General features: G+C 40.1%; 1 protein-coding gene across 14 annotated transcripts; it reads left to right on the plus strand.

Annotated features, from left to right (window-relative positions):
• The first annotated feature begins 6,877 nt into the window (after positions 1-6,877).
• On the plus strand, positions 6,878-104,293 carry LOC105084210 (ankyrin repeat domain-containing protein 26). Of its 14 annotated transcripts, none has more exons than XM_064479191.1 (44): positions 11,116-11,324; positions 11,958-12,264; positions 16,645-16,745; positions 17,426-17,522; positions 19,208-19,282; positions 32,299-32,388; positions 33,642-33,789; positions 34,117-34,186; positions 37,330-37,417; positions 40,429-40,515; positions 41,503-41,553; positions 45,977-48,169; positions 48,848-48,962; positions 49,125-49,298; positions 52,737-52,843; positions 54,149-54,286; positions 55,734-55,816; positions 57,877-58,029; positions 58,641-58,692; positions 59,071-59,140; positions 61,815-61,875; positions 61,963-62,150; positions 63,429-63,558; positions 63,959-64,020; positions 66,503-66,596; positions 69,018-69,046; positions 69,230-69,302; positions 71,082-71,336; positions 72,927-73,000; positions 74,154-74,894; positions 76,983-77,137; positions 77,638-77,805; positions 80,169-80,202; positions 80,480-80,621; positions 82,773-82,983; positions 84,156-84,339; positions 85,187-85,324; positions 86,764-87,276; positions 88,721-88,873; positions 95,160-95,522; positions 96,097-96,302; positions 97,891-98,104; positions 102,788-102,833; positions 103,989-104,293. In XM_064479191.1, the coding sequence occupies exons 12-44, from the start codon at positions 47,955-47,957 to the stop codon at positions 104,081-104,083; spliced, it is 5,436 nt and encodes a 1,811-aa protein (XP_064335261.1). In that variant the 5' UTR covers positions 11,116-11,324; positions 11,958-12,264; positions 16,645-16,745; positions 17,426-17,522; positions 19,208-19,282; positions 32,299-32,388; positions 33,642-33,789; positions 34,117-34,186; positions 37,330-37,417; positions 40,429-40,515; positions 41,503-41,553; positions 45,977-47,954; the 3' UTR covers positions 104,084-104,293. The 14 variants fall into 14 exon arrangements, with proteins under 14 accessions (XP_064335260.1, XP_064335270.1, XP_064335268.1 ...); XM_064479193.1 differs by lacking the exon at positions 34,117-34,186 and adding an exon at positions 44,096-44,348; XM_064479190.1 differs by lacking the exons at positions 11,116-11,324; positions 34,117-34,186 and adding an exon at positions 6,878-7,013.
• Positions 104,294-144,179: the final 39,886 nt, after the last annotated feature.

Below are 144,179 nucleotides of genomic sequence, written 5' to 3' on the forward strand. Positions count from 1 at the left end.
AGTTTCAGGTTCACAGCAGAGTTGAGCAGAAAATACAGAGTTCACACATAACCCTCTCCACCCACATATATATACTCCGCTACCCTCAACATCCCTCATCAGTGTGGCATATTTGGTACAAACGATGAACCAACATGGACACACTATTATCAACCAAAGTCCGTAGTTTACATTAAAGTTCACTCTTGATGTTGTACATTTGACAAATGCATAATGACATGTAGCCACTATAGTATCACGTAGAAGAGTTTAATCACCGTAAAAATCCCTTGTGCTCCATCTGTTCATTCCTCCCTCCCTCTCACTAAACTCCTGGAAACCACGATCTTTTTATTGTTTCTGTAGCTGTGCCTTTTCTAGAATGTCATTTGGTTGGACTCGTACAGTTTGTAGCCTTTTCAGACTCACTTTTTTCATTTAGTAATAGGGTTTTTTAGTTTCTTCCATGTCTTTCATGGCTTGATAGCTCATTTTTTTTTTTTACTGCACATATATATTTTAAATTTACATATATATGCTGTTCATTATTTCTAAGGATGTTTAGAGCTTTAGCTTTTTAAATTTATATAGTTATCAAAGGAATAAAGCCAACCACAAAATAAGAATTAATTAAAAAAGATACACACACCTTGCTATTAGCAGCAACATTATTTATGATTGCCAAGATATGGAAGCATCGTAAGTGCACATGAGTAGTTGAATTGATAATGAAGATGCAGCATGTATATATATCTGTATCTATATGATGAATGTAATGTAAGAAATATGTATATATATGTATGTATGTATGTAATGGAATACAACTCACCCATAGAAAAGAAGGATATTTTGTCATTTGCAGCCCTTCATTCACGTTTTTTTTTTTTCACTTCAAAAGCGAGAATTTTATAACCGGCATGAACATTTCCATTATATCAAAAACATCAAAATACCTAAAAATAAACTTAAGGAAGGAGGTTCCCTATACTCCAAACACCAAAATGACACAAAGAAATGAAAAGATTTCTTGTGCTCCTGGATTGGAAGAATCAACACTATCAAAATGGCCACACTACCGAAAGCAATCCATAGATCCAATGCAACCCCCATCAAAATACTCACAACATTCCTCACAGAACTAGAACAAAGAATTCCAGAATTTATAAGGAGCCACAAAAGACCCCGAACAACCAAGGCAGTTTTTTGTAGGTCTTTTTTTTTTTTTTTCCCCTCTTTCTTCTTTTTGTTCTCTTTTCTTATGGTTTGATGACGAGAGAAGTTGTAACATCTGTTGTAAAGCTGGTTTTGTGGTGCTGAATTCTTGTAGCTTTTGTTTATCTGTGAACCTTTTGACTTCTCCATCAAGTCTGAACCAGAGCCTTGCTGGATAGAGTGTTCTTGGTTGTAAGTTTACCCCTTTTATCACATTAAATATATTATACCACTTCTTTCTGTTCTGTAGAGTTTCTGCTGAAAAATCAGCTGATAAACTTGTGGGAATTCCCTTGTATGTTATTTGTTGCTTTTCTCTTGCTGATTTTAATATTTTCTTCTTATCCTTAATTGTTGTCAATTTGATGACTATGTGCCTTGGTGTGTTCCTCTTTGTGTTGACCCTATGTGGTCCTCTCTGTGCTTCCTGGACTTGGGTGACTGTTTCCTTTCCCAAGTTGGGAAAGTTTTCAGTGATTATCTCTCCAAAAATTTTCTCAGGTCCTTTCTCTCTGTTCTCTTCCTAGGACCCCTATAATGCAAATATTAGAGCACTTCATGTTGTCCCAGAGTTCTCTTAAACTATCTTCATTTCTTTTCATTCTTTTTTCTTTTTTCTGTTCTGAAGTAGCGATTTCCACTAATCTGTCTTCCAATTCACTGATCCGTTCTTCTGCTTCATTTAGTCTATTCTTGGTTCCTTCTAGTATATTGTTCATTTCAGTGATTTTATTCTTCAACTCTGTTTGGGTATTCTTTGTCTTTTCCAACTCTACTAAAAACTTTGCTCTGTGCATCTGTACTCCTCTTGAGTTCTCTGAACATCTTGGCCATCATTACTTTAAACTGTTTCTCAGATAAATTGCCTATCTCCTCATCACTTATTTCTCCTACTGGGATTTTATCTTGTGCCTTGGCCTGGGAGATGTTCCTCTGCCACCCCATCATCTATTTTTCTGTGTGTTTGTGGGCTCCTTCCGCAGGCTTTGGGATTGTTGTTTTCTTATTTTTAGTATCTGCCCCTGGTGGGTGATGCTGGACTAGAGGCTTATGCAGGTTTCCTGGCAGGAGGAGCTGGTGCCTGCCCACTGCTGAGTGAAGCCTGGTCCTGGGCCTCTGGTGGGTAGGACTATGTCTAGAGGCCTTTGCAGCTCAGGAAGTCTGCTGATGGGTGGGCCTGTGTTCCCACCCTATATGTTGCTTGGCCTGAGGCTTCCCTCCATGCTGTTGGGTGGGGCCAGGTCTTGGTGCTAATGGTCCGATCAAGATGTCAGCCTCCAGGAAAGCTCATGTAGATGAACACTCCCATAATGTCCATCACCAGCTTTTATGTCGTCTGGGTGAGCCACAGCCATTCCCCACATCCCCAGGAGACCTTCCAAATCCAGCAGGCAGGCCTGGCCCAGGTTCTTACGAAATCACTGCCACTGCCCTTGGACCTGGCGCACGTGAGTTTTCGTGTACACTTCCTAAGTGAATGGAGTTTCCATTTTCCTGAGTCTCGTGGGGCTTCTGGAGCCAAGCTCCACTGGCCTTTGAAACCAGATGTCCTGGGGTCTCCTCGTCTTCCCAATACAAGACCTAGACTGGGGAGCTTGACGTGGGGCTTAGAGCTCTCACCCCTGTGGGAGGGCCTCTGGGACTTCACAAATCTTCAGCTTGTGGGTCACCCCCCCCAGGGTGCATGGAGACTGATTATATGGTGAGCACACCCCTCCTACCTTCCTGCTGTGGTTCCCTCTTTATGTTTCCAGTTGCAGAAGATCTTTTTTGCTAGGTTCCAGTCTTTTTTTTTGATGGTTGTTTAGCATTCCATCGTGGATTCATTGTAGTCGCGAGGAGAGGCGAGCTCGTGGTCCTACCACTCTACCATCTTGACTGGAAATCTTTTTTATCTCTTTTTATATATAGTGGTTAACATTTACAAATCTCAAACTCTCAAATTATCCTTTCTGCCCCCTTTCCCCCGGTAACCATAAGATTTGTTTACCTGTGTGCGAGTCTAGTTCTGTTTTATAGATGAGTTCAATAGTGTCTTCTTTTTCCTTTCTTTCTTTTTTTTTTCAGATTACACATATGAGTGATATCATATGATACTTTTCTAATTTAACCATCACTGGAATGAACACACTGCAGCAAATAGTTATCTAATACAGGGGTTGTCATGCTTTGTCTGTAAAGAGCCAAATAGCAAATACTTTCAGCTTTGTGGGTAATACATTTTTTTGTTAGAGCTAGTTACTCTTGAAACATTGTAGCATGAAAACAGCTATAGCTAGTATGTAAACGAATGAGCATGGCTGTGTTCCAAAAAAAGTGTTATTTATGGACACTGAAATTTGAATTTCTTGATTTTTATGTTTATAAAATATTCTTATGATTTTTTCAACCATTAAAATATGTAAAAGACACTCTTAGTTCATGCTGTACAGAAACAGGCAGTGGGCCAGATTTGGCCTGTGGACTATCATGTGGTCTATCCATAATATATGGAAAATATGTTCCTGATGAAATTGCTAGAATGCATACTATAGGAGCAATAGTCAAAGATATAATAGGAGAAAAAAAATCTGCCTGTAGGTTAAATGTACTTACCCTATCCTCAGTTGGGAAAGAAGATACTCTGACTGGAGCTATTAGTGAAGATTTATGAAAGTAGAGGCATGGACTTTGGGAAGTCTTGACAGATGGTAGTTAATCAGTTAATGAATGTGTTTGACATATGAATGAAGGGGAGAATAAATGAGTTCAGTATAAAAATAGGTGAATAGAGTGTGATGTGGAAGGACTCATGTCATAAGGAGGATGAGGACAAAGGACAGAGAAGAAGCAGCCTCTGGGAATTCCCAATTGTTCTGCTGAGCTCAGACAGGGCTTCAAATGCCAAGCAATCAGCAGGACTGTATTTGAAAGGCAAAGAGCGCTACTGAAGGCTTTAGGACTATGGATTGCATTATTTCCTGTTCTGTTACTATCAAAGGTAAGCAAAGCCAGACACCAGTTAAAATGGTCAGGACAGATTTTAATCAGTACTATACTATTGCAGTGGGGAAGAGAGCCCAGCATAAACTGAACTCAGAAACAATTGTCAGCATCCAAGAAGTGGAACATTACAAAGGGGTCCTCAGTGTAAATGCTGATGAGGCCAGCTGGGTCTGCTGGCTGGCAAGTATTGAAGGGAGTTGGAGACAGGGGCTCCATCCTTCCTGGTGATCACATTTCAAAGGCATGGCTTTCAGGTACTTAGGAAAGACACTCTTGAGTTGTAGGAGATACTAGTCTATCTGAAAGGGACAGAGGAAGGAGTCACAGTTGTCAGGCCTTTTTAGTAAATGCTAAGGCAAATGAAATTCTCTTGGCAGCCTTCAGCTTTCTCATACAGGCCCTTTCTGGTTGGGGATTGGTTAGAGTCATTCTAAGGATGTGGCCTTCAGCTATTAGAAAACATGTTAGTGTTTAAGTCTTTTAATGTGAATTGGGTAGGGGTCAGGGATGGGCAAAATCATTTTTGTTGAGAGTCTGTGGGTTTTTTTAGGCCAAGGTTGAGGCCTCATGGAGAAGAGGATTTGGAGGAGCCTGGTGAGAATTTGATCAGGGAGTGAATCTTTGTCCTCCCATGCTGGTTTGTGTATTTGGACATGCATAAACTTCCCTGGGGGTACAGTCAGTCCAGCCTGATTGAGTTTACTGAGAGATAGCCTGCTTTTGAGTGTGCACTGTTCTCTCCCTTCCTGAAACGCCCTTGTATAGTTTTTGCTCCTGAGGGAAGCCTGCTCACCCTCTAGGCAGCTGTCAAATATCTCTTCCTTTGCGAGGCCCTCCTGCATTTATTTGCATCCCCCTCCTCCCTTCCCCCCATTCAAGCATAATGAATTGCTTTTTCTACTGCATCTCTTGTTGCTAAATCGCATGACCCTTTAAATTTACTTTCTGAAACTATTATGAAATAATAAGCAGGAAAGCACCTGCAGGCAGAGGCGGCATCTCATCTGTCTTGTATCTCAAGTGCATAATAACACTTTCGAGGGAAGTAGATGATTAATAAATGTTGGTTGACTTTTGACTGATTTTCCTCCTTTGGAATGATGACCTAATTAATATTGATGTGTCAGTTTTGATAGTGCGCTAATTAATTTGGCTTTAAAAAAATTCCTACTGTATCTTCCAATGAATGCACAGGCATTGTCTTCCTGCTTCAAGAAATTAATTTAATGTCTTTAATGTTCCAGAGTAAGTATTCATATTTGTGACTGTAATAATGCTTAATCCTATACAGATTGAAGGTGGAATTGGTCCCATGCATTTTCAGTGATAGTTAATTTACTACTTTATGTTAAGAATAAAGGCAATATGAAAAGGCTACCTACTATAGAATTCCAACTCTGACATTCTGGAAAAGGCAAAACTATGGAGACAGTAAAAAGATGAGTGGTTACCAGGTGTTACAGGGAAGGTGGGATGAAGAGGTGGAGCACAGAGATTTTTAGGGCAGTGAAACTGTTCTGTGTAATATTATAATGGTGGATACACATCATTGTACATTTGGTGAAACCCGTAGAATGGACAGCACCAAGAGTGAACTCTAACGTAAGCTATGGGCTTTGGGTGGTAATAATAATGTTTCAGTGTAGGTTCACTGATTGTAACAAATGTACCACTCTGGTGTGGAAGGCTCTGTGTGGGTGTGAGTGTGTGTGTATATGTGTGTGGTAGGGGGTATATGGGAACTCTCTGTACTTTCCACTCCATTTTGCTTTGAACCTAAAACCGTTCTAAAAAGTAAACTCTATTTAAAACACATACAAACAAAAAAGGATCTCAAAATTTTGTCAGTAGGGAAATTAATAATCAAATTGTACTATATTCAAACAAGGTTATACTACACACAGTGAAAATATAAACATACATATCAACAAGAATAAATTCCAAGAACATAGTTTTGGGCAAAAGTTAAAAATTACAAACATATGTATTATGATACCATTTATATCATTTTACAATATGAAAAGCAATTCTGTAATTAGTATTAGAGTATAGACGTGTAATATTGTTGTGAAAAAGTGCCCTTGAATGAGAAATTGTAAATTCAGCAGAATGGTTACTACTGTTTTGGGGAAGTAAACAGAATAAAATCAGGGCTGGGCACCCACCTGGTTGAATTCACTTATGTATGTAATAATTTGTTTTTTAGTTGAGTGTTGAAACATGGGTGTTTATTATAATACTTTCATATTATTTTGTACTTCTGAAGTTCTCCATTAGAAAAGAGTTAATGGAAAATGATACTTTATTTGTAGCCAGAACATTTAAAAAACTAATCAGTAAACACTCAAGTAATTAATCTGGGAAATTCTGATGTTATGAATAATAATTTTTTGTCTTGTTAGATTTACATTTTCAAGGTCATGCCTTAAAAGCCTGCAGCAGAAATTGCTTTACTGGGAGTTACTGTCATTCAGGGTTTAGTGTGGGGATAAGACAGTCACCTTGGCATTCAGGAAGATGGGAACAGAGAGGAGCTAAGGTTAGTAGCACTAGAGAACTACACTGCAACTCTGAGGGCTCATTGGGGGCGGTTTGGACTTGGTGACTGAAGTTTGCCACCAGTCTTTCAGTTCATAGGCCTCGATTTGCATAAAACATACGCCCTACATTGAGTGTCAGGATTTATCCCATCTCTCATTCTCATGGAGATGCTGACATTCCGTGCGTAGCTTTCCTCTCTGATTTTTCCATTGTCTCTCGGTATTTTTTCAGTACGTTGTTCCAAGGAGCTGCTGCCAATCAAGTGCACCTGAAATGAAGCTGACTTGCTTTCCTGGGTGAGTCAGGATAAGCTAAGTCATGCTTTTGTGAGAAAAAAAAAATGAGCCCCCCTCCCTCAAATCCCAGTGGTTTAATTTGTGTGCATGCCGCCTGCCCAATACTGATTACTTGTTTGTCAAAGAGAATCAGTTTAACAGCGTCAGAAACACCAGAATGGTATTTATACCCATTGGGGCTTACAGGGCATGTGGCCAGGGTCCATTATTGGCATAATACCTGTTTCTCAGTATCTTCAGCTGCAGAATGTGTGAGGTAATTGTACTTACCTTACACTATCATTATAATGACTATAGGAAATAAATAAAAAGTTCTTTGAACAGCATCCTCTGTAAGTGTACAGTAAATGTAACCAGTGGTTTTTACTGTTTATTATTATTAATTAGGATGCCGTTCAGTTGTTTTCCATCACTGAAGAAAATTACATGTGAATAGATTCTAAAAATGAGTTTGGATAGATTTCTAGGAGAGTTTCTTTCTCTTAAAGTTAATTACAAGTCAACATAACCTATAAACAGTGTTGTGGATTTTATATTTTCAGAAGGGACAGAGTTTGAGTCAGTTTGGAGATTTACTGGTTTTCAGTTAGAAAGGATTCTCTCTCTTTCAAATTTCATGTGTTCTGTGAATTTTTGAATGGTTGTTAATTATTCATGTAACAAGTATTAATTGAGCACCTAGTAAATTTTAGGCTCTAGGGACTAAATGGTGAACAACACACACTCCCTACTGTTGTTGAACTTTCATGCCTGGAGTGGAGACAGAAAATCTATCTTCATTTATATGTCATAAATGGTATCTGGGTACAAGATGCTAATGGAACCCACAGGAAGGTCACCTTACTCAGTCTCAGGGTTTTGGGTTCAGTGGTGCCTACGTCAAGCCCTGAGGAATAAGTGCAGTTATCTACAGGGAGGACACAGGGATCAGCAGAGCATGGCTATACAGAAAGCATGTTTACTGGATAGGTCGCCCCGCTCTTACAAGCTCCGTGTGTTTGAGTTGTCTTCGGGTGTGCTCTTTGTACAAACACATTTAGTAACAGACTCACTTCTCATAAATACAGAGCTTACCTACTATGTGAGACGTATTTTTAGGGTTTAGGTCAGTTTTCTAAGGGTAATTGAACACATTTGGAATGATTTTTGAATGGAATCAACTTTTGACATACGGTTTTTAAAATATTGACATCTTATATCCATCGAATACATTACTTTTCATTATTATTTACTCAAGGAGTTGACTGCTTGCATTGAATGTCCCCCATTTTTACTTTTGATGAATAAAGTGAAATAGGTAGTATTAATAAGCAATAAATTAAATAGACTAAAATCAATAAGGGAGTAAATTTACTAGTACAGTGTGAAATAATGACTCTCCTTACATATCTAAACATAAGAAATGGTGAGCCCTGTGTTCTAAACATTTGTTGCAATTCATGTTTAAATTTTTTTGTTGTTCATTTTTGGTTTAGAGATGCTCTCAAGTAATTTTCCACCAGTGCTAATGAGTGTACTGTTAGCAACTTCCAGATCTATCAGAGTTAAGTAACAGGCTTTTAGGAATAACTTTAATACTTTTTTCTTACTTGCTTAATATTTGATGAAAAAAAAGTGAGTTGAATTAAAATATAAATATTACTGACCTTAGGTGGATGAAACTGATGACCCATTAATGTTTAAAGTATGGGTTGATGGTCAGGAAATCTTACTTTATTAACACAGTATATATTGATATTGCTTTGGTGTGGGAGGTACCTGGATTGGCAGCATAGTATTTGTATTGTGAGGTCAATTGATGAAATAGAATGTAATACAACTTAAAATATTGAGCCGCCTCTAAATTTCAAAAAACTTTTACGACTTTAACATCATAGTAGCTGTATATTTATTTGCTGTCTACTGAGAAAATGAAACATGACTAAAAATACTATTATGAATTCAGAAACACTATTATATATTTAAATAAAATGTTTTATTCGATGAGTCAAATTTAAACAAAATATATGCAATTGCTTATGCATACACAGACATATATATGGATAGACAGACATTTTCAGTGTGTAAATCATTCAGTATCAGACAGTGCTTCTGGAATATATGGTGGTTTCACTTATTCTTTCTTATAATCTATAATCCCAGGCTCACAGGTTGGCAACTTCTGAATTATAAGTTGAAGATTTCAAGAAGAGTTGATTAACCTGGGGCACAAAGTCTTTGTGAGAAGAGTTAGTGAAATAGTATTAGAGTATAGATTTTTTTTTTTTTTTTTTTGGACAAAGAAATGACTTAAGTAAAATTTTCTTTTAGAAATTATATTTACAATGTTTGAAACAAAAATGGAGGGGGAAAGCCAGAAGAACGGAGGGAGGATTACTTCCTATAAGTACTACTTCGTATAAGTATAATGTGATGAAAAATGTGATCTGTCTTAGTGCGAGAGGGATGGGGTCCAGAAAATTTGGAGACCAAATCATAGGAGCAGACCTTGGTGATACATTTCACATTGCCAGCAAAATTCACATAAAGTTTAGATTAAATTCCTTAAATCAGAGAAACATAAGATATGTTTTAGATAAGGTAAAGAGACATTGAGGTATGGGTTATCTGCATTTTAATTATTGACAGTGCAATAATCTATAATATATAATTAATATCATGTAGGGTTTGATGGTACTATAACTTCTGGAATAGTTCATGCATTGTAATGTAACATTTTAATATTCTTTACTGCCTCAGATTTCCATGAAAGTTGCCTAAGATAAATGTTTACTTGAGATCTTTTAGTAAATGTGATAACTTTCCGTGAAAAGGAAAAAAAAATCAATGCCATGAAATTCATAGTTTTGTTACGTTTAAAGTCACTTCTTTAAATTCACTCATTTAATAAAAGCTTTATTGAGTGCCTACTATGTGCTAAGCAATGTCCCAAATTGTGGTGATAGAGCAGTGGTTGAGACAGAGTTCATCTGGTGGAGAATGACAGAAAAGAATTTAGTTAACAGTTAGTGATCATACTGTGGAGGATAAGGTGGTGGTACATGGCAGGATGACTCCATTAGATTGGTTTGGTCATAGAAGGCCTCTCTGACTATTGAATAGACAGAAGGAAGCAGCCATTGGATGTATGGAGGAAGGAACATTGTAGATAGAAGAGATGGTGCAACGACTCTAAACTGAGAATGAGAATGGATTGTTCCCAGATAAGAAAGAGTCTGGTTGGAATCTAGCAGGTGAAGTGGGCAAGTGACATGAGATGACGACAGAGAGATCGACAAGGGCCAAATCATTAAGGGCTTTGCAGGCCAGTATAAAAGATTTGGGTCTTATTTTAAGTTCAATAGAGAGCTATTGGGCAGTTGTAAGCAAGTGTGTTACACAGTGTATGTTTCCAGTTTTTGTACTGGGAGAGAGGGTTGGAGAAGATGAGAAATGACAGAGCTTGAACTGGGTGGTAGTCAAGGCAGTAGAAGGAATCGGGTTCAGAATCGTTACTGCATTGGATATGAGAGGTAAGGGAAAAAGGAATCAAAGATTTTTGGATTTGAGTGTATTGTTGAGATGAGGAAGATGGTTGAAAGGCATAGAGAAAGGAAAACATTAATATTAAGTGTACTCTTTTGATTGTGCTGGGTTTATGATGTCAAGTGGAGATGTCAAATAAGCAGCTTAGTCTCAAGCACTAAGGAGAGGTCAAGTCTGATGATGGAGATTTGAGAATCACTGGGTTATATTATGGCATTAAAAACCAAAGGCTTGGGTGAGAACTCCCTGGAGGAATTTGTGGTTATAGAAGAGAGAGAGGCTTAGGTCAAGCACTTACAACATTTAAAGGTAGGTCAGAAAAGAATGGCTCAGCAAGGGAGACAGTTTTTTTTTTTTTTTTTTTTTTTTGGCTTCTAAGAATATAAAAATCTTTCTTAGAATCTTTATTCTCTGAATAAACTAGAAGACTATTCTGTGAGTTTAATAATGCACAAAGCCATTGGGTACTAAAATGTAAATACCGTGTACGGTTGAATTTTAATGGTAACTATTTTGTTACTGCAAAAGTTGAAAAGTGCATGATGAACACAAAATCACACTTTTGGAAATTATTTAACAGATGAACATATTTGGGAAAAGTAAGGAATGTAAAAGGAGCAAAACAGTTGTGAAAAAACACAAACGGTAAAAGTCAAGATATTATAGTCCTATTCCTTATGTGGGAGAAGAAAGAAAAATGAAACTAATAGAAAACTCCATCCCAGAAATACCTGAGAGGAGGAAGGAGGCTGACGTGCAAAGAAAAGGAGGGAAACATAAGAGAAGGTAAAGCTATGAAGCTGGTCCATAGATTTAAATAATTAGAGGGAGGGCTGGCGGTAATCTTTGTGCGTTACCCCAACAAACTGCAGGAACAGGTAAGGCATTAAACATGGTGTGTTTTAACACCAGGTGATGACTTCTGTGAAAGTTAAAATCACCACCTGCCATTTCTATAACAGTCTACCTACAGAAAAGTAAGGTAAAGGTGGGTATTAGGTTTCAAGACTTCTAAAACCCAGTAAGACTAGGTATTTTAAACAATTTAAAAGCGTTTTTAGTAGAATCCCATCAATTGGGAGCATAAGGTACTGGTTTCATTCAGTTAAGTTTGAAGACGTGTAGCCTCCACCTGAAATGTCAACAATAAGTTCAGTTTTGAAGTTTCTTTTATTTTTTAATATGTAATGACTTTAAATTTAAAGTTAAAATAATTTTAATTAAAGTATAGTCAGATTACAATGCTGTGTTAGTTTCTGCTGTACAGCACAGTGAGTTTCTTAGTTTAAAAGTATTCTGGAACTCCTATTGAGAATTTCACTGTGAGAGAGTATTCATAATACCTTGGAAGCCCTCAAGTATTAACTTTGAAGTTGGCTTCCTTTAAAAGGCCAGAAAAGAAACCATTTTTCTTTACAGGTTTTAACACAAGTAACAGCGCTACTTCTGACGCATTTGAGTCCTCTGCTCCTTCAGAAGAAAGGCGGCCCTTCCCTTAACCAATCAGACGAGTCCTTGCGGTCACCTGACAGCGGACACGCGTTCTCATGGGGGGGGGGGCTCTGCCGCCTTCTGGCCTCCGGCGCGGTGCTCGCCTCAGATGTGGAAAGACCGAGAAGGCGCGTCCCGACCTGGGGAGCGTGCAGATTCTGACAGGACTGTCGCCGGCGTTGGAGGTGTTGCCGCAGTCGTGGATATGTGGATACGCATTTCCCTCATGTTAAAGGTAAGGGCGGTGCCAGAGGCGAGGGCGGTACCGGGGGCAGAGGCGAGGAGCGGTGTTCTGGTCTCTACAGATGTGGTGAGCGGAAGCGCCGTGGGGCTGCTGTGGCTCCGGCTTCCATTCTCCTACCCCGTGTTCGTGTTCCCTCCCCCGTCTTCGGTCCTCCTCCCCCGTCTTCGGGTCCCCTCCCCAGTCTTTGGTCCTCCCGCATCTTCAGGTCCCCCCCAACCCCTGTCTTGGGACCTCCCCTCCAGTCTTCGGGTCCCAGAGGGCGTGGCCTTCCTGACCCGGGCCTGGCCGGCTTCGTTCCGCTGGCCCCCCAGGCCTGCGTTAGCCTCAGAGGAGGTGCCGCCGGAGCGCTCGGGGTGAGCGGGGCCAGCTTTCTGTTCGGAGGACGGAGGACGGTTTGGTAAGAGCACTGCGAGCTCGTTTTGTGTCATGTGTGCGACTCTGACGGACTGGTCAGTACGGATATGAGGGCCTTGGAGACACTTCTCGTGGGCAAAATGGGCAACATTTAAACTAGTGTTCCCTTAGAGTTCTGATTTTGGTTGTCTGGATCTACATAGGTTTTGCTCTCAGCTCGGAGTTCGTCGTAAATTTTGACTTTTTATTTTTTATTTTTTTCCTTTTCTATTTCCTCCTCTTTGTTCTGCTGGTGGAATTGAGTTATCGTTGACTAGATAGTTTTTGCCCGCTTGTGGCTTTCAGCAGGTGACCTGCTTGTGTGTCACTAATAAGAATCAAGGTGGTGGAGGGAGCAGTTAAGCACCCAGAGCCCCTGCGCCGCTCCTGAAGGGTCCTTGCTGCCCTGTTAGTGTGTAAATTCTAGAGCTGCATATTTCAGCCTAAGGCCAACTTTGCTTTCAGCCTCTGGCAACATCTGTTTCTGCTTTCAGGACAGCACATCTTTGTCTCAGTAATGGAAACCGTTACTGCAGTCCAAATATTCAGTACCACAGGCTGATGATTTTTTTCTTCAGATTTCCTTTGTTGTTTAAGTGGCAAAATTCGGTTGAAGCATCCAAAATAGTTATGCCCAGAGGATGTTTTCTTGAGAAGAGTGGACGTGGTGTAGATAACTTTAAATGGTGTAATATGATCTTAAGGACTTTTTTTTTTTTTTTTTACTATCTCCAACAGACTGAAATTTTCCTACTTTTACAGTTCCATATTTATTACTTATCTTTAAGCTTAGATATGATTTGAAAATTGCATTTTAACCCTCCTTCTCCTCCTATTATGTTTTCACTGCAGTAGCTCCTTATTGCCTGAAGTATACAGTCCTTGGTCTGACACCTGTCTTGTCTGAGGGCCTGTCTCTCACTCTCTTTCTGAGTTTATGCTATAAGCCTCAAAGAGGAAACTCTCTGCTGTACTTGATGTTCCCATATCTCTGCCCCTTTGGGTACCATTCCCTTAATTAGGGGGACCATTCCCTCTTAGAGGGCCAGGGAGGCCCAGGCCACTTCCAGTTATGAGGTTTCTGCTATATTAAAAATAAAAATCTCCAAACTAGTTTCTAAAAGTTTTGATATGTCTTAAATACTTACACTTAGCCCCTTAACATCATTAATATTGTTAACCTCAAACCCAATGTACATACAGATTTACTTGGAGACAGCATCTCTGAGTATGTAACTGTGAGGCCCAGGCCAGAGGGTCCTACTGGCTTCTCGCATGCCTCACCCTACAGGAATCCCACATCTGCTGGGGAACTACCACCTGTCCTCACGGCCCAAAACAGGGAACTCTGTTCCAGTTAGGCTGGCTGAAGTGATCTGTTCTCCCAGTTCTTACAGCACTTTGATTACAGTTCAGCTGGCGTTTCCAAAATACTGACTCACAGCATTTTGTGGATGTATTTTACCTTTCTTGATAACAAGCCCCCTTGGGATGGGGATTGTGCTCTATTAATATTCAGCACATGCTTTACACATAGTATATTCAGGGAACCAGGATGAATTAACAGATCTGTTTATCATAACATGGCATGAGCTTTCACCTGAATTCAGTAGTAAAAATATAAGCGCTGGTATTTTGAGTCATCTTCTGATGGTTTAGTGAAATCCATATGGTTTTACAGGTTTGTATGTGTGTGCGCTTGTGTTAGGTCATTGAAATAGGAATATTTATGGAATAACTTAAAATATATTTTTAAAGCTTATGCTCCTTTGATTTTAAAGGTTGTGTTAACTCCTCCACATCCTTGTTTATTGAGTACCCTGCTTGGTGCTGGGAGTTCAGTTGTGAGCCTGTGTCAGATAACTTACAAAAGGCAGCAAGAAAAAGACACTCAACAATCACATTGTGTAATGAGGGCCATGAAGGAGAATGTGTTTTGTTATTTGTGGAAGCAGATGGCATATGATTAATTTGTAAGTAGTTAAAGAGTTTTAGCATATTGGAAAGAAATTAATTCAATAAAGGCATCTCAGCCGGGATTTGACAGGCCGAGGTGAAGAGGATGTTGTGAAGAGGCAGAGAGCTGGTTGAGAGGAGGAGGTGGAAGAGCCGGTTGTTGCTAAATCTCATGCATCCACTGGCAAACTTTCAATCTTATTGATTGGAAAAATTATTGATAAGATAATGGTATGTATGTCAACTGTCAGAAACTTCTTTGGTCTTGTTTTTAAGAGAAAGAAAATGAAACCCCCATATTTGCTGGTGCCTTGAGGTTAGCATATTTAGGCAGAAGAGACCGTTGGAGTTGAAAGGCCTGTAGCGGGAACCAGGATGACTCTTCATGCTGTGACTGCCCTTCATCTAACTAGGAAGTCGGATTTCTGGGAAGGTTCTGGCGCAGTTAGTCTTTAAGAGCTTAGGCAACCATCGGCATTGGAAAGTGTTGTAGGAACACTGTAGGAGTGGTGGTGATGTTTACTGAGATGACTCCAAGGAAACAGGTGGTTGTGCTCAGAGTGTCTGAAACTCTTGCAGTGGTCAGGTAATAGTGAAATAAGCACAGCGTTTGGTGTTACTCATCGTTTTGTTTTTCTTTACTTATCATTTCAGAACTCACGTATTACGGCTCTCAAAGATACAAAATATGATATTCTTTTAATACATTTGTTTTTAAGAAGGAACATCTGAAATTGGCAATATCTGAATTTTGAAGGAAATTTATTGGCCTCAGTTTTGATACCTCTTGGGCAGTATTGCCATCTAATGACTGTTACATCAAATTGTAGATAAAAGTTCCCAAAGAACCCTATAAAATTAAGACATCAGTCCAGAAGATTTTACCTATTTCATTGTCAAAACAGTGTCACACCGTGATATGTAGAAAACTTAAGCCTCTAAAACAAAATAGTCTGTTTTAACAAATAAATGTATGATAGTACATTCATTTATGTGTTTTCTTTTTTACTTGAAGTATTGTTGATTTGCAGTGTCATATGGCATAGTGATTCAATTATAAATATGCATTCTTTTTCATTATAGGGAATTATAAGATACTGAATGTAGTTCCCTGGGCTGTATATAGTAGGACCTTGCTGTTTATCTATTTTATGTATAGTAGTGTGTATCTACAAATCGTGAACTCCTAATTTATCCCTCCCCACCTTTCCCCTTTGGGAACCTTAAGTTCGTTCTCTTTGTGAGTCTATTTCTGTTTTGTAAATAAGTTCATTTGTATCAGTTTTTCTGGATTCCACATATAAGTGATATCATATAGTATTTTGCTTACTTTGTCTGGCTTACTTCACTTAGTATGACAGTTTCCAGGTTCATCTGTGTTCCTGCAAATGGCATTATTTTTTTCTTTTTTTATTGCTGAGTAGGATTCCATTGTATAAATACACCACAGTTTCCTTATCCAGTCATCTGTCAGTGGACATTTAGGTTGTTTCCATGTCTTGGCTATCGTAAATAGTGCTGCTGTGAACATTGGGGTACATGTATCTTTTCAGATGAGAGTTTTTTCCAGACATATGCTCAGGAGTGGGATTGCTAGATCGTATGGTAACTCTATTTTTATTTTTTTAAGTAATCTCCACACTGTTTTCCATAGTGGCTACACCAAACTGTATTCCCACCTACAGCATAAGGGGGTTCCCTTTTCTCCACACTCTCTTCAGCATTTCTCCTTTGTGAACTTTTTAATCATGGTCATTCTGAATGGTGTGAGGTGATTCATTTGTGTGTTTTCTGTTAGTGGCTTAAGTAGTAACTCTTAGAATGAAGCTGAAAAATACATAATATCAAATATAAACTCTAATTTTTTTTGACCAGTCTCTTAATTTTTGAGGGACGGGATTGAAATAGATGTTGTCTATGGACATTTCCAAATCTGTGATGTTGGTTAGAGTTGCCAGGAGCACTTACGTGTGAAGAGTCACCCTGAGCCTGAAGTGATGCCTCGTTTTGCCTCCAATGCAGCACTTTGTCCTACGGCAATAGCAGCTTGCACGTGGATGCCGCCTTTCAGCAGACCCTCTGGAGCCTGGCCCCCATCAGCTCAGGAAGTGAAGCAGCCCAAGGTAAAGACACCACAGCAGTGAGGAGGCTGTTCCCTTGATGCAGAGTTGACAGTCATCCCTAATGATGATAGGGATGATGATAACGAGCAAATGCATTAGAGCTCTTTGTGTCAAAGTAGCCTGTAACGCAGATGCGTGACATTAAAGACTCTCATGTAAATTGTTACTTAAAAGTGAAGTTTGTGTTAAGATCTGTCCTTCCTTATTTTTACATTTCTGTTTATTTGTGTGTATTTTACACGTGAGCTTTCTAGGGGTTATTTTCTCCAATGTTCTGGCCTCAGGATATTGCTCATTTAGGCTAATGTCGAGATGTCTCATCCTCCGGGGTGCGGGACTTAGACCCGGAGCACAGTAGTGCCTGCGCTTCAGGGTTTCCAGGGAAATAGCTCTGTTCTGATCATTCTCACTTAGATGGTCCAGAATTGAGCCTATCCAGGCTTGTCTGTTCAGTGGAGGGTCTTTTGAGGCTACAGTCATGGATTCTAGACTTGGGAGCCCAGGGCTCAGAGATAGAAGGCAGGTGGCAGCACCTGTGTCTGCGATTTTTCCCAGTTACCTAAGCCTCACTAGGCTTCTGGATCTTTGACTATGAAAATAGAAGGCTGAACCAGGTGATCTGTCCATCTGTCAGCATCTGACCATGACTGTTCCAATGTGACTGGTTTCGATCTTTCCAGGGTATCTCATCGGCAGTGACGTCCTCAGGTTGCTTCATGGACACATGGACGAGTGCCTCACTGTCCCCTCAGGAGAACATGGCGAAGAGCAGCGGAGGTTGGTACCTGAGCCCAGAGCCTGGAGCCTCGCACCTTCTTGCCTTGACACAGTTCCTTAAGTTCAGGATGTGTCTCGTCAGGCCATTTGCATAATAGAAAGTGGGCCACTAACGTTATCTGTCCACTAAAGTGATCCATTTGCTGGCCTCCTCTGAAGTTTTTACTCATGTTATGTTTTGATTCCCTGTCAATAGAATTGATAAAAATTTTTGTCCAATTAAAACATGGTAAGAAGCATTGAATGAAGTAAACTAAGTGGGAGGAGTGAAACATTCAGCTACTTAAAACCTCATTAAATGTTCATTAGTTTCAATTAGTCTTCTTTCTGGAATGTTCAGTCTCATACTCAGTTTCAAAATCAGAGTTCTCAAATGGCCCAGAGGTTCAGGTCCTTTTTATGTTGTCTTCTATTTACTGACATAGAAGATAAAATTGACCACTGTCCCTAGTAGTTTATGTGATTTTAATTCCTCTCTCATGTTAATCTCATTTGGCATTGGACCAAGACTGCAGGGGTCTGGATCATGGGGGAAAGTGCACAAAGTGACTGAAAAAGAAGAGATTTTTTCCCCCAGACTTAAAAGACATTCTTATGGAGCAAATGGATGCCCATAGGGGGAAAAAAGAACAAAAAGAAAAGATCAAAAGAACCGCAGCCTAAGCCTCACACTTTATACAAACCCTAATTCAGATGGGTCATTTGTGTAAATGTAAAACACAAAACTATTGAACATTTAGAAAAACTCTTGGAGATCACAGTTTTAAAACTTGACATAAAAAACATGTCCATGAAAGGAAAATATTGATAAACTGGATCTCACCAAAATGAGAAAGTTTTGTTCTGTAAAAGCCCCTGTGAAGAGGATGAAGTGTGAGGCCCAGTGGAGAGGGAGGCAGTGGGTCCTCTGGAAGTAAGCGGTACATGCACAAGCTTTGGTTTCCTTAAAGCAACCTTAAGGGATTGGTACAGAGACCAGTTCAGGTTTAAGTATGTACATTACTTAGCATCACGTCTGGCATATTAACAGCCTGTTGTAATGAGAGCTTTGGAACTTGGGTGTGTGTGATGCACATCCAGAGAAGTTTCTCTTTGTGTGTGTGAGACTGTTCTGTTGATATTTATATTTTTATGTCTCACCATTTAGCAGATTGTTATATTAAAACATTAAAATTAATGGGTTCTTACATTTCTTCTAAATGTTTTAAATATCTGGAATAGAATTTAGAACTTCAAATATATGCATGTGTTGAAATATAATATATTAAACTACACCTGAACTCATAGCTGAGTGCTTCTGTGGACTGAAATTAGATGGGTAAGGTGAATGTGTTCACTGGAGGGAGGGGAGAGGGAGAGAAAGAGAGTGAGGGAGGGGGGAGGCAGGGAGGGAGAGGAGAGGGGAGGGAGAGAAGGCCAGGGGGAGGGAGAGGGAATGAAAGGGATTAGAGGGAATAAAAGAGGAGAGGATGTGTTTAAATCAAATGTGTATTCAGATCACTGTTGTTATTATTTTGCTATTTTTATTTCCAGTTATATTCTCTCCTACCAAAAAGTATAGCTTTTACTGTTTATCCAAAGACTTCCCATTTGTTCCTCTCTTTAATTGGCTTGAATAAATAGAGTCCAAGAATGAAAAGTTAACATTTTGTTTTGTTTTGTTTTGTTTTGTTTTGTTTTAACAGAAGTGTTCACTACGAAGTTGGTGCTGTATCTGTTCACGCACGTTCCCTGTGGAGGCTGGAGACACTGAGGGTTGCGTAAGTAGAGCTTGGTGCATCCCATGCTCTGAGGGTGCAAAGTGCTTCCACTGCTCTTGTGCTTTTGTGTAAAATGGCCACGCTGATGGCCAGCTTAAAGACTTAAACATGTAGACAAGACACTATAAACCTTTTAGAAGAAAACATAGGCAAAACATTACCTGACATACACCTCAGCCATGTTTTCCTAGGGCAGTCTACCCACACATTAGAAATAAAAGCACAAATAAATGCACAAATGGGACCTAACTGAACTTACGAGCTTTTGCACAGCAAAGGAAACAAGCAAAGTAAAACGACACCCTATGGAATGGGAGAAAATACCTGTAAATGATTTGACTGACAAAGGCTTAATTTACAGAAAATACAAACAGCTCATAAAATTTAATAACAAAAAAAAACCCAATCCAAAAATAGGCAGAAAACCTAAACAAGCATTTCTCCAATGAAGACTATAAATGGCCAATAGACACATGAAAAAATGTTTAATATCACTAATTATCAGAGAAATGCAAATCAAAAGTACAATGAGGTATCAGCTCACACCAGTCAGAATGGCCATCACTCAAAAGTTCATGAATGATAAATGCTGGAGAGGGTGTGGAGAAAAGGGAACTCTCCTACACTGTTGGGGGTATGTAGTTTGGTGTAGCCATTATGGAAAATAGTATGGAAATTCATCAGAAAACTAAAAATAGACTTACCCTATGATCCAGCAATCCCACTTCTGGATATGTATCCGTAGGAAACTCCAGTGCGAAAAGATACCTGCATCCCAGTATTCATAGCACCACTATATACAACAGTCAAGACATGGAAGCAAACTATAGAAGCAACAGATGACTGGATAAAGAAGATGTGGTGTATTTCTACAATGGAATACTACTCTGCCATAAAAGGGATAAAATAATGCCATTTGCAGCAACATGGATGGACATAGAGATCGTCATTCTAAGTGAAGTGAGCCATAAAGAGAAAGAAAAATACTGTATGATACTACTGATATGTGCAATGTTAAAAAAAAAGACACTAGGAATTCATCTACAAAACAGAAAGAGACTTGCAGACTTAGTAAATAATTGTATGGTTGTATGGTCACCAGGGAAAGGAGGTGGGAAGGGATAAATTTGGGAGTTTTTATATATGGTGGCTAACATTTACACATGTTAACCACTATATATAAAAATAGATTAAAAAAATGCTTCTTATGTATAGCACAGAAACATATGTTCAGTATCTGATAGTAACCTGTAATGGAAAAGCTGCTACAACCACCAACTGAGGAAGGAAGAAAAGAAAGGAGAGGTAGTTATCCCGGGCTAGAGCCCAGTCCTGGGAAAGTCCTTGACTGCTGCTGATGCTGCCCCCTCAATGCACTGCGCCCTCCTCCCAGGAGCAGGCTGACATGAAGACATGCATCCTGTGAACCTGGGGCAGCAGAGGCCGCCCCCAGGACAGGCCCTAGGACACATGGGAGCTAGTCCACCTGCTGAGGGAGGGCAGCACCCCTCCCTGTAGCCGCCCTCTGACTGCACGGTGCCTACCTCCCCGTGGCCTCTGTAACATTGCTTTTGGTTTTGTTTTTCCATAGGAAGAGCTAAGCATCTCCCTTCTGGCTGTGGCTTCACACTTAGAACAGCAGTGCCTACCCCAAGATTATGCACAGAGTTAGTATAGTTACTAAAAGGGCTTCATTTTGTGCATCTCATCTTTAATCCATCTGGATTTTCCTCTCAAAATGCAAAAATGCAAATTCATGTAGAAAACAATTCACCAGTCCCTGCTTCAGATATGCAGGCAGACACAAAAAGCCACCTTTTGTATGAATTCTTTGATAGGGAATCTCCAGGATGGGTGGAGAGAGAGAGAAAGAGAATGGGGATTAGGCCTTGTCTTGGGCTGGGGGAGGGAGGACATGGGTTGTGCTTTGGATACAAGCTTTTACGTTGAGGAAGGAAGTAGTCTGAAACCAGCCAGTGGTGTTGGTCTCACAGCATTGTAAATGCATTTAATGCTCTTGAATTGCACAATTTAAAATGGAAAAAGGCTGAACTTCATAATTGTAAACTTAAACCATAAAAATAGAATATACTGTAATAGAAAATAAGAAATCTGACTCCATATTAGATATGCTCTTTTGGCTTAAAACACTGCCTTGTTTTCTAGGCTTAGTCTTGCTAGCTCTGCACCTTTTGTAAAACAGTGTTGCCTTTAGCCTGAAATAGACAGGAGAGCCTATTCTCAAGGCTCTGACCTTTAAGGATATTAACCCTTTTGCACCAACATAAAGACAACCATTTGCAGAATAGAAAATAACACTTATTTTGTTAGAGGTTTTACAGGGCCAGCATGACCTGACCAACGTGGACAGCTGCAGACCAAGTTAATGGCAGACTGACGTCCTGGAGAACCATCTTCCCCAAGTCAGACTTCAGGCTCCTTTTCTAGTAAAAGGGGGAGGGGATGTGGTTGGTGCAAACTTCTTGGTGTAGGACTTTTCATGTTCTTGGAATCCTTTGCAGCTGTCCACATGGGTCAGGTCACGGTGCCCCTGTAAAACCTCCAACAAAACAAAGGTTATTTTCTATTTTGCAACTTGTTATCTTTATAGGAGTGCAAAAGTGTTAATATCCTTAAAGGTCAGAGCCTTGAGAATAGGCTCTCCTGTGTATTTCAGGCTAAAGGCAACATTGTTTTACACAAGGTGCAGACCTGGCAAGACTGAGCCTAGAAAACAGGACAGAGTGTTAAAATAAAAGGAACAGATCTAATACGGAGTCAGATATTTTCTACTACGTAGTGCCTTGGTAAGAGGTAAGAGGATATTTCTGAGTGGGGCTTCCTCTGCCTCAGGCTGGGGTTCACGCAGGAGCCCTGCCAGGTTCACCATAACTGTGGACCTGATCTCCTATTATAATTACCTATCAAAGTCCCTTCAATTGCCTGTAAACTATATGGGGGGAGGGGGAGGCGACGTCTCATTGGCGGGTGAAGGTCAGTCTCTCCGTAGGCAAAGACCAGGGTTGTGGAGGGTTCCAAGGTGGCCTGGCCAGTGCAGTTGCCTGCTTTGCTCTCTAGCCTTGGCTTGGACACTTTCGAAGCTCCCATCCCTCTTCCCTCTGCCCTGGCGTGAATAAACAGGGTCCCTGAACCCACCAGGATTGAGCCCAGGCCATGCACATAGCCCACCTGCCTGCTATCTGTCCCCAGGCTCAGCTGCACACTCCGCACCACCCTCACCCCTGCAGGTCCACGTGCCAAATGTCTCCGCCCTAGGGGTCTTGATCATCAGGGCCATCAACAAACCATGGCCCAACTGCCAGTGGTGGGCAGCCTAGGACTACCATGACCCGCTGGCTCAGAGGAGGCACAGAGCACAGAGCAGGGGTCAGGGTGCAGGGGCAGGTATTGGAACCGCCTCCAGCCTCACCCGCCACGCCCTGTAGCCTCCAACACTAGCTGTGCAGCAGCACACTAGGCTGGATCCCCGCTGGTGGCAGTCCCCATGGGGACCAGAGCCCAGACCTCCACGCCCCACACGCAAGGTGATGGGTGAAGGGGTCACCTGGGGTAGGGATGCACTGGGAGGGGGGATCCCACGGTGAGGGGGGACACGCTGAGGGGTGAGGGGCCGCTCAGAGAGGAACTGACCCATCGGAGGGGTGAGGGGGACCATCTTGGGATGTTGGGGGTCCTGCAGTGAGGCATGAGGGCTGAGCTTGTGGCGTGGGGGCCATAGGTTACTAGCGTGGTGGAGTGTCGGGGCGGGGACCTCGGTGTGAGAGGAAGTCCCATTTCATGGGTCCGGTGGGAGACTTGGGGGCTTGGCTGTAGGTGGGGGGGGGCAGTCACAGGGTTTGGGAGGGAAGGCGAGCAGGGGGAGTGGGGCTAGGGGGTGTGGCCTGGCCCTGAGCTGGTCATGGTTTTGGTTGGGTGCCAGGACCGGTAGGTGATGGGATGGGGGTGTTAAGGATGGAGACCCGGTGGGGCGGGTAAAGGGATGGGCCCCCCGCCCCACTGCCAGGCCCTTGCCCCCAGCCCCCAGCCTGGCACCAGTCCCCACCTCCCAAGCAACAGGAGTTCCAGCCTGAGCGTCCGCGCTGCGGGCGGGAGGAGGAGGGGCGCGCATGTGCGTGGACGCACAGATGCGCCGACCGGACCCGCCCGGAGCGTGTGAAAGCCGGGCGGGAGCCGAGTGCTCCCGGACCAGGTTCTGGAGGAGGAACGTGGCCTGGGATCTGGGCCGCCGCGTGCTGCCGCCTCCGCTGCCGCCGCCGAGCCGGTGAGGGGGCGCTTGGTGGGGGCGCGCAGGTCGGGAGCCGGCGGGTGAAGCCTGGGCTGCGCTCGCGGGCAGCGGTGCGTAGGTGAGGCCGGGGCCTCGCGACCCGTTTGGACCCTGAGGTGGGTCGGGGGCCGCCGCGTGGTTCGTGGTGCCCACTTTTCCTTCCCGCTCATTAGTACTACGGGCGCCTCTTCGTTGCCGCTTGTACCCAGGGGATAGCGGATGCCGCCACCCCAGGAGGTGGGAGGGCACTGGATGGCAAGGGAGCACGTACGACTGGTCTTCAGACCATGGCCTGTTCCCAGGAGGCGGGTGTGGTGCTGTCAGGGTGCGGGGGCGGTGGCGACGGCGAGAAGGTCTACCCTTGGGAGCCTGTGAATTTGCTCCCGTCTCTCATGAGTCCTGTCCTGGGGGCAGCTTTTGTTGTCCAGATTTGCAGGGCCTCTGTTGCAGGTCATTTCTGCCCCTGGGAGATGAGGAGGTGCTGTCGGGGGGCGGCGGCAGCGACGGTGGGAAATGGGAGCAAATCCCCGCGCTAGCATGTGGCAGCCCCAATCCCGCCACCGCCGCTGCCCCCTGCAGCACAAGCACAGGTCCTGCCTTCCAGGAGCAGGCTGACCTGAAACTTGAGTCCTGCGAACCTGGGGCAGCAGAGGTCAAGGCTAGGACACGCCGGTGGGCAGTTTGAAGCAATCCACAGGCTCGCAGAGACGGACCCCTACACCTGCCGCTGCTGCCGCTGACTGACCACACCGCGCCCTCCTCCCAGGGGCAGGCTGACCTCGGGAAGTGCCTTGGGCAGCAGACGCAGTCCTCAGGCCATGTCGCGGGGGGAGATAAGAGCAAATTGATCAGCTCGCCGGGGGCAGCGCCCCTCTCGCTGCTGCCCCAGGTTCGCTGGACACTTGTTTCCAAGTCAGTGGGTTCCAGGGAGGCAGGCGTGGTGCTGTTAGGGGGAGGCAGCGGGGAGGGGTTGCTGCACTCCGATGGGAGGGGGAGGGACTTGCTCCCATTTCCCCAGGGGCCTGTCCTGGGGCGGCCTTTGCTGCCCGAAATTCACATAGGAAGCCTGTCTTCGTGTCAGCCTGCTCCTGGGAGGAGGGCGCAGTGCGGTCAGTGGACAGCCTCAGTGGCTGGCAAGGACTTTCCCAGGACTGGGCTCTAGTCCAGTATAACTGACTCACCTTTTTTCTCTTGCTTCCTCAGTTGGTGGCTGTAGCGACTTCTCCATTTTAGGTTATCACCAGGTATTGAACGTAGGCTTGTGTGCTATACAGAAGAAACTTTAAAAAAAAATCCGTTTTTATACAGTAGCTGACATCTGTAAATCTCAATCTCCCAAATTTATCCCTTCCCACCCCCTTTCCCTTGTAACCGTAAGATTGTTTCCCAAGTCTGAATCTTACTCTCAAAAGAGGAGTTCACAGTGTCTTCTTTTTTGTTTAAGATGGCGCGTATTAGTGATACCATATGGCATTTTTCTCTTTCTGGCTCACTTCTCTTAGAATGACAGTCTCTAGGTTCATCCATACTGCTGCAAATGGCATTGTTTTATCCTTTTTACGGCAGAGTAGTATTCCGTTGTATAAATAATATCAGAACTTACAGTCACCTATTGCTTCATTTCAGTTGCTTCCACGTCTTAGCTAATCTGTATAGTGGTGCTGTATATACTGGGGCGTAGGTTATCTTTCTGCATTGGAGTTCCCTCTGAATACATACCCAGAAGTGGGATTGCTGGATATTTTTGGTTTTTTGAGGGATTTCTATCCTGTTTTCCATAATGGCTACACCAGACTACATTCCCACCAGCAGTGTAAGAGGGTTCCGTTTTCTCCACACCTTCTCCAGCATTTATCATTCATGAACTTTTGAGTGAGGGCCATTCTGACTGGGGTTTTGTAGTTTTGATCTGCATTTCTCTGATAATTAGCGATACTCGAGCATTTTTTTGTGTGCCCGTTGGCCATTTGTGGTCTTCATTGGAGAAATGCTTGTTAGGTTTTCTGCCCATTTTTGGATTGAGTTGTTTGTTTTTTGTTACTAAGTTTTATGAGCTTTTAATATATTCTGGAAATTAAGCCTTTTGTCAGTCGAATCATTTACAGATATTTTCTTCCATCCTGTAGGCTGTCATTTTGCTTTGCTTATGGTTTCCTTTGCTGTGCAAAAGCTTGTAAGTTCAGTTAGGTCCTGTTTGCTTCTTTATTTTTGCTTTTATTTCTGTTGCTTGGGTAGACTGCCCTAGGAGAACATGGCTGAGAGCTTATGCCAGGTAATGTTTTGCCGTTGGTTTTCTTCTAAGAGATTTATAGTGTTTTGTCTGCATGTTTAAGTCTTTAAGCCACTTTGAATTTATTTCTGTGTATGGTCTGAGAGAGTAGCCTGACTTCATTGATTTACATGCAGCTGTCCAATTTTTGCTACATCTTTTGCTGAAGAGACTGTCTTTACTCACTGCGTGTTCTTCGTCGAAGATTGATTGACCAGAAGTTTGTGGGTTTAATTCTGGGGGCTCTATTCTGTTCCATTGTTCCGTATGTCTGTTTCCCCCCACCCCCTTTTCCAGCTTTATTAGGTAGAATTGCTACAGTTCAACCACACGTACACATTATATTGCATGTAGATCCGTACATATGCTATACTGCACTATTTTTTAGTTTGCCTACATGTACTATTTATCATTGTTAGGAAGAGGTTAGATTTTCAAACTTACATAGTTATTAAAGGAATAAAGCCAACTACAAAGTAAGAATCAACAGAATGTGGTGATCTAATCATGGACAGTCCGATGTGCTTACACATATTCAAGAAGTCAAAATGATAATTAAGTCCATTTGTGGCCTTATTATTACTGTTACTATTTTTTAGATTCCTCATATGAGTGATGTCATATGGCTTTTTTTTTTTTTTCCTCTTTCTGGCCCATTTCACTTAGAATGACAGTCTTCAGATCCATCCGTATTGCTGCAAGTGGCATTGTTTTTTTCTTCTTTTGTGTTTGAGTAGTGTTCCGTTGTGTATATGTACATGTTCCTTATCCAGTCATCTGTTGACAGACAGTTGGGTTGTTTCCGTATCTTGGCTATCGTAAATAGTGCTGCAGTGAACATTGGGGTGCATGAGTTTTTCCCAGGACTGGGCTGTATCCCAGGATAACTACATCTTCTTTCTTCTCTTTCTTCCTCAGTTGGTGGCTGTAGCGACTTTTCCATTTTAGGTATTACCAGGTATTGAACATAGGTTTCTGTGCTATACAGAAGAAATTAAAAAAAAAAATCTCCTTTTACACATAGTGGCAAACATTTTTAAATCTCCCTTCCCACCCCATTTCCCTGGTAACCATTAGATTGTTTACTAAGTCTGCAAGTCTGTTCATGTTTTGTAGATGAGCTCATAGTGGTTTTTTTTTTTTTTAAGTTGCACATATAAGTGATATCATGATAGTTTTCTTTCTCTTTCTGGCTCACTTCGTTTAGAATAATGATCTCTGGGTCCATTCATGTTGCTGCAAATGGCATCATTTTATCCTTTTTTATGGCAGAGTAGTAGTCTATTGTATAAATATACCACGATTTCTTTATGCAGTCATCTGTTGCTTCATTCAGGTTGCTTCCATGTCTTGGCTGTTATATTATAGTGGGGTTATGAATACTGGGGTGCAGGTATCTTTTCGCATTGGAGTTCTGTCCAGATATATACCCAGAAGTGGGATTGTTGGATCACAGGGTAAGTCTATTTTTAGTGTTTTGAGGAATTTCCATACTGTTTTCCGTAATGGTTACACCAAACTGCATTCCCAGCAGCAGTATAAGAGGGTTCCCTTTTCTCCACACCCTCTCCAGCATTTATCATTCATGAACTTTTGCATGATGGCTGTTAGGACTGGGGTTTTGTAGTTTTGATTTGCATTTCTATGATAATTAGTGATATTAAGCATTTTTTCATGTGTCTATTGATCATTTGTATTTCTTCCTTGGAGAATTGCTTGTTTAGGTCTTCTGCCCATTTTTGGATTGGGCTGTTTGTGTTTTGTTATTAAGTTTTATGAGCTGTTTATATATTCTGGAAATTTAGGCTTTGCCAGTTGAATTATTTATAATTATTTTCTCCCATTCTGTAGATTGTCGTTTTGTTTTGCTTATAGTTTCCTTTGGTATGCAAAAGCTTATAAGTTTAGTTAGGTCCTATTTGCTTATTTTTGCTTTTTTTGTTTGTTTTCTATTGCTTGGGTAGACTGCCATAGGAGAATGTTGCTGAGATATACATGAGGTAATGTTTTGCCTATGTTTTTTTCTAAGAGGTTTATAGTATATTGTCTATATGTTTAAGTCTTTTAGCCATTTTTGAATTTATATTTGTGTATGGTGTGAGGGAGTAGTCTAACTTCATTGATTTGCATGCAGCTGTCCAGTTTTCCCTACACCATTTGTTGAAGAGACTGTCTTTACTCCATTGTATATTCGTGCCTCCTTTGTCAAAGATTAATTGACCAGAAGTTTGTGGGTTTACTTTTGGGCTCTCCATTCGGTTCCATTGATCCGTATGTCTGTTTTTGTATGAATACCATGCTGTTTTGATTGTAGCTCTGTAGTATTGTGTGCAGTCTGGGAGGGTTATTCCTCCAGCTTCATTCTTTTTCTTCCATAATGCTTTGGTAATTCTGAATCTTTTATTATTCCATATAAATTTTAGGATGATTTGTTCTAATTCTGTGAAAAATGTCCTGGGTAATTTGATAGGAATCTGATTAAATCTGTAGATTGCTTTGGGTAGTATGGCCACTTTAGCAATATTAATTCTTCCAATGCAAGAACATGGGATATATTTCCATTTCTTTAAGTCCTTTCTAATTTCCTTAGTGTTTTGTAGGCCTTTGCAGATGTGTTTCACTTCCTTGGTCAGATTTATTCCTACGTATTTTATGTTTTTGGGTGGTTTTAAAAGGGATTATTACTTTCGTGTAGAGAAATGCCACTCATTTCTGTATGTTGTTGCTGTGTCCTGCTACCTTGCTGAATTCTTTCAGTAGCTCTTACAGTTTTCGTGCGGAGCCTTTAGGGTTTTCTGTGTATAGTACCATGTCATCCGCATAGAATGACAATTTTACCTCTTGTCTTCCAACTTGGATCCCTTTTCTTTCTTTTTGTTGTCTAATTGCTATTCTAGGATTTTTGATACTGTACTGAATAGAGCTGGTGAGAGTGAGCATCCTTGTCTTGTTCCAGATTTTAGTGGAAAGGCTTTCAGCTTTTCACCGTAGAGTATTATGCTGGCTATAGGTTTGTTACAAATAGCTTTTACTATGTTGAGATATGTTCTCTCTGGACCCACTTTGGTAATACCATGGGCTCAGTGCAGTCAGGGGGCTGGGAGGATGGTAGCAGCGGAGGCAGCAGCGACGGGAGGAGGGGGGCTGCCCCTTCCAAGCCAGTCATTTGCTCCCATCTCCCTGTGGCCTGGCCTGGCCTGGCCTGGGAGCAGCCTCTGCTACCCCAGGTTCACTCTAGGCAGGTCCCCAGGTCAGCCAGCTCCCAGGAGGTGGGTGTGGTGTAGTCAGGGAGCAGAGGGCACCTGGGGGAGGGGGCCTGCCTTGGAGAAGCTGGCCTATTTGCTCCAGTCTCCCTTGCGGCCTGGCTTGGGGGTGGCCTCTGCTGCCACGGGGGGGTGGGGGTCACCTGACCAGTACCAGCTGACCCCATCTCACCAACCTCCAGTAAGTAAACTGGGAAATATGTGTCCTGCCACCAGGGACAGCAAAGGGTGCCCACAAGCCAGGTGTTGGGGAGACAGGGAAGACTGGGGCAAATCCAAAGGCTTCCCCAGGGCAACCCTCCTCCCCTTGCCATTAGCTGTGTATTCTTGCTGGATTTTAAAATTTTGTCAATCTAGTGTATGTGTAATATTTCATTATGTTTTAAGTTTATGTATTCTTAATTATTCATGAGATTGGTAGCCTTGTTATGTTTGTTGGCCATTTAAATTTCCTTTCTGTGCTTGTTCAAGTCTTCTGCTCATTTTTCTGGTGGAATGTCTCTTGTCTTTACTGATCTGTAGGAGTTCTTTATGTAGCTGGATGTTAAGTCTTTTTCTCAGTGATACCTGTTGTAAATATTCTCTCTGGCTTTTTTCTATGGTTCTTTTTAATAAAAACTTTTTTTTTCTCAAGTAGTCAAAATAATTTTTTCTTTCCATATCAAAGGAAAAGTACTCCTATATTATTATCTAGAAGTTTTTTTTTTTTTCCATCTTTAAATCTTACATCCATCCGAAAGCAGTTTTTGTATATGGTTTGAGGTGGAGAGTCATGTAATTTTAAAAAATATGGATGCCTAGCTCCCCCAGCAGCAGTTATTTTGAAAGGTTGCCTTTCCCCATGCTCAGCAGTGTGGCCTTACCATGAGTGTAGCAAGGGTCTATATGCTTGGTCTGTTTTTCTGGGCCCTTTTCTGTTTGATTGATGTTCGTTTCTACATCAGTACCACACTGTCCTAAATATTATTACTTTATTGATATCTTTAAGAGAGTATTGACTATTCTTGACCTTTGATACTTCCAAATACACTTTAGAATCAACTTGTCAAATTGCACCGCAAAACTTTTTTAACCTTCTGATTCTAATCGGGGTTGCACTGAATCTGTCATTCAATGTCAGTTTAAATTGACATCTTTACATCATGAGTCTTCTATTTAGTGACCATTTGGCATAACCCTTTATTCAGTTGTCTTTCTATAAAGTTTTTAAATTTTCTCTGTAGAGATTTTTCATCTCTAGATTGTTAGGTTTACTGTCACAACTGTATATTTTTTAGCACAGTAGTGCTATTGTTAATAATTAAAAATTTTTTATTTCTAACGTGTGCAATATTTACTATAAAATTTTTATGGAAGGCTTTTATTTCTAGTATGCTAACAGTTTTTCTCAAGAATAAATTTCATTACCTTTTCTCCCTTATATTTTCGTTATAAATTTTTTTAAACATTTTTTATTGATTCATAATCATTTTACAATGTGTCAAATTCCAGTGTTCACAATTTTTCAGTCATTCATGGACATATACACACTCATTGTCTCATTTTTTTCTCTGAATTATCATAACATTTTGTGTATATTTCCCTGTGCTATACAGTGTAATCTTGTTTATTCTACAATTTTGAAATCCCAGTCTATCCCTTCCCACCCTCCACCCCCCTGGCAACCACAAGTCTGTATTCTCTGTCTATGAGTCTATTTCTGTCCTGTATTTACGCTTTGTTTTTATTTGTTTTTGTTTTTGTGTTTTAGATTCCACATATGAGCGATCTCATACGGTATTTTTCTTTCTCTTTCTGGCTTACTTCACTTAGAATGACATTCTCCAGGAGCATCCATGTTGCTGCAAATGGCGTTATGTTGTCGTTATAAATTTTATTGATGTTAAAGCACCCTTGAACTCTGGATAACCGTAACTTGATCCTAGTATGTTATCCTTTTTATACATTTTGTGTTTTGTTTTTATTTAGGATGTCTGTTTGTATCAGTGTTCACGATAAGATTGATCTGTGATTTTCCTTTTCTTTCTTATCTTCTGTTGGGTTTAGGTATCAGAATTTTGTTAGCCTTATACAGTGAGCTGAGGAAGTTTCCCTCTTTTCTGTTCTTTATGAGATTTAATGTTGGGAATAGTTCTTCCTTAAATGATTGCTAGGACTTAGAGTGAAGCTATTTGGGCCTAGAGTGTTCCATATGGGAAGATTTTTGACTATTCAACTTCTTTAGTGGTTAAAAATCAGCACAGCTTTTCCATTTCTTACATCAGCTTAGTAAATTATACTTTTCCAGGAATTTACCCATTCAGATTCTCAACATTAATTCATAATAGTTTCTTCTTAATGTCTGAAGATCAGTAGTAACATTTTCTTTATTTGTGATACTACCTTCTCTGTTTTGAGATGTATAAAGTGGTATGAACTAGTTATTTCTATCAGCTAATTATTATTCATCTACAAATACTATCATAAAATTACTAGATATAAGTTTTGCAGTCATAATAACTTATTTTTATTTGGTAATATAATATGTTGATCTGTAGCCAATCTTTGCATTTTAGCAATAGAATATGCAATTGAAAAGGTGTAACAGGGTCACAGAAACCAAGCACGAAAAGAGTTTCAAGAAGAAAAGAAGAGCCAGTGGTACTGAGGAAGGTTCAAAGAGAGGGCAGATTGGAGGTCTTAGATTCAACAGAAATTGGCCTTACCAAGAGTGGTCAACCTCTTAGAGTTATGACCTTAAGTTCCTTTCTTAAGACACTTCTGATTTCAAAATCCACCAGGCATCAGAAGTAAAATTTCAGAATTCTTAGCCAGAGAAATTGCAGCTATATTCCTTTTTTTCATTTCTTTAAAGTTAGGGCTCTAAGATCAAGGATGAAATTCCCTGAGGGGAGTTTGGGGAGGTGTTTTTTCCTTTTCATCCTGTAGGTGTCGTCACCTAAGTCCTGAATGTTTAGTGCTTTCATTTTCTAAGAATTCTGAATTATACCTTTTATATCAAAATCAGGTTTTTCACATGGTACTTTTAAAATTTTGCTAAATATGCCTTTAATTAAAATTGAGGCCCTGTGTTGAGGTCTCCTGAAAGGCAGTGTAGAAGCCCATGAAAATTTTGAAGGAGGTGATCATGCTTCACATCTGTGGAAATTCTATTTAAATTTAATGTTAAAGATCATTTCATCTTTGCCTTTCATTCCAGGAACTTGTGTCCCTGAGGCCTGGTAAAGCTGCAGAGCTGGTTGCTACTCACTTTTCTAAACAGATTGAAACAGTCCTTAAAAAACTTCAGGTAAATTTTGCACTCACCCTAGACATCATAACCACAGAGGCCCCCCCCGCCCCATATCTTCTGCTGTAGTAGCTGCAACGGTATTCTCTTTGGGTTTCATGTAATTTATTCAGACTTCTGTCATCCTCACATTGTTAATGATGACTAGAATTTTTCTTGGAAAATCTTAATTGGAATATAGCTGTATTAATGTTGAATACTGAGATGATCAGTTGGAAGTACTGTATGTATCATGCAGCTAGTATTCCACTCATCACCACCACGGCATTGCTGGGAGAGTGCTTTGCTCACTACCTTTATGGCCACTGAGTGGTAGAGATAGGGAACAGGACGGTGACAGGGACACGTAGCACAACCCAGGGTCCCCACGTGGCAGTAATAGTAGTAGGAGACACGTACACAGGATGGAAACCACAGCAGTGAGTGGGAGGCAGCTGGCATAAGAGACAGAGATGCGGAGTTCATTCACTGACACGCTTCATTTTCCCACTACTGTGCCCCCCACCCCCCACCTCCCACAGTATGGTAGTCTCTGGGGGGCACAGATAAGTGTACATTGTTTTCTTTAATTTTTTCATAGGAGCTGAGAAGCACTTGTATAAGCACAGTACAGTGTTAAAAGCTCTACACCAGACATAGTAAAAAAGTGCTGCAGGAACAAGAGGAGAGAGGGATTGACTGTGTGAGAGAGTCAGACAGGAGTTCCTAGATACGCACGAACTGGGCTTAAATAATTTATCAGTTGTCTAGGCAGAGAATTGGGCAGGAGTTCTAGATAAAGGGTCCTGGGTGTGCAGAGACTTAAAGGCACAAAGCGTCATGCATTTTCAGAGGATGACGTGTGGGCGATAGCAGAAGATGAAGCTATAAATATGTTGGGGGGAGAAGTTAGAAGTATAGAGACTGGAAAATAGGGTTTGGGGGCTTACAGTGAACAATTTAATATGTAAAGCTAAGAAATAATATACTGAATCTTCTGTGTGCTGGAGAATTACTAAGTGTTTTACGCAAGGGAACTATACCATTAGATTCAATTTATAGAAAGTTAGCCCTGTAGTGTGAATATGACTTAGAGGCGCCACCGCTGAATATTGTTACTGAAGATTGTTTTTCCACTTAAATGAGAAATACCATGCTTTAGAAGGTCTCTGATGTAATTTGCAGTTTTACCTGGCCAAAAAGCAGTCTTGGTAACGTACTTTTTACCTGTAGCTTTAATTATAGATGTGATTACATAATGCTTTTTGTTTTAGAGAAGATGTCGTTGTAAATCAAGAATTGCTGCAAACGTCTCCGTGTGTCGCAGAGCAGTTCACTGAGCTGTTGTGTCCGTTCAGCCCCAACCGGGTTATAGAGATGCTGCCAGGCCTGGAGTGCTGCCACCTGGAAGAAAGCATTCAGGTGAGACCAATGGTGTAGAGGAGGCAAGAGTCAACTTCCCTTAATCATTCACCATTGTATAAATGAGCAAAGGGAGACTCATATTAAATTACCTGCTTAAGTTTATACCTCGTAAGTGCTAGCACCTGAGATTAAACCCAGTCTGACTCCATGGTGCATGGGCTCCATTGCTGTGATAAAGTTCTTCTTTGTTTATTCCAGTAAAATCAGAAACAGCACGTGTCCATCATTGTTATTAGTCAAGGTTCACAGCCATTATAGCCAACTTGATAAATGTAGAAAAAGGAATACCATAAAAATAATAACAAAACACACTCTAACTTGCAGGCACTGATGTCACATGGTCCTGCTGTGCCGGAACCTACAGGCTGAATGGCAGCCAGGAGCCTTAGCGCAGGTGTTGCCTGGATCTTCTTTTCCTCGTATTCTCCTGTTTCCAAATGAAAATGAATGTGTGCGTACACGCGCGCGTACCTGTGTGTATACGCATATACACATGAACTCTAGTCTAGGAGGAGAGGTAGCACATTCCCTGTTTAAAATTTGTTTTTAAGCCTCCATCAGGTCTCCTTTCCTCTGCTGTTAGTACTCCTGAAACGGTAACCTGCGTTTTCCACATCCACCTCCTGAACTGCCGACACACTTAAAAAATTTTAATTATGAAATATTTCAAATGTATAGAAATGTACAGAACATCAGGTACATGTATACCCACCAACCCAATTTTATAAATGTGAACACTCTGCTGTACTGGCTTCTATCTTTGTTGTTTTGTTGTTTGTTTTAGAAATAAAGCACCCATTACCTGTTATGTCCCCCTGAGCTTATCACCCACGTGAAGTTGGGCAGTTTCTCCTTCCCATCCATGTTTTTAATTTTCCCTATATGTGCATTTACCTAAGGAACACAAGATACAGTTTTATATATTTTAAAAATTTGTATAATGATATACTGTATGTATCCAAATGCAAATTGTTTTTTTATTAATTTTTATCTATCTTTATATGTATAGATCTAGTTCATTCATTTTAACCTTTATACAGTAGTCTATTGACTGACCACAACATTGTACACTGACTATACTTCAATAAAAAAAGTAAATAAATAAAAGCAGTCTACTGACTGACCGGCCACAGTTCATGTATTTCCCTATTCGTGGACGTTCCGATTGTCTGCAGTCCTTGGCCGTTACAAACTGCTCCATGGGACATCTTTGTGCATATCTCCTAGGTACTCAGGTGAGGTTTCTCTAAGTAATGTGCCTTAATATCCCCGGAAGTGGGATTCTTTAGACAGTAGAGTAGCTTAATTCCACTGGTTTTTGCCAAGTTGATTTCTTAGTTGTTTCCATCCTCCTCATCCGTGTTTTTAGTTTGCTGTTTTTTCACATCCTTGCATGTTCCTAATATTTAGACGTCTTATGTCTTTTTTTATTTGATGGAGCATGACACGTAGCCTTGTTGTTTTGGACTTTAATTTCTGCCAGTTCTGATGGTTCTCATTGATCACTCATGACACTTCATCGCTTTCCATGTGTTCAATGACACTGGGTTTTCTTGTCCCTGAACTATCTGTTCACATCACTGGCCCGTTTTCCTAGTAAGGATTTGCCCTTTGCACTGATTTCTCAAAGTTCTTGTTATTTCTGGGTTTCTGATGCTAAGCGCTCTTTTATGTTGGAGGTGCCTCCTTCCATGCTGTTATGGCATATTTTTTAAATTCGTTTTCAGTGATTTCCATTTTAATTATCAGTATTTTCCTTTAAAGTTAAGTTTTTGTGTGTGTGACTTTTATTTCCATTCCTACTTTAATGGCATAAAGGATATCCTCTTATATGAGTTTTATAGTTTGGTTTTTTACATTTTATCTGGAATTTATTTTTGTAAACAGACCAAGAGAGGGATTTATATATTTTTTCCATGTGGATGACTGATGATCCACGTGTCATTTTGTCCTTTCTTCCCTTATTTTTAATGCCATACACCAAACTCCCAAATACACGTAGATGTTTCTGCGGATTCTGTTCTTTTTTGGTCATTTTTCTTTCCTTATACTAATACCACAGATTTTAATGAAAACAGCTTTAGAATAAGATTTACTAGTTGAAAGAAAATTCTTCCCTCATCATTCTTTTTCTTTGAAACCCTTTGGCTGTTCTTGGCCTCTTACTATTTCATATCAGTTTAGGAATCACATTGTCACATACCTTTATAAATAATACATTTTCTAGGATTTTGATGAAGAAATGCATTGAATTTAGATTCATTCCAGGAGAATTGACATTTTATGGTATTGTTTTCACATCCAGCACCATGGTTGCCTTTTAAAAATGCCCTTTGTGCTCTTTGGTGAGGCTTTGTCACTTTATATAACATCTTGTCTCTTGTGTGTTTTCTTAAATTTGTTCCCAGATACTTAAACTTCTTAACATTCTAAAGAAAATTTTTTGAAATGACATTTTTTACTGATTACTTTTGGTGCATGTTACTAAGTTTAGCATGTTGTTTTATATCTAGCAACGAGGCTGAAGTATTTTTTCATTCAAATAGTGTAGATTTTTTATTATGACCGTAATATTTTGTGAGAACCATGGTAGTTTTTTTCCTTTCCAATCTTATGCTTTTTTCAGTCTCCTGTCAGAGGTCTAGGAGCTCTGGGGTTTTACTGAAAAGAGGCAATGACAGTGTGCACTGTCGTTCCTGATTTAAAAGTGAATGTGTCTACCATTTTATATTAACTACGGCTTTTATTGTAGGATTTTAACAGCTTTTTTTTTTTTTTATTAAATTACAAAAGTTCCATTCCCAGTTTGGATTAGAGTGTTTTATATTGTTTTTATTTTTGTCAGGAACGGGTGCTGTGCTGCATTTTATCAAATGATTTTTTTCTCTATTTATTGAGATGATCACATATTTTCCTTCTTTGATCTGTTAACCTGTTAATGTGTTATTTGTGCTTCTCTTTTTCCTTAGTAAGAAAGTATTATTCTACTCTATTAGTCTTTCCAAAGACTAACTGGGGATTTTTAAAAACCTCTGTTGTTTCTCTGTTGATTCTGTGACATTCTCTTCTGTACTACTTTTCTTTGTTTTATCGTAGCTTAATTGCTATTTCTCATTTACTCCCTAGAAACTTAGTTTATGAATTTTTATTGAGATCCCACAAGCGAATGTGTAGTGGTTTCATTGTCATTTTGTTCTAAGTATTTTGTGTGTAGTTACACTTGTCAGTTTCTGGTGTATATTATTATTGTTTATATATTCATGTTACCTTTTGTGTCATGGATACGCATAATTCAGGTTCACAAACAACTTTTAAAATAAAAAGTAGAAAAAAATGAATGACCTTGGTTCAGTTAGAGTCCCAAATGGGCCACTCGAAGACTAGAAAGTCAAATATTTGCATGTTATACTGTAAAGTAACATACTTCTAGGGTTTGAATTCATTTTTTATTATCCAGAGTTTTTTTTTTCATTCTTAATAGAATCTTCTGACTCCATGAAAAAGATCTGTGAAGGTTTGTCATTTCCTTTTTCCTAGATTACTCAGAAGTATCAGCTTCAAGAAGTCACTGCCTAACTATTTGAAAAGAAAGGAGATATTCATGGTGCCTTTTTCAATGCTAGAGGTAAGATTTTACTCTGTGTGCTTTGTCATGTTTCTGTCTAGCCCCCTATCCATTTTATCAGTCCCATCTTTTTTTATTTGATGTATAAAACTGTAAGTTTTCATCATTCCATCTTAATTTCTTATGTCTCAAAGTAAGTTGCAGACAGGGTACGTTTTATCTGTAAGTATTTCTATCACGTGTCATTAACTAGAGTTGCTTTCTTTGTGGCATTTTTTGGAGGTAAAATAACCATATGCAATGCACAAGTTTTAATTGTGGCATTTATTGAGTTTTAACAAATGCATACATCTGTGTAACCCTAAGTCCCCAACAAAATAGAGAACATCACCTTCAACCCAGGAAGTCCCTTCACAGTCAGTCCCCACTTCCATCCCCCAGAGATAATCACACTTCCGATTTTTTTTCCATTGTGGATGAGTTTTGCCTGTTTTATTCATTATTAGTGGAATCATTCAGTAGCTACTCTAGTAGAATTCTCCTTTCACTCAGCGTAATGGTTTTGAGGCTTATCTCTGTCACTGCACGTGTCACTCCTTGTGCCTGTTACTGCTGCGCACTGTTTAACTGTAGGAAGACACCACCGCTTCGCCGTTCTCCTGGTGACTGACACCCGGGTTAGTTCCAGCTTCTGATTATTCCAAGCACAGTTGCTGTGACCACGCTTGTACGGAAATGCTCTCCTTCCCCTGCAGTTACTGCCAAGGAGTGGGGCTGGGATATCGCAGGGTAGGCATCGGTTCAGTTTTGTAAGCAATTAGCAGGCATTTTCCCAAAGTGATTGTGGCATTTCACGTTCCACCAGTGATGTATGAGAGTTGTGGTTGCTCTGCATTCTCGCCAACAATTTGTCCTATCAGTTCTTCAAAAATTTTTTTCTATTCAATTGTAAAATAACAAAATTTATTACCATTTCAGTGGCATTAAGTACATTCACATTGTTCTGCAGCCATCACCACCTTTTATCTCCAGATCTTTTTGAACTTCCCAAACTCATTAGGTAATTACTCCCATTCTTCCCTGCCCCTGGCAACCACCGTTCTACTTTAGACTCTATGCATTTGATTACTGTAGATACTTTGTGTAAGAGGAATCAAACAGTATTTGTATTTGTCTTTTTTTTTTTTTTTTGGTGGTGATAGGTAATTAGGTTTGTTTATTTATTTATTTTTAGAGAAGGTCCTGGAGATTGAACCCAGGGCATTGTGTACGCTAGGCGTGTGCTCTACCACTGGGCTATACCCTCCCCAGTATTTATCCTCTTTGTTTCTTGCTTATTGCACTTAAACCATAAGATCTTCAAGATTTATCCACGTTGTGGCACATAACAGAATTTCATTCATTTTTTAAAGCTAAGTAACACTCCATTTTATGTATACACCACATTTAGTTTTTACGTTCATCCATCCATGGACACTTGGGTTGCTCCCACCTTTTGACTCGTGTGAATAACGCTGTTACAAACATGAGTGTGCAAATACTTTTTGAGTCCTTACTTTCAAGTTTTCGGGATATATACTGAGAAATGATACTGCTGGATTAAATGGTAATTGTATTTTTCATTGTCTCAGGGAGCACCGTACCATTTTGCATAATGGCTGCATCACTTTACATTCTCACTGGCAGTGCACCAGGGTTTCAGCTTCTCCACATCCTCACCAACACATGTTGTTTCCTGTTTTCTTGACGGTAGCCATCGTCGTGGGTGTGAAGTGTTACATATCAGTTTTTAAACACTGTCACCTAGCTGGGAACAGATTAGGGGTGTCCTATTTTTAATTAAAAAAAATGGTTCCTATTGGCTTCTTGTTTTTTTCTAGCCGTATGATTGTGAAACAGGCCAGGAACACTATTCCACAGAGCATTTGTGTAGGCTCTTACCCTCTTTTAGTCTCTGCATTACCCCGACATCTCTTTTTTCCCTTGTAATTTATGTGTAGATGACACCATGAACCTAATTTTGAAGCGTAAGTAAAAGTACCTATGGCATGGATAGGGAGTGGAGAAGCAGGAGGTCCTCCCAGGGAGTGAGATGGCCATTTGCAAAGGCACATGGATGTGAAGAAATGCGAGCTTGTAGGAGAGGAACCGGCAGCCCTTCGGGGGCACAACTGTCCATGTATAGGCAGGTGAGGCTAGAGACAGAAGTTAGATCCAGATTTGGAAAGATTTTGTAAGACATGCTATAAAGAATTAGGACTGGTAATGATTTCACACAGAATCAACTGAAGGTTTTTAAACAAGGAGCTGATGTGATACTATGTTTCATAAAGACTGCTCTGTGGACCCAAGGAGGATCTATGAGAGGAGGGTGGAGAAGGAGGAGTGAACACCGGAAGCAGAGATCACTTGGGGGGTACTGCAGTAGTACAGGTGTGACTCAGTGAGGACGTGAGCTGGGCGTGGCAGTGGTCGTGGAGTGAGAGGAGGTGGATTTGAGAACTTACTGATCATTTGAATGTGGTATGGGGTGAAGGAGAGGGGATTAATGATGACTCTGAACTTCAGGTTGACATGAGCCTGTGAGGAACCTCAGGGAAAGGAGCAGATTTGGGTAGAAGGGGTAGATGAAGATCAGCTTCAGCTTGTATTAAGCCTTTGGAACATCAGTTATGGGGGTGTAAGAATCCAGAATTCAGCAGAGTAGGGGATCCTGCAGCTGCGTGTTGAGGAGAGGCCACACCCGAGGCTGTGCACTATGCTGTCGCGATAGACCTGTCATGTCCTTTTTATTCCCACCCATCCCTCTTTCTCATAACCCAGTATGAATTTTATTCCCTTACTGCAAGTTTGGATTAATCCTAATCTTCATTTCTTTGCCTAAAGAATGTCATGATTGACTGTGGTGGCACAACGGAAGCGAAAGTGGGGCACAATTTGGTATTTTGAATCTGTTCAAGTGCAACTAGTGATGCTTTCTGTATACAGAGCAAGTCTCATCTAAATGACAGAGATCACTCTTAATAACTTTGTTGTTTCTTGGGTTTTATCTTTAAAATATGTTAATTCAGATATTGGTGGATGAGAGAGATGAAGTGTTCCTTTCACCTCCTAGAGACTGCAAAGCAAGCTTCCAGAGAGAACACATCAAGATGAACGTAAGTTCTTGAGTATAATTGACAATTTGTTTTTCCGTGGACCCCATGTTTTAAAAAATGTTGAATGATAACTGTATCTGTTAAATAGTAATTACATTGACCTGCATAATTACTGTTTATCCACTTTAATAGTGATCCCAATTTTGTCTTTATTTTCAAGGGCTTCTAGTAGGAAGTGAAAGAAACCGTTGTGATTTTGTGCTGCTAATTGTCAGGAGAGGTCGTTGTACAGGAACTTAGGTGCTTTTCACTGATCCTGATGAATTTTTTGGCTATGTTTTTGTACTTGTGTTTTGGTTATTATAAATGAGGTACCTACTAACACCCTAAAAATTATTATAATGTGCTGAACAACAGCAAAGTGGGCTTCTAGTCAGTAAGTAGTAGCCAGTTTTTCTGTGTTGAATTTATATAATTTTAGCACAATGCAGCAAAGTTTGACAGTTTAGAATTTTAAGTCTTTGTCACAGATATATAATTTCCATGACATTACTTGATAGTAAAAAATTACTGATTTTATAAAATTGTGGTACAATATACATAACATAAAATTCACTATTGTAGCCATTTTTAAATATTCAGTTCAGTGGCAATAAGTACATTCACATTGTTGTGCGATCCACCACCATCCATCTCCAGCACCATGTCAGCTTCCCAAGCTGAAACTCTGTACCCGTTAGACGGTTACTCCCCATCCCTCCTCCCGACTCAGCCCCATTAAGCATTCTCCTTTCTAGATTTGATTATTCTATGTATCTTGTATAAGTGGAGTCAAGCCACATTTGTCCCTTTTTGTCTAGCTTACTACATTTAGTATTACGTCTTCAACATTGGTCCATGTTGTGGCACATGTCAGAATTTCATCCTTTTTGTTTTTTTAAATGGAATGATAGCCAGTTTACAATATTGTGTCAGTTTCTGGCATATAGCGTAATGTTTCAGTCATACATATACATAGATTATTTTTCATATTCTTTTTCATTATAGATTACTACAAGATACTGAATATAGCTCCCTGTGCTCTACAGAAGAATCTTGGTATTTATTCTATTTATCGAGTAGTTAGTATCTGCAAGTCTCAGACTCCCAGTTTATCCCTTCCCACCCCTTTTCCCCCTTGGCAACCATAAATGTGTTTTCTGTCTGTGTGTCTTTTTCTGTTTCGTAAATAAGTTCATTTTTGTAAATGAATTTCATTCATTTTTAAGGTTAAATAATAATCAATTTTATGTATATACCACATTTTGTTTATCCATTCATTCATCCATCCGTGGGTTGCTTCCACCTTTTGACTATTGTGAATAATACTGTTAGGAACATGAGTGTGCAAATATCTTTTTGAGTCCCTGCTTTCAATTCTTCTGGGTATACACCGAGAAGTGGGATTGCTGGATTAAGTGGTAATTCTATTTTTAAATTTTTTAAGGAACACCATATCGTTTTCCATAGTGGTGTATCATTTTACATTCTTGCCAGCGGTGCACAAAGGGTTGCAAGGCTCTACGTCTTCACTGACCCTTGTCGTAGTCTGTTTTCTTGATCGTGCCCAGCCTAGTGGGTGTGCGGTAGCATCTCAGTGTAGTTTTGATAGGCATTTCCCTAATGATCAGTGATGCTGAGCATCTTTTCTTGGCCTTACTGGCCATTTGTATGTCGTCTTTGGAGAAATGTCCATTAAAATCGTTTGCCCGCTTTTGAATTGGATTGTTTTCCTATGACTTGATGTTTTCAAATAGCCCTCCTGAGGTTCAGAGAATCACTTGGTAGGTGATTTTTGGATTGTTTTACCCTTTTAACACACTGACGCATTTCTTGGACTCCTTAGCCAACACATTCCTTTAAATACCTTTACCCTAATTCTGTGTAGATTATTTGTTTCTGGAACTTCCATAAACGCTTGCTTGGCTTTTTCATATTTAATTCAGCTAAACCTTAATTACTATTTTTGTAGTGTCAGTATGTGTTCAGCCAATTTGGCTGTTAGGTTTGTTGCATTTATTGCATTTTTATTTTTCAGTTTATTGTTATGAAAGTAATTTCTGCAGACATTACATGAAAGATTGAGGAAAATGTAGGAAGAATGCTTCCCCAAGATCACTATAGTGATTTGTGGGTAATATGTCTGGAGAAGTCAGTTCGTTGAATTCCAGTGAAGATAAATTTCTCAGTAATAGTCTCGTTATTACCATTTACTGTCAGATCCAATTCTGACTGTACACTTTAGAGTTCTGGAGTATTTGCTTATTACAGGACACTGTCCTAGTTCCTAAAGGTTACACACAGATGGCTAAAACACAGTCATCACCCAAAGAACTGCAGTCTCTTGAAGGAGACAGATAATGTAAATTAAAACTTCTAATGCAGGTAGAATTGTGTTTTACAAAAGAGGTACAGTAAGAGTGGCAAAGGATTGTGGGAAATTAGGGAATTATTTGTAACTGATGGATCAGAGGTACTTTCATGGAAGATGTGACTAAGACTGGAATGATGAATAGGAATTTGAGAGGCAGAAGCAAGGGAAGTGTCCTGTAGGCTGAGGGGAATATGATTGTGAAAGCGCCTGGCTGGTCCCCTCGGAGCAGGAGATGACCCAGTGATACAGAAGTGGGAGGTGAGAAGGTGTAGTGGACTGTTTCCTGTGTTTACTTAGGGTCAGAGGTTGGCTGACATTCTGCTTTTAAAAAAATAGGCGTCTTTGATGGCTTTTGTGAGTGAGACTGATGTGTTTGGCTTTGTGTTGAAGAGAGCTCTAGTATTGGTATAAAAGGGAATGAGGAAGGCAAGATTTGGACAGTGTAACGAAGGGGCGGCTGCTGGAGTGCAGTCGAGGTGTGGAAGGGCCCCCGGGGTGAAAGGAGTGGGCGTATGAGAACACGGTGGTAGAAGTAACAGCATGAACAGTTTGTCTGAACATGCGGGTGAGGGGCAGACAGGAAGGCGACAAAGATGGCGGAGATTTATAAACTGGCTGACTTAAAGTGTTAACCTGTTAATATGTTATGTGTGCTTCTGTTTTTTCTTAGTAGGAAAGTATTATTCTACTTTATTAATCTTTTCAGAGACGAATTGAGGATTTTTTAAAACTTCTGTCTCTCGTTTCTTTCTACAACATTCTTTTCTGTACTACTTTTCTTTGTTTTATCGTAGCTTAGTTGGTATTTCTTGTTTACTCACTAGATACTCTCAGCTTATGAATTTTTATTGAGGTTCCACAAGCTAATGTGTAGTGGTGTCATTGTCATTTTGTTCTAAATATTTTGTGTATAGTTACGCTTGTCAGTTTCTGGTGTATACTATTATTGTTTACATGTTCATGTTACCTTCTGTGTCATGGATACACATAATTCAGGTGCATAACAACCTATAAAAAAGTGGAAAAAAATGGTGACCTTGGTTCATTTAGTGTCCCAAATGGGCCACTCCAAGACTGGAAAGTCAGATGTTTGCACATGATACTGTAAAGTAGCGTACTACTAGGGTTTGAATTCATTGTTTATTATCAAGCTTTTTTTTTCCCATCTTACCAGGATCTTGAGACTCCAGGAACAGGATTTGTGAAGGTTTATCTTTTATTTCCTAGATTACCCGGAAGTATCATTTTCTTGAAGTCACTGCCTTTCTATTAGAAAAGAAAGGAGATGTTCATGGTGCCTTCTTAACCAGGAGGCCACCCATGCCCAGCTCCTGCTGTGCCTAGAAGACCTGTCAGGAAGGACGCCAGGAGGGGACTGCAGAACAGTGACCGACCTTGGGTCACTGCTGGGCCCAGGCAACAAGAAGCAACGAGTCCCTGTGGGCAGGAGGCCAGCATGTGCACGGACAGCAGAGCAGAGGTGCTGGCACCAGGAGGCCGGGTGGACACTGGGGTGCAGACTTCAGTCTCCCTTCTCCACCTGCTGGCCTAGCTCTGCATGGGGCGATGGCCAGCCAGGGGCTTTAGGAAGGATGGGGAAACTGAAATTAGAGGAAGAAGGAACTTCCCAGGGTTCACATGGGGGCGAGTCCAGGGTGGGCGGTGCTGGCTTCCTGAGGCCAGGACAGCTCTGCTGCATCCCCACTCACCCGGGCCAGGGGCGCCCCCCCTCCCGGTGTGAGCGGTTGGCACACAGCCAGCACCCTCTCCTTGAGCAGGGCAGGTCACCCCAGGGTCATGAGATTGGGGTCAGTCTGTGAGTTCAGGGGTGGGTACTCCCGCCTCCTCACTGTGACCCTGTCTGAGCCTCAGTTTCTTCACCTTGAAATGGAGGGAGGGTAACAGTGCCGGCCTGGCCAAGGCAGGAGGCAGAGATGGGTCCAGGCTTTAGCTCCAGGAGAGTCTGGAGGGGTTAAGGGAGGAAGGGAGCTTCCTGGCAGGAGTGCAGGTGGGAGACTGAAGGGGCACCTGAGGGGCCATGTGACAGGCAGCAGGGTGGGTGGGGCAGAGAGGAGGCAGTTGGATGTCAAAGTCACAGCCAGAGACTGAGGTCTGACCCCACCCTCATCCTCCAAAGAATAGGTCACTCTTGATGTGAGGAGGCAGAGGTGGGAGGGGTCTCTGCACTGACATGGGCTCAGGTTCAGAGAGTGGGGCTGCAGGGAGGCTGGGAGATGCCTGGAATGAACTTTCTTCTCTGCCCCACTGTCCTGCATCCCCTCTGGCTGGGTTTGTAGATCCTTCCCTGAAAGATGGGATTGGGGAGGGGTGAGTTCAGAGAGGCCACAGAGGCCCAGAATGGTAATGACCCCCATGGCCACCATGGGGCTTGCAGTCCCAGAGCCCGTGGGGCCATGCCAGTCTGTCTGTCCAGATGGGCACAGCTGAGGCTACTGTTGCCTGTGGCCCTGGCTGGGGCTGCCCACTGTTCCCACCCAGGCCTAGGTGGGAGAGGGCATACCGGGCCCCTGACTTCCTGTCACCCTTTGAAATGTGAGGGCTTGGCTTCTCTGTTTCATTCAACAGGAAGTGGTCAGAGTAGTTGAAATCCCTTTTCTCTCCCAGTCTGCACATTTAGGTTCCAACCTAGTCTTTGTCCCTGAAAGATCAGCATGTAACCGTAGGTCTGAGTGGAGCACTGTTTTTTTTTTAACATTTTTTTATTGAGTTATAGTCAGTTTACAATGTGTCAATTTCCAGTGTAGAGCACAATTTTTCACTACACATGAACATACATATTCATTGTCACATTCTTTTTTGTTCTGAGCTACCATAAGATCTTGTATATATTTCCCTGTGCTATATAGTATATTCTTGTTTATCTATTCTGCATATGCCTGTCAGTATCTGCAAATTTTGAACTACTAGTCTGTCCCTTCCCACACCCCACCCCTTGGCAACCACAAGTTTGTATTCTATGTCTATGAGTCTGTTACTGTTTTGTATTTATATGTGTGTATATATATATATATATATTTTTTTTTAAGACTCCACATATGAGTGATTTTATATGGTATTTTTCTTTCTCTTTCTGGCTTACTTCCCCAGGAGAGAGAGGGCTAGACGAGGAGAGGCAGGCCCAGGAGAGGGCAGGCCCAGGAGAGAGGGCAGGCCATGTGAGGGGAGGCCAGGGAGATAGTGGGCAGGACCAGGAGAGGGAAGGACCAGAAGAGGGCAGGCCCAGGGGTGGGCAAACCCGAGGGCAGACCCAGGTGAGGGCAGGCCCAGGTGAGGGCAGGTACAGGAGAGGGCAGGACAGGTGAGGGCCGGCCCAGGAGAAGTCCTATTAGACTTCCAAGAGATGACGTTGAGAGGCAATGGGTATTTGAGTCTGGAATACAGGAGGGAGGTCTAGATTGGAAATAGCAGTTTGGAAGTTGTCAACTTCTAGAGAATACATAAAGCCCTAAGGCTGATGGGGGCAGCAGCAGAAAGTATTAGAGGCCAGAAGACAGCCTCAGTGGTGCTGTGTGCCAGCATTCAGGGGCTGGGACTGAGAAGACCGGCCAGGGCTGTGGGAGGAAACCAGAGCAGCCTGAGGCCTGGGAAGCCCCGTGAGGAAAGGGCTTGAGGAAGTCGGGGAGAGCAGCGGTGGGAAGTGTGGCTGCCGGGCCGTGCAAGGAGAGGACAGAGTTCCCCGTGGAGTCAGCACCTGGTGGGTGGTGGGTGACCCTGTCATGAGCAGTTGCAGTCAGTGGACATGCTTGCTTGGATGGAAAATGAGAGGAATCAGAGGAAGCGAATGGGAACAGCTCCTTTGCAGGGGCAGGAGGCGTGTGTGCCGGAGAGCAGAGAGATGGGGCCACAGCTGGAGGGTGAACGCATCTTTTTTTTTAAGATGAGGGAAATAACAGTGTATGCTAATAGAAAAGATAGGTTAAAAGGGTAAATTAGTAACACCACATTCACTTAGGTCAGGGGAGTTGCAGGTGAGGGCAGGTATGGGCACAGAAATGCCGAGAGAGTCAGCTTCAAAACACTTGCCAGGTCCAGTCCACTCAAGACCAGCTCCCAGGAGGGTCAGCCACTTAGGAACTCTACCGCCCCCTGCAGTTTTGATCCTGGCAGGGCCAGAAACCATAATTAGCCAGCTGAGGGAGGAAGGATGGAGTTAGGCAGGAAGAAGAGGCCTGCCCTGCCTTCCACTCCTCCTGCCAGTGGTCAGCCAGCAGCATGGCCTTGCTGAGTAACTGATGTGGTGTTTTCATAGTTATGTGGTTAAAAAGTTCTCAAATGTTATACCAAGCTCCCAAATAAGCCTTGGATTGATTCAAGATTTAATTGGTGGAAATAAAGCAAAAAATAAAATAAAGAGAAGAAAGCGTGTAAACATAAGGCTGAGCCACAGAGCAGGGTCAGCAGGCGTGCGGAAACATGTTTTCATTTCATCGAGAGCGTGTGTTGGTTTCTCAAGTTTGTACTTAATGATACATATTGCCACAATCTCTGAAACCATGAAAACAGCTTTCTGCTGTTTGCATCTGCTAAGTTCCCTGGAGACTGGCTGGGGCCCAGAGGGATGGGGAAAGGAATAAACTGAGGGATAAGGAGATAGAGATTTTTGGTGGGGAGCTCTCTGGGGGACTAGGCCTTCAGCATCCTTTGGTTCCACCCCACTCTAACCACAGTTGCATACAAACATGACTTTCTCAGGGGCAAGCCTCACTTTTGGAAATGTCCCAAAACACTCCGCCACCTAGCACCAACATTTGAAAGGAATCCAAAATGGCCCACAAGCAATTGGAGAGATTTGAAATGCATTAGGCTCCCACGTGCGCACCGGGCCTCTGGGCCTCTGTGCGCACTCACAGGGACGCTGGCTCTGGAGGGACAGTTGAGGGACAGTTGAGGGTCAGTGCTGTTGCTAGGCTACGACTGTTCCGGACGAAACATTCCGAGCCGCTGAGCTTCGCAGCCAAGGTGTGGAAGCGAGACCTCTGTGGCTCTTCTGTAGCGCCAGCGCTGAGATCGGGAGGCGGCAAGAGGCCAGGAGGGAAGTGAGCGGTGTCGGAAGGCGATAAGCCAAATGAAGAAGAGACTCGCTAAGTTTGTGAGCTGGGTGGGCTTCAGCGCCCGTCAGAGAGAGCGCAGGGATCATGAGCACCCCGTGCCTAGGTATCCCATCCGTAAGCACGAACTAAAGAAGTTCCACAAAGCCGCATATCTTGGCGATCTGGACACAGTGGAGGTGTTGCTGTTACGTAAGAAGAATTTCGTGCACAGCAGAGACAGGAACAACAGGTAACAGCGGCGGGGCAGGGCGGGGTGGGCCTGGGAGGAGCTGCCAAATAAGGTTGTAAGACATGAATTTTAAATTGCCTTCCCATGTCAGAGATGTTGAAGTGTGAGACAATGAGCATGTTAGAATCATTGAAGTACAGTGTTCTCTCGCATCCTTGCAGCAGCAAAGTAGATATACTGTCATTTTACTGAATTGAAATGTTGTCTTTGTAAAATAGTAATGGTAACAATTATAATATTACCTAACAATTATTGAGCTGTTATTTTGTGCAAGGAACTGCCAGACATTTTGCATAGCTTTTCATTTAAGCATCACAGTGGGGTCCTGTAAGATAACTACTACTTCATGCCCATTTTGTTGATGAGGAAATTGAGGCACAGACAGGCTAATTGAGAGCTAATAAGTGACAGTGTTAAAGTAGAAGTCAGACCCAAGCTGAGCTGAATCTCAACGGCATGCCCTTTCTATTCAAACAGGTAGTTCTTCCATTAATGTGGTGAGTAATAAGAGCTAATAAATACTGTTCTTTCCCCATAGAAAGAACTAAGATAAGAAGACTAAATGTTAGTTTTAAAGGGGTAGGAATAGCATGCTGTTGAATGTTTACAATTACGTGAGTAACTGTATCTTTGAACTAGTATGCTCTAATTTCCTAAACAGTCCTCTTACGTTCGCAGGACTGCCCTACACTTAGCCTGCACCAGCGGCCAGTCACCAGTGGTGACTCTCCTTATAGGGTGGCGTTGTGATCTGAATGCTCGTGACAAGGAAGGCAAGACAGCTCTCATCAAGGTGTGTAGCAGCCAACCTTGTCCATGTGAGATGGATTTGATTTAATTACTTAGAATAAAAATGAATTTACCTGTTTTAAATATAATGAACTGCTGGGACTTGAGGAATGTTAACTTGGAATGCCTGGCACTTACAGTCTGTTTCTTGCTGCGATACCAACAGGCTGTACAATGCCGGAAAGAAGCGTGTGTCAGTATCCTGCTGGAACAGGGTGCTGACACAAATCTTGCGGACGACTTTCAAAACACTGCTCTGCATTACGCCGTCTTGGCTGGAAATACATCAGTTGCAGCAGAGCTGCTCCGCTATGATGCAAATATCGAGGCGATAAACGAGGTATAGCTCAACTGACTTTATTTACAAGATATTTGAAATACAGGGTCTTTTTTAGCTATAGGTGTTTTATTTATAGTAATATGTTTACTGAATACAATACATCAGGCCCTGTTATCATGGAAACAACTCCAAAGCCAAGGCCAGAGGCTAGAGGTAGTGCCCACAGAAAGGGCAGAGCTCTGTCTCCCAGCCACACTTGTACCCCAGAAGGAACAACTTCCCATTAGGAAGTGCCTGGGAGTGGGTGGTAGGCTCAGAGCCTACAGAAGATGAAGGCTTGCGGGGAGTGAAGTGATGGCAGGGGCTGGGTGCCTGCCTGGGGATGGGTGGGAGGAGGAAGGAACCCAGTACCCAGCAGGGGGAGCTGGGTGACTGCACCTGGGCAGGGGAGGCAGCAAGCCACAGGCCCTGAGCACCCCAGGATCCCAGGTTCTCGAATCTGGGCAAGTGAGGTCAGGTCCTGTTTGACAGCCAGCAGGGGCATTCGCTTGTGCTGGTGGCCACGTGGCCCTCCACGTACACCTTCACCTTGGGGTCTTCCACGCTCAGCCTGGTGCAGCTCCCCTGCGGGGCTGTGGCTGTAGGTGGGGAGCAAGTGATGGCGCAGCTGGTCCTCCTGCTTTTTCTCCTGGCTCTCCCCTGAAGATTTTGATTGAATAAATGTACTCAGGTCTAGACGCAGGTATTTAGAAATACTTCCCTGAGATTCTGATACAACCCTTGGTTAAGGACTATTGAATGGATTCGTGTAATGCATGTAAATTCACAGATCTCAAAAATAAGACATCTCTGGAAGAGCGGGGGTTTGATAGATGCTACTGCTTTCAGTGCTCTGCTTTCCAGCCATGTTAGCCTGACTTTTACCCGTCTCTTCCTCTGTGACTGAGGAGTTTATTGGCAATATTACTGGCAGTATCTATTGCCTGGAAGAATAGCTCCTTTTCCTTTCTAACCACTGATCATTCAGTGGCACTCAGTCTTAGAAACTTGCTTGTGGTGAGTGATTCAATAAGTAGAGTCGGACCCTTTAAAGATTTTGCACCTTTTGTTCCCATCCAGGTCATTAGGTCAACAGGGTTTTTCTGATCGCAATAATAGGAAATCATGAGCCTTCTTTTGGTTAAAGCTGTGTAACGGACTCTTGCAATATATCTGTTAGATTCACTGAGCTCTAGCATAATCAAGATGACAGTTTTTTTTTTTTAAATTAAAGTCTAATTGATTTACAGTGTTGTGATAGTTTCTGGTGTACAGCAAAGTGATTCAGTTATATTTATATATTCTTATTCAGTTATATATATCCTTATTCAGTTATATATACATTCTTAGTTATATATATATTGTTGTTCAGTTATATATATATTCTTACTCAGTTATGTATATTCTCATTCAGTTATATATATAGTTACTCAGTTATATGTATTATTCAGTTATATATACATTCTTAGTCAGATACACACACACACACACACACACACACACACACACATATTCTTTTCCATTATGGTTTATTACAGGATATTGAGTATAGTTCCCTCTAGTATATACAGTAGGACTTTGTTGTTCATGTATTTTATATGTAGTAATTTGTATCTGCTAGTCCAAAACTGCTAATTTATTCCTCTTCCACCCCATTTCCCCTTCGGTAACCATCAGTTTGTTTTCTATGTCTGTGAGTCTATTTCTGTTTTGTAAATAAGTTCATTTGTATCGCATTTTTAGAATCCACACGTTAAGTGATATCCTATGGGATTTCTCTTTCACTTTCTGACTTACCTCACTCAGTATGATAATCTCTAGGTCCTTCCATGTTGCTGCAAATGGCATTATTTCATTCTTTTTTATGGCTGAGTTATATTGCATTATATATAAGTATACCATGCAAGATGGCAGTTTTAAACATCAAGACCCATGACATTAGTAACAAATTGGAATTGTTCTAATAATTTAGTTTCGGCCATCTCATGAACTAATTATCCATTTGATTAACAATTGGGGAGAATTAGATACAGGTAGATTGTAGTTTTAGTAGGCATTGGAAAAATTCTTGAAGCAGTTATTATGAGCCTTTTTAAAGTGTATTTATCTTACAATATATTTTTTTAATTGAGGTATAGCTGATGTACTATATTATATGTTACAGGTATACAGTTGAGTGTTTCACAAATTTTTAAGGGTTATGCTCCACTTATGGTTATTATAAACTATTGGCTCTATTCCCCATGTTGTGCAGTACATCCTTGTACCTTATTTTATGCCTGATTGTTTATACCTCTTAATCCTTAATCCTAATTATCCATTTGATTAACAATCAGGGAGAATTAGATACAGATAGATTGTAGTTTTAGTAGGCATTGGAAACATTTTTGAAGTGGGTATTATGAGTCTTAATCACAATTTTTATTACATGTTGGGGCCCAGTGTTTTTGTGTGTAAGACGTATGATTCTAAAGAAAGGCAAGGTTTTACATACAAATAGTTGATTTATACCCAACTGTTTGGGAAACACAGCAAACATAAAAACACAAGTGGGCTATAGACTAAACATGGCCCTGGATATGTTCAGTTTGTCTCCACACATTGAGTCAACATTTAAAATTTAGGAGACTTGTGCAGAAATCTACACTTCAGAACTTCTCCTAAAGAATCAAATCTGGTCCCCCTTGAGCCCAGGCCTGTGTGGTCTGCAGAGGTGGCCCCTTCTCGGTGGGGGGTGTGTTCTCCAGTTTGCTGTCCTCACTTGTGACCTTCACTTACTCGGGCCACCTATGTTGCCTCTGTAAGCATTTGAATTTACAATTCCTGTTGTATATTTTGATAAATATTTCAAGATTTTAAAGATAGCCTATATTAATTTATAGTCTACTTCATATTTTATAATAATCCCTAAGAGTGGGATGGAATTTTTCAAATTAGAATTTATAAGTTGGTTTAAGAAAAACTTTTTCTTTACATGCAAGTAGTCATATTCCCATTGGAATGTCTGCAAGCTTTATGAGATCAGTCGTAGTTGTAATTGGATAGGTTATGCATGTTGCAGACAGTATGGTATTTTTCTCCTCAGCGTGGCTCCTTAGAAATGTAGTTGATTCAGCAGCTAAATGGTTCTCTCTCTGGAGCAGTGTTTAGAGTGTCGGGAGTAGTAGTTGAGCAGTAAGGTAACTAGAGAATGCCTGACACACGCTGCAATAGAAGCGAAGGTTCTTGGAACCAGCAAATATCTGAAGTGGGTTTCAGAGAGTGACTTCACAGGGAAACTTTGGATGAGGTCAAGGAGGAACCTTTTAAAGAGAAGGAGCACAGAGCGGCGAGGAAGAAGGGGCTACTTTTTATTTACTTTATAGTTTATGTTTAAGTTCAAAGATTTAAGTTTTTAAGTTCAGTTTTGAAATTTATATGTAATTTTGTACATTGTCAACTGTTTTTACTATTTTACAGTATAACATGACACCATTTTTACTCGCCGTCAGGAAAAACAAAGAAGAAATGGTCAAATTTTTGATGGAGAACGGGGCAAATGTACATGCAGTTGACAAGCTGCAAAGGTACAATAGTTTGTTCTCTCTCTCTCTCTCTCTTTTTGTTTAATCTTAATGTTGTTCTAGAATAGTAACAGCCAATCAGAAAGATTAACTTAATAAGAAGAGGATTAAGTTAGAATCAACACATCATCAGTTAGGTAGAAAAGCAATTATTCTGCCTGGTGTCACAAAGAACAGTATGCAGCAGGATTCATCTTCCTTTATGATAGTGACTGATGTAATTTGCAACCTGATTTTTTTGGTCATACGGTCTTAAAATAGTTCAGGGGTTTCATTTTAGTTTTATTAGTATGGACTCTAGTTTTTATTTACCTTATGAGACAGTGTTGAATTTCTTCATTCTTTTATAATTTGTTTTAACCTCTTCTTGGTATATATTTTTTTCTGAAAAGATGCATATTAAACAAAGAGGAGTTTGTTTTGCTTTTTGGATGACTCTGCTTTAAATTACTTTCTTTGAGGGATACTGATGTTATTAGGTTATCACTGAGTGAGTATCACTAAGAGAGTAACTATGACCAGATACTGTGGGCTCGTCAGTTTTTATCCTTTTTCATTTCTAGTACAGTTTGATGTTTTTATTTTTAATTGATAACGGTAGAAGGAAGAAAAATAGCTTTAATTATTGAATAAACATTCCCTTTAAAGAAGACAAGTCTTAGGTGGATGATAAAGAGGAAAGAGCTGGGCTTTAGAGTCAGACGAGGTTGAATTCCCAGCTCTCCTGCTGGCCAGGTGTGTTACCTGGGGGACATGACTTATCACCAACCAGTATGTTTCCTGTCACGTAAAGGAGGGTCGTAGTACATCCTTCAAGGGGGGTTGTGCCTAAGACAGACCATGCGTAGACTGTTCAGGTTAGTGCCAGGCACATGCTTCTCAGCGTGATTAACTGCAGCCGTGACTATTTTTATTGCCTTTTTTATTCATATTACTGTTTTCAGCCTGCAAACAGCTTCTCCTTACCTGACCTCTAGCTGATTTTAAAGTATTGTATTTCAGACGAGGGAAGAAATGGGGAATCCTTTATTTAAATCTTTACCTACTTCAGATAAGTGACCTCAGCATCCTTCTCCATCAGAGAACTTTAAATTAGCAACTTCTACTATGTGCTACCCAAGTAGGACAGGAGGCTTCTTTTTTGTCCCTCTGTTTTGGCCTTGGAGGTAATTTGCAAAGATGAGCACTCAAGCATGTAAATGGTCAGTTCTCCAGGGGTGGGCAGGATATTAACTTGGTAAAATAGATCAAATTAACTGTTTAAGTTAAGCTAAGTTCCTAAGGGTGAAGTTGTCTCTTTTATTTTAGATCAGCACTCATACTTGCTGTGTATCATGACTCACCGGACATAGTCAAGCTGCTTCTTGAGAAACGTGTTAATGCCGATTCGCTAGATTCACACGGACGGACTGCTGAAGAATATGCTTATTGTAATGGTTTTGAACAGTAAGTGTTTACATTAAAGTGCCAGTTCTCTCTAAACTGAGGTTGAAAATGACCTAACTGTTACTTGTTACGTGACAGGTGAGAGTTCCTAGTTGGGAGCAGGCACTTTGGGGATGGCAGTGAGACCCTCCACATCATCAGCTGGAAACCAGCAAAAGGCCAGACTAGTGAGATGGAGCAGTGGGCACAGGGTTCTTTATCTCAGGGTTTGTAAGGTGTTTATCCTTAGGGTCCTGCTGTTCTCCATTTCATTCCAGTGTAACCCCAATGCATGGGGTACAAATAATGTCACATATCTGATTTTTCTAACTAGTTGTTTGGGTCTTAAAATGTTTAGTAGAGCAGAAAATCCTGTATTTTCCTTTGGGGACTTTCTTCTGTAATCTTGCTGTTGAATTTTCCAAGAACCTAAGGGATTGCCTAAGATCACAGTGACAGTCCTCTCCCACAAGGCATTGGGGCAGGGCGAGGGCATTCTAATCGTTCTCTTGTTTCCCTTGATTCTGTTGCTGCAGCATTGGTACTAAAACTGGTTTTAACAGGATCTCTTCGGCAGCTGGGTCTGGGGTCTGGATGTTGCTCTCTAAAGACCTTTAATAAAATTTTAAAAGAAGAAAAGGAAAAAGAAACTGGTCCTGCAGTCGGGTCATGATTGACCTCTGCTCCCGGGATGCCTGTGCTGATCCAGTTTCCGCGGTCTTCGTGGCGATGGACACGTAAACTTAAGAGTGACAGCTTGTTTAGTTCTCATACATATGCTTGTATGAGGTCATATATTTATAAATAAGTTTAACTACAAGTTATATAGTAGCTGAGGTGCCCTGAATTATAAACCACGAAGAACAGCTAGTCACCGTAATTTGTAACATTTTCTGAAAACTGCCACATTTAGATGTTACACCTATGAAAAAAACACACATTGGGTTTTATTTGGGATTCTCAAATAGTTCCAGCATTAAAGTTCAAGAACAAATTATTCCATTCTTCCACTGTTTCTCTGAGCATCTGGGGGATACATTATCTCATTAAATCTTCATAATACTCTTACGAGTATTAATAACTAACTGCCTGACAGTAAGATCCCAGTTTTATAAAGGGAGACTTTGAGCTGAAGAGAAGCACCTTGTCCAGGAACAAACAGCTTTTGGTTATAGAGCTGGGACTTCTGAGTTCGAGATACTTTCCGTATGTCACGGTCGCTCTAGTTAACTTTTACTGAGCTGTACTGCACTCAGTTCATGACTACTTCACCTTACTTTTTTTCCTTTTTAAGTATACATCCTAAATTTAAAAGTGTACATTGTACAAATTTGAAATATATGGGACAATTGAAGTTTTGATATTACCTCTGATATTGTCTGAAATAATCTAAGAACTTAATATATTTGGTAATTGTTTTTCATATTAGCATTCAAGTACTAATATTTATTTATCACTTTATACATAGCCTTTACCAACTGATTGTCGACTACAGAGCCGGAAAGATACCGAATACTTCCCCTCAAAATAGCGACCTAGGACAGAGTTCTGGTAATAAGTTACTGTTGTTGGGCCCACCGTAGATACGGAAGTAAGATTGAGGAAATTTTGATAATGAAAGGGCAGTGATGAAAGCCAGTGTGTAAATTTCATGTATGTTTTTATTTTTTTAATTAACTTTTTCTTAATGGTCTAGTATTCAGAAGTATTTAAGAAGTTAATTGTAGGTAATTTAAAATCTGAGACAATATTGTCTTAAAAGAAATTCATTTGTTTAATCATGGCCCCTTAAATCCCATATTATATCTTTGTGTAGATATGAAAAACAGGTTTTTTTTACTTTGTTGTACATTTCCTGTAACATTATAACAAGTTGGCCTTGTTACAGAACTGGATCTTTAATTTTTACAGCAAATGGATTACATTGGGTAAATGAATGCTAGTTATTGCATAATGATTAGTCTCACTAAAAAGTGATTGTCTTTAAAACTGGGAGCTCGGCAATACCTTCCTGGTGCTGTAAACAAATGGCCAACAATTAGAACTGCACAGCTGGGCCAGTGTGCAGCATACTAATAAGAGATTGTTTTTTAAAGGTACCTAGTGATAGGGCAGAAGTCAGGAAAGCAGTGCCTTGTTGAGAAGCACTGGTTACTTTTCACATCATTACACGAACAAGGGTTCTCTCACCAATTTCATTCCTCAGAAGTGCAAACAATGAGATATGCTGCCTTCATGAGAGTCAGATGTTTTCTTCTTTTTTGGGGATACTTGTCATGAAACTATATTTTGTTAGAACAAGGTTTTCTATTGCCATTAGTTGAAGGATTGTCATAATAAGTATTCAAATAGCACAACTCAGGACTCAACAAATTGTAATAAAAGCACAGAAGTGCTTCACTTAAAAAAAAAGACGACTGTTGCCTAGGTGTGACCCCTCGCATGCTGTTCAGTCTGAACTGTATGAGGGCACCTTTAACTTGGTAGACCTTGATCAAGCAAAGAACTTCTGTTGTAGGAAATACAAAGATGGAAAAGACAGAGTTTTGGTCTTCAAGGTGCTCATAACACAACAGAGTTGCCCCTGGTTAATGTGTTTTTTTTTAACAGGACTTTCAAAGAAAACATTCTTATCTGTTAATTCATCCACTTAACAGATGACTATCAAGTGTGTTTTAGGTAGTAAGCACCACTCTGATGTTACAGAATGCAAACAGGTCAAAAGCACAGTTCCTGGCCTCCGGGAGCTTGTTACTGTCATCACCATTTTTATGATTGGCTTTACTTTATTCTGTGCTTACTGTGTCCCAGAGCCCACGAGGACTTTGTAACTGTCTTTATGTATTTTTTATTGGTATTTAACATGTGCCAAATACTTCAAGTCCATGGTGAGGAAAGAAGTTTTTTAAAAGTGTGTAGGATGTCAGGTAAGCCATGCAGAGCGAGTAGAAGTTTGCCAGGGAAGGAGGCAGAAGGGCCGTGTTTGGTGGGTGGAACATCTTTGAAGATTACATTTGGCAGAAAGGACAGCGGTGCAAAGGCTAAGATGTGCCAGTGAACTTTGCGGGATCTATGAGTTTCATTTTGTTGGTGCAGAAAGGATGCTGTAGGAATGATTGGGAACGAGGTGACTACCTAGCTCAGGCATGCTTCTGAAAGCCTTTCTAGTAGTATAGAAAGGAGGAGGTCTGCTGTAGACCTTGGGAAATTTGTCAGAATGCTTTTAGCTGCAAATAATAATAGGAGCCCTAAGTAACAGTGGCTACAGCAACAGGAGTCAGGATTGTTTAGAAGGTTCGGTGATGAAATCAGGATCCCAGATGCTGTCCCTCCTTCAGCTGTGAGGCTGCTGGTGTTTGATGTCGCCTTTCCTGGTCTGCTGATTAGCAGCAGCTCAAAGCATCATCTTCTCACATGACAATATCCGCAGGCGAGGAGGGCTGCTTCTCTCTGCATGTTTTCTGTAACTAGGAAGGAAACAGACACTTCCGTAGACTTCCCCTAGCATCTTATTGGCTGGGCTACATCACATGCTCATTCCTAAAGCAGCCACTGGGAAAGGAAATGCAGTTACTGTGATGACCGTAAAACAATCATTTCTCTTTCTGCAGCTAAGGAGAGTTTACCTTCTTCTCATCCTGGGGCAGAAAATATCCAAGAAAAGTTGCAATTGTCCAGCAAGGACAACGAAGAAGAAGTGTTTGTCGAGTTGGGAACCAGCAATGGCAGCTGCATGGATTCAGTGAAGAATGTTGAGCAGAAGAGTAAGAAGATTCGATTTGAGTCTTAGGGTTTCCTGTTATGACATAAAGCAGGGATGCACAAGCTTTTTCTGTAAAGGGCCAGAGAGTCAATATTTTAGGCCATGTGATGTCTGTCACATCCACTCATGTCTGCCATTGCAGTGTGAAAGCAGCCCTAGACCGTATGTGAGCGAATAGGGATGACCGTGCCCAGATAACACGAGGCTGACAAAGCCAAATGGTGGGGTGGGTTTGTCCCGTGGGTGTCGTCCAGAAATACCACGCTATGTAAGCTTGACACTGTCAGTTTATGATACTGATTCTACTAATGATTATCATTCTTTTGTGAGTCTCATAAAGTTTGGTTGGGATTTTGGTCCTTGAAAACAGCAGTTCACTTTAAAATACCAAATTTGGATAAACACCCTCTTTTTTTTTGATAAATATAAAGGAGGGGAAGTGGTTTTTATGCATTAATTACCTACCAGGAGTATACCAGTATTCACTCAAGTGTGTAGTCTCCAGGTGTGGTCCCAATGGAATGCTTTTTAACAAAAACATTGGCCTTATACTTTTAATGTTCTGTGTTTTTCTATTGCCCGTATAAACTATTTTACTTTCTTCTTTAATAGAGATTTCAGTGACTAAGGTTGCACCGAGGTTTGAAGACATCTCTGTAAGCAGGTAGGATTTTATGGATTTTTAAAAATTACATGTTGACTAAGGGAACACAGAGAAAAGATACAAGGCTTCTTGAGTGTCCTACTGTGGGTTAGACACCGTATTATGTACTTAGCATTTGTTACCTCGTACAGTCCCCACAACAGCTTTGCAGAGTAGCTGTGCTGTTATAGCTTACTTCTAGTTAATTAGGCAACTGTAGTTTAAGGAGGTTGACTAGTTGACCCATGATTCCATGGTTAACAAGTAGTTGACCTGTGACTTAACCATCAGGCAGCCTGGCTCCCAAATCTGCTTTCTCATCCCTCAGCATAGACTTGTGTGACTTGTTTGTTTAAAGAAATGAACTCACTCATTTTTGATGTGTATTTTTCTCCAAAGTATTTCACCCAAACATGATATTGATGATTCACGGCCTCCATCAGATGGTAACTTAGATCTTGCTCCCAAGGTAAAGTGTTTTCTTGTGAAATTAATTTTTCTGCTCTGAATTTAGTTCTGTGTAGTATTTTCTCTTAAAATTTAGCAGTGTTCTGCTTATCATTGTTTTATGTTTGTATGAGAAAGTTGGTCAGATTAAACCATTTTATGAAAATATGGCAGGTTTTTTTTTTTTTTTTTTTTTTTTTTACTTTGATAAATACTGAAGATGAGACTGAAGCAAAATGGACTAGAAAATAGATCGTGACAGGAAAATTGTATTGTGGAAAGGTTTCCCACAACAGAGGAGGTGTGAAGCTTGGCCAAGGATAAGGATTCTTTGACTTTCAAACCACACTGACAGCACTTGTATAATACTCGTGCCTCAGGGACATCTTCAGTGCACACAGCTACTTACTGTGATAATCATGGCCTCTTCCTGGGGCCTTTCAGTTCCAAAACTTACGTAGCATGTATCTTTTTTTTTTCCCCCTTGGACACTTTTTATTTTGGTATCAGAGAGTTGTGAGGAAAGAGGGTTTTTTTTTGTTTTTTGTTTTTGTTTTTTTTTTACTTTATTTCTATCTCTGGTTCTGCATTAAGACTAAAATAATAGTTGAAATTCTAGAAATTTAGAAATTAAAATTCTGTTTCTCAAAATCCATATTATAAAGAGATTCCTCTGTGTTTTCTAAATTATCCCATTACAAGTATATTCAAAACTCTGCATCTAACTGAAGAATACATGTTTTTCCTAAAATAACAGCCAGCTTTAAAAGTAGACTCTTAATAACAACCATATGATGAAACCTATTTCAGAATTCTTCTGTATTACAGTTTTAAAAAGTATGTCCAGTCCTCGTGTCCCATTCTAAAATTTCAAGTTTCAGACATTTTGTAGTATAGTTATTTACATATTCATCTTATAGCCTCTGCATCAGTGTACACCGCTAGAGATTAGGGAACGTAATTGTGCATTTCCTGGAGCACCAAGAATGAGGTCTTAAATGTAAGAAGCGTTTTATTATTTTTTGAATGTGAATGCATGAAGAGACATGGAATTCTGCATCATGCTGCACGTACTGTAACATGCACACTCTATCATAATGAAATCTGTTTGATGGTACAGGTAATATAATATGCGTACTATGTCATAATGAAATCTATTCAAATTCTAAAAATATGACTTAAATTTCTATTCCCTTTATTTAGGCTGTAAAAGTTCAGTTGTTATGAGAGGAAGTATGTCATAAATGCCAAGGAAGTAGATAAGAAGTATATGATAAGTAGGAAGAGGTTACAGTCTGTTTTTCAGTATCCACCAACTGTGAGCTTAGAATTTGAGATGAAAACTTTTTAACCTTCTTTTAGCCCCCTCTCATGTTCCATTAAATATATCTTTTCAAGCTATATATTATCCTTAGAATCCTGATTACCAGTTCTTTGTCTAGGTGGAAATTTGATATGTTAGGAACTTTCTAAAATCTATTTTTCTCTCTCTCTAGTAATAATTTGCAGCGTTCAGGTAGTGAGAGACGACCATGTTCAATTGAGTGACTGAGAGTGACAAAATTTAACTCTCACTTATAGTAGTATTTACAAACAAACAGTTGTAGAGTAATACAGGTCAGCATTATTGGGGATATACTATGAACAAAGGCCTTTGTTTTATATATATGTTTCATATATCATGTATTTTGATATTTTTATAAAACTTGAAGAATAATATATATACTTGCATATATAATTTATATGTTTTTATATATATAATAAAAAGGTAAAACAGAGGCTTTCACTCATGGTATATCCTTAACAATACTGATACATTCCTGATCTATTATATATAAATGCTAAAATATATATATTTCTCCACATGCCTTGTTATACTTACATTTTCCTTTTTTTCTTGCCTTAAGTTTGTACTTGACTAGTCATGTCTCATTTTTTCTTTTCTTCCTCCTCCCCACTTTTTTTTTTTAATGGTTTGTCCCAAACCTAATATTTCTTTGCAGAAAACACTTCTTCAGTGTCTGTTCTTTCAGTCCATCTCACTCTGCCTCTGTGAACATATTTAGTGACAGTTTTCTGTTTACTATGTGTGTGGCTTTCACTCATGAGTCATTGCCCCTCAGAATTACTTTTGTTTTTATTCCTCTTTCTTAGAAGTAACTGAATTTGAACAATCATTTGTCTTTAGCTTTTTGGCGAATGGAATAGAAGTAGCTTATACTGTTTGTTGTTCTAACTCATCCAAATAAGATACTGCTAAAAAGTAAACTCTCATATTTCCCCCATGAGAGATCATTCACACATATATAAATCATGCAAGCATATTTCAAAATATAACAATTACTTTAAATTTCTTAATGTTAGTTTTTTCAATAGGACTGTAAACTATGAGGGATAAGTTTTTGTTCTAGATCATTTTGGTCAAGAAAGTCATCTAATGGATACCATAGTGTTTGTATAATAATCAATGAGGGGTAAAGAAAGTAACATTTTGTTACCCCTGAGGTCATCTCTCATCATCCTCACCCCATGAGAAGATGTAGGTTGGTAACTGACAGACCCAGGACTTGAATCCATATCTGAATGACTCCAAAGCCAGCGCTCTTTGTGTTAGATCATCTAGGAATGGGGAATGTTACAGTTACTTTTTTCAATTTCGTATTTGTTGTTCTTAAAGCTGCTATTTTCTTCTCTAGAAAGTCCGGCATCCAAGATTCGCAAAGCTAATTCAGGCCTGGGAAGAACCCATGATAAACAGTAAGTTATTTGAAGACTGTCTTTTTGTGTTTTCACTGATGAGAAATTACAGATAATTCCATCTACCATACCTTGTTTTCACTACAGCAGAGGCAAAAGATGGTGTTTTGAAACCAGGAACTAGCACCTTCTTTGAGGACAATAATTCTAATAATGAAAATGAAGATGCGGTTAGAACCTTTTCCCAACCATCAAGTGAAGTTTCAGGCTTTTCTCATCCTGCCTTCCCAGCACCGGCACCTCTCACATCTTCAGCAGTCCTTGGTGTTACAGAGGTAAGTCGTTTTGTTTTTAACTTTTCCTTCCTGTGCTTTTTCACTTACCATCCCCCTGATTCTCATGGGGATGAAAAGGATCCTACACAGGAATGGAAGTCCTCAAGATCACAATAGAAAACAGTGTGATAACAAGAGAGGTACACGTGCAGGACTGAGATTTGTAAAGGTTGGTGGCAATAAACAGTTCTCAAATATGCCATTAAGAAAAGAAAGAATAAGAAAGCAACTGGAAAGAACGGCTGGAGGAAAGAACAGCTGGATGAATATGAAGATGGGCAGGGGTACAAAGGGGAAAGATTCATCTAATAAGGACAAGATAAATGAGTGTCAAAATGAGAGAGATGATTATACAAAAAAAAAACAGCAGAAATAGTGGGGTTAAGTGAGAGCAGGAACTCTATAGTACAAATTATGATAGAAATTATCTCAAATTCAAATTAAGAGAAGGAAAAGTCAGCTCATGGAAAAAAGTGCTCAGACTCTTCTGAAGGACATATAGCTGATTTTATGAACAGCAGAAAGAAAATTTGATCCTCACCTTTTTTCTTTTTGGTTATAGAAGTTTGTTTTTTAATTCAAATGTAGTTGTACAGTATTATATGAGTTACAGGTGTGCAGTAAAGTGATCTGGTTATACATACCTATGTATATATCTAATTCTTTTTCTTTCTTTTCCATTGTAGTTGTGAGATATTGAATATAGTTCAATATGGAAGTTAGTTTTAACTTGAAGTTATTTCTTTTTTTAGAAATCCTCACATTTAAATTGATGAAGTGATGTCTTATATTTAATCCAGCAAATTTTGTCTCTCCATTCCGTCCCCAGTAACTGAGTTCTAGTTTTCCATGTGACTTCTCATGCTGTTTCACACCTCGACCTTCGGCTCAGGCTGCCCTTTTTAGAACCCCCTTCACGTCTGCTCTTTGCACTGGGTCTGTCATTTAAGACACAGTCTTGTCTTCCCAGCGTTCCCGGAGCTATTGACACGCAGCAAGTCTCTTCTCTCCTTTGTGCCCTTACTGTGTCTGTTCACTGCAGGTGTAGAGCTGTTGAATGATACTTGTCTGTGTTGATTCATTTTCATGTGTCTCTACCTCCCCTAGAATATAGAGCAGAATCTGTCTTTTATGTAGATTGCCAGCTTCTCCCAGGGTAATGCCTATGATCTGATGCATACAGTAAATATATGTTGTCTTCCTGACTGAATGACCAAGTGTAGGAATATGATGTTTTCTGAAGTTGGGTTTTTGTTACATTTTGTTTTGTTTTTATAGGAAGAAACAACAAAGCCGAAAACTGGGGGAAAAGAGAATGGCACTCGGACTATCAACAGTGTTGTAAAGGAGCAAGCAGATCATAGCAAATTGATTTCTGTTGATGGAGTACACAAAAGTGACAGAGGTGGTAAGTCAGTGAGCATCTATGGATTTTCTTCTCTGTTTAAAACTAATGTGGTTGGAGGGGGGAGGGTATAGCTCAATGGGAGAGCGCATGCCTAGCATGCACGAGGTCCTGGGTTCAATTCCCAGTGCCGCCATTAAAAAAACAAAAAAGCTAGTGTAAAAAATCTAGTGTGTAGATCCAAATATGATATCCATTTCTTAAGTGTTTTTCTTTTGCCGTCTTCTTTCATAAATACCCCAACTACGACCAAGTTTTCTTCCAGAAAATGCTTCAACCTTCTGAAATTCTTTTCTGCCACTTTAATTTATTGACATATTCATGAATCAAGATAGACATATATATATTTAAACTTCCCAGTGGTATGTGTTCTCATTAATGTATTCGTGACTGCATTTTGTAGGCGCAACTTCAGCTTTAGGATTAGAAGAAAAGGAAGATGTCAAATCACCCTTGGATTCTGAGGTGCTGCCTTCTATTATTATTTTCAGATATAAGCATTGCGTGATATTAAAACATAAATGGAGGGATGTTCTGACTTCACTTTCTCACTTCTGCATTTTCCCAGCAAAATTTTTTCCTCATTTTAACCCACACTTAGTAAAGTCATTCCATGCTACATGTCATACCACTGCAGAGTGCACTTCTGTTAATTTTCCAGACTCACATAATGAAACTGGTGTATGTAGTGCAAAAGCCAAGGCTTAGAAGTCACAGGGAATCGGTTTGGGTTCTGAAGTTACCTTTTCTAAAAACTAAAAATAATTCTTGGTCAGCCTGTGACCAGATGTTTGTTTCTTTGTTATAAATGAATGTGTAAAACTCCTAGTGAGATTGAGAGAGAAACAGGTTGTACTAAAAAAAAAAAACACGGTGTTTTTGTTTGTTTGTTTAACCACTTTGTCCTTGAAAAGACAGTGCCTGTGACTTGAAAGTACTATTATATTTGGATTGTCAAGTAGATCTGCAATGAACATTTCAGGAGAAGCAAAAGCATGGGGAATAGTAATAAATATGTGGAGTTAAAATACCAGCAGTTTGGTTTAGTGATGTTTTACTGAGGACAGCGCATTTTGGGTAGGGAAAATAGCGTGCACTGAGTACCTCTATGGCGACCGGACTTCAAGGAAGCTAAGTGCAGGGTAGTGATGACCTATTCCAAGGTGACAGCCATGGAAAGAGGTAAGAAGAGCCTGAACTCTTGGATCTCGGCAGCTCCTGCCTAGTGGCACAGCACTGTATTTGAAGTCAGCAGACGTAGCATCCTGGTTCTGACCCACTGTGGGATCTTGGAAAAACTTGTCTGACTTATTTGAATGTCAGTGACCTTGTTCAAAAACATGGTACTGATACCTACATCTCAGGTTATGTGTCATGAACAAAACTGGTAACAAATGTGAAAACACGTTGTCAACAGTAAAGGGTGCTATAGAAATGTAAGAGAATGAGCACAGTGGCCACTAGGGACCTAGTGAAATGCTGAGGACACTTTTTTAAAATCTGAAGGACAATAAAATGGGAAAGTTAGAGTGGGCGCGGGGATTTCTCATTTGGGCTATGTTGAGTGTCGGTAGACTATTATCGGACATCTCCGATAGGTATATAGTGCTTTGGTACTTGAAGCCCTCTGGGGAATTTAGACGTTTTGACCTTAAATAAATTCCTGTTCCTGAACACCAGCTATGCACCAGGCAGTTAGACACTGAATGTAGCAGTTGAGGGGTTAGGCTGTAGTGGCAGGAACAGAAGAACAAACAGGAACCCTTTATCAGGGACAGTAAGTCCTTCACATAAGGAACGTGGAGAGCGTTAGGTTAGACAACAGTGGGGGAGTTTGTAGTTAGGACGGGGGTGGAGTAAGGGTGGAATTTAGGTAGTCAGAAAAGAGCTGAGTGTGACCAAAGCTGCCAGATGATGGACAGGAAGGAGCCAGTCACACAAAGGTCCAGGGGAGGGATGTTCCAGACAGAACAGCGGGTCCCGTCTGCTCATCACGGTGCTCCAGCATCTTGGAGTGGCCAGGAAGCAGTGAGTGGGTAACCGTCCTTAGAATCACTGTTATTGCTGTGTGTAGAGAAGAGAGAATGTGCATCATAAGGGCCTGGCACATGCAGGTGGTCGCTAAACAGTGTTCTTATTCTTCCCTTGTTAAAGTAAAGCTTATGGTACTTTTTTGAAGAGCTGCATAGCTACATTTAAAATTTTTCTGCTGTTAATTTAAACAAATGTTTTTCTTTCTACTTTGGTACTTTATTCAACTATTTTCCCTATCAATAAAAGTTTTATCAAATAATAGATTCTGCTAAGCCTTTGTTTACTGAAATGTAGCAGTTTCCACAGTGTTCTGTTAATACTCAACATGACAGACTCGAAGGCTTCTTTTCATGCCATGTGTGTTATTTTAATACTAAACACAATATGTGTACTAAGAAACATTTTAAATTTATAGCACATTTATTAAAGAATATTTAAATATGTATATTTTTAATTGTATTTTTTATTGAAGTGTAGTCAGTTTATAATGTTAGCTTCAAGTGTACTGCAAAGCAATTCAGTTACACATATAAAAATACATATTTTTTTCAAACGTCCTCTTCTTTTGTCGAGGAATGCAAAATGGAATTAGGTGTTTTGAGGTTAATTCTTTGTTGAAATCTGCATGTAAGTCAGTATTTTGTCTGTGAAAATATTTGCTCTAGATTTCCATGCTCAGTTTACAGAGTCAAAAGCCAACTGAAGATAAAAGATAGACTTGATCTGAAGAGTGTATATGAAATTTTCTATTTAAATGTTTGGGTTTCCAGGATATGCTTATTTTGTTTTCGAGTCTAATTGCTTTTAAAGTAGGAAATTAAAAAAAGAATAATAAGGTAGGAAACGCAGGTATTTTCTTAGAAAGGGATCAGGAAATCTTTATGTAATTCATTATTAATATTAATTTTAACAGAGTATCTCCGAGATTCAACTTCTGAACTGTGTTGATAATTTATCTGGAGCTGCAGGTCGAGGAGAAAAAAATACATTAAATGGACAAATAGAAAGTAAGTACTGTATTTTATTTAAAAAAAGTCATTTTACAGAACGTTGATTTAAAACATGGATTTGGATCTATTCTCTCAGCCAAAGAAAATCACCTGTTGAACATATAGTGAGAAAAAAGAGGAGAAAAGGAAGTAAATTGTATATCTTACCAGGTGTCAGCAACAGATTAAACTAGAATGCTGTTTAAGGAGCTCAGTTGTTAGCTTTCTTTCAAGATGCTCTGTGACCTGAGGACAGTCAGGAAACCAGGAGGAGGGAAGGAGGGAGTGAAGAATGAGGGAGGTAGAGAGGAGGGGACTAAATGAAGGAAAAAGGGGGGGTCCCTGGCAGGAGTTGGTAATGTAGAATAGTTCTTTAGAAGAAGGAAGAGAAGAGTGTTTGAAATGAGACGGGTATGAAGTGAGCTGCTTCCAGCACCAAAGCTTGTCCGGGAAGCACAGCAGGATGTCTCACTCCCTCGTCCCCCCGACCATTAGGAAGGCGGCGAGGATGGCGGTACCTGATCACGCAGAGCTGGGTGTGCCTGCCGTGGGTGAGCACAGGCGTGTGTGGTCAGCTGTCAATGTCTGGACCTTTGTGTCATGCAGCGTGTTGCTGCCTTATAGGATGGTGTCTCATAGGCCAACAGAAGAGTGGGAAAGAGGAAGAGAGCAGGGTGCCTTCCGGGGAGGTCAGGGGAGCTGGAGCCTGGTAAAGAGTCCCCTGAAAAGTCTGCAACTCCTGATGCAGCTTTTGGGGAAGTGTTACAGTGAGACGCATGCGGCTGGAATTCAGAGGGATGAGTTAAGTCCGAGTGCTGTAGAAGCAGACTCGGTATAGACTGGAGTTTCTCAAATTTTAGTCACCTGGGGACCCAGTGAAAAGTGCACATTCTGAGCAGTGGGTCTGCGTTTCTAACAAGCTCTTAGGTGATGCCCTTGTTTCTGGTCTTCAGATCACACTCAGAGGGTAGACTTGTGTTTACGGGAGTCTGGAAGAAGAGCCACTGGGGAGTTAAAGACAACAGCAACAAGGAAAAGCATGATTTTGTTTTTCTTTCTGAGCACGTTCATAGCCAGAGGGAGGCAAAGAGTTGAAGTAGAAATTAGAGATGTAAGATAGTGCTGCTAAGCAGAGAGGAAAAAGAAGTGGTGGGGATCGTCCATCAAAAGAATAGAAAAGGGGAAGAATTAAGACCACAGGTGTAGATGTACCTTTGAAGAGGAAAGTGAAAGGAAGGAAGGAGGAAAAAAAGGCAGCAGGTAGGTGATCTTGGAATTGAGGAGGAAACTTGAGAGAACTCCTTTTCGATGGCGTCAGTGTATTTGCACTGAAGCCAGATTAGATCATTGCCACTCCAGAGAATACTGGAATCAGGAGGGGGCCTAGAATTGGGGTAAACCACAGCCACTCCTCCTATCAGGCTTCAAAGATATATGTTGTATTGGTATTTGTTATTCAAATGAGATTAACTTGAATATGAAGCATTGACTGCTTTTTTTTTGTTTGTTTCAGGATACCTAATTTTTTGATAAGATAGTTGTTTCACAAAAATCCTTGTAAACATTAGCCTGATTTACCAAACCAAACTAATTTTGGAAACAAAAGAAATTAATAGGGTTCATTCCATAAATGCTAACGTTGTTATTTTCAGTGAATACGGCACAGGTTTTGAAATATAAAAGACTTTTAGTATCTAATAATTCTGTGGCAATTAAAATTTTTTTTGATCACCAGATTTCAATATTGAAAACTCAGTATACATTCTTTCTTGCATGAGTGGATCAAGAAACTTGGATGGCTAGAGGATCCAAGAAATGTAGGCATACCAACAGCCCATGTGGGTATGGGAAAAATATTTTTATGAACTATTATTCTACAAGTGTGTATCCAAGCCGATCAATTCATATCACTTTCTCTGACGAGAAGTGAATTGCACATACAAATGGACTGCCGTCACAGCTGTGGACTTCCTAAATCGCAGAACGAATTGAAGAGTATGATAAGTACTTGTAGACTCATGGTGTCAGGCGCACGAAAGATGTGCTGCTGCGTTTTACCGTCAGCTTTCACATTTGTCTTCTTGGAGCCGTGACTTGTTCCTCTGATTGGAGATCGCGTTTCTCCTCCTCAGGCAGCAAGTTCACACTGGTACATGTGCACGTTTCTGTTTTATAAATAAGTCACTTGAAACATAATCGTGCTTTTGAGATCTTAACTGCATGTTCTGTTAAGCCTGTATTCCTGCTCTTCATTGAGTGTCTATAATGGACTCATGTTTCTGTCTTGTTGCTGTCCTAACTGCCCCTGAAAAACAAGACACCGAAACCTAACGTGTCCATTTCCAAAGCAAGCATGAGGATTGCACTCAGTACTGTGTGAATGGATAGTTGGCTTTCATATTTACATATAATTGATTATGTGTCCCTTTTGGCTTTTAGATTCTACTGAAAAATATCCTCACTTGAAGGTAAAAACTTTTATACTTTTATCTTGATTTTTTTTTTTTAATGAGGGTACTGGGAATTTAGCTTAGGACCTCATGCACTGCTAAGCAGGCACTCTACCACTGAGCTAGACCCCCCCCCCGAATTATTACTACAGATTGTATCAAATGTACATTATTAATCGGTTTGTTTCAAAAACCATTCAGCCTGCAGTTGGAGTGAAAGATTCTTTTCCTAATAAAACAGGAGAAATGAAGAATTTACAAACATTCAAATCAGGTAAATTTTGCAATACAAATTTAAGTCTGAAGAGAAGTACAGTCTTCTTATTCCTAATTCCTTTTATTTCTTCAAATTTAATTGAAAGATGACATAAATGCGGCAGATGTTATTATTGGTATCCATGTTTGAAAAATATATATAAGCATAAGAAATAGACTTTTAAAATGTCAGCTTTGACTTGGATGTTTCTGTTGATGCTGGGAGACACTAAAGTGCTCAGCTTGGAGTCCCTATACTTCTCAGGGATTCTGAGAGATTGATTATTAGGTTCTAAGATTTTTCCAGAGTTTTAAAATGCTTAATTGAATTCTGACCTTTATGTAGGGTAAAGCTTCACTTGCTAACATGTCAGTCATATTTGACTTTATTTCATCTAGTGCTATCACATTGATGATATTTATTTATTTCTGTATTTATTAATGAAGGTCCTAGGGATTGAACCCAGAACCTTGTGCATGCTAAGCATGTGCTCTACCACAGAGTTATTTCCCTAGCCCAAAGGTCTTAAGCCAACTGGATGTTTTGATTAGCATGCTCTCTCTCTCTCTCTCCCTCTCCCTCTCTCTCCCTCTCTCTCTCTCTCTCTCTGTGTGTGTGTGTGTGTGTGGTGTCTTTGATTATTAAAAATGATGGAAGTAATTAGTCCTACCTTAATGTTTGGTAGATACGATCTTTTAAAACAATAATCCTAAAAGTTTTTGGATTTAGGATATTTTTTATACTATTAAAAATTATTGAGAATTCTGAAGAACTTTTAAGTGGGTTGTATCTATTGATGTTTAGTATATTAGAAAATAGAACTGAAAAATTAAAAAACAAGCACACACAAACATTCCATTAGCCATTAGAGCTATGATGTTACCACATGTCATGTGTCTGGAAACCTCCACTGCACACTTAACAAAAAATGAGAATGAAAATAGCATTCAGTATTATTGTGAAAATAGTTTTGACCTCCTGGACTCCCTAGATGGAGGGAACATGGGGCTTCAGGGCTTCTCAGATGACACTTGAGAACTGCTGTTTTAAACAGGGTTCATGGGTGTGAAATAATAAAGGGGCCCTTGTGATGAAGTGGGCTTTAAAGTTCACTTATACATTTCTTGCCTTTTTTTCTTTAACTTGTCTTAAAAAGTTTGAATCTGACAACTTAATTCTTTTTAAAAAAGGAAAACATTTTTGTTATATATTTCCTGTCTCGTGGCACTCTGTACTCTTTGGACCTAGTTTGTACCTAGATTTACCCTATTTTTATATGGAAAAAATTAGTCACTCAAGGCTATCCTTTCTTATATAAATTTATGATGTTTATCCACGGCTTAAGAATTCTGAAGATATTGGTACATTGAGGAAAGACTGTCTCATTGTAATTTAAGTAGTACCATTCAGTAAAAGTTTTCTTAAAGCCCACGTCTCTAGGACTCAATACTGTCATGCATATTTAAACGTCCAGTAAATGGCTGGTTAGACATACATTTTGTTAATGAAAAAATTCATATGTTGAAGAATCATAATTATTCCTAAAGCTCTTATGGAATATTGACTGTTTTATAGAGAGTGATGAGTGAATCCAAATTAGTAATACTAGAAAATTAAACTTAGAAAAAAGAGACAGTGGTTCCCTATATGAACAGCAATGACATGTAAAGTACAACCAGCTGGGAAGGAGCAGTGTGTTTGGGGGAGAGGAGGGCGTGGGGCTGCTGCTCTGGGAAGAGAATTTGTAAAAGTTTGTATTGTTATTCACATTCTAATAAGTGGAAACTTTGTTTTCAGGTTCTTCAGACTGGGATTCTACTAGTCTGAGCCTCAATAATAAGGCTGGTCAAAGAGCCGAGCATTTGAAAGTTGACAAATGTCCGTTGGTATCACAATCAGTGACCACAAACCAGTCAGCACCCACAGAACTGAGGCAGACGGCCCTGGTAGATAAAGACCGGGTGAATATTGGAGCCGTGTCTCTGTCAGAAAATGCAGCGCTCCGTGGCCTGTGTGAGTCACAGCTGCCAGAGAAGAGAAGCAGCAAAGAAGGTAATAAAGCAGCATAGAGAACTAGCCATAGTCTACCTGTGCGTGGCTTCACCACACTCCGACTTTGCAGAAATCATTTTGTGGCAGGATCTCCTTTGTGTTTACTCCTTTTATGCAACCTACAACCAGACAATACCTTTTGGCATGACATTTACATTCATCCTCTGACCAAAGCAACATATTAAATAGCAAAGAGAATTAGGTGAAAGTAAGTTCGTTCAGAGTAGTATTTAGCACACTCCTGAGAGTGGGTAGGAGGATGATGTCTAGAGCTTTGTGAGTAGTTGGGAAACCTAGGTGGACATCCAAAGATTCCCTTCTCAAAGTATGGTTTCTTAGCTTTATTTTTATCTAGCTCTGAATTTATAAATATTTGTTATAGCTATAGTCAGTGTAACTGAAAAAGCACCTCTGCAACTAAATATCAAAGTATTTCTAGTATATTCTCTGCCTTTCTGTATTTTAGAAGTGGCTTTCCCAGCAGTAGTGGCAGTCATTGGGATTTTGCTACACAGGACCTCCTTCTTAACTGTGTCCACACAGTATATCAGCTTGTTTTATTATTTTTAATGGATTGATGGGTCGAAAAGGATATTGGTTTTTAAGGAGTGCTTTATCACTTAAAAATAATATATGGGATATCAATTCTAATTCTTCTAGGATACCCAGTCTGTTGATTAACCATATCTAATATGGGTTCTACTTTATATACCAATGAATTTAGTGCCTTAATCAGTGATATAATCAGAGCTGTAGTAATAAGTCATACAATGTTTTTTCTGCTCCTATAGTTTTATCTTTTCTTTCCTTACCTGCAGAATTAATGTTGTATTTACAAAAGATTCTCAGTTATCTCCTATAGTAGTGACTACAAGCTCTAAACTCAAAGTTTTTCTAATAAATACTGTTTATACACAGATACTTTTAAGAGTTTGTCCTCTACAGCATGGGAGCAAAGAGGATAGACATGTAAAGAAATAGTTTACAGTTCAGCTGGTGAAGACACACTAGAAAAATCTGTGAGGTACCAAGGTAGCTCCAAGGAAAGAGATCCCTGTGTCTCTGTGGAAAGACAGCTGCAATCAAGGAGGACTTCACAGAGCAGCTGAGTCTTCAAAGAGGAAAAGGAACTTGTCAGAACAATAGAGGGAAACATTTCAGGTTAAGGAAAGATAAAAGCATAAAAAGTAACAGTAATTTTGGAAACCATGAATAACATTGCTCTTGAAGCTTGGTATGTTGTTAAAAAGGTACTGTTAGGAGGGGAGAATAGAGTCTATCGTGACTTTGTATATTTCTACTGTATTTTTAAATTTTGTTTTATTTCTCTTTATTTTGTTCATGTCTGGTGAATCAATTTGTGAGTGAAACTGAGATGTTTGTATGCCTTTATCTGGTAACATCTAGTATTTCCCAAATAGTTTGTTGAAGTTTTAGATAGTTAGAAGTAGTTCTTAAAGAAGTAAATATCCAAAGATTAAGCTTAATTTAAACTGTCAATTGATGAAATGTTTATGTTTTTATAAAGATGATGCCTTTTATCTAGCTGTTCTAAGTAGTGAAGTTTAACTAAGCATATTCATTTTTCAGCAGACCCAGACTTCCAAAGGGCATCTGAGGAAGAGCAAGAAAGACTTGATGGGAGTGAAAATAACCTCTCACAGGTATGTGAAAATGTAAATTTAAACTTCTGGTTTATATTGTTTTCTGTGCTTTAATAACACAGTTATTCAAATTCAAAAGAAATTGCCTTTCAAACTAGACTTTTAGAGTCAATAAATAATTATTTAATATTTAGTTTTGAATAGCATTTTATCTAATTACAAAACTTAAAGTATTGTTAGGATCTATAGCAATTTATAGTTAAACTTTATCCTTGGAATTGAGGCAAAAAACCTTCCTGAATATTGTTTACTTCTTCCATTTTTATAACTTCCACACATGATAAAGGTGATATCAAATATTAAATCATGTGATATAAGCAGTTGAAATTGTAAATAATATAGCAGTGATGGCCACCGAGATAGTTTCATGTAAGGAACAGTCATTCCCAGTGGTCCAAAATTTGCAGTTTCAAATTGCAAGTCATTGATGCCAAGATGAAAGATTTCTTCTGTCTTGTGATCTCTATGTAATCGATTTCAGAATCTACAATCAGGGAGAGAATAGGGGTCATAGAGTCAACCCAACTGCCTAGTAAGAGAATCAAACCTTCCAGGATTGGACCTTTATTGTTAGGGAAGAAACAAAAACTTTCTAATTTATTTCATTTCAGGGTAGGAAACCAGTAAATATTATTAAAAATGCTTTCATTCACTCTCACTAGTGAATGTTAGAGTATAATATAACTCAGTGGATGCAGAGAATACATATTGAGATAGATCACTATCATAGTGTATCGTTTGCATTAAAATTCAGGAATTTGTTCCTCTTTCTGATTGATGTTAATTGATTTTGGCACCTAATAATTTACAGTTTGCTTATTCTCCAGTTATTAGTCCTTTAAAAAAAATCTTTACATGCACTGGAGGGGCTCACTATTTAAAGTACGAGAGGTGAAATATTTTTTAGTGAGGAAATCTTTGTAATGTTAAAAATCTAATCTCTTAAATCTTGGTAGATTTAACACGTGTGAATTGTTTAGTTCAAACAAACAGTGACAAAGTTAGGTTTCTGAGCTCCTGTTTTTCTCCTATTTCAAGGCTAAGGCAAGTTATGTTTCACTTCTTAGTTTGTGAGTAGCCCAACATACATTACGAAGTTTGTTAAATTTTAATTATTTTCTAATTTTTCTTTATCTGTACTTGACTACTTAAGGATAAATGTGCTTCACAAGCACGTACTGTGAAAGAAAAGAAATCTGAAGATCAAATCAACCAGATTAATCTTTCACTTGTGCATCTGCAAAAAACGCCTAGAGAACCAGAAGTGAATAAGGAAAATGACAGAAAGGATGTACCTGTATCTTCAAAACATTCTTGTGTGGAGAAGCATGAGGACATGTGGGTCAAACAAGGCAAATTCGACTGGAAACATAATTCAGAATTTATCACAAAGAAGTCAAACCAGAAAATGAGTAAAATCCATGAAAAAGGCAAAATTACTTTTCATCATAAGGTAGTGCTGCTACCTGACAACTCTGAACTACATGGTGACTTAAAGGAACTACCTTCCAACGTGACAGATAATACATTTGATTTTGAGGAAAAGGATGCACCTGGAGCCTCTGTCTCTATAGGATTCCAGGCAGTCTCTGAACACAAAGAGCCCAGTCTTGAAAATGTATTTCCATGTTATTCCAAGTCTGAGTCAAGAAAGTATGGTTGCCAGTCATCTTCAAAACTTTATTTAAATGAAAATAAGTTGGATGAAAATGATAAGCCATACATTGAACACGTTTTTAACAAAACTGAGGAGAGTTTTCGTAATGACAGAGAAAATGAAGTAAGGAACCGAGTTCCATTTACAGTGAATGAAGACCAAGAATTTGCTACAAAAAGAAAACCAAAAAGGAGCCAAAATACTCACTGGAAATCAGACATTGGACGTGCACCTCAGGTAAGTGACCCAAAAAGCCTTTTTGGTTTGTGGCTGACCTCTCCAGTGAGATGAAACACATGATTCAAATAGAAAGTCACAATATGTCTGCTGTTTCAAATACTTGTAAGAAAACCAAACCAATACAAGACCAGCTCCAGAAGCCATTGCTTGCAGATAACTGCGGTGCTAGTAATTCTAAAATCATGGACCCTGAATTAGGAAATGTGAGTTCTTCTCCATCAAATGGTAACAGAACATCCAAAGTATATCTAAAAGAGTTACACCAAGATATGGAAAGGTTTAACAATGAGGTAGGCATGTTACAAGTAGAATTCCTGGCTTTGGAAAAAGAAAATTCAGCTTCAAAAAGAGGTAGAGGTTCCTTTGCTACTGCTCTTGTTTTTTTTTCTCTATATCAATAATCTCTTCCATTCTGATCCATACTTGATCTGATTTTCCACTTAGGAAAATAGCCTATGTATAAAATGGGGTCATCTAAATATGTAATCGTGTAGAAACAGACTATTTCTGCCATCTAAATAACAGGAACTCAGGGAAGTATTTTCCTGGGTTTTGTTCCTTAATCAACCTAAGTCTCTGTGCCAGTCTTTCGTATGAAGTGGGAAAGTAATTTAGCTTTGTGCCACATGACCTTCTGAGCCGGAATAAACGCAAGTGAATAGCTTAAGAAATATAATAAGCTCAAGGGTTTTGTTTTTTTGTTTTAATCTATTGGCTTAAATGTAAGTTGCACATCCATAGAATGGGAAGGAAGCAGTGACTGAGAGAAGGGATATAAGCACACGCTCTCACTAAACTGATCCGTGTGTTGTGCGTTAGTGAGTGCAGGCTTCTCTGTTTTACTGATCACTGGACACTTAGAATTCCATCATGGTCACTTTGAGATATTCTTAAGAATACATGTGCTCCCACATACTCTTGAGTCACCACTTCCGGGTGTTTCTGTTGAGGCAGACACTTACATTATATTATTTAATAAAATGTAGGAAGTTTTGACATGTATGATTCTATCATATAGGTAGAATGAACCCTCAGCAAAAAAAATTCACTATTTATCTCCAAAGGAGAAAACTTGAGTTTTGAGAAACTTGAGTTTTGAGATGCACTGAATGATTTTTTTTAGTTCTAGTAATAGATTTTTAAAATGTGTGTGTTCTTTTGTGTGAGGTGCAAAGAGTGTTAAAGATGGAAATCTGAAGGTGTTCCCCTTTAATAGAAAAAGGAGATGAGCCCTGCCCCCAACTTTGCCGAAGTCACACTTATCTGATCAATTTGATGAATTTATTTGGTAGCTTATTAGATTCAGTGTTACAGAATTGTATCATCTCTTTTGACACCGTAAAATGCTGGGGAATACTGCTTTAGGGAACTTGGACAAATCACTTAACCTTTCTTGGTTGTGTTCCCGTTTTCAGTAAACAGTGGGGCTAAGGTAGATCACTCATTACTCCTATGCCGTCTAGCTATAAAATGGCCATGGTTATTGAATGTGAAATTGGGAAGCATTATTCCTTCTGCAGAATTCCACACTAACTGGCAATTCATCAGTTTCACTCTGCTCCTTTCGGTAAACATGGGTTTATATGTTTTATTAAACACCACATTTTGATACCCCGGGATCCAAATGAAACAAGAATTATAAAAAGTAGTGGGGAAAGGATAGCTTTAGCACAGAAAGAAGAATGTTTCCTTTCAGTTACTGAAGCACCAAGGTTCGACATCTTCTATATCTGGCTGTTTAATACAAAATCTTGGTGATAAAGACAGAAGAGGACAAATTTTATGCCTTTGTCTTTCTATTTCTCTGTCTCTGCCATTCACATGGGGAAGAGTGGATGTAAGAGCACAACATTCAGAAAGTCCTTTTTGAAATTTTGGAAATTCTGTTTCTTTTCCTCAAACAGAAAGAAGCAGAATTTACAAACATTCCAATGACTTGAAATGATAAAAATTAAAATAAGCACAAAAATATCTTAATCAATTGAAATCAGGGCAAACTCTGAGTCAAATGATAAAGTGAATGATAACAAAGTCTTTATAATGAATAAAGTAATAATTACCCTTTGTATCACACTTTCACTGAAGGTTGAAGTAGAAGAGAACAGGAGCAAAAGTGGTGAACTGAAAGGATCAGAAACCATATGTGATGGCAGCTATCATGAAGGATTAACTCAGCAGAGGAAGAGGGGAAAAACTGATGACCAGCGGTTTCCTGCTCTGCAGAAAGGAGATTCTGATAGGTAAGCCTGTATCAGTATTCAGCAGTAGGTAATTATTCTTTTCCTAGATGTTGTTCAGAATTTCTTCCCAGACTCATCTCTCTACTTGCTTCCATATATTTTGTACTCTTCCTTCCAGGTTCCTAGGACACACCTAAATGCCATGTGCCTAATCTTTGTGCTCACATTCTAATCTCTTAATCTCTTAAGTAGAATAATTTCCTCCTGTCTCTTTTGCTCATGATTCCTGTTTATTTCCCCTCTTCTGTAAAGCCTTCCTCATGCTCACTTTACTTTCATATGTCAGCTCTTGCGTATCACATTGTATCATAATTGTAAATCTGTCTTTGAAGCAAGAATTTGTGTTTCCTTGCATATGGTTGGCACTTGTTAACCATTTTGTGAATTAATAAATGATTGAAGATGGGTAAGAGTTGGAATTTTACAAAAATTGGTTTTTTTTTTAATTTATCAGTAGAATTATATTTTAAAAATAGGCTTTTTTATGGATTGTTTTAAAGTAGCTGTCCTGGCTTGCACATGAAGGGAGTAAAGAATAAAAGTGGAAAACGGACATTAAAAGCATCTGTGACTTCACGTGTATTTGCGAAGACTGCCTCGCTGGCTGGTGGTCTCCTACACAGGAATGACAACAGCAGTTTAAGTGAAGGAGATCAAGGTTGTGGCAGGTAAAACCTACAAATTCTTTATTTCTAGCTGAAGACGTATTAGCAGTGATTACGTTCTCTGGAAATAGAACAGCAGCATATAGTGCACAGGCCAAAGCAAGAGGATTCTCACCTGTGTCGGAGGAACTCTGCCGAAAGGCTAAGATGAGGACAAGTGCCTTTGACCGGAAGTAGTTTCAGTAATACGTCCCCAGGGAAGCCGGGCTGCAGGGAATCAGTGTGAACAGCCCCTCAGAGGACATTCCCTGGGAAGGCAGGAGAGGACTGGGTGATAACTGAAGGGGAACGTGGGGCTCGTGGGGGTTCCCTTTCTTTTTTTAATGATGAGATGATAGTTTGTAGGGGATGTCTCTGTGCTGTTGGATGCGATTCCATAGAAGACGTGTTTTTCAATTTAACTTTGTTTGAATTTCTGATATTAGAAAGTGTATTGATTGTACTGTTATCTTTAAAATACTGTAGTAAAGTATTCATGTGTGGTATTGTTGTAAGGCTTATTCATTAGTTCTGAATCGTAATATTCTTACACAATTGAATATGCAGATAATGACTTTAAAGTTACACCATTGTCCATAGATTTTTAAAAAATTGTATACTCATAATGACTATACAAACACTTAGGCCATACTGAATAGGGTTTAATCATTCCTTGATGATTCTAGATTTTATAGTGTCCTTGACAGTATCATCATGAGTGGCTATGGTTTTGTATGCTATTACAAAATACCAGATTATATTAATATTTGTTTAGATTCTAGGAAGAAGGGGAAGATTTTGTTTATATACGATAGAATAATAAACTGTTAACAATCTATCACAGATGATTACTTTTAGATTACTAAGTTCTAAATTAAAAAAGCCATCATGCTCCATAAGGACCTGTCAAATGCATGAACAAACAGCTGAATGGATAATGAATGCCCGCTGATTAATGTCTTTAGCAAAAGCAAATCTTTATTAAAAGTAGATTTCCAGTATTGCCTAGGTCTAAAGTCTTTTTATTTTTAAAAAATAAGTGTTAAGATTCAGAAATTATTATTATTATTTTAACATTTTTTTATTGAATCATAGTCGTTTTGCAATGTTGTGTCAAATTCCAGTGTAGAGCACAATTTTTCAGTTATACATGAACATACATAGATTCATTGTCACATATGTTTTTCACTGCGAGCTACCACAATGTCTTGTGTATATTTCTCTGTTCTGTAGAGTATAATCTTGTTTATTCTACATTTTGAAATCCCAGTCTGTCCCTTCCCACCCTCCTCCCCCTTGGCAACCACAAGTTTGTATTCTATGTCTATAAGTCTGTTTCTGTTTTGTATTTGTTTTGTTTTGCTTTTGTTTTTAGATTCCACATATGAGTGATCTCATATGGTTTTTTTCTTTCTCTTTCTGGCTTACTTCACTTAGAATGACATTCTCCAGGAGCATCCATGTTGCTGCAAATGGCGTTATGTTGTTGGTTTTTATGGCTGAATAGTATTCCATTGTATAAATACACCTACCACCTCTTCTTTATCGAGTCATCTGTTGATGGACATTTAGGCTGTTTCCATGTCTTGGCTATTGTAAATAGTGCTGCTATGAACATTGGGGTGCAGGTGTCATTTTGAAGTAGGGTTCCTTCTGGACATATGCCCCAGAAATTATTACTTATAATTATACCTAGACATAGAATAATAATAGAGATTCATTTACTACATTAGTTAAAAGTGCTTAAAAGTAAATATTACTTTCTTAGCATACTGTGAAATGCAAGTATTGAAGCCAGATTGCCTGGGTTGGAATTCTGGGCAGACATAGGGGCTTCGACAAATGACTTAGCCTTTCTGTGCCTCATTTTCTTTCTGGGTAAAGTACCTGATATATTACCTACCTCCCAGGATTGTTGTGAGGATTAAAATGTCTTTAAGACATGTAAAGTGGTGATAATAATGCACAGCAGTTGCACACTAAGTCCTCAAAAAAGCTGATGTCATGGTTATTAGAAATCGGTTTCTTTCATATAAGGACTTAAGTAATACTTTCCAAATAGGTTTTATTGCCATGAAAGCCAGTTTTTATTGAAAAAGACAAAAACAAGAAAATCCTGGTATATTTTTTCCTATCAAATAATACAAGTAATTTTATGTTCTTCCTTTTCCTTTCCTTGTCTGCTTGATTTAAATTTAATACTTTGTTAATAATATAATTGATATGCTTTCTTTGTCCTTTAATGTTACTGTTTCCATTTTTTGTTTAATCCCTTTTATTGAAAATTATCAATGCAAAGGTTTTATATAAAAAAATAGATTTACACACTTCTTGTATTTTCAATATTTAGTATTTGGCTTAAAGGAATTGCTTTTTTCTTTTTTCAGGTCTTCAAAGAAAATGTCTACTAAAAAGGACAAGGTATAGTAAAATATTAATCAAAAATATTTTCCTGTAGTAAAAAAAATTTATAAAAGATAGAGTGGAAAAACAAAATCCTCCTTTGTTGTAGAGACATTTACTTAAAAATAATTTAGAAACATTATTGATAAAGTTAGCCTTTTGACGAAAATCAGTTGTTTGGAGAATTGTCTGTGTTTTTGCTCTCATAAAAAGATGGATATTTATCACCTCTGTACACTGAGCGTATTTTACAACTATGTTGGAGACACTGTGAAATAGCATTATTTATTTGTAGGTCACAGAGCAGGTGAATTCTGTGGATGACCTCGATGACTTAACTCTGGCACCGGAAACAGCTTCTGAGGATCACAAGTCGCTTTCCCCTAATTGTAAGAGTACCCTGAGGCTAATCGAACAACTTGGCCCGGAGAGTAAAGGTAGGACCCCCATATGACTACACAGCCTTTTTAAGTATCTCGTGGTAACCTTTGCACACCTAGTACTGCCCCAGGGAGCACAGCTCCGTTACAGTCTGCTGCGTCTCAGAAACCTGCTTTGTGTCAAAGCAGAAGCAGACGTGTTGTGCGCTGCCAGCCGGGGGCTGTGACCATTCCCACTCCCTGTGCTTTCTGTTGACTCTGCTGCTCCTACGCCTTCACCCAAGGTCAGGGTATCACTGCTTCCCTCCTAGATCGCTGAAATCACCTCAGGATTTTCTTCTCCGCCGTTCCACCTCCTGGAACCTTGGTCTACGCCGCCAGCATGATTACTAGATAGTTTTTAAAATTCAGGTCTTTGTTAACCTCCTTGCCTAAAATCCAGCTCCTGCTTCTCGTAGCTCCATGGTTAAAGGCCACAGTCCTCTGGCTTCATCTTGTTTCCTTTTATTACCCTTCTTTCCACATGAATTTTAGAATCATTTTGTCAATGTGAAGAAAAAAAAGTCTGCTAGTGTCCTGGAAATGAGATGTAGATCATGTTGAATCTGTAGATTAATTTGGGGAGAATTGACTTCTTAACAAAATGGAATTTTTAACCCTGAACAAAGTTCATTTCTCCATTTATATAGGTCTTCCTTGATTTTCTCAGTAATATTTTAAGAGTTTTTAGTGTCTGGGTCTTTCCATCTTTTATGTTTACCTGTATTTCTTATTTTTCAGTGCAGCTGTAAATAGTGTATTTTTACTTATTTGTTTCAAAATACTATATTTTAAATTTTAGTTTCTGATGATAGAAATATAGCTGATTTCTGTATACTGACTCTGTGCCCTCCAACCTGGCTGAACACATTTATTAGTTCTAGTAGCCTTTTTATGGATTCTCTCAGATTTTCTGCGTAACCAAAGGTGGTCAAGATTTTTCTTCTTTAAACTACTGTCTTACTAAAGATAGTTCACATTTAAGACTTGCAGCCAATAAATACATTCTCTGTCACAGCTAATCAGCTCTGTCAGTGTTGCAACAAGAGTAGCCATAGACAATACACAAGTTAATGGATGTGGCTGTATTTCAGTAAAACTTTATTTACCAAAGCAAGCAACCCAGCCCACAGGTTGGAGTTAGCTGACTCGCTTCATGTAATCGTATTCCCCTCTGATTAGCAGACACTTTTACCTCTTCATTTCCCATCTAGATGCCTTTTGGTTCTTTATTTTGCCTGATTGCACTGGCTCCAGTACAGTGCTGAATAGAAGGAGTAAGAAAAGCCATTCCTGTCCAGTTCCTCACCTTCTGGGAAAAGCGTTCCGTTTTTCACCATTGCGTATGGTGTCAGCTGTAGGGTTAGCATGGATCTTTGTCATAGTGAAGACGTTCCCTTGGTTCCTAGTTTGCTGGAAGTTTTTATCAGGAATAGATGCTGAGGTTTGGCAAGTGCCTCTTTATCCACTGACATGATCATATGGTTTCTTTTTTAGTTTGTTAATATGATGAATAACATTGATTTTTACGTGTTAAAACAGCCCTGCGTTCTTGGGATACACCCCACTTGGTCGTGATGAATTTTCCTGTATTGTTGGATTTAATTTGCTAACGTTTTGTTTAGAAATTTTACCTCCATTTTCATGACATTAGTTTTCTTTCTTGTAATACCTTTGTCTGGTTTTGGATTCAGGGTAATGTTAGTTTTATAGAATGAGGACATAGTTCTTCCTCTTCGTTTTTCGAGGAGACTTTGTGTGGAATTGGTATTAAATTTTCCTAAAATATATGGTAGAATTCACCAGTGTAACCATTGGGACTGGAATTTTCTTTGTTGTAAGGTCTTTAAATAGGACTTTTGTTTTGGTTTTTAAGATATAGGGCTTTTTAGCTTATTTGTTCTTTCTTAATTGAGCTTTTGTAATTTCTCTCTTTCAAGGAATTTTACCCACTTCATCTGAATTGTCAAATTTATTTGCATAATGTTCATAATATTATTTTGTCATTCTTTTAATATCTGCAGAGCTTAGAAGAATGTCTTCCATGTTATAGATGCTCAATATCCATTTGTTCAATATATGGATGAATGAATGTGAAAATGCACAGTCCTTTATACACAAAAATTATTCATATATTTTGTTTCTATGTTTGTTTTCTTCCTAATGCAGATTCTGATAGGTTATTGAAAATTCAGGATCCAGTTCATTCATTCAGATCAATAGAACTGAAAGAATCTGACTGTGCACTACTTACAGGAAAAATTAAAGAAATGGAAAATAAGGTGAACTGGCTACAAGCAGAGCTGTTGAAAACAAGAGAAGCAAAATCACAGTTAAAACTTCAAAATGTGGAGTGGGAACGACAGCTCTGCAGCATGAGGTACTGAATTTCTTGGTTTTAAAGAAATATTTGAACTCTATATTTACTTTAATACTGTAGGTATGTAGGAAAAGTCTTAAAATTGCTAACTTACCTTTTGGGACTTTACAGGGGAGAAAATTTCATTAATATTGTGGAATATGAGACTCTTGGAAATAACAGCTATATATATATACACACACACTCATTCTATATTTGTTTAAAAAAATCTTTGGTCCTTATCTCTCAATTGTCCTCCAGAAAGTTTATATTACTTTACATTCCCACTTGCAGAATTATGAAATGACCATTTTTCTCAAGGCAGAAACTTTAAAAAAATTTATGCAGTTTGACTCTTAACATATGAATGGATGGACTAAAAAGTAAAGTGGAAAGTGATTACTGGTTAGTTTATTCAGCATCTCTCTCATACAGAGATAAGATTAGTTCAAAGGTCTATGCTGAAAGCACGGGTTACACTTTATTTCTTAATTACTTAATAGGGATCCTGCCTTGTACCAAAAGGGATTTAAAAATGATTTACTAAAATAAATAATATTCAACAAGGTAAGTTCAAAGTGCTGCAAAAGAAGAAACATAAAGTGTAGGGCATCAGGGAGTAGACTCCCCAGCCTCACCTTGGATTATGCTAATTAGTGGGTCAGTGTTCTGGAAAAGACATCTGCGGATGTTACCTTCCCCTGGAGATCATGTAGGAGTCCCTGTAATATCTCATGAAGTTGAAATTTTATTTCTCATGAAATTATAAACCTGTTTCTAAATAGCAACTTCTCTTTTAATTAATAACTAAATTCTCTGTCCTAATGAAGGAGTAATTTATGACTATGTGGGGGGGAAAGGGTAATTTTCAATTCAAACCTTACTGAATAATTGCAAATTTTCTTTCCTACACTATTGACCAGAGTTACTCTTGACTGAAACTCAGTAGCATTATGTCTTTTCATTGCTACTTTTCAAATATATATATATATATATATATACATATATATAGTCTATCTTTATGAAGAGATTGAAGTGAGGAATTTAAAATGTGAGACTTAAAAATGAAAAAAAAAATTGAGAACATAGAAATTCCATTGGGGTAATAAATCAGCATGTGAAGAACCAGATCATAAAATGAACTTTTTATTTTCTAACAAAATAAATTTTAAGGTAAGCATATTTCACTGCAGATTAACATTAGAACAAGAAACAAAGAAGAAGAAAAATGCTTATATATTATATGAAAACACTAAGGATGACTTAAAAAGAAAAGAGAAAGAATGCAATGAGCAAGTTTCCGCGAACCAAGAACTTGAAAGCACTGCCCGGGCACTAGAATGCAAACGGAAGAGCATAAGGAATAAACCAAACCAGGTAAATTAGTCTTAGGTGAAAATTGCGTATCTCTAACACTGTTTCATCAATATTATTTATAATATTCTTTTGAATTTATCTGTATTTTCATTTAAAACAAATAAAAGTTATCTCATCCTAAACATGAACTATGACATTTAGAGCTTAACTTACTAATTTCTTGATGTTCTTGGCATCTAATAGATGCTCTGTGTCTTTTCTGAATGAAGGAATGGAAGTTAAATTGAGCTTAATCATTAACATAAGGATTGACGGTTTTGGTCCATTCAACAGAGTAACAAGTCTAATTCAAATCCATGTGTTAATTCTGGCTTTTTGAAGTTAAAATCCAGGCTGACTTGCCTTGAGACTGTGATGGAATTGGTTAAATGCCTTATAAAGAAATTTTCTTTCACTGGGATTTCAAAATTTGTAGATACCGACAGGAATATGCAGAATAGATAAACAAGATTATACTGTATAGCACAGGGAAATATATACAAGATCTTGTGGTAGCTCATAACAAAAAAAAAGTCACAATGAATATATATATGTTCATGTACAACTGAAAAATTGTGCTCTCCACTGGAATTTGACACATTGTAAAATGACTATAACTCAATTTAAAAAGTGTTAAAAAAATTTTTCTTTCATGATACTGCATCCCTTGTGTTTTTGCTCTGTGATAAATTTAGCTGTCATATATGTTAGAATTTGAGTTATTTATGTGCAGTAAAGATCCCTGTGCTTAAAAAGGCTACTTCTTTTTAACAGTTTAAAAAATTTTTTGTTTAAGATTCCCCTCCTAAGCTTTTTTTGACTTTTTTTCATGGTATAAAACCCCAAACCTAATGAAATATGTCTCCAGGTTTTAGAAGAGCAAAATGATGCTCAGAGACAACTTTCTCGAGAGCAGAATGCCAGAGTAATACAAGATGAAATCCTGGCCCATCATCTTTCCCAACAAAAGGAGGCAGAAAAGACTAACAAGAAAATGAATGCTGAGGTATTTTCTTTAGTCATCTTCAAACACGTGTGTGTATGAATTTGTATACTTACATAGTTTAAAAACCAATACTATAGGTATAGAAAGTATAGAGGGTTTTAAAAGCCTATATATGTAAATATATTTTCTGGGGGTTTCATTTCTGGTTCATTGGATAAAGCAATATTTTGAATTCAAATCCATTTGCCTGCAACAGTGACATAGTGACATTCACAATGGCCTCATCCGAGGAGAGGCTGTTCATATTTCCTATAGGAATTGATGAACTTTCCATGATCTCAAAATTGTTGCTACTAACAGCAGGCATTCTAGTTTCTGGCAGTGATCTCACTCCTTTGATAGATGAATGGAGAGGTTACTTTATCATTTCCACTGATGGTAAGGAGGAAAAAGTATAGCCAGTTCAGAAACCATAGTCTGGGTGTCGTTCTCCTACGTGTGATAAAAAGTAATGCTCTGCTCCATGTGGTATGCGATTTCAGTACAAGGAGCTTTTGAATATAGTGACATACCATAATCTATACTTAGTGATAATTTATTGATCAGTATTTTATTTTTAATAAAACAGTTCACTGTATTTCCCTGCTACTTCACATCCATTACTGTTATAAACACCATGAAGAAGAAATAAAAATTATTGCAGAAGCAAATAGTCTCCTGATTTTCTAAGAAGAGCTCTGTAAATTTGACCTTCTTTACCTTTAGTGTATTCACCATTAGGGAAGTAGAAGGCTTCTCTTGTGTTTATATATTTGTCCTAGAGAAGTAGTGTTGGTTTGGTGTAAGAGTCAGAGAGTCAGAAGACCTGGGGGAAACCCTGCAGCTTGCTTGTGTTTTTAACCCTTTATTCCAGAATTGTCACAGCTGAGTTAACTGATGTTTGTAGACGTGCTTAGTACAGTGCTTAGATTTATCACTTATCCGTAGATGTAATTCTTATAACTCGCTCTAAAAATGTTAGAAAGGGAGAATATTTATGGAGTATTCTCAGGAAAAATTTTTTTAGGAAATTTAACCTGTCCAAATATATATAGAGCTAAGGCTCTTACTTTGGGGGTAGCTGTAAAGGTTAGATGTCAGATATAATTTTTAAGTGTAGTCAGATTTATTCATTGTTTATTTTAAGCCTTTTGGGTTTGTTGTATTTCAGAGAAAGAAAGGCCTTCTCAGTTCTGAGCTTCTTAAACATCCTTTTGTGGTTTCTTTTTTACTTTCATGGATTCACTGTCTTTAATTAAATTTTTAAACTTTTGGGGATTTCTGCTTGTTTAAAGTTTGAGATTTGTATCCACCTTAAGTTCTTCCAGTTGGATACCCAGATATTGCAAACTTTTTGTTGTATAAACTTAGAGATTAGTCTTTCACTTCAAAGGAAATTATGATATGTCAGTTTATTGAGTACAGTTCAAAGAGTAAGAGATAAGGGGTTTCACTTACAGGACACAAAGGATTTTGAGCTGTCTGACCCAGAAGATAACAGCGAGGTGCTTCCTCAGCAACTTCCTGAAGCTGAACGTCAATTCCGTGGCCAAGAAATTGAGCTCCATCCCAGGAGAGATGCTCTTAGACCAACGACGTTGGTATTTGAATGTGTGCATAGAGACCGAGGCCAAGCCCAGCGTTCAAACAAGGAAACTGAATCCTTGTCTCAGAGCAAACAAGGGGAAGTCAACAGATACGTTGGAAAGCAGGCATTCTTGGAGGAGAGAGTATGTGAACTAGAAAGCGAAAACGTGTTGCTTCGACAGCAACTGGAAGCTGCTCAAAGTGAGGCCAAAAGTAAAAAGACAATACTTAATATCCCAGCGCCGTTTCTGGATCACCTGGGAAAACTTGAAGCCATGAGCAGACGAGTTCTGATGCTGGAGGAAGGAAACAAGGAGTTAATCGATGAATCCAGATGTTTAAAGGACAGACTGTATCAGTATGTAACGGACAGAGCAGAAATGGAAGTAAGTACCCAGAAAGGGAACTGATTTTCAGACTTCCTCAAAGAAAATTCAAAGTAGTATCTGATGGAAGCTAAACGGTGAAACTAGTTGAATATAAAAAATGTGCGGGGTATAAATATATACACTGTAAAGCAGCCTAAAAGCATATATTGTGTCCAGCAAACAAAAATTGGACCTGAGAGGTGCTTCACTTTGAGTAAAGATGCCGTGTCACCTGAAATTTTAAGAGGTTAAGCTATAAGTTGTTGATAGATACAGGAAAGTCTTAGTAATCTACTCTTACAGTGCCCAAGTCATTTTAATCTTTCTGTCATCACATTTTAGTATCGTGATGAAGCAGATAAATGAAATGCTCAGACCTAAAATGAGTATTTTGAAATTAAGGTTCAGTTGTGTGAACAAAAAAAGTAAAAGAAAAAAAAAAAGATTCAATTTTGTGGATTACCTTGACAGTCCAATCCAGATTTCCCAGATGAACTGATGTGTAAATGCTGTATCTTGTACTTTTCGTTAGTAGCTTTTTATTTTTAGTTGGTATAATCTTACTTTTATCCATGTCAATTGGAATTAAATTTAGAAATATTTCCATCTCAAGTCATGTGTTGTTATGACCTCGCCACTCCTTAAAGGCATCTACTTTTCATTCAGTCATAATTTGGGACAATTCGTAAATTTTAGCAAAACTGTGTTTGACTTAGTCTCCCCTGTTCTATTTATAATTTACTTTGAATATTTTTTCAAATAATGTGCTCACAATTCTCATTTCAAGGCTCAGTTACTGTCACTTGGAACTAAGTTTGTCCAGTACAGAGGAACTGGAGCGCTCTGTGATGTATGAGTTTGGCACTGGGGTCCCATTTTCAGACTGAGGAGGAGCAGGCAGAGTCCTGAGTGGCAGGAAGGGAGTGAGTGGGAGGTGTTGGGGGAGCTGTAGGAGCTGCAGTCCAGGAGGCAGGGGAGGCCAGGTTGTCACGGGTCCCCAAAGCCATTGGAATAACCTCATTTTTTATTGTGAGATAGGAGTCTGTTGGAAGGATTTAAACACCAGATTGAATATGTGAAGATCTCTGAACTTAAGCCTCTAATGAGAAAGAGGGAGAGTGTTCCACAGTGTGGAACTTACCTCCACTCATCCCACCCACACGCCCATTTCTGTTTGAGACTTCAGGGGGGGTAAAGCTTGGCCACTTCCTGGGAGGGGCAGGGAATGGCTGGTGGGGCTGCATCCATTGTCTAAGTTAACTTACTGTCAGTAAGGCAGGAGGGTCATGCCTTCTGTGTCTTTAATGAAATTCAGTAAACAGGAATGTGTGCCTGTGAGGAAAAGAAGGTGAATTGATGTCTGTGGGGATAGTTCTCAAAGTCCATATGTTGCAGTTATATATTATTAATGTAACTTAATGATAAGGTGACTTAAAAATCAGTAACAGAGTTATCTCTTTAGGCCTGTATGAGACAGCTTCAGCAAGAGCTGACTGACACCCGAAAGAAAGTGTCCATGTTGGAAGCTTCCCTGGAGGTGACAGCACATTATCACACTAACTCAGAAAATGAGAAGCAGGAGTCAGAGAGGAAGTCACATCAAGCTGCGAACCCAGTACGTGCGAAACCTAGCACGTCGGCCGTGAGTGTGCAGCGCAGAGCGTTGCAGGACACTAGCTTCTCAGGGACAGCTTTCTTTTGTATCTTCATTATAATTACACTTTTATTATCTTTATAATGCACTTGTTTCTTAAACTTTGACTTTCATTCTGCCATTTCTTTATTTATTTTTCTGTTATATTTACCCTTAGATAAGTTGAGAATTATACATCTTTCCTCACAGAAGTTAACTTTTTTTTCCTACTAAACAGTATTTTTTAGTGATCTCTCACCACAATGAGGCAAGCAAATAAAATCAGAGGATAATGTTTCATGGCATGGTCCAGAAAATTGTCATGTCTCTTCGCTTTTGTGAATGGATATAAAATCTGTGTGTATTGATTTCATGGATTTCAGAGTAACTTGTGCAGAAAGGTCATTATACAAACCAGTTGAAGTTAGGCATTGCCTTCATTTTCTCTTCATTTTACGTATGTTGTCAAAGCATGGAGAAGTTCAGATGACGTCTGTACACCCAAAATAGAGAATTAGGAAAATTGTCTAGATCCTGCTTTTGGATTTTTTCTTAACTTCATTGAGGTAAAATTCACATAGGGGGGATTGCATAACTCAAGTGGTAGAGTTCATGCTTAGCATACACAAGGTCCTGGGTTCGATCCCCTGTACCTCCTCTAAAAATAAGTAAAACCTAATTACTTCCCGCCACCAAAAAAAAAAAAAAAAATTCACGTATCATATAAGTCACCCATTTAGGATGCATAGTTATTATCTCCTAGTATATCCAGAGATGTGCAGCTGTCACCACAGTCAATTTTAGAACATTCCCATCACCCCAAAAAGAAAGCCTGCATCCCTTGGCCATCACCCCCAGCCCCCGTCCCTCTCAGCCCCCGACAACCACCAGTCTGATTTCTGTCTCTACAGATGTGCCTGTTCTGGGTGTTTCCCATGGATGGAATCACATGCTGTGTGGTCCTTCATTATTAGCTTTTTTCACTTGACGAAACGTCTTCAAGGTTCATCCATGTTACAGCGCTTGTCAGTATTTCCATTTCTGTTTATTGTCGAACATTACTCGGTTGTGGGGCTAAACCGTTCATCTATTTATCAGTTGATGGACCTTTGGGTTGCCTCTGCTTTTTGCCTATTGTTAATAATGCTGCTGCGAACATTTCTGTCCAAGTTTTGATGTAAACATGTTTTCATTTCTTTGGGGAATAGACTTAAGAATGGAAATGCTGTCATATGGGTCATACGGTAACTGTGTTTAACCTTTTGAGGAACTGCCATACTGTTTTCCAGAGTGGCTACATGATTTAACATTTTTATCCAAAGTGTGTAATTCTCCCAGTTTCTATGCATCCCTGTCAACACTGGTGATTAGCTCTCCTGGTGGGTGTGAACTGGCATCTCATTGTGTTTTGATTTGCATTTTTCTGATGACTGAGAATGTTGGGGATCTTTCCATGCGTTTATCCATTTGTGTATCTTCTTTGAAGACTTGTCTGTTCAGGTTTTTGCCCATTTTAAATTTGGATTGTCTTTTTATGATCGAATTGTAAGAGTTCTTTTTGTATCCTGGGTGCAAGTCTTTGATCAGATGTAGGATTTTCGAGTATTTCCTCCTATTCAGGAGATTGCCTTCTTACCTTCTTGATGGTGTCTTTTGAAGACTAGAAGTTTTTAATATTGATGAAGTTCAGTTAATCTATTTCTGTCTTTTACTGTCCTACCTAAGAAACAAGTGCCAGATCCATTCATGAAGACACACACCTGTGTTTTCTTCTGAGAATTTTGTAGTTTCAGTTCTTTCATTTTGAATTAGTTTTATATGTATTGTATGAGGTAGAGGTCAAATTTTGTTCTTTGGCTTGTGGATATCCAGTTGTCCCAGTACCATTTGTTAAAAAGACTATTATTGTCTCATTCAGTTATTTTGACACTCGTATTGAAAATCAGTTGATCATAAATGTGAGGGTTTCTTTTAGATTCTCAGTGGTGATGCGTTGATCTGTCTGTCCTATGCCAGTACCAAGTCAGATGTTATGAGAACTCTTTCCAAGTCTTCTTGCATATTACCAGTTGTTTTACATAGTAATAAAAAGTCAGTGTCGTGGAATGTGTGTAACTCCACTTCTGTGGAGACCTGCTGCTTCCTGAAGGGGCCTGTGGCCAGCTTATGCTTTGCTGACTCTGTGACATGACAGAAAGTAGGCTTGCAAAGATAAAGTCCATTCCTTCCCCCCCATTCAGACCTTTAGTTTATCACCCAGTGCCTCCCACTTCACTCCACTTTCCATCAAATCATGGTCACGGCATCTGCTGACTCAGTCTGCAATATACTTCATTATGTTGCACTTATTATAATTCATAGAGTCATCCATAGATTTCACTATCTAGAGGCAAAAGATTAAGCCTGGAAAAGATTAATTCAACCTTCCTCTTTGGAAGCCTCTCTAATCCATCATCTTGCGGTTCTCGGTCAAGTCCTCTTTTGGCTTGGTTCTTGTGTGTAACACTGGTGCCGATCTTGTTCTTGGTGTAGATCCTGCACTCTCAGCTCCCTGTGTCTACCTCCTTTTACTTAAAAAGAGAGGTGCCTAGCTGTATTCTATAGCTGAATGCATAATTAATGAAATAAGTATTTTATCCCATCCAAGGAAAGTTTTTCAAGAGTACAGCTGTTAAAAATTAGATAATATTCAATCAGTTTATCAGAAACAGATAACAGATTAGTAATTTGAATTTCAAAAGCTCAAAGCCACTCTGTGTGATACGGAGAAGCATTGTGCTACAACATGAAGCTGAGACAGTCCTACCTTCCCTTACCAACCAGCTTTGAAGTCAGGTAAAGGAAAAATTGTATTTAATTTAAATACTGCCAAAGGACACTACATTTATGGTTCCATAATATTTTATTTTCTCTCTGAGGAAAGGAAAATGAAGAGTGAGTGCTAGATTAATAAATTCTCAAAGCTGCCTGTCTCTTAGAAGTTCAGTTAATTGAAATGAGGTAAAAAGGCTGATTTTAGTAAACTGACTGTTTCTAGTTGTTTTTCAGTTACTAGACTTCAAATCCTGTCTCCTTGCTTACCAGTCTTCCTTACCCTCAAAGTTGAGGGGAAATTGTGAAATAGATGCCAATTTGTAAGAAACTGTAATTGGAGGGAACTCCGAAGTACCTTCCTTCTCACTAGTTCTGAGGTCTTTCTTTATCTGCTTCTTCTCATCAGCACTTTGCCATTAATAAGTGAATCTCAACGTTTGTTACTTTCCACTTTATAGGAGACCAATTTCTACTATATTCAAGTTACATTACTTACTGTTTTATTCATCCACTTTTCTGTTTATCTGTTTTTGCCTAACAAACTCCCCAAAGTTCAGTGGCTTAAATAAGCACTTATTTTGTTCACAACCTACACTTAGGAAAAGTGTGGTGAAGACAGCTGGCCTCTATTCCTCTCAGTTTCAGGTGGGGCAGCTCGAAGGCGGGTGTCTGGAATCACTTGAAGATTCATCCATTGATGTCTGATGGTTGATGCTGGCAGTGGGCTGTGGCTTTGGTGGGGCGGGCAGGTGGACCACCTCCCCTGGAATACCTAAGCTGTCTCTGTGGCCTGAGCTTGCCCACCTGAGACTGGGTTCCAGGGTTAAGAGTGAGGCAGAAGCTGAACTGCCTTTTCAAACCTGCCCTGCAGGGCACTTAAGGTTGGCCCATATTCTACCTTTTTTATGGAATTAACTTTGAAAGTTTATGGAGACATTCAAAAACCAGCATAATCTACTCACTAGCCACAATGTTTTCTTACTGCTTCCATATGAGAAATCCACTTATCCCCACTCAGTCCCTGAGCAGGTCTCGGTCGCAGTGGTGGTAGGCTCAGGCTCCAGTCCAGGGTCTTACTTTCCCATCTTCATCAGGTCCAGGTGGGGCTGAGGTTCCTGGGCGTGGTTTCTGGAGTGCAGCCCCTTGGGTACACTCCTCTCAGTGCTGAGGCTTGAGGATAAGGAGACACGGGTTATTCGCCACCACACACCCAACATTCTGCTAAACTGCTAAGGACTCCCTCACTCACAGATGGAAGATGGGAGGCACACTGGTCTGTAGCAGTTCTGAAATGCAGCCTGGTGCTGCTGGCTCTTTGATTAGGACTTAGTCCTAACCCTGGGAGGGGTTCTCTGCTGCCCTCTCTGAGCTCTTTGTTCTGTCCCTTTCATGAGCAGTGACCTCTGTTTGCAGCTGAGTAGTTCTCTCAAGCCAGCTTCCTACTTGTAGACCTTCTAAGAAAAACCCAAAGGCCTCTTCCCGTTTTGCACTATCTTTGTCTCTTTCAGTCCAAGCTAGCAAGCAGTGTTTTTGCTACCACAGTTCTCTTTAAAACTTTGAGTTTCCTGTGAATTTTATTGGGTTCATGCCATTGGAAAAGCTACTCTCACGTCTTCTTGAGATAAACTCTTCACCTTGGGCTTCCTGTGAAGCTGTTGTGGGACCATGCCTTTGAAATTCGTATGCTTTTAAGATCTTTAAAGGAATTTGAGGCGGCACCTTAAATCTTTCCAAGGTCTTAACAGAATCTTGGCTTCGTCTTTAGACTGTTTTCCTGGCAGCACCCTAGATTTGATCTTAGCCTGGAAGCCATTTCTCTGCTTACCCATTATGTGACAATTGGGCATGTGGGGATGCTTTAAATGGGATACAGATATTTGAACCCTGTGAGTCCTGGTTCCTTTCTATTTAATAATCTTTTTGTTTGTTTGTTTTAGCTTATCTCTCTCATCAATTTTACTTTCAGCTGTTCGGTAGCAAGAGTCCCGTTTCCTCCAGTTTCAGTGTCATTTTCTTCCCTGGCCTAGAAGCCGTCACTCTCAGCCCTTCAAGGGCCCTCAGGCTTCCACTCACAGTCTCGGGGACACTTTGGATTTTCACTCTTACTCTTCTCTACATCTGTTCAGGTTTCACCTACCTCCAGGTGCAAAGGCATCCCCACATTTTGGGTTCCTTTTTAATGGCTGTGCCCCATTTTTAATATCTGTGCCAGTTATTTATTGCTAATAATTTATATAATAAACTGCCTCAAAACCTGGTGACTCAAAACAGCATCTGCTTGGTTCACAAATCTGTATTTAGACAATGCTCAGTGGAGCCAGCTCATTTCTTCTCCACTTGGCATCAAGCGGGCACTAGAATAATCTAAAGGCTTGTTCATGCTCATATCTGGAAGTTGGAGCTGGCTTTGGTTAAGGACATTCCCTGGGGTCATCAGCTGGGACAGCTGCATGTACAAAGACTCAATAGGTGGCCTGGGCTTCACAACGTGGTGGCTGGGTTCTAAGGGTGAGCATCCCTACAGAGTGAAAGTCAGAAGCCATTTAGCCTTAGAAATCACACAGCAGTGCCCCCACATTCTGTCCCCTAGAAACCAGTTGACTGAGGCCAGTACATACTTCAGGGGAGGGAATTTCACAGGGGAAGTGTCAAGGAATTTGTAGTTGTTTTACAACCACCATCTCTGCCTGCCTTGTCTTACCAAATAATCCTTCTATCTGAAGGAAAGTAGTTCTTCCAAGTCAATGTCACTGAAAATCCAGCAAGTATTTCTGTTTGTCTTTGTTGAGTATGTTCTCTTGTTTTGTGGAGAGCCACAAAGGATTACAAGAATTAAGGCTTTTTTCTTTAGAAAAATGTATGGATCACCTTAAAACCACTACATTAGGAGATGGGTTTCTCCTTAACTCTGCGAATCACTCATTGCTCCTTGGAATGCAATTCAAATAAGCATACAATATTTGTGGTTCAGAGAAAGGCTTATGGCATGAGAACCCATATTTGTAAGATGTATTAATTGCAGTCTTTTTTTCAAAGTCTTGTTTTGGGAGGCATTTATTAATTCAGCCCTAAGTAACTCAATGTGATCTCCCTAAAACTTTAAAAGTCATGGAGAGTTAAGACTTGGGGGAGGAAGGGGTAAGAGACTTTCTACTAAGAGGTGCCTTGTAGTCATTTTATGTAGGAAAGACATGAACTGATTACAGAAAAATAAGAGTGTAAATTCAAGTACAAATGTATAACAAAGATGATGACAGTAAACAGTATTGTTTTGTGACTCTTGGTGGTTTGAGCTTCTTTCTTGACTTTCTGAGTAATTTGAGTTTCTCCATTCCACAAGGCAGATACCATTTTATTGTAACTGAATTTATTTCAACCTTTGATGCTGGTTTAGAGTTAGGCTGTTCTTAGTCTGCTAACCTCATTACCAAACAGTTTTATGTTCTTCATGCAGAATGCTGATCTTCCAGCAAAAGTGGAATCTACATCTTCAGTACTTCTCCATCTGAGTGCAGAAACTCAACGTTTTCTAAAGGAGTTATTTATGAAAGAATTGCAAAAGAAATCTGACACACTGGAGGAGGAGAAAAAGCAGTTGGAAGAAGAAGTAGTGCACCTCAGGCATCACCTAGAAATGAACGCAGTGGAACACAGTCCAGTGGAGCAGTACAAACGGGAGACTGAGGAGCGAGCAAGACGGGATGTAGTAGAAAAACTGAAAGAACTCAGTCAAGTCATGCGGTACAAACAGGAGACTGAAAAGCAAGCAAGACAGGATATTGCAGAAAGATTGGAAGAAATCAGCCAGTTCTTACAGGTGAAGCATTGATCTGTAACGTGCTGTAATTCACTTCGCTGAGAATTACAGTTCAGATGTGTAGATTTTATGTGTTTCCTCTACTTCCCATATAGCGGTTTGTTTTGTAGATTTCTGGAAGGAAGGCCGCATTTGTTACTCCCTTTAAATAATTCAGTTTCCATCATTACTATCACTAAATTGATCTTTCAGAACATCTCTCACTAGAGAATCACTTTTAAGACCAATTGGTGTAAATGAAGACGACTAGGAGGAAAAGAATATATTGTGACTCAAATACTGTACCACACTCTGGGATTACTGTTAGGTTGTATTGTTCAACTGTTAAAATTTTAAATTGATCCTATTATTCTTTGAACTATCACATTACATGAGTACTAATGTAAGAGTGATTCAACTTTAATTTGTAATTCAGATTTAATTCACTTGACATTGATGATAAGTAAAGTTCAGCTTTTTTTCACATTTAAAAGTTGCTCTCTGAATCACTGACTCAAAACTAAAGGGAAAAAATGTACTGTAATTACTTAGGTTATAAGTATTTTTAAAATTGTATCCTTTTAATTTGCTGTAGGCCCAAGCAGCATCTCAAGAAGACTTGTTAAGAGAGTATAAACGTGCTTCAGTAAGTCAAATGGAACACAGAGTTAAAGGTCTGGAAACTGAACTGAAAAGTAAAACATTTCAGTTTGATTGTAATGAAAAAGAATTGGAAAAATACAGGCAGCTGTACCTGGAAGAGCTAGAAAATGGAATGTCATTGGCAAGCCAACTAAACTTGTAAGTTAAAATGTAGAATTATAGAAAACAATTTAGCTCATTAACTTGCCTCTAAGGCATAATTTTTATTGAGCCAAGTTCATGAAGTGAGTAGCAAGTGAGAGCTGACTAGATAGTGTCATTTTGGGAAATGGTGTTAGTAAATGAACTCCCCTTTAAAATGTCAGTCCAGGGCAGTTTGCATCTCGCTGCCTTTTGTTGCTTTTACATGACTTTATTTTTTATATTTGCATATATTTATCCTGATCTAGTCTTTAAGCTAGGGGTTTTGCAAACTTTGTAATTTAGACAGCCATATTATCACAAAATTTCTAGCTGGAATTCCCATAAATAGAAGTGTTAATGAGTTTAAAATTAACTTGTGTTTTGGAAGAGTACAACTTAAACCCAAGGGGTCCCATTCTGGTGTTTGGTAAATTTACTTTCTTGATTGTGATATTTGGTGTCACCACTCGTGGGCATCGAGATGAAGTACTGTATCCTTCTAAGTTTGTCTCTGCTACGTCAAGGCATGCTTGGGAAACAGGGAAATTAACATCGGGGTGAAGGGCAGTATAGTGGTTCACAAAGTGGCTAAAAAGAATATGGTGGCCTGCCCTAGAGGGTGTGTGGAAGACAGAAAGGGTAGGTCCATCCTCCGGTGCCTGAATAACAGTATAAGCTACAGGTCTCCCTGCTATCCAAAAGTAGAGTGTTTCTATGAAAGTTGTCGGTGTAAAGCAAAGAGGCAGTTACCTTAGGACACATCTTGCTGGTGGATGCATAAAATAAACATGCATAAAGCACAGGCGCTCACAGACACAGTCCAAAGCCGTGGTGGCGTGATGCCGGGATACTGAGTGTGGTTCTGGGGAAGGAGCTCAGTGGGGCCTCTCTCGCTGCTCGGGGTGCTCATTGCCCCTCTGATGGCTCGGGCTGAAACAAACACCCAGTGCTGTTCTGGCTTTTTGCTTTTTTTTCCATAAAAGTGAAAATCCACTTGAGTATTTTTTGGTTATGGAAAACAGGTGCTGATGTAGGCCTCTGGTAAAAGCGAAGTAACAAAATGAGCTTTGGGACATTGGGGGACACTTGAAACTGCCCCTGGTGCTGTCGTAGTTCTTTCCCACCATCGACTCTGCCGCCTGGTGCCCCCGAGAGGTGGTGTCTCTAAACTGTTCCTCAGTGCCGCATGCTTAATGTCTCCCAGGTAGTGAGTGAAATGTGTGTATAAGGGGGGTGAAAGCAAATGCTTGAAAATGGCTTTGAGGGATGGTTTAGTTTTTATTTCTAAATTGGTTTCCTGAGGGTGAACATGTCTAGATGCAGCCAGTGCAGAAGGCAGCGGGGATCCTCTGGGGGGGCGTCTCCATCTCTGACTCTCCCCACTTTGAAGTACTCGTTAGTTAAGGGCCCCCCAGGCATATACGTCCTTCTTTACGACAGTTTTAAACTGTAATTGTTTACAGTAGGTCTGCGCTGTCGTATTTTTTGGTGTCAAAACACAGTTTAATGGGACAATCTGTTTACTATTATAGCAACTTTAAAAATACACATCACTTAGGAAGAAAATGAAATGAATGAAATCTGTGCTTTGCAATCCTCGCAGGGCTAATGAGAGGCTGGCAGCAGTGAGCACTGAGCTTCAGCTGGAGAAGCAGCACAAGAGTTCTCTCCTCGGCTCTGTTCCCGCACGGCCTGTTGACGGACCGCCTTCTGATGAAAGTTCTAGTACTAGCGTAGAGACCGAAAGGAGTCTTACTCGAAGAAGGAACTTCAGGAATTTTTCAGACCCTTCGACTAGCATAAGCGATCTGTTCAGGGTTAGTTATATTATCTTTTTTTCCTTGGTTTTCAGATTTCTGATACAATTCTTGTTTTTAATTTGATGAAATTCTGAGTTGTTTATTTGACTTCTGCACACTAAGTAAAAGCCATAATTAATTGTGTTAATAAAGGATACAAATTTTATAATTTTTTTTAAAGTCCCTGGACTTGTAATTTTCAAGAGATACCTGTCATTAACTTTATTCAATAAATGCAACTAAACTGACAAATTTTAAATTTCTTAAAAAGCTCCATTTTAAACTCTAGTTTAGAAATTAAGTATTATTGCCAAATAACTAGAGATCCACTTTCCAATGTTTGGCTTAGCTTCTGATTGATTTCGGTTTGGCATTGGTTCATAGTCATTTTCAAGTTTTGCTGCACCCCAGTTTTTCTACCCCTAAGCATAAGTAAATGATTGACATTGAGCTACTTAACCACATGCAGATGTTTTTTATTTAAAGGAATCCAAGATATATTCTTTTTATGAATTCAATAAACTTGTAACACTAAAAACATTAAGGTCTGTTTTTAAGTTTAAAATTTTTATCATTTTCTTCTGTAAGAGTACATCCTTAATTGCTATTTTACTTATAGCATTGTTATTTTAATTGCTATAAAATGTCTTACTGAGAAATTGTAGAACATTTCTAAGTATGTAGTCAAGTAAAGGAAATACTTAAATTTTTAAAATGAAGTTCACTTACGTCTCTGTCTTGCCCTCACTAGGAATAACGAGGTGGCAATGATAGGGAGTCTTTAAATTACAACCAGTTTTCATTGTGTATCATTGTTGTTAAAATACCCATTTAAATCGGTGCGTGTTGGTTTATGGTTTGATGGTGTTTTCATGATCTTCTTGATGCAGGGAAAGGTAGCACGGGCCCTTTTTAAGTGAGGTGTCAACCTGTTTCTTCTCACTTGGCTTCATGTCATAATAAATCGAAGAAGAAAAAAGCTCAGGTTTCATAGACAGTGTTGTGGGTAAATTGAGTCTAAGTGCTTCAGAGTCATGAAACCAGACTGCATGGTGTTAAAAAAAAAATGCATGGCTAACACTTCTGTCAGTGGCTAAGCATGATGCAAACTCGAAATGTTTTCATTAGTTGTCACCAAAAAATCGACAGTGGGTCACTTTACAGGATGATGGTGGAAGAGTGTGAGTGCAAAAGCAATTCAGGAGAAGACTCCTGAGGACAGTTGTTTCCTTTGATGTTTTTGGAGGAAAGAGGTGTCTATTTTTTAGTACTTCTAGATACACTGGAAAATGATTTATTTTAAACTCAGTGTTGTAGTTCCAAGGTACACGTAGTTCTTCTGTGGGGCCGTGGGGCCGAATCATGCTAGGTTTAGCAGGGAGGTTAACAAGCCCCATTCTGTCCAGGTACAGAGACACGTCTCCCTCAGCACTGCCGGGAGCCTCATAGGAGTTACTGTACAGTTACTGCTTACAGATTTCTTAGTCAGACTTAGAGAAAGAAGATGCCTTGTGGAATTGCTAGGGATGTAATTATTTCTGCTGGGAAAACATAAAGTAATGCCATGAGAGTTGTGAACATACTGTTTAAAATGATGAAGGGATGGGTTTTTGCATGGGGCTTAACAAAACAACAGACTTGCACAGCTTTTCAGCTATGGTTCTAGAAAGCAAAATGTTAAAAATGGCATTGGGATTGAATTTAACATTCTCCTTTATGTGCAAGATTTTAACATTTTGGACGGTTCCTACTGTGAAGTTCCAGCTTACTCAGCATTTTCTTCTAACTTCACAGAAGTATTGCTCTAAGTCTGATTTCAGTCATGCTGGTTGTCGAAGCAAGTTTTTTCCAGTTCATAACACTTGGATTTATTGCCTCTCTTACTGCTGCTTGATGTACAGCCTTGTCACGTGACATCGTTGTAGTGGTAACAGATGGACCCCGTATCTGTTTTGCTAATTTTTACCCTCAGATTTCACATTCTAGTTTATTTCTGGGATGTTTTGTCCTACATGTCAGAAGCAATTTTACAGTTTTACTCAGTTGTCTTATCTATATTACTATAAAATACAAAAGGTTAAAATTAGCCTGAGCAGATACATCACTGTTAGATTTTCTTGCACATAGAATTTTTTTCTGAGAATTGAAAACTTAAAAATGGATTCCAGACAATATTATAACACACAAAATTTCTCTGTTTTAGAGGTTTTTTTATGTTCAAGAGTTTTTAAGTGTTGGTGTGCCTAACATGAAGCATGGCCACAATAGTTAATAAATGTCCTTCAAATCTATTTTAAATAGGAAGACTAAACTTTACACTCATTGATTTTGGACTTCTGGTGTATTACTGACACTTTCAAACATTTTCTAATGATTTATTTAAGTAACTTTTAAATTTCTCAAATGTCCATTCAGTTTAGCAGCCCTTTTTCTAAATGGGACTATATCAGTGCACCAGAGCTAAAATGGTTAACATTCTAAGACTTTAACTTTTTACATGACACAGCACTGTGTCTCAGCAGAATCTGGTCACGTTTCTTTTAAAAGTAGGCTTCCAAGGCAGGGCACGTCCACTCTGAATTTTAATTCGAATCAAACTATCACTGTAGTTAAGCTCATTTCTCATGAGGCAGAGGCAGAGTTCAGTAACCTTGTTTCTGGTATCAGCTCTCTGCCCTGTGGACTCCCTCCTGCCCTCATTTCATTTTGTCTGAATGGACAAATGAGGAAGTGTGTTATCTTTTGAAAGACAATCACTCAACTTCCAGTTATTTTCTTTCATTCACTTTTTTCTCTGTACTTAATTTTTCAGCTCCTTGATCAACAAATTTTCATTTCTTTTCTCTGTAGCAAAATACATGTATTTAATAGTTATAAACTGACAAGTGTCATTTCCTTCATACATTAACCTATTTACAACAGGATGATGAATCAGAGTGGTTAAATGACTTGATTCTATTACATTTCTGGAATTGTACTAATTTTTATAACATTTAAAATAAGAATGACACCAAGTTTTAACTTAAAAAGTATCAATAATCTGAAAGTATATTCACTTCAGAAATGAACTTGTGTGTATATGTGTGAGGCAAGTGTCTTTTTATCAAGTTGATCTCGGAAAGAGAGGGCAGCATTATCTTCCAGCCTGTGACCTCAGTTTTGACCTCAATCCTGCAGTGTCCCCAGTGGGACCTACCATTTCTGTGGGACATGGTCTGCAAACTGCCAGTTATGAGAGAGTCCTCCTAATTAAAAATCATTAGAATTAAAACTTGCTGATACATTGTCTTCCTGTGTATAATTTTCTTATCTTTCTGTGTTTTTGTTAAATGGAAAAGTTTAAGTAAAACTGTAGGTGCCTTGTCCTTATTAATGTTGGACTTCAGACCACTTCCACCATCGGGACATGGGGGTCCTCACCTAGAAATAAACATAAAGGTCCCAGAAGTACCTATTTAGGAAAATAGCTTTGCAGAGGAAAAGGTAGTAATCTTACATTCAACTCATGTAAAAATGTGATCTACATTTTGCATAGTGTTTATTAACGGTTATATGAAATTATTTCAGTAAAGGCTTCTCCCTTCATCTGTTAGGCGTTTTTCACTTCACAGGACCCGCCTGGCACTGATGTCACGTTGTTGATGGCAGAAGGCCTCTCTAGAATGCTCTTGTCAGAGTGTTAGGGAAAACAGTCTCTGAAACTACTGGCAAATGGTAGCCCCAAATTTTGTCTTTGCACCTAACATTTACAAAGGCCTCGGCTCTCGTGTCACTGTTGTCACCACAGTGTTTATTATGTCTGGTGTACTAGTTTAGACCCTGTTTAGTGAGCCGGGTGACTTTTATAAGAAAGATTTTTAAAAGAACACTGTAGGTGGGGACACGTAGTTTGAAATGTCCCCACATGTTTCATAATTAAATACATAACTAATTAAGTCGTTTCAAATAGTTGGCTCCAATTTCTAGAACAGAAACAAAGTTACAGTTAAAGAATTACGTATTGTTTTCCTTATTTCTAACTCAAGGAAGTTGTGAATCAGGAACCAACTTTGAAAACTGGCGCTAGCCTCCTTTTCTTCAAGCAGATTTTGATAGAAATATCTTAGTCATATACAGAGAGCAAAATACATTTGCTGAACTTGTTTGCCAGTAGAATTTTCACTTGATATCATAACAGAGCCCTTTTTTTCATTTTATGTATCTACTATTCTGTGCTAAAACCATTAGCAAGAACAGACCTTAAAATTTTAATTTTCTAAAAGTGCTGGAATGGAAAAGCTCATTTTAAGGAAAAACCCATTAACGTTAAAAAAACTAAACTTTTATAAAGGGCAGTTTTTCTGAGAAATGCAAAGTAATGCATTCAGTGTAGAACATGAATTGTTTAAACTCTTTGTGCTAATAAGATCAGGCATCACCCTCTGAGATTATGTGTATCTGACAGGGCAGTGTTTACTGTGCTTTCCATCAGGGGAATCTAAATAGCCTTACGTATATGTTCTCTATTATCTAAAATCAAAGTGAGTAGGAATTTATTTTATTTTATTCCTGTGATTATTTTTTCTATTTAAGCAATCCCCAAGTGAGGTCAAGTCTCTGAAAGTATTATTTAAAGGCCACATTTCATAAGCTAGCTGTCATTCCTATGATAGTGTTTCTTATTTAACTTAAACATTAAAAATAATACTTGACTTATTTCAGATGCGGAAGAAGTTGGAGAATAATATAGATAGAGGATTAAAAGAAGGTATGTTGCCAACATTTCTGAATTAAATTTAGACATTGATTTCTGAAATACACTGTAAACAGTAAATGGCACCTCATTCTGTTGTTTGAATAACAGATACTATGTTAAGTTTTTCCTTACACCATAGCTAATGAAAAACGTGAAAGCATAATCTCATTCATAATGATAAATGTACTTATTCCTCATTTATTCATCATGATCCACAGCTTTAAAAAAATCTCAAGAAGTCTGTGTTCTCTGTTTCTGGCTGTGCCCTTCCTCTCCTGCTGTCCCCGTGGGCCTGTCACCTGTGCACACAGACCTGTTCTCACAAAGCATGGAGGTCATCAGCTTCTCGAGTTTGGTAGTGACTGAGGCAAAAAACCCAGACTCAAGCAATCACAGTTCATGTACCTGTCCCCTGGTGGATGACAATTAATTTCCTGTCATTCACTTTGTCACTAGTTAACATTTTGCCCTCAGGAAAAATTCCAAATTCCTTAGCTTGGAAGAAAAACACCCACATCGATTTGGCTCTTGCCAAAGTCTTCAGCCGTATCTCTTTCCTCCCCTGCTCTGCCCCTGTGCTCCAGCGGCTGGTCAGACTGCGCCCAGCTCCGCGGGCGCCCTTCCTGCCTCTGCTTTGTGTTTGCTTCTTGCCTCTCCCTCCCACACTTTCTCCTCCTCCTTCAGGTATCTGCTTACACATCACGGCCACCAAAGGGGACAATATTGACACAAAGCTGGACGTCCCTTCTGAGTGTTCCAACTCTGCCCTCTTTTATACCTGTCATGGCATTTATGTCTCTGTACCGAAACTGCCTGTTCATCTGTTTCTCCAGTTTATGGTACAAGATCTTTCAGGGTGGACTCTGTCATCTTCATCTTGTGGTTCCAGTGCTTGTCACAGTGCCTTAGCACATGGTTGCTGAGCAAATGAATGAAGAGTGAGAAAACCAGGCGCTCTGATCCTTAGCCACAGGAGCAGTTAATTCAACATGCAGCCCTGGGCAAAGTCTAGAGTAGTAATCTTGTATTTTGTGTTGTAATCATATGTAGGTATTTTTCGTTCTTCTTAAAACTTAGAAGAGTCTCAGCTTTTCTTAAAAAATAAACTGACATTTAGTTACCTATGAAGTATTTTAAGTAAATCTAATTCTTTCGTCTTCTTTCCAGCTACTATTGAACTTGAATCTAAGTCCTACAGACTCTCTCGTAGGCTCGATGGACGAGTCAAGTCCAAGTCCAGATCTGGTTTCGAAAGCACGTGAAGAATATGTGGAAATTCTGAAGAAAAGTATCTGATCTACAAGATAAATAGTAAACATTTACCTGCTCTGAAATAGTAAACATTTACCTGCTCTGGGCTGTTTGCCTAACATTTTAATTATTTCCTGCTAAGTAAGATACTGACAATGTTTATTAAAGGGAAATATTCTTGTATTATATATGCATGATTAAAACTGATGTAGTATTTTAAACCACGTTTCTCTGCATCTCATTGACTTTTAAGCAGATTTTGGGAATAAAACTCAGCACTTTGGAGTATTATATACTCAAACTGAGCCCGGATGCCAGCTGTTTAAGCAGCACCCAACCACCGACCAGATTTGTCCTTGTTATTGAGCCGTGTTGATTGGTAGCTTTTTTGAATTTTCCAGTGTTAATCACTGTCTGTCAACCTAAAGATTTAGACGGACAGCGTTTGGATCTGCTGTGGCTGTTTCAGTGTTCTAATGGATCACAATCGTTACAGTGCCGTCAGATTTTCTGTATGTTACCTGAAACACTGATTCACAGATGTTTCCTCATGGAGAAATGAAATCTGACTCAGGCTTTTCATTTTCTCTATTTACTTACTTTTTGGAAACAGTCTTAAAATTAGAGACAAGTTCGGAGCACCAGACTCAAACGGACATTGTCACAAACCTGCCATCTCTCCCATACATTCTCCTAAGGCATTATCTATCTTTCCTAAATGTCACTTGTTCTACCATAAGTGCCCTTTCTCTCCCCTCTCACCAAGAAGTCATTTGTTTTTCAGAAAATGCCTTTCTCCTTTTCCTGTCACGTATTAAATTGTATGTAAGCCAATTCTAGCCACCCCTTCAAATCCCATTGCTTTGTGAACTCTTGCATGTATTCATACGTAATTTTTTTCTCACAGTAATCTGCTTTAGTCAATTTAATTTGCAGGTTCCCAATCACTGAATGTAAGACAGTAAAGGAAATACTCTCCTTTTCAACAATTTCCCGGAGCTAAAATTTTAATAACTCCTACTTAGATCCTTTATTCCCTTTCCCATCCTTTCAGTGTACTTACTTGGCAAAACTCCCAACTACACAACAGACTGATTCTCATTGTTTCCCCCTTACGTCCCCCCAGGCATCTAAGTGCTGCTGAAAAAAGTCACACTGCCCAGCTATCCTGCTACTTTTATTTAGTTAATTTGCACCTTCTTCCCCCTCAGTGATGATTTCAAATTCCCCTCTCTGTAAACATCTCCCTCTGTTTCTTGCCTCTCACGTGAACCAGTCTTACTTCTGACTACAAGCTTCCTGAGAGATCTGCTTGCTTCCCCACCAGCAGTCCGTCCCCACCCACTCTGGTGTGTCTTCCCTTCCTCCATTCCCACGCAGCGAGTCTGATGACTCCCACGTCTAAATCAACGTGACATCTTTCCAACCCTTGTCTAACTGAACTTCTCATGCCTCCGGGCATTCCATGTAGCTGACCTCTGTAACTGACCGCTGCCTGCAGCTTCCTCTTTAGTCTTTAGCTGAAGATGATGTTGAAGGTGAGGGCTGCAGCCTTCTTGGTGAGTTCACTCAGTTTACTCTGGCTGTCTCCCATGGGTATACACAGGAATTATACGTGTTATTCAATTTTTATTTTTCTCCTGTTAGTCTACCTTATGCCAGGTTAATTCTTAGACCAGCCATGTGAGCCTAGAAGGGTGGAGGGATGCTCCCCGCCCCCACCCCAGCACAAGCCTGAGCACAGGTAGCTGTGCTCATTCACAGCTGGCATAGGCGCTGCCGTGCCTTCAGGGAAGAGATCGAAGGCAAACTCCGCTATTCCTACAGCACTAGCCAGTGAGCTGAAGCTCACCTGAATGTCCTCCAGGCTGAGCTGGGGTCACTGCTCCTGGCAGCAGAAGACTGCCTTTGTGAAAGAAAAATAAAAATGGAGTCTGCATTGCTCGAGAGGGCTCACTAAGGAGGTGTGACTTATGCACATCTCAGCCCACAGAGAATCCGGCCCTGTGAGCACTTACTGCCCTAATGAAGTCATCCGGAACACCTGCCAGAAACTTCAGCTACTTACTGAGCCACTATCCTGAAATAACCTGTGATTCCTTAAGGACACGTGTCTCCTGACTGGCTCACGTCAGTGTCAGTCACAATCCTCATCAGGCGACTTTTGACAGCCTCTTGGCTTTTTGTCTTTATAAGCCCCTGACTCCTGTCCTTGAAACACTCAGTTTTACCCAAATCTGTGTCTCCCAAGTCGCAATTTATTTCTTCAGTTTTACTGAGAGTTAATTGACCTGCAGCACTGTATTATAAGTTGAAGGCATACAGCACCAAATTCACACCGCCCTTGGCCGAGACCCCCAGCTTACCAACACAGGTGAGGCAGAGCACCGCACAGGCCAGGGGCAGGGGTTCAGGGCTGGAGTGGCAGAAAATCTGAACTTGTAGAGGTGGGCCCAGGGTCAAGCTGGCTGAAGCCAGGAGCCCTGCCCCCGAACAGGTCTTGGGGGATCTGGCAGGTAGGGGAAGAGACCTCAGGAATCTCATTGCGCTAAAGTTGGGTTTACCACCCTGACTTCCTTTAGCCTTCTCTGTGCCATTTATTTTTCCACGCCTCAATTGCCCCATCTGTAAAATGGAAACTATATGTGAGGGACTCCATGGAGACCTGCGTCCCGTTGCTGCCGACGACCACTGTGGGGTCTGGGTGAGCCTCCGCTCCCCTTTGGGTCTCCATTTCACCAGCCATAAGATGAGGGGTTTGGATGGGGCAGGCTTTAGGGATTCTCTCTTCAAGCTGGGATTCAGATAAGTCTCAACTTGAGCCCAGGAAATGTGGATTCTGTGACCTTGGCCAAGGCCCTTCAACTTTCTGAGCTCCCTCAGTTTCCTCACCTGCAAAATGGGGATCACACAGGTCCCTACCTCAGAGGATGGGCGTGCAGCTCTGAAATAATCCACATAGAAGACTGATCCCACAGGAAATGCCCAAGGACTCCCAATTCCTGTTAGTGGAGGGAGTCAGTGCAGAGCTCAGGAGTCAGCCTGCGCTGGGATTCAGAACCCACCAGGCGAGGACATCCCTGGAATTCAGTTGCTGTTCTCACCGGGCTTCAGTTTCCTTAGCTATAGAGTGGGGATGATAACGTTTCCAAAGTGTTAATTTCAGGCTATGAGGATGAAAGGACCACGTGACATGCCTGTCATGGTGCCTGGCCCACAGCAGGCACCCAGTACCTGCCAGAGGTGAGGCTGAAGATGCGGGTGATGAGAAAGAAATTCCGGGCAGAGACAGCAAAGCCCCTGTGTCCCCCGGCTCTCCACACGGACATTCCCTCCTGCTGTGGGTCCCTCAGCTCTCTGGCTCTGATGTGCTCATCTCAGCCAGAAGGTTCAGGAGCTTGTAGGGGCCACACCCCCCTCAGTCCTGGGAGCCCCTAAATCCTGTGGTTATTAGACCCCATGTGCCAAGCCCCAGCAATGATGTTCGCCGCAGGCAATTGCTTGGATCTTGGCCAAAAGTGGGGGAGAGGAACTGAGGACCCCCCCGGACCACCCTCCTAGCCCCTGAGATACTTAGGGCCAAGGAACTTAGAGCACTCAGGGAGGAGGCCGGATTTGGTGCTGGAATTGGAAAGCTTGGATCTGCTGCAGACTGGCGGAGTGCCTCCAGTGGCCTCAGCAGCCTCACCTCTGAAGTGAGGAGATGCTGCCCTCCGGCTTGAATAGTCAGAGTTCTGGGAAAGGGCCCAGCTCACAGTAGGCACTTAAGTCATGTCAGCATTCTCCACTCCCCTAGAGGGGGAGAAAGGGGAGTCAGCTCATGTCCAGAGCTCTGCCCTGGTGTGTGTGCCTGGTGGCACTGGGGATGTTGGGGAGGACCAGCTGCCAGTCTGAGGTAGGTTTGAAGGAACATCACAGTGTATCAGGAGCTGAAACTCTGGCCCTGAGCTCTGCCTTCAGAGCCACTCATGTGGGTCAGAATCCCTGCAGGGTAGCTGAGCAGTGATGCTGAAAGTCCAGGACCACAAGCTTCCCCGTTGCCCCCTCTCCTTGCAGGCAGTGCACATGCTTCTGTTATCCTGGTCATCACAGTGCAGATTGTCCCTGTCACAGATCATCAGCAGGATGGCTCCAAACCCACCAAGCCCCCAGACCCACTTCTGCTGCCAACGGCAGAGCAGAGCTGGTGGTGAGGTCCCAGACCAACCAGCACCCCTCCTCAGTGTCCCCCTGGCCAGCCTCTGAACCCCATCTGTTCATCTTCACCCCACCCTCTGAGGATAGGTCCACTCCTGCTCAAGAAATGGAAATGGCTCCCTAGTGCCCACACAGTCAAGTCTAACTACACAGCTGTCTTTCATGGATGTCCGTGTTACGTCTCCAGCCAACATCCTCTTTCCCTAGGCAAATTCCTGACTGTAAGATCCATTCCTCCTTCCAGGTCTTGTTCCTTGCTGTCCCCGCACCTGGAATGTCGTCCTTCTGGCATCGCTCTGGAGCCCAGCTTAAGTGGACTTCAAGTGAGTCCTTGCTCACAAAACCCATCCTGACCCTTCTCTGAGCTCCCAGGGCATTAAGTGCCAGCACAGTCCAGCCCAAAGCTCGTAGTTTCATCCTTGGTAGGTTTCCCTTTTCACCTACATCAGGGGCTTGACATACTACTGCCCAAGGGCCACATTTGGCTCAGCCACTGCCTCTTTTTCTAAGTGGAGTTTTGTTGGAACACTGTCACATCCCTTTGTTTCAGTGTTGCCTGCGGCTCTGTCATCCCACAGTGGCAGAACCAAGTAATTCAGCAGAGTCACCATGGCTCTCAAAGCCTCAAATATTTACTAGTTTGTTCTTGCAGAAAATGTTTGCTGACCCTGTCTAGACTGAAAATCCAGAAGGAGTTTTCCCTTTAAAGGAAGGTTTGGGCACCTGTGTGCCTGAAAATTCTTGGTGATGATTTTTCTCCCAGTGAATGGCCCCCAGCCATGCCTGGTTCCTCTTTGGCCCCCCCGACCTCGGCATTAGCCGGGAGGCAGGGGGACACCTGAGGGCTCTCATCCCTCTTAACCCAGCCTAGAGCAGCTCCAAACTCCATCCCCCATTCTGGGCCCAGCCAGAAAACCCCCTACCTTGTCCACAAATCCCCTATCCTGCCTGACTTCACAGCTCAGGTCTCAGTCCAGGGCTGTGTCTGCAAGGGGAGGGCAGAGGGTAAGTCATCACAGGGTTCCCAGAAGCCTAGCACAGGCCTATGGCCTCCACCTTCTAACCTGTCTCAGGACCCATCTGGGGCCAGACAAGTCATTTCCAAGAAGACACTGCCCAGAGGTGAGAGCATCTGGAGCCCCCCCATACTGGGCTAGGGGCACAGGGGCCTTGGGGAGGAAGAAGGGTCAGAGCAAAGGTCAACTGCTGCCCCCTCCAGGAAGTCTTCCCTGAACTCACTCTCTTCTGCATCCCTACAGTCCTCACTGTCTGGGGTGTGCCCTGTATGGAGCCCGGATCACCCTGGATGCCCTTGGTCTGTGTGAAGCTGCTTCATCTCCTTGGGATGGGGCAGTGAGCTGGACTCCGGTGTCAGACAGTCGTGGATGTGAATCTGGGCTGGCACCTGCTGTCTGTGTGGCTTCTCTGAGCCTCAGCTTCTTCCCAATTCCCAGCCCACTTCCCACCTTCTTAATCTTTCTCCCTAGAAATGTGGGGAGATTTTACAACACCAATGAGACACTGAAGGGAGAGAGAAGATCCCCAGCCCCCAGTACAGAGAGAATTTGAAATGATTTTTAATCGTGTGAAATGACACCCTATCACCATGCAACAGGGCATGAATCTCACAAACACAACATGGGGCAAAAGGACGTGTGTAATATGATTCCATCCATAGAGAATTCAAATATAGGCCAAAATAGACTGTATTATTTGGGTGTGACCACAAGATAGTGGTTACCTCTGCGAGAGGGAGGGGCTTATGATCAGAGAGGAGCTTGGTGGCAGGGTGTGATTTGGGGAGCTGGTCACATTCCATGTTCTGTTTCTTGACCTGAGTGATGGTTGCACAAGTGTTTTCTTGGTATCTATTCATTAATGTGTGTGTATGCACGCACATACACACACGTAAAATAAAGCTTTGTGCACATTTCTGTATGTGTATTTTCTTTTTTTAATTAAAAAAAATTTAATTGAAGTATAATCAGTTATAATGTGTCAATTTCTGGTGCACAGCCTAATGTTTCAGTCATACATGTACATACGTATATTCCTTTTCATATTTTTTCATTATAAGTTACTACCAGATATTGAATATAGTTCCCTGTGCTCTACAGTAGAAATTTGTTTTTTCTGTATGTGTATTTTCCAGTGAACAAGGATGTGTATGTGTTCTGGGAGGGGGAGGCAGAGAGATACCTAGCCTCAATCCTAACAAAAGGAAGGCAAATTAAAGCAACAGTGAGAATCTGACCTCTCAGATTGTCAAAAATGAAAAATGGTTGATAATGTACAGTGTTGGCAAGGCACTCTCACCAAATGCTGTTAGTGGGTGTATAAAGTTGTATGGTCTTTTCTGAAGAGCCATTTGGCAATATCTACCAGAATTTTAAATGTATATCACCTATAACTCACTGAAATCTGCTTCTAAAAATGCTTCCTGCACACAGAAAACAAAACATGGTTACCAAAGGCACAGGGTGGGGGAGGGGTAAATTAGGAGTTTGGGATTAACAGACACACATAACTTTATATAAAATATATAAACAATAAGGTCCTACTGTAGAGCACAAAGAATGATATTCAATTTCTTATAATGACATATAATGGAGAAAAACCTAAAGAGAAGAAATATATACATATTTATATGTATAACTGAATCACTTTGCTGTATGTGTGAAACTGTTACCGAGTCCAAACTCTGCTCACTGCAGGACAGGCCAATAAATCAAAAGATGAGGTGTTGGGGCAAAGAATGGCAACTTTATTTGGAAAGCCAGCCGACTGAGAGGATGGCAGACTAATGCCTTGGAGAACCATCATCCCCCAGTCAGAATACAGGCCCATTTTATAAAAAAAAAAAAAAAAAGGGTGGGGTGCGTGTTAGTTGTTGTAAATTTCTCGCTGTAGGAATTCTTTGTTCCTGCAGCTGTCCACGTGCGCCAGGTCATGGTGCTCCTCCAAAACCTCCAACAAAACAAATGTTACTTTCTAGTCTGCAGCTTGTTGTTATAGGAGTGCAGAAGTGCTGACAGCCTTAAAGGTCAGAGCCCCGAGAACAGGCTCTCCTGTCTATTTCAGGCTACAGGTAACATTGTTTCCCAAAAGGTGCAGAGCCGGCAAGACTAAGCCTAGAGAACAGGGCACAGGGTTAAAGGAAAAGGAACAGATCTAATGTGGAGTCAGATTTGTTCTTTTCTATTACATCACCAGTATTTGTTATTGTCACTATTTTTTAAACTGCACATGAAAAGATGCTCCCGACGGAGAAGATGGCGGAGTAGAAGGACGCTCGTAGCTCACCCTCTCCCACAAATACACCAAGACCCACATCTACAGACCCACTCAGCCAACCAGAGCACCTGCGGAACTCCAACAGAACATCGCCCTTTTCAAAAGATAAAGACGCCAAAAATCTGTTAGGAGAAAAGGAAAAAAGAAAGAACAAAAGGCAAAGCAGCATGGGACGGGTCCCGTGGGGAGGGAGCGGCAAAGGAGGACTGGCGCTCGCTCGCTGGGTCTCCCCTCTCCAACTGAGAGGCCAGCGGGACGGAGGGGGAGCCTCCGAGGCTCGGATCTGTACAGAGCAGCCCTTGTCTGACAGAACTATGTTAAACGGGCACAGAGCGTCCCCCCGACACCCAGCCTGAGACGCGGGCCGGCAGCGGCGGGCAGGGCCAGGTTGCCCAAGCCGGGCGGAGGACGGGGGCGGCTGCACGGAGGCAACCCTGGGGGACTACAAGGGGCTGCGCGCCGTGGCTGTGGGTGCACAGGGCAGAACAACCTGGGCCCGCCATAAAACAGAAAGGTTGATGTGCTCTCGGGGGAAGGGTGCACACCCCCATCTCTGAAAACCCGCGGAAAGTTTTCGGGGGAAGAGAGGCGGGGCTCAGGCACAGCCGCCACATCCTCCGTGCTGAGAACCCAGGAGGGGGCGGGGGCGAAACCTGCATCCGCACGGAAGGGCTTAGCAGCCTCAAAGGCCAGACTGAGACTGGCCTGCAGCCCGGGGCAGATAGGATCCTTCCATCCTGGTCCCTCAGAGAACTTGCTCCGCAAAGACAAACAAGGAGCTGGGTTTTGGCTCGGAGCAGGGACAAGGCTGTCCCTCGGTCTTCCCCGAGCCCACCTGCGGAGCGCCGACCAGGGCGGAGCGCCGACCAGGGCGGAGCGCCGACCAGGGCGGAGCGCGCAGCAGCCGCACAGAGCAGCAGAGCTACCGGCGGCGGTGCAGGTAGAGGGAGAGCGCCCCTCCCGCCTTTCGGGCAGGAACACAGCCCCTGACCGAGGTGCTGGGAGGGGGCACGACCCGCCCTCCTACCCGGCCAGTCTGCAACATCTGACTGCGGCATCCGGAGGGGCAGCGACCCGCCCGCCCACAGCAGAGAGCTGCACCTGGCCCAGTGTTAGGAGGAGGCGCGATCTGCTTGCAGACAGGTGCTGGGAGCAGCACAGAAGAGGGCGCCAACGGAGGGCCTCTGAAAACAGCAAGCTGAGCTTCCAAAACAGGACGAAGACAAAAAGACTTCACATTAAAAGCACACAGACTCCAGGAGAACACCGACAACCCCCCTCTTTTTTTTTTAAATCTGTTTTTACCTGTTCTATTTTCTATTACTCTCTTAATTTTTACTTCTTAATTCATTTCTATTTCTCTTGGGTTTTGATATCCTGTTATTGATTAGACACAGGTTTCAAATACATCTATTCATCACCCCCCCCTTTTTTTAAGGGTTTTAAAAGGACGTCTCAACCCGATTAATACTCTGCTTCAAATCGCTCTTCTATTATTCATTATACACTGTTTTCAAACCCTCTTTCTCCCTTCTTTTAAAATTCTTTCTCTCTTATTTTTTTCTCTTTTTCCTAAGTTCTATTCCTAAGTAGGCATTAGATAGATAAAATCCTTAAGGACCAAAATAGACAACTGATACTCCATAAACCACAGTGCCAGAGAGGTATGAGCAAGATGAAGAAGCAGAAAAACATTTCCCAATTAAAAGAACAAGAGAAATCCCCTGAAAGAAAGATCAATGAAATAGATATCGATAGCCTACTAGATCAAGATTTCAAAAAAGGAGTGATCAAATTGCTGAAGGAATTAAAAGAGATAGTGTTTAGAGATATAAAATATGTCAAAAATGAAATTGAAGCTTTACAGTAGAGCCAAGTAGAATGGGTAAACTCATTGACAGAGATGAGGAATGATCTAATAGCTGTGCAAAGCCGACTAGATAATGCAGAGGAACGAATTAGTGATCTAGAAGACAGGGTAATAGAAAGCACCCATTCAGAAAAACTACAAGATAAGCAAATAAAAAATAATGAAAATAGCATAAGGGACCTATGGGATAATATAAAGCATCCCAATCTTCTCATAATAGGAGTCCCAGAAGGGGAAGAAAGGTCAAAGGGGATTGAAAAGGTTTTTGAAGAAATCATGACTGAAAACTTCCCAAACTTAAAGAAGGAATCAGATATCCAAGTACAGGAAGCTCAGAGGGTCCCAAACAGGAAGAACCCAAATAGACCCACATCAAGACATATCATAATCAATATGGCCAGAGTCAAGGATAAAGAAATGATTCTAAAAGCAGCAAGAGAAAAGCAAAGAGTAATTTACAAGGGAACCCCCATAAGGCTCTCAGCTGATTTCTCTACACAAACACTACAGGCCAGAAGGGAGTGGCAAGATATATTCAAAGCCCTGAATGAAAAAAAGATGCAGCCTAGGATCCTTTATCCAGCAAGGCTATCCTTGAGGATAGAAGGAGAAATAGTTTCACAGACAAAAAAAAAAAGCTGCAGGAATTTAGCAACACTAAACCCATGCTAAAAGAAGTATTGAAAGGGCTTTTCTAAATAGAAAAGCAGCAGGATGCTACAGAAATGAGAAGCTCACAACTAGAAAGGTGATAACTCATGAATTACAAATAAAGTAAACACGAAATTATAAAAGAAGACATACAAATCACTGAGAGTGGGAGAGGGAGGCAGGGAAATATAGAATATTTTTTTCATTCTTTTAAAAAAATTTTTAACAGTAGGATGGGTTTGAGATCATGTTAATATCAGTTTAATAAAAACAGTTATAGTAATGGGTTAATAGATTTACAAAAAAGGGTAACCACAAGCCAAAAATTTACAAGGGAGTCACAAAAATTAAATAAAATCCATGATAATACAAAGGAAAATTACCAAACCACAAAAGGAAGAAGAAAGGAACAAAGAGGATATACCAATTCAACTGCAAAGATAAGTTCAAAATGACAATAAACACACATCTATCATTAATTACTGTAAATGTTAATAGACTAAATGTTCCAGTCAAAAGACATAGAGTGGCAGACTGGATAATAAAGCAAGAACCTTCAATATGCTGCATACAAGAGACCCACTTTAGGGAGAAGGACACATATAGATTGAGAGTGAAAGGATGGAAAAGATATTCCATGCAAATGGAAAAACCAAAAAAGCAGGTGTTGCAGTACTGATTTCAGACAAAATAGACTTTAAAACAAAGGCCATAAAGAAAGATAAAGAAGGACATTTTATAACGATTAAAGGAATGATACAAGATGAGGATATTACACTTGTTAATGTATATGCACCCAATATAGGAGCACCTAAGTACATACAAGAATTACTAACAGAGATAAAGGGGGCTAATGATGAGAATACAATCATAGTTGGAGATTTTAACACTGCATTAACATCACTAGACAGATCTTCCAGACAGAAAATAAACAAGGCAATAGAGAAATTAAATACTACAATAGAAAAACTAGATTTGGTGGATATTTTCAGAGCATTACACCCCCCAAAAATAGGATATACATTCTTTTCAAGTGCACATGGAACATTTTCCAGGATTCATCATGTACTTGGGCACAAAAGAAACCTCAACAATTTTAAGAAGATACAAATTATCTCAAGCACCTTTACTGACCACAATGCCATGAAACTGGAAATCAACAACAGAGAAACAAAGGAGAAAAAAAGGAAAACATGGAGATTAAACAATATGTTATTGAAAAAACAATGGATCAATGAGGAAATCAAAGCTATAATTAAAAAATACCTTGAGACAAATGGTAATGAAAGCACAACCACTCAAAACCTATGGGACACAGCAAAGGCAGTGCTAAGAGGGAAGTTTATAGTGATACAGGCCTTCCTCAAAAAGAAGAACAATCTCAAATAAACAAGTTAACCCACCACCTGAATGAATTAGAAAAAGAAGAACAAAAAGCCCCAAAAAGCAGCAGAAGGAAGGAAATAATAAAGATCAGAGAGGAATTAAATACAATAGAGATTAACAAGACCATAGAAAAAATCAACCAAACCAAAAGCTGGTTTTCTGAAAAAGTAAATAAAATCGACAAACCTCTGGCCAAACTCACAAAGAAGAAAAAAGAGAGAGCACAAATTAGCAAAATAAGAAAGGAAAATGGAGAAATTACAACAAACAAAATAGAAATGCAGAATATCATACGAGATTATTATGAAAAACTATATGGAACCAAACTGGATAACCTAGAGGAGATGGACAAGTTTCTGGAAACATACTGTCCACCAAAACTGAATCAAGAAGAAACTGAACACTTGAACATTCCGATCACTAGAAAAGAAATAGAAATAGCAATTAAAAACTTCCCTACAAATAAAAGTCCAGGACCGGACGGCTTCAACGGGGAATTCTACCAAACATACAAAGAACCCATACCAGTATTTCTCAAACTCTTCCAGACGATTGAAAAGGAGGGAATACTCCCAAACTCATTCTATGAAGCCACCATCACCCTGATACCAAAACCAGGCAAAGACACTACAAAAAAAGAGAATTATAGGCCAATATCACTGATGAACATAGATGCCAAAATCCTCACCAAAATTTTAGCAAATAGAATCCAACAACACATAAAAAAGATTATACATCATGACCAAGTGGGGTTCATCCAAGGGACACAAGGCTGGTTAAACATATGCAAATCAATCAATTTAATACATCACATCAACAAGAGAAAGGACAAAAACCACATGATCTCAATCGATGCAGAAAAAGCATTTGATAAAATTCAACACCCATTTATGATAAAAACTCTCGCCAAAATGGGTATAGAGGGAACATATCTCAATATAATAAAAGCTATATATGACAAACCTACAGCCAGCATAGTACTCAATGGTGAAAAACTCAAAAGCTTCCCACTAAAATCTGGGACAAGACAAGGATGCCCACTATCACCACTCCTATTCAACATAGTCCTGGAAGTCCTAGCCACAGCAGTCAGGCAAGAGAAAGAAATAAAAGGGATCCAAATTGGAAAAGAAGTGGTTAAAGTATCATTATATGCTGATGACATGTTTCTATATATAGAAAACCCTAAAAGGTCCACACAAAAGCTACTAGAGCTGATTGAAGAATTCAGCAAGGTAGTAGGTTACAAAATTAACGTTCAAAAATCAGTTGCATTTCTTTACACTAATGATAAATCAACAGAAAAAGAAAGTAAAGAAACAATCCCCTTTAAAATAGCACCCAAAGTAATAAAATATCTGGGAATAAATCTAACCAAGGAGGTGAAAGATTATACAGAGGAAACTATATACCACTGATGAAGGAAATTAAAAAAGACTTTAAAACATGGAAAGATATTCCATGCTCTTGGATTGGAAGAATCAATATTGTTAAAATGGTCACACTGCCCGAGGCAATCTACAGATTTAATGCAATCCCTATCCAATTACCCAGGACATATTTCACAGAACTAGAACAAATAATAATAAAATTTATATGGAACCATCAAAGACCTAGAATTGCCAAAACTTTACTGAAGAGAAAGAAAGAGGCTGGAGGAATAACTCTCCCAGGCTTCAGACAATACTAAAGAGCTACAGTCATCAAGACAGCAAGGTATTGGTACGAAAACAGACTATAGACCAATGGAACAGAATAGAGAGCCCAGAAATGAACCCACAAATTTTTGGTCAACTCATCTTCGACAAAGGAGGCAAGAATATACAATGGAATAAATACAGTCTCTTCAGCAAATGGTGTTGGGAAAACTGGACAGCAGCATATAAAACAATGAAGCTAGAACACTCCCTTACACCATATACAAAAATCAACTCAAAATGGATTAAAGACTTAAACATAAGACAAGATACAATAAACCTCCTAGAGGAAAACATAGGCAAAACATTATCTGACATACATTTCAAAAATTTTCTCCTAGAAGAAATAAAAGCAAGAATAAACAAATGGGACCTAATGAAACTTACAAGCTTCTGCACAGCAAAGGAAACCAGAAGTAAAACGGAATGGGAGAAAATTTTTGAAAGTGAAACCGACAAAGGCTTGATCTCCAGAATATATAAGCAGCTCATACGACTCAATAAGAAAAAAATAAACAACCCAATCCAAAAATGGGCAGAAGACCTAAACAAGCAATTCTGCAAGGAAGACATCCAAATGATCAAAAGAATGCTCAATATCACTAATTATCAGAGAAATGCCAATCAAAACTACAATGAGGTATCACCTCACACTAGTCAGAATGGCCGTCATTCAAAAATCCAGAAGTGACAAATGCTGGAGAGGCTGTGGGGAAAGGAGAACCCTCCTACACTGCTGGTGGGAATGCAGTTTGGTGCAGCCACTATGGAAAACAGTGTGGAGATTCCTCAAAAGACTAGGAATAGACTTACCATATGACCCAGGAATCCCACTCCTGGGCTTGTATCCAGAAGGAAATCTATTTCAGGATGACACCTGCACCCCAATGTTCATAGCAGCACTATTTACAATAGCCAGACATGGAAACAGCCTAAATGTCCATCAACAGGGCACTGGATAAAGAAGAGGTGGTATATTTATACAATGGAGTACTACTCAGCCATAAAAACCAACAACATAATGCCATTTGCAGCAGCATGGATGCTCCTGGAGAATGTCATTCTAAGTGAAGTAAGCCAGAAAGAGAAAGAAAAGTACCATATGATATTGTTCATATGTGGAGTCTAAAAAACAAAAACAAAAAGAAACAAACAAAAACAAAGCATAAATACTGGACATAAATAGACTCACAGACAGAGAATACAGACTTGTGGTTACCAGGGGGGTGGAGGGTGGGAAGGGATAGACTGGTATTTCAAAATTGTAGAATAGATAAACAAGATTACACTCTATAGCACAGGGAAATATACACAAAATGTTATGATAAGTCACAGAGAAAAAAAATGTGACAATGGGTGTGTATATGTCCATGAATGACTGAAAAATTGTGCTGAACACTGGAATTTGACACAACATTGTAAAATGATTATAAATCATTAAAAATGTTAAAAAAAGAAAACTTTGATGCTGTACAACTAAAAAATAAATAAATAAATAAAATAAGAGAGAAATTCTCACTGCTTTGCTGTATCTGCTGTTTGACACCGTTTCACTAAACCAGGTGAGTGTAATGTCGCGCTCAGCATGTGTCTTCTCAGAGCACCACTGCCGGCTGCTTCCCGGGAGCTTATGGTGTTTGGGCAAGGCTGCTGGGGGGAGGGAGGCCAAGGACAACCGAGCAAATAAAAATAATCGGGTGAATAAGGAAACAATGTCAGATTGAAATGAAGGAAATAACACAGTGTTGAGATGGGAGACTTGGGGGGAAATGAGTCAAGAAAGCTATCTTTGAGTAGGTTACATGTGAGCTGAGATGGCGATAAGGAGGCTGGACTTTGAGGATCTGGGATAAGTCACCCCAGGAATAGAGGCAGCTTGTCCATTGGCCCCGAGGCACAAATGTGCTCAGCAGGTTTGAGGAGATACTGGAGCCAGCGCTGGTGAGAGTGACGAGACGCGAGGTTTAGAAGGGCATCAGGAGCACGGAAAGGAGTGTAGACTCTAAGTTCAGTGAGAAGCAGTCATGATAGTTTAAGCACTAAAGTAATTTTCTCTCACTCACATTTTGCAAAGATACTGTGGAGAATGAATTGCAGGGACCCAGGAAGCAGGGAGGCCGGGTCCGAGGCCCTTGGACTGGGCCAGATAAGAGATGGTGGGAGCCAGGGAGGAATGCGTTTGGGGAGTGGGGCTGACAGGATGCAGTTATGGGCTGGCTGTGGATGGTGAGGAGAAGAGGAGGGTCAAGGTAGCTGCAGGTCGGCCTGGAGCCAGGTGCCTGTTGCTTCTAATCTCAGTGCCCCATGCAGGTGCCCACCTACTTGGGCAAACCTCTTAACCTTGAAAGTGAGGGTTTTAAAACACTGAAGTCTTTTTGTTTGTTTCATATTTTATGGAAAGATTCAACATGTACAGAAGTAGAGAGAATAGCACAGCCAGCCTGCCTGTATCAGTCACCCAGCTCCAGAACTGTAAACTCAGAGTCACTGTTGTTGCATCTTTCATCGCCACCTCCTCCCCTCCCCCACTACGGGATCATTTTGAAGACAGTCCTACATAGCTTAACCTTTCATTAGTGAAATGACAAGGTCTCTTTCAAATACAATTGGAATATTCCGGTTTTTTTAGGGTTACAAAATAATTCCCTGATTGTCACAAAAATACACTTTTAAGTAGTTTTGGGGTCGAAATCAGGATCCAGACTAGGTTCACACATTGCAGCTAGCATATCTCTCAAGTGGGTTCTAATCTATAATTTTCCTGTTTCTCATTTTTCTTGAAATTGCTGAGGGGTTTCTCTATTTACTGTGTGGCTGATTTCATTCTCCGCTGTGGTGTTAGGCTTGTTTCTCCATCCTATGTATTGGCTTTAGCTAAGTGATTTGATCCTCCCCTAAAAGCTTGATCTGACTGAGGTTCAACTCTGTGCAAGAATACTTGTTATGTGAAGTTTTGTACTCCTGTCACAAGGTACATTTTGTCCAGTTGACTCTCTTTTTTGTGATGACAGCAGCCAATAATGATTGTCACCCGGGATCATTATTTCATAAGGGATTTTATTTCATGTGGTCATACTCTAATTTTCTCCCTCAATTATCAGCAGGATCACAGTCATGAAGAGGCACTTTCTCATTAACCCGGGTTATCCTGTAGAACACAGTTTTAAAAGAGGATGTTTGTATATATGTAAATATTTAAAGTTGATACATTTTTCTTTTCTTTTTAATTTTTTTTCTAATGAGGGTACTGAAGATTGAATCTAGGTCCTTATGCATGCTGAGCACACACTGTGCCACTGAGTGTACCCCATCACCCTTGAGATTCATATTTATATGATATTTTCCTTTTGTTATTTTTATTTTATATTATACAGTATTTGATGGCAGGGCTACGGGTTTGAAGGCTCTTTAATCATTCTTTATGGGTTTTGGGGTTTGTGTGTGTGTTTGTGTTTCTAAAGAAAACAATTTTCCCATTATTTTAAGTATGTTTTGCTAAGGAAAATATGTTGATCTGTTCCCTGCTCCTGGTCCATGTGTTCCCTTTGTTGCTTCCCACTAGTGGCCCATTGAGCTCTGTGACAAGACTAGCATGTCGTTAATCCAGGTTGAAGGAGATCTGAAGAGATTTATTCAAGGAGATGAAATTTGTAGACAATGTATTGGAAAGTATTGAGAAATTTATTCATTAGGAGAAGTTCTGGGGTTGAATTGCTAAGTGCACAGAAATCTAAGCTATGAGCCACCAAGACAATTATTAACTCCAGGAAAAACAAAGTAGGGAAGAAAAAAGTAAGCCTAGCAGACAACTTGCTACAGCTGTGAACAGTCTGTACAGAGTCATAATAATGTAAAGCAAGGATACTGAGCTGATCAAAATTATAATGTAATTGTATCAAAAGATTGGAAGAATGAAGGTTTGCGTGTGTAGATGAGATGGGGTTTGAAAGAGAGCTTAGTCCTCATTTTCCAAAATAGAAGGTTAAATAGGTGATACATAAAGCTGAAAAAGTCAGTAGGCTGTGTTACAAGGACATTAGTCAGAGAAAGGGAGTAATTATTTCAAGAGTCAGCAGTAGGAGCTGAACGTGGTTGCTTCTGGCCAGGAAATGGGGCTGTTGTTGGAAACTGCTTCTTTTTATAATCGGTGTTCGAGAACTGTTTGTCTCTTTAATGAATGTATGGTATAACTTTGATAAAAAGATATCAAAGCTGAATTTTGAAAAAATTGATGTTAAGAATTGGGGTGTTTTTCACAGAGAGAGATAACAATCAGACAAAACTACATTTGAAGGGATCCTCATTATTCCTAGCATTTCAGCAAGGACTAGGGGGTAGACATCTGTTTAAGGTTCAAAAATTCTTTCTGACCTTCTTGCCGACATGTAACCTTTGGAAGTAATGAACTCCCCGTCACTGTAAATATGCAGGCAGAGGCTGCCTGACCAGCTCTCTAACTGTAGCAGGGTGTGTTTACCATTGGGCAGTTGTAGCAGGCAACTTCTAACATTCTTTCAGTTTTGAATGTGGCATTTTCAGGACGGATAGTTGATTAGAATATATTACAAAAAACTTAACAAGAAAGAGTCCAAGACATCTCAAACCCATTGCCAGGGTTTTCTCTGCCAGACACCATCCTGAGCCTGCCATCCGTGAGCCAGGCCGCAAAGCCCAGTCACATGAGAATGAACACACTTTGACCCTCTTATCTGATTTGGCATCGGGCTCAGCCCTTTTCCCCATGGAATGGTCCACGCCCAGGTCTCTGACGATGGAGCTGGTCTCACAGCAGCCCTGTGAGCGCTGGTCCAGCCCAAGGGGGTTCCTGCGTGAAGTTTCCCAGGACTCCAGGCTGTTCTCAGAGCTGAGTCCCCTCTAGGCTAAGCCCACAGAGTTCAGCCCAGCTCCAGACTGAGCCAGAAGCCTCAGAGAGAACTCAGAGCTGAGGAAATCCACAGGTTTTACCCAGCACTGCCGAGTCGGCAGTGAGCCAGCTGAGGGAAGTATCAGCGACAGTAAACACACCTGAGCCGCCGTCTCATTGTTCCGCCTCATTCCTAAGCCCTCTGTGTCTGCCTGTCTGTGTCTGTCTCCCTTTCAGGACCAGCCTGGCACCGCTTCGTGCCCTGCCTCCTTTCTTCTAATCTTGCCTCCCTGGCCTGTTCCATCTACTCCAGATTAACTGAGAAACATTGAAGAGTTTTTAAAACCTAAGAACAACAGACGTGCTAGATACAAAGAATAGAGTGCAGTGCCTTCCTCAGTCAAATCTCTCCTGCCCTCTCCCATTGCCACAATGAGTTTTGTAAATATTTTGTCAGAGAGACATTGCACTCCCAGTTGTTATCATTATCAGCCATTTCCTTATTATCTGTGGTTTACGATGCATTTGCTCCAGGGACGTTCCCGAGTTAAGGCAGGAGAAGATGACTGAGCCAGTTGTTGATGTCCACTTGTGTCAAGCCTGTTAAGAATGATCTTTGGGGGGATTTGCTGAATGTGCCAGACTGTCCAGTGAGTGGTGATGATCCCCTGCATCTGCTCCGGAGTCGGCCTCGTCCCCTCCTTTGCTCTGTTCTCATTTATCTCTCTTCAGCAGGTGAACCAGTGATCTGTACTTCTATGATACGTAAAATACTTCTTATTTCACGGTAGAATTTGGGGGCTGCTATGAAAACGCATATGTTTTAAGTGTGAATTGAGTCAGAGGTTTAAACTTAAAGCCCCCTTGATTTAGAATCAGAAATTAATATGAAGGAAAGAGGGTATGGCTCAGTGGTAGAGTGCATGCCTAGCATGCATGAGGTCCTGGGTTCAATCCCCAATGCCTCCATTTAAAAAAACAAATAAATAAACCTTATTATGCCCCCCCAAAAAACAAAGATAAAAGAAATTAACATGAGGATGAAGCTACAGATTGATTATGTTTGTCTTCTGAAACTACCTTCTGTCTTTCTGCAGGAAATTCTACGGAGAGAAAGTCTGAATCTACTTTCCTTGGCTGGGATATTACACTCCTGGCAGCAGTCGTGGGGGTGACTTGCTTTCTGTATGGATATTTTAATCAAAATAACTGTACCTGGAGGTAACTTCTCTTTATTCCTTGTTACCGTGCTTACTTAACTTAGAATGACATTCTCCAGGAGCATCCATGTTGCTGCAAATGGCCCTATATTGCCAGTATTTATGGCTGAGTAGTATTCCATTGTATACATATACCACTTCTTTAACTAGTGATCCGTTGATGGACATTTAGGCTGTCTCCATGTCTTGGCTATTGTAAATAGTGCTGCTATGAACATTGGGGTGCAGGTGTCATCCTGAAGTAGGGTTCCTTCAGGATATATGCCCAGGAGTGGGATTCTTGGGTCATATGGCAATTCTATTCCTAGTCTTTTGGGGAAACTCAATACTGTTTTCCACAGTGGCTGCACCAAACTGCATTCCCACCAGAAGTGTAGGAGATGCCCCTTTCTCCACAGCCAATCTAGTATTTGTCATTTGTGGATTTTTGAATGATGGCCATTCTGATTGGTTTGAGGTGATACCTCATCGTAGTTTTGATTTGCATTTCTCTGACAATTAGTGATATTGAGCATTTTTTCATGTGCCCATTGATCATTTGTATGTCTTCCTTGGAGAATTGCTTGTTTAAGTCTTCTGCCTATTTTTGGATTGGGTTATTTGGTTGTTTCTTAATAAGTCATATGAGCTGCTTATATATTCTGCAGATCAAGCCTTTGTCAGTTTCATTTGCAAAAATGTTCTCCCATTCTGTAGGTTGTCTTTTTGTTTTACTTATGGTGTCCTTTGCTGTGCAGAAGCTTGTAAGTTTCATTAGGTCCCATTTGTTTATTCTTGCTTTTATTTCTATTGCTTGTGTAGACTGCCCTAGGGGAACATTTCTGAGATATATGTCAGATATTTTGCCAGTATTTTCTTCTAGGAGATTTATTGTATCTTGCCTTATGTTTATCTTGCTGAAGAGACTGTCTTTATTCCATTGTATATTCTTGCCTCCTTTGTCGAAGATTAGTTGACCAAAAGTTTGTGGGTTCATTTCTGGGCTCTCTATTCTGTTCCATTGGTCTATAGTCTGTTTTCGTACCAATACCATGCTATCTTGATGACTGTAGCTCTTTAGTATTGTCTGAAGTCTGGGAGAGTTATTCCTCCAGACTCTTTCTTTTTTTCTTCAGTAATGCCCTGGAAATTCTATGTCTTTGATGGTTCCATATAAATTTTATTGTGATTTGTTCTAGTTCTGTGAAATATGTCCTGGGTAATTGGATAGGGATTGCATTAAATCTGTAGATTGCCTTGGGCAGTGTGACCATTTTAACAATATTGATTCTTGCAATCCAAGAGCATGGGATACCTTTCCATTTTTTACATTCTTGTTTAATTTCCTTCACCAATGGCTTATAGTTTTCTGTGTATAATTCTCTCACCTCTGTGGTTAGATTTATTCCTAGATATTTTATGAATTTGGGTGCTATTTTAAAGGGGATTGTTTCTTTACTTTCTTTTTCTGTTGATTCATCATTAGTGTAAAGAAATGCAAATGATTTTTGAACATTAATATTGTAACCTGCTACCTTGCTAAATTCTTCAATCAGCTTTAGTAGTTTTTGTGTGGACCTTTTAGGGTTTTCTATATATAGTATCGTGTCATCTGCATATAGTGACACTTTTACCTCTTGTTTTCCAATTTAGACCCATTTTACTTCTCTTACTTGCCTGATTGCTGTGGCCAGGACTTCCAAGAATATGTTGAATAGGAGTGGTGATAGTGGGCATCCTTGTCTTGTCCCGGATTTTAGTGGGAAGCTTTTGAGTTTTTCACTGTTGAGTGCTATGCTGGCTGTAGGTTTGTCATATATAGCTTTTATGATGCTGAGATATGTTCCCTCAATACCCACTTGGGTGAGAATTTTTATCATAAATGGTTGTTGAATTTTATCAAAAGCTTTTCTGCATCTATTGAGATGATCATGTGGTTTTTGCCCTTTCTCTTGTTGATGTGAAGTATGACATTGATTGATTTGCGTATGTTTAACCACCCTTGCGTCCCTGAGATGAACCCCATTTGAGCATGATGTATAATCTTTTTTATGTGCTGTACGATTCTATTTGCTAGTATTTTGGTAAGGACTTTTTCCATCTGTGTTCATCAGTGATATTGGTCTATAATTCTCTTTTCTGGTGGTGTCTTTGCCTGGTTTGGGTATCAGGTTGATGGTGGCTTCATAGAATGAGTTTGGGAATATTCCTTCTTTTCAATCTTCTTGAAGAGTTTGAGAAGGACTGGTATGAGTTCTTCTTTCTATGTGAGGTAGAATTCCCTGGTGAAGCTGTCCGGTCCTGGACTTTTATCTGTAGGGAGGTTTTTTTTTATTGTTAATTCGATTTCATTCCTAGTGATCTGTTTGTTCAAGTGGTCAGTGTCTTCTTGATTCGGTCTTGGTGGACTGTATGTTTCCAGAAACTTGTCCATCTCCTCTAGGTTATCCATTTTTTTCCATGTATTTTTTCATGATATTCTCATATGATATTCTGTATTTCTATGTTATTTGTTGTAATTTCTCCATTTTCCTTTCTTATTTTGCTTATTTGTGCTCTCTCTTTTTCTTCTTTGTGAGTTTTGCCAGAGGTTTGTCGATTTTATTTATTTTTTCAAAAATCTAGCTTTTGGTTTCATTGATTATTTTCCTTATTTTTTTAATCTCTATTTTATTTATTTCCTCCCTGATCTTTATTATTTCCTTCTTTCTGCTGACTTTTGGGTGTTTTTGCTCTTCTGTTTCTAGTTCTTTTAGCTGGTGGGTTAGATTGTTTATTTGATATTGTTCTTTTTTGAGGAAGGCCAGTATCTATCGCCCTAAACTTTCCTCTTAGCACTGCTTTTGCTGCGTTCCATAAGTTTTGTGTGGTTGTGTTTTCATTTTCATTTGTCTCAAAGTATACTTTAATTTCAACTTTGACTTCATCATTGACCCATTGGTTTTTTAATAGCATGTTGTTTAATCTCTATGCTTTCCTTTTTTTCCCTCCTTTGTTTCTCTGTAGTTGATTTCTAGTTTCAATGGCATTGTGGTCAGTAAAGATGCTTGAGGTAATTTCTATCCTCTTAAAATTGTTGAGGCTTCTTTTGTGACCAAGTACATGATCAATCCTAGAAAATGTTCCATGTGCACTTGAAAAGAATGTATATCCTATTTTGGGGGGTTGTAATGCTCTGAAAATATCCACTAAATCTAATTTTTCTATTATATCATTTAATTTCTCTGTTGCCTTATTTATTTTCTGTGTGGAAGATCTGTCTAGTGATGTTAATGTGGTGTTAAAATTTCTGACAATGATTGTATTCCCATCAATTTCCTCCTTTATCTCTTAGTAGTTGTTTTATGTACTTAGGTGCTCATGTTGGGTGCATATATACTAATGATTGTAATATCCACATCTTGTATTGCTCCTTTAATCATTATAAAATGTCTTTATTTATCTTTCTTTATGGCCCTTGTTTTAAAGTTTATTTTGTCTGAAATCAGTACTGCTACACCTGCTTTTTTGGTGTTTCCATTTGCATGGAATATCCTTTTCCGTCCATTCACTCTCAATCTATATGTGTCCTTCTCCCTAAAGTGTGTCTTTTGTATGCAGTGTATTGAAGGTTCTTGCTTTGTTATCCAGTCTGCCACTCTGTCTTTTGACTGGAGCATGTAGTCCATTAACATTTACAGTAATTAATGATAGATGAGTGTTTATTGCTATTTTGAACTTATTTTTGCAGTTGATTTGGTATTTCTTCTTTGTTCCTTTCTTCTTCCTTTTGTGTTATGGTAATTTTCCTTCATATTATCTTGGATTGTATTTAGTTTTTGTGACTCACTTGTAAGTTTTTGACTTTTGGTTACACTTTTTTGTAAGTCTGTTAACCAATTACTGTAACTGTGTGTACTAAACAGATAGTAATGTAATCTTAAACCCATCCTACCGAGAACAAAACATTTAAAAAAAAGAAGAAGAAAGAAAAAATACTCTATATTTTCTTGCTTCCCTCTCCCACTCAATGATTTAGATGTCTTCTTTTACAATTTCATGTTTATTCTATTTGTAATTCATGGTAGTTATCATCTTTCCAGTTATGAGTTCTCATTTCTCTAGCAACCTGCTTCTTTTCTATTTACAGTTGACCTTTCAATATTTCTTTTAAGATGGGTTTAATGTTGCTAAAGTCTTTTAGATTTTGCTTCTCTGTGAAATTTTTTATCTCTCCTTCTATCCTAAAGGATAGCCTTGCTGCAGAAATTATCCTAGGCTGCATCTTTTTTTCCATTGAGGACTTTGAATATATCTTGCCACTCCCTTCTGGCCTGTAGTGTTTCTGTAGAGAAATCAGCTGAGAGCCTTCTCTTGTAACTCACTCTTTGTTTTTCTCTTGCTGTCTTTAGGATCATTTCTTTATCCTTCAGTCTGGCCATCTTGATTATGATATGTATTGGTGTGGGTCTCTTTGGGCTCTTCCTGTTTGGGAACCTCTGAGCCTCCTGTACTTGGGTGTCTGATTCCTTCTTTAGGTTTGGGACGTTTTCAGTCATGATTTCTTTAAATACCTTTTCCATCCCCTTTGTTCTTTCTTCTCCTTCTGGAACCCCTATTATGCATTGATTGGCATGTTTATATTATCCCATAGGTTCCTTATATTGTTTTCATTGTTTTTTTATTTGTTTTTCTCAGCTGTTCTGATTGGGTGCTTTCTGTTGTCCTGTATTCTAGGTCACTTATTTGTTCCTCTGCATTATCTAGCCTGCTTTGTACAGCCTTTAGGTCAGATCTCAATTCAGCCAATGAATTTACCAATTCTACTTGGCTCTTCTTTATAGCTTCTATTTTGTTTTTGACATATTTTATGTCTCTAAACACTATCTCTTTTAGTTCCTTCAGTAATTTGATCACTTCTTTTTTGAAATCTTGATCTAGTAGGCCATCAATGTCTATTTCATTGGTCATTCTTTCAGGGGATTTCTCTTGCTCTTTTAATTGGGAGTACTGCCTCTGCTTCTTCATACTGCTCATACCTCTCTGGCACTGTGACTTAAGGAGTATCAGTTATCTATTGTGGTCCTTAAAGGAGTTTATTTATTTATCTATCTAAAGCCTATGTGGGAATAAAGTTTAAAAACAAGAGAGAGAGAAAGAATTTTAAAAGAATGGAGGAAAAGAAGGTTTGAAAACAGTGTATAATCTATAATAGAAGAGCAAGTTGAAGCAGATTAGGAATCGAGCTGAGATGTCTTTTAAAAACCTTAATAAAAAGAAGAAAAAAATCAAAACACAATATTTGAAACCTGTGAATAATCAATAACAGATCAAAACCAAGAGAATTAAAAATGAAATGAGAACTGTAAACGTATAGAACTGTTTAAAAAGTAAAGATATAAAATGTAATAGAAAACAAAACAGATATAAAAAGATTAAAAAAAAAAAAGAGATGTGTTCTCCTAGAGACTGTGTGCTCTTAATGGTTTTACTGAGAGGTCTTTGTGTCTTTGCCTTGTTTCACGGACTCAGCTTGCTCTGTTGGCCCCCTCGTCTGTGCTGCTCACAGTGTCCGTCGGCAAGAAGATCGCGCCCCTCCAACACTGGGTCAGGTGCTGCTCTCCTTCGCAGTGGGTGGGTGGGTCACTCCCCCTCTGGATGCCGCAGTCAGTGCTGTGCCAGTTGCTCCATAGGTGGGCTCAGCTTCAAGAATAACATCTTTGTAGAGATATAATTCACATACCATAAAAATGCAGACTTTGAAAGTGTGCATTAGGGTTTTAAGTACATTTCAGGGTTCTGTAGCCATCACTTCCAAAAGGAACCAGTACCCTTTAGTAAGTCACTCCCTAACCTTCCTTTCCATTAGCCCCCAGCAATCACCACTCTACTTTCTGCCTCTACGGATTTGCCTGTTCTGGGCATATCATATAAGTAGAACCATACAGTATTCTGCCTTTTTTGATTGTCATCTTTCATTTAGTGTAGCATTGTCAAGGCTCATCCATGGTGTAGCATATATCAGTACCCAAATTCCTTTTTGTGTTCAAATAATATGCCATTGTTATAAATATTCCACATTGCTTATCATTTGATGATGAATAATTCTGCTGTAAATGCTCATGGACAAGTTTTTGTGTGAACACATATTTTCAGTTCTTTTGAGGATATATCAAAAAATGGAATTGCTGGGATGTATTCTACTTTTAATATTTTCAGGAATTGTTAAAGTACCTTTTAAAGTGACTGCACCATTTTATATTTCCAGTAGTAATGTATGAGGAGTCCAGTTTCTCCACATCCTCATCAACACTTTTTATTACTGGGTTTATAGATACATATTTATATATTATATATCATATATATTTGTCATCCTAGTTGGTATGAAGTGGCATGTCATTGTGCTTTTGATTTCTGTTTCCCTAATGCCTACTGATGTTGAACATCTTTTTATGTGCTTATTTCCCATTCATATGTCTTCTTTGGAGAAACATCTATTCAAATTCTTTGCCCATTTTAATTGTATTTGTCTTTGTATTGTCACGTTTTAAGTCTTTTTTGTCTATTCTCGATAAAAGTCCCTTATCAGGGAAAATATTGGAAATATTTTCACCCATCCTGTGGATTGTCTTCTTACTTTCTTGATGAAGTCCTTTGAAGCACAGAAGTGTTTAATTTTACTGAAGTCCAGTTTACTTCATTTTTTTTCTTTTGTTGTTTGTACTTTTGGTGTCATATCTTAGAAGTATTTGTAATCCAAAGTCCTGAAGATTTTCTCATTGTTCATTTTGTAAAAGTTTTATAGTTTCAGGTCTGTGAATTATTTTGAGTTAATTTTCATAAATGGTGTTAAGATAAAAATTCAGTTTTCTTTCTTTCCAGGTGTATGTTCAGGTGTCCCAGCATCATTTTGGTAAAGATTATTTTTTCCCCATTGGATTGTTATGCAACCTTTGTCAAAAGTTAACTGGCTATGTGTAAGAGTTTGTTAATGGACTCTCAGTTCTTTTCTCTCAATCTATTTGTCTGTCCTTTATGCAAGTACCACACTGCATGGATTACAGTTTTGTTAGTGAGTTTTGAATTTGGAAACTTCAAAACTTTGTTCTTTTTCAAGATTGTTTTGACTATTCTGGGTATCTTGCATTTCCATATTAGTTTTAGGATCAGCTTGTTCATTTCTGCCAAAAAGCCAGAGTTGCATTGAATCTGTAGGTCATTTTGAGGACAATTACCATCCTAACAATAATAAGGCTTCTGATCCATGAACACAGAAGAGCTTTCCATTTATTTTAGGTCATTTTTAACTTCTATCAGTAGTATTTCATTTTTCAATATACAAGTTTCAGACATTTTTCTCAGTATTCCACATATTTTTCTTAATATTCCTAAGTATTTTATTCTTTTTGATGCTATTGTAAATGAAAATGTTTCCTTCATTTTATTTTTAGATTAATCACTGCTGTTGTATAGAAATATAATTACTTTTTTATATATTGATTTGTGTCTTACAACTTTGGTCAGACTTGGTTATTAATTCTAATAAGTTTTTTTTTCTTTTCTCTCTCTTTTTTTTTCTTTGTGGATTCCTTGTGATTTCAATATATAATATCATGTCATCTGGAATCGAAATAGTTTTATTTCTTTCTTTCTAATCTAGAGGCTTTATTTTCTTTGTCTGGTTGCTTTGACTAGAACCTCTAGTACAACGTTGATTTTGGGAGGAAATCATTCAGTCTTTCACCATTCTGTATGATCTTTGCTCCAGGTTTTTCATAGATGTTGTCTGTCAAGTTGAGGAAGTTCTCTTCTATTCCTAGTTTTTAATCCATTATTCTATTAATATGGTGTATTACATGAATTGACTTTTGTATGTTGAACTGCCTTTGCATACCTGGATATATCCCACTTAATTGTGGTCTATTTTATATGTTACTGGATTGGATTTGTTGTATTTTGTTGGGGGCTTTTGCATTTATATTCATAAGAGATAGTGTTTAGTTTTCTTCTGATGCCTTTGTCTGGTTTTGGTATCAGTGTGATACTAGTCTCATTGAATGAATTGGGAAGTGTACCCACCTCTTTATTTTTAGATGAGTTTGTGAAGCATTGTTTTTTTGTTTGTTTGTTTTTGTTTTTGTTTCCTCTTTAAGTAGTTGATGGAATTCACCAGCAAAGCCATACGGGCCTAGCATTTCCTTGTGGGAATGTTTTGGATTACTATTTCAGTCACTACTTACTGTAGGATTATTTGAGTTTTCTATTTCTCCTTGAATTAGCTTCAGTCATTTATGTCCTTCTAGAAATTTATCCATTTCATCTACATTATCTCATTTATTAGCTATATAATTATTCATGGTATTCCCTTATATTCCTTGTTATTTTTGTAAGGGCAGTAGTGACATCCTTCCTTTCATTTCTCATTTTAGTAATTTGAATCTTCTCTCTTTTTTTCTTCAGTACTAGCTAAAAATTTGTCAATTTTGTTGATCTTTTCAAAGAACCAACTTTTCTTTTTGTTGATTATTCTCTGTTGTTCATCTATTGTCTATTCCATTTATTTCTGCCTTTAGTATTTTGATTACAATGTTTAATTCATTTACATTAATGTAATTTCTTATCAGGTTGAAGTTACATCTGCTATCTGATTTCTATATGTCTTTTTTTTCCCCATTCGTCTATTACTACACTTTTTTGTACAAAGTAGGCATTTTCAAGTGTGTCATTTTAATTTGTTGTTTATTTTATCTTTTTCTTCTCCTCCTCCTCCTCCTCTTCCTCCTCCTCCTTCTCCTCCATTGCCCTGGAGATTATAATTAACATCTTGTTTTAAAGCAATCTAGTTCACATGAATGCCAAATTAATTTCAATAGTACACAAAAACTTTGCCTTGGTATCAATCTTTTCCCTCCCCCTCCTCATGCTGTCACTGTCATACAAATTACACCTTTATGCATTTATAAGTGCATCTACACAGTTTCATAAGTATTGTTTTATGCAGTTGTCTTTTACATCAAATAGAAGAAAGCACTTACATGTAATACTCTATTTATACTACTTTTTTACTCATGTAGTTACCTCTAATAGTGTTCTTTATTTTTCAGCTGAGTGTCCTTTCATTTACACCTGCTGGACTATCCTTAATATTTCTTGTAGGGCAGGCCTGCTAGCAATGGATTCTTTCAGATTTTGTTTTTGTAGTTGTGTCTTAATTTCTCCTTTAATTTTTTTTGGAGAATCATTTTGCTGGCTATAAAATACTTGGTGACAGTCTTTTCCTTTTATCACTTTGACGATACCATCCCACTGCCTTCTGGTCTCCATGGTTTTTGATGAGAAATCAACTGTCTTACTGAGGAGCTTTTGTATATGTTGAGCCACTTTTCTCTTTCTGCTGTCAAGATTCTTTGTTCTTGTCTTTTGACACACTGAGTCTGATGTGCCTATTTTAGATGTCTCTACGTTTATACCATGTGTAGTTTGTTGAGCTGCTGGGATGTACAAATTAATGTTTTCATCAAATTTTGGAAGTTTTCAGCCATTATTTCTTTATATATTCTTTCTACCCCTTTTTTTGTCTCCTTCCTTCTGGCGCTCCCATTATGTGTGTATTGGTATTGTTGATGGTGTCCCACCTATCTCTGACACAGTGTTCATTTTTTTTTTTTTATTCCTTTTTCTTTCTGTTCCACAGACTGGATAATCTCAGTAGTTTTAAGTTAACTGACTTTTTCTTCAACAAGTTCATATCTACAGAGAAACCTCTTACTGAATTTTTCATTTCAGTTATTATATTTGTATCTCTAGAATTTCTAGTTGGTTTTTAGTATAAATTTTATCTATTGATATTCTCTGTACAATGAGATCTTCACGTAATTTAATTCTTTAGGCATGGTTTCTGTTAGCTCTTTGAACATATGTGTAATTCCTTATTTATGTCTTTGTCTAGTAAGTCCAGTGTCTGGGCTTCCTCAGGGAGTTTCTATTGACTACTTTTTCCCCTGTGTTATGGCCAGACTTTTCTGTTTCTTTGTACATCTTGTAATTTTTCTGTTGAAATCTGGACATTTAAAATATTACAACGTGGCAGATCTGAAAGCCAGACTTTCCTCATCTCCAGGGTTTATCATTGCTTCCATTGTCATTGCTGCTGCAGCTATTTATTTAGTTACTTTTCTGAACAAATTCTGTAAAGTCTGTATTCTTTATCATGCATGGCCATGAGATCAGTGTGTGTGCAGAAAGCCTAGTTGTCATCACTGTAATAATTATTGGACAGTGATTTCTTTCAAAGCCTGGAGCCAATCGTTTGAGCTGTTGCCAGGTGGCTGTGTGTCTGCGTGCTGAGGGATGCCCTCAGCACCGGCAGGCAGTCTGCAGCTCTTCTGTAGCCTTTAGTACTTGCTTATGCAGAACCTCAAGTTCAGCCAGAGTTGAAGGCTTAAAATTTTCTCAGATCTTTCCTTGCCATGTGCCACACATGTGTACGGCCTTCTACAATTCTCATAATTTTTTGGAGTTTTTAACCCTATCTCCACCCCCAGAACATCTCATTACTCAATTTTGCTTTCTAAGTTTCCTAGTCAGCATCTAGTTAGCTTCGACTGGTACCACTGCCTCAGGCAGTTGTAATGTTAAATACTCACTGCTGATTGTTTTCCACACACACTCCGGGGACAGGCTGTTTGCACAGCATGAGTTTCAGATAGGTCAAATAGTGACAGCTCTCTGGGGATGGATTTTTTGGGTAACTTCAAATCACTTCTGCCCCTACCTTGATTGTGAGACTGTTGCTTTTAAAGGCCACCATTTAAGGTGAGGATACAGAGATGGGGGTAGATCAAGTTACAATGCCACAAAACTCACTATCTTTATGGAGATTTATCTTTTTTTTTCTTTAAATAAACACTCCCTGGATTGCTGGAAACCTTTGTTTAATTTCCAGAGTTCTGCAGAGGTTAATTTTGACAAATTTTGCCATTGTCATTGTTTCATAGAGGAGTAAGATTTCCAACATATTTACTCAGATATTCTAGAAGTGTATCCCATTTGCATTTGTTTTTAACTGAGTTACTTGCAAGACTAACTAATTCTACAGCTCCAGCCCCATTCACATAAGAGTCCATCTGCATGGCTTCTCCTACAGGGAGCAGTGTGCAACCTGTTGTCAGTTTGTTGTTTTTCTTATTAAAGTGTAGGGGTTTTTAAAAATATGCTCATGAATAGCCCTTTGTCATATTTACACGTTACAAAACTTCCAATAGTCTGTGGCTCTTATTTTCCCTCTCTTTTCGTTGCTTTGATGAAGTTCTCACTTTTAAGGATTTTCAGTTTAGCAATATGTGGATGCTGATCACATGGGTGAGGCATTTAACTACTGTCTAAACCTCAGTCTTTGCTCTGATTCACTGTCTAGAACATCTGAACACATCTACTGAACCCCGTATACCAATGGATGCTGACAGCCTTAATTAAAAAAAAGCTTTTTAGTAAAGCAAAAAATATTAACTTTGACACTGGAAAAGACAAATCTCAAATTTCCTAGCTGATCTTGCATTCTGTGATCATTAGCTACATCATGTTTATAGAGCCGACAGGCATATTGAGCTACTGATTTTATTTCATTGGATTTTAGAATGCAGAACACATTTCAGGACCACTTATAGCACCATATGTGTATCTTTAAGGATATGTACATATGATGATGTCTTTATTTTAAGTACCTTATTTTATTTTAAGTACCTACTGCTGTGAACTTCATTACGGAAATCTTGGAACTGCAGAACTGAAATTTTTCATACCACCATCATCCCGTAGCATCTCTTTTGCACTTAGATGTTGTGTGGCAGAGTATTTTTCTGCTCCCTAGAAATGATCAATGTTGAAGGGGAAAGAAAAACCCTCCTCTAATAAATATATTCCAAATCACACACTTATCTGAACAATGGCCATGATTTTAGTCCACACCAATCCATCTACTCATACTGACTCAGAGTCCTCAACACAGACAATCCACCACTGAAGTCAGGGTCCTCAGCACACGTTCTATCCCCTCCCCATTCCTTGTTGATTCTGACCTACTTTTGTCCAACGCGTCCTGCCACACTCTTCGCTGCCTGACTGCAGTTTTTAATTTTTACCTTTGAGTTCCAGGCTGCACCTAGTGATTTCCAGAGAAAAGCCAGACAGCTGGTTCATCAGAAGGGGCAGGGAGGATTTCAGGAAGCTGTTACCCTAACTCACTTGCAGATCAGTGAGGTGCAGTTTTGAGCATTACTTCTACATCTCTGCTATGCCGGCTGCATTCACCCCAGCAAATTAACGTAGCTCCTCCACCCAGTTCTGCCTCCATTCACCTGGGTTTCTGCTTTCAGTGACACTCAGATGCTGCTGATGGGCATTATATATATATATATATATTTTTTTTTTAATTCAAGTATACTCAGCTACAATGTGTCAATTTCTGATGTACAGCACAATGTTCCAGTCATTCATATACACGTATATATGTATGAATTCCTTTTCATATTATTTTTCATTAAAGGTTATTACAAGATATTAAAAATAGTTCCCTGTTCTATACAGAAGAAATTTAGTTTTTTAAGCTATTTTTATATATAGTAGTTAATATTTGCAAATCTCAATATCTGATGGGCATTTTTAAAGCCAATTCTGGAACCCTTGCTGCAGAAGAGTCTGAGAAATATACTTTCAACCTCATAGCCTTCTGGTTAGGAACTTGGAATAAAGGCTGAGCTGGCTCAACTAACTTGCCTGCCTATGTGAGTAAAGAGGTCTGGAGTTTCAAGGCACAATGAAATGTCCCAGCCCTTCAGTAGCAAACTTAAAGGAACCAAAATGCTACCATTTACCCGAGCATGACTTGTCCTTACAGTCGAGGGTCTCAGTGTCCATTGTTTCATCCGCTCACAAGCTCCTGACTTCGGAGCATGAAGCAGGAGCCCCTCCTCTCTGGAGATGGTCTTTGCCTCTTGCAGTCTCAGCAGAGCCAACATAACTGCTCTGTACCTTTGGAAGTGCAGGGCCAGAGCATACCTGGGAGTTCCCACCCTACATATGTAAACATTTTAAGTGCGGTAGGTTCTAAACTCCTGCCTTTACAAATACACATTCATTCTAAGGGGGAAGGCCAGGCTCAACTTTAGGATTCCCAGACTCAGGGGAGTCCCGCAAAGAAAGTGCCAGTGTGGAGAGAGCCGATTCCCAGTCTCTGGTCACTAGCCTGACCCTTTTCTTCCCAATGCTGGCTCCATCCCATGCCCCAAGGGGCCTTGGATGTGCACAGGGGGACACTCAGACTTCCCATCTGGGCTCTGTCCATAACCTCCATGCCAACAGCCACCCATTGGCCTCTCTGTGAGCCCTGGGAACCTGAACTCCGGGGAGAGCCGGTACAGACACTAGAAGTGGGTCAAGGGCTGCTGGGGCAGGGCATTTGGGGTACTGGGTTTCCAGAGCAAGGGGTGGAGCCAATGGGCGTGTCCCCTTGGCCCTGCTGACTCCACCCCATGGAGGGCTTGGCCAGAGGGAGTGTCAGGACCAGAGGGACCCTCTGTAGTGCAGGACCCAGGGTGGGGAGTGGTCATGGCGGGGTCTAAGGGCAGAAGCCCTAAGGAAGGGCCTGAGGAGGCTGTAAGGTATCCTCATTCCCATCAATTAAAATAGCAAAAGCTCACTGCAGGCGAGGGTGGGAAGGGTTTTGTTAGAACAAGGGAAGGCGCTCACCAGGGTCTGGCCAGAGAGGGCTGGGGTGCTTGCCAGGCTGATGAGGAACCGAGAGGACATCAGCCTCTAAACACCGCCCGAATTCCTCCGGGTGACACTGAAATGCAGTGAGACACAGAAAGCACAATAAACACAGGCCGGAAACTCAGCAGCCTGTTGCTTGGGTCACTGTCTGTCTGGCGCCGCCTCTGGTTGGAGCCTTTAGTGCATCACCCAGAGCTGACCCGGCTCAGGATTCCAGCTGATTTTCCGCAGGTGGCATCACTTGATGGTGACACGAAGCAGGCACGTTAGCCACCTCCCAAACCCTGAGGCTCCTCCTGGGAGGAGCCTGCGGGCCCCCAGTCCAGCCTCTGCGCCACGATGCTCCTTAGTGCCACTCCCGGTTTGCTGCCCCGGGCTCTAGCTCTGGCCGCAACCTCGCTGGATTGTCGATAAATGTCACCCATGCACCATGCCTAAGCTTGGGGTCCACATGGGACCATGGCACTTATCTTCTTCCCATCGATGGATTGTTCGGGCTTCATGTCATCGTGTTGGCGGGAAGGCCAGCACCGCCCTCTTGAGGCCTCCCTGAAGACACATAGAAGCATAGGACACAATGCAGCCCACCTCTCTTTTTTTGAAAACACCTTTATTGTGCTACGATTTCTGTTCCGTAAACTAGACACATCTCACATGTAGTATTTGATGAATTTTCATACATGTCTACACCCAGAAATCCATCACCACAATCAAGGTAGCTACCATTTCCATCACTCCCCAAGAGGGGCAATTTTCCAATTCCCATATTTACCCCTTCCCACCCCCTGCCCTCCCTGCTAACCATAAGTTGGTTTCTCTATGTCTGTGGGTCTGTTCCTCTTTTGTCGTTAAGTTCATTTCTGTCTATTTTTTAGATTCCACATGCAAGTGGTATCATATGGCATTTTTCTCTCTTCTGGCTTACTTACTTGACTCAGAATGACTATCTCTGTGTCCATCCACGTTGCCGCAAATGGCATCGTTTTATCCTTTTTCATGGCTGAGTAGTATTCCATGGCATAAATAGACCACTACTTCTTTATCCAGTCACCAGTCGATGGACATTTGGGTTGGTTCCATGTCCTGGTGATTATAAATAGGGCTGCTGTGAGCATTGATGTGCATGTGACTGTTTGAATTAGACTTTTCTCCTGACATGTCCCCAGGCATGGGAAGGCTGGATCATAAGGTAAGTCCATTTGTAGTTTTTGAAGGAACCTCCATCCTGTCTTCTCTAGTGGCAATGCAGCCCATCTTACTGAAGCAGAGCCATGCTCAGAATGTAACGGATATTTCTAGAGGTCAGATATGAAGTACAGTGAGCTTGGCCTGTTCCAGAAGAAGAGGGCAGTCTTTAAGGACTGGAGGAGAGTGACCAGGGGAGTGTGGTACAGGCAGGATTCAGACCACGTGGGGACATGACAGGCTGGGATTAGGAGCCTGGGCTTCATGTCCTCCCTTGGTAACCATGGGGCTCTGGCTCCAGGACTCCCCACAGATGCCAACATCCATGGATGCTGACGCCTCTTTTATAAAATGACACAGGACTGACATGGAATTACATGCATCCTGCCATGTACTTTATTTTTTACATACAAACATTTTTTTTCGAGTTATAGTCATTTTACAATGTTGTGTCGAATTCCAGCCTAGAGCACAATCTTTCAGTTATACATAAACATACGCATACATTCATTGTCACATTCTCTTTCGCTGTGTCCTCCTGTGTACTTTAAATCATCTCTAGAGGACGCGTGGTATGTAAGGCAACGTGAATGCTACGTAAGCAGTTGCCGGTGTGTGGCAAATTCAAGTGCTGCTTTTTGAAACTTTCTGTTTTTTCCCGAATATTTTCAACCCACAGTTGGTTGAATCTGCTGTATCGGGAGCCCCTAGTTGAGGAGAAGCCTCAAGCCCTTCCCACCTCCTAAATTTCCACTGTAAGCGCTGCAGGACACCAAAGAGAGGAGAAGAGCGTCCTCTAGCGCCTGGAAACGCTGAGGAATTTCTTCAGCGTATGCAGCGTACGAGAGAAGGTTTTGGTCCGACTAGCGCAAAAGGAGGGCCTGCCTGCACAGGAAGGGGGAAGGACGGCAGTGGAAGCCAGCTCGCACCCTTCCTGGAGCTAGCTGGTAGCAGTGAGGGACGCCGAGGGACTGGGCACAAGTCTCATGGGGGTGCAATCCTGGCCGCCAGCTGCACGGTTCACACAGCTGGCACCCAGTTTGCACGATCAAAATGACAAGGAGTGGGGGTGGGGGGAAGGGGCTGCCTCAGCACCGGGATCCTGACACGGGCCAGAGCACCGTGACCTCAGCTAATGCGGCTCCCCTACTATGCCAGAAAAAGGAAACTCTGAGGCAAGATATTGCAGATTCCACGGCAGCCACACGGATAACCAGATCTCTAAGCTGATAAAATGGAACCATCGGAACCAGGCATCATTCCTTTTCTCTTCTTTTGGACCTTGGTACAGGAAGCCACACATCTCTGACGGGAAGCATCTTTACTCCGGTAGAGAGCTCACTTTTTCAGGAATAAGCATGGAGACAAAGAGTGCGGTGATGGTTTAGTGGTTCAAAGCGGAAGCCCGTCTGAGAAACGGTAAAAATAAAAGCTTCTCATTGAAGCCGAGTTATGGCAAAAAGCAGGAGGAAGGTTAAGGAATTCTTTATTAATATCCATTTACCAGACAAGACTAGCCAGTCGTAAAAAGGCAGCACTTTAAATATAGAATTTTTTTTTTTTTTTTTTGGTGATGGAAACAATGTCATATTTTCAAACAAGGCTTGGGGCCCTAGATACGGAGAGTTGAGTGTTGAGGCTGAGGGTTGTTGATGGGGAGAAAATAAAGCTGCATATAGACAGGTAAGGGTTCCATGCCCACCGCTTGAAAATAAATTAGACAATCATTTGTCCCTTTGATTGAGAAATAAGTAAATAACTCAAAAATGGGAAAGACATGGGATTAAATAGTGGTAGTGAGCAATTAAATCCAAGAAGTTTATACCTATATTTTCATTGCTAATGTAAAAATCTTAGAGCAACTGTCTAAAAAGTAGTAACTGTATCACGCGCGAGCGCTGACACACACACACACACACACACAAAATTTGGAACAGCAAAGAGGTAAAATATGCTAAATTTCTCATTACTGAGGAACAAGATCTAATCGATTATTTCATTCTTGGGACTGTTATAGGAATACTGGCCCAATTACATGTAAACTTGTGAACTTAGTGTTGATTTATAAACATTTAGAGAGAATTTTCATTCAAAGAAAATAGAGCTTCCAAATCATTGAAGGGAAAATTAACAATAAAACAATGAATCAATCCAGCTAAGATGAAGTAACGGAGACCATTTTTACCACCCTACAATAAACCCCAAAATGGATAAAATATATGAAGCAATGATTTTTAAGACACGTGAAAAACATCATCAACTAGGACCTCGTCCTTCCACCCCTATACCAAGGCTGCTAGGCTTCCTACTGCCACTAGCATGGATGTCCACCAGGTGGCGACGTTTCCTACCTCTGCTCCTGCTGCAGAGTCATTCATGAGCGGTCCCGTTTCAGGTTTTGGCAGGCAGCTCCCAGAAGCGCTCTCGTGGGCCTTGGTCCCTTTTACTTTTAGCCACCAGCAAAGGGATCGGGGATGAGCAGTGAGCCTCCTTCCTCATCAAAGATCTAGGAACCCAACTGATTTCTGAGCAGCCCTTTACCCTCGTCTGCTGTCTGGTTCTCTCCACCCAACATCCAGAGTCCGCAGCATGGGCAGCCTGCACGCTGGCCCCGGCCCATCAGAATCTGTTCACCCGGCCAAGAGGCCACGCGCGGTCGTGAGCAGGGCTCCAGGCCTCTGGAGCCGCGCCACCTGCTCAGAGGTCCAGGACCAAGCTTCACCCAGCAGTGGGCAGGCACTGGCTCCTCCAGCCAGGGATCCTGACTAGAAGCGTCTAGTCCAGCCTCATCCAACAAGGAGCAGATACCAGAAAGAAGAAAACAACAATCCCAAAACCTGTGGTAGGAGTCCACACACAAGCCAGATTCTGCACTGGGACTGGCTGGACCTTGGCCCTTGGGTGACAAGAGAGGAGCATACTGCTGGGACACATAGGACATATGCCACAGAGCTCTGCTTCTTCAAGGTCAAGAAATGTAACTAACCTACCTAAAAATACATATAGAAATACAGAATGAGGCAGCATACAATAACTCCCAGTCCAAGGCACAAGATAAAATCCCCGAAGAAGAAATGTGATGAGGAGATAGGCAAGTTATCTGAGAAAGTTTTAAAGTGATGATGGTGAAGTTGTTTAGAGAACTTTAGAGAAGTACAGATGCACAGAGCAAAATTTTTAGCAAAAAGTTGGAAAATATAAAGAATACCCAAACAGTTGAAGAATAAAGTCACTGAAATGATTTTAATGATCTAACACACTAGAAGGAATCAAGAATAGACTAAATGAAGCAGAACTGATCAGTGAGCTAGAAGACAGATTAGTGGAAATCACTACTGCCTTGCAGAAAAAAAAAAAAAGAAAAGGAATGAAGACAGTTTAAGAGAACTCTGGGACAACATGGAGCACACTAATATTTGCATTATAGGGTTCCCTGAAAGAGAAGAGAGAGAGAAAGTACCTGAGAAAGATTTTTATGAGATAATAACCAAAAACTTTCCCAGCTTGGGAAAGGAAACAGTCACCCAAGTCCTGGATCAACACAGAGAGGAACACACCAAGGCACATAGTCATCAAAGTGACAAAAATTTAAAATAAGGAGAAAATGTTAAAATCAGCATGAGAAAAGCAACAAAACAACACACAAGGGAACTCACATAAGGTTATCAGCTGATTCCTCAGCAGAAAATCTACAGACCAGAAGGGAGAAGCACGACATACTTAAAGTGATAAAAGAAAAAAATGTACAATGAAGAATACTCTATCCAGAAAGGCTCATGTTCAGACTTGATGCAGAAATCAAAAGCTTCACAAATAGACAAAAGCTAAAAGAATTCAGCACTTCCAAACCAGCTTTACAGCAAATGTTCAAGGAACTTCTCTAGTCATCAAACTGCAAAAAAAGGCAACAAAAAAGAAGAGAGCGGGGGAGGGGAAGAAGTATAAAAAATTGCTTTGGCTGTTAGGGGTCTTTTATTGTTCCATATAAATTTTGGAATTGTTTGTTCTAGTTCTGTGAAAAATGCCATGAGTGTTGACAGGGGTTGCATTGGATCTGTAGATTCCTTTGGGTAGATGGCCATTTTGATATTGTTGTTGCTTCCAACCCAAGAGCATAAGATATATTTCCATTTCTTTGTATCATCCTCAATTTCCTTCATCAGTGTTTTACAGTTTTCAGAATATACGTGACCTCCTTGGTTAAGTTTATTTCTAGGTATTTTGTTGGTTTTGATGCAATGGAAATGTTTATGCCAGTTCTAAAATTCTGGGTTTTGAAGTTAAAAATGAATGAAGGCCAAAAAAGGAAAAATACACTTCTCTCTTATGGGTGAATTGTATTCCTTTACCTACATATGGTGAATCTCCTTTATCCACTCATCTGTTGATGTGTACTTGGGATGATTTCATGTCTTGGCAATTGTAAATAGTGTTGCTGTTAATAGTGGGATGCGAGTATCTTTTTGAATTTTTATTGTGTTTGGTTTTATTCCTTTAATAACTACATAAGTTTAAAAAGCTAAAACTCTAAACATTCTTAGAGACAATGAACAGTGCATACATGTAAATTTAAAAAATATGTGCAGTAAAGACAGCTGATAGACACATGAGGGATTTCCTTTTCTGTGACACTTTCCTTTTTTCTTGCTGCCTTTAGAATTCTATCATTGTCTTTAAATTTTGCTTTTTGAATGATGATATGTCTTGATGTGAGTCTGTCTCAGCTGATCCTGTTTGAGACTCTCTGATTCCTGTGCCTTGATACTCGTTTCCTCCTTCAGATTAGGGAAGTTTTCAACCTTAATTTTATCCAATGTTTTCTCAGCCTTTTTCTCTTTCCCTGCAGAGGCCCCTGTAATGTGAGTGTTACTATGCTTGCTGCTGTCTCAGAAGTGCTTTAAACTCATGTAGCAGTCCTTTTCTTCTTGCTTTTTTGATTGGGTGTTTTTCATTCTGTCTTCCGGATTGCTAATGGATCATCTGCATTGCCTAATCTTCTGTACTACCTGCAGTTCTGCTCTGACTGGTTCTTTTTTATATTTTCTAGTTCTTTCGACAGTTCTCCCGGTGTCCATCTCTTCTTTTCCCCAGTTCAGTTATCATTCTTGTTGCTATTGCTTTGACCTCTTTGTCAGGTATTTATTTCTTTTCATTATGGTTATTTTGTTATTCTATCATTTAAAATGTGTTCTTGTGTCTTCTCATTTTAACTTTCTGTATTTCTGCGAAATTAGGTGAAACAGTTGCCTGCCCCAGAATGAAAGGTGTCCTTGTGAGAGAGCATTCCTGTGCAGTCTTCTGTGCCCAGCGGGTTTGTTGGGAAGAGCTGGACCTGAAGTGATCCTGGGCTGCCCTCTTCCCCCGGGACGTGCTGGCAGCCACTGCAGTGGGGGCGGCAGGGCTGGAGTCAGAGGGACTGGAGCCAGTTCCAGGTTGAAGCAGAGGCTTCTCCTCTGCTCAGTGACTGTTCCAGCCCTATCAGGGGTGGCACGGAGTCCTGTGGGGCTGGAGCATGATCTCTGTGGGAGTGGGGTTCTCCTGGGTGTGGTGGCAGTCTCTGGTTTGGGATGTGGCTGAGGACTGAGGGCTTGCAGCAGCCCTTCTGTACTGGTTTTACCTTTTCCCCAGTGTGCACACCTTGGCTAGAGGGTGGGTCGGGGCCAGAGAGATTGGGGCCGCACCACTGAGCTGGCCCCACCCCGTCAGGCGTGCACAGGAAAGTGAGTTCTGGGGATGGCAGGCCCTGCCCTGGCGCTGGTGCTGTTCCCTGCAGAGGGTGTGCGGGGACACTAGCTGGCCGTGACTGCCGGCCGCCTTCTCAGAGGCAGGGCCGCACCCAGGCCAGCGCCACTTTCTCCCACGGTGCGCACGCTCACTGGCAGTGGGGGCCACCGCCTGCGTGGGGAGCAGCACCAGAACACGGAGGGCGGGAGCAGGAGCCTGGGGGAGTCCGGGGGTCCCCCTGAGCCACCCCTGCCAGCCGGCCGGAGCCCCAGGCAGTGTTCAGCCTGCTGT

The sequence above is a fragment of the Camelus dromedarius genome, chromosome 25 (genome assembly GCF_036321535.1).
Source record: "Camelus dromedarius isolate mCamDro1 chromosome 25, mCamDro1.pat, whole genome shotgun sequence".
Taxonomy (NCBI): Eukaryota; Metazoa; Chordata; class Mammalia; order Artiodactyla; family Camelidae; genus Camelus; species Camelus dromedarius.

Bases quoted from the DNA above. Each gene is read 5' to 3' on its own strand.
- LOC105084210 (XM_064479190.1), top strand. From the start codon at position 47,955: ATGAAGAAGAGACTCGCTAAGTTTGTGAGCTGGGTGGGCTTCAGCGCC. The intron at 59,141-61,814 runs GTAAAGTGTTTT...TTTCTTCTCTAG, and splicing joins ACTTAGATCTTGCTCCCAAG to AAAGTCCGGCATCCAAGATT. The intron at 96,303-97,890 runs GTAAGTTAAAAT...CAATCCTCGCAG, and splicing joins TTGGCAAGCCAACTAAACTT to GGCTAATGAGAGGCTGGCAG.